The following is a 122545-nucleotide window of genomic DNA, read 5'->3' on the forward strand; positions in this document are numbered from 1 at the left end:
CTCTACAGTCTTAAATTGACCAATTAAAGGAATAAAAAAAATCTAAAGCCAACCCGCCCTTTTTATCGGTAAATATTTGTTTAAAGAGGTGAGTGCAATAAAAATGCGAGCCTGTCTCCGGGTAGACCGCTTCACCGAGGGCCATTCATTCGTTTGATGTCTTCATTTGGTCGCGCGAACCGAGTGCTTTTGCGATAATGCGCTATTGTTTACCTTTCGATAGTGCGTCTTTTGATGCACGCGCCACACTGCGCCAGACAGAGATAGGTATATCACACTCCACGCCGACCACGCAATACGCGTACCACAAATGGCGCGCCATCTCACTCACACTTCCTCTTATCGCGGTTGTGCGAACGAGATGCAAATACTAGTCGTAAAAACAGGTACCTAGTAGAAGAAATAATAATCATCTTTACGACTTCTCACTCTATTCAGCACCTTGTTACGATACTGCGAGCTCATTGTGGCCCGACCGTAGAGTGGTTGTAAAATCTTTTCTTTACTGGCCCGTTTCACTAATTGTACGTTTATGAGTTTATGACTTCTGTGGCTTTACTTTTCAGTAGCAAAGTTGTTATGGACCTTTTGTAAACGTTTTTGCGTTGGATGATTGTATTCTGTGGCGGTTTTACGACTTCGTATTAATAAAACAAATAGGCATTAATGTAGTCAATAGTAATGATTTTATTTAGTACTTTAATATCATACTTAAATTAATAATTTTTCTATGAGATTCCAAGAACACGTTGAAAACACGTGTTTTAGGAGGAGTGATAAGAAAGGAAAAGAGAGCGTGACTGATAATATTTATAGTGATTAGCGAAAAGGGGACGGAACAATTGGCGGTGTTGCCGGCGTTGGTGAGCGGGCGGCGCGCGGGGCGGCGCGCGTGTTCCCGTAGCGGCTCTCAGTACATTGCGTGAGTCGCGCCGCGCCGGTCGCACTACACACAGTGGCGCGCTCTTGCAATCGCGACTGCAAACTTCGCTCGACCACATGTCCGATACTGAATCCCTGAAACGATAACCCTTCACTCCACACGTGACTCTCACCTCCCGCCCGCCACACGCGGGACCGTTTAAAAACTCGTAAAACCGCACGCGCTTCAAAGTCGTAAAATAATCGTAAAAAGTAAACACACGTCAAGCGGCCTTTATCGCTGGCGAAGCCCATTATGACGCTTGAGTGACGTTTAATAGGCAATAAAATTAATAAAATTTAACATTGACTGTCTTTATTCGGAGTGACGGCGGAGGTCGCGTTATCAGGGCGCGTGGAGCCGCAATGACATAAGTGTTCCCTAACTGAGTGACGATAGTGACAGTGACTTCACCATGAACTCATATTTTGAACAGGGCGGTTTCTATGGTGCCCATGGAGTGCACCAGGGTGGAGGTGGTGGAGACCAGTACCGTGGGTTTCCCTTGGGGCTCACGTACGCGCAGCCACATGCTCTACATCAGCCAAGGCCACAGGACTCGCCATACGATGCGTCTGTGGCGGCTGCTTGCAAGTTATACGCTGGAGAACAGCAGTATGGAAAAGCAGATTGCTCAAAGACTGGAGCAGAACAACAGAATGGCTATGGAGGGAAGGAAGCGTGGGGTTCAGGGCTAGGCGCGTTAGTAAGGCCCGCCGCTTGCACCCCAGAGGCAAGGTACAGCGAGTCATCCAGCCCCGGAAGAGCTTTACCTTGGGGGAACCAGTGCGGCTTACCAGGGTCAGCAGCAGCAGCTCAACCAGTCCAACATCAACCCACCAACCACACCTTTTACCCATGGATGGCCATTGCAGGTATGTCCATATTTAAATAATCTGTAAAACGGCAAATTTATGAGTAAAACTTGTAAAAAAAATCAAATTCAAATTTCGAATAGTGTACTATTAAAAATAATTTTCTACTATCTTTGAAGTCCTAAAATGTCGCTTTTTCCAGTTAAATAAATTGAATGTAAATTATTCTAATAAGATACTAATATGAATGAGAATAAAGTGGGGAGCGCAATTCATTGAGTGCCAATAAAAATCACATAAAATCGAAGACCCTCTTTAACTCCCGATTAACACGAGATTTTATTGCATATGATAACTTTATAAATATAATAAAAATTAATAAAGATAAGTGATAATTTTGTTCTTATTAATTTATTTAACGTTAAAATGATTTTATAAAATTCGTTTTAAATATTAAAGGCTTTTAAATAAGAACTTTAATAATCCAAGGTAATTAATACATTAACTGTATATAATTTATTCACGTGCCTCATTACAAATCTTAGCCGCCGCTAATTATAACGACGGTCTGATGATATTTTAAAATGAAATATTAAATTATTTCTAAGCCATTACGATTGACATGTGAAGTCGAATATCTTGGTATACTGCCAGTTGTTATAAATCAATCAGTAGCAAGTAGATACTACAATACGGATTTACGCAAAATTATATCGACGCCGTAGCCCTTATTGAGATTCAGTGTTTTTAGAAATAGGAAAAAAAACGCTGCGGATGCAACGTCTTAACGCAGCGCGGGCGCCGGCCCTCGGGTCAATGACCCGATCTAGTTTGGGCGCATTATTTAACTGACCAACGAAATTATGCCTTTCGTGTGTTTAGTTACAGCGAAAGTTGGCCTTGGATGTGATTGAAGGGAGTGGTCGGAAGGAACGATCGCTTCCTTTACACAAGTACCGTGAATATTAATTACAGAATTATTCTTATAAAGGTTTTTAAATCAATATCTACCGTTCATTTGTTTAGCAATTATCAACCCCAAGTATAAATGCTAATAAGGTCAAGGTGATAGGAAAAGTCCAGTAAGAAATTCCATTAGCAAAGCACCCAACTAGAATAAGACAGGTTACGCTACTCGTAATTAACGCGAGTCGTGTGTGGTCTCGATTCTCATAACTCATGTTTGATAAAATTAAGGGAATTAAAAAGTAAAAATAAGTTACGTCGTATTTCACCGGAGTTCACGCGATGCCCGCGAAAACAATACAAGGCCGATGGTTCAGGTTTTTCGATTGTACAATTCAAATGGTCCTTTCGTCATTTTTTATATGTAAACGGGCAGGAGGCCCTCCTGATAATAAGTGATACATGGACACTCGCATTGACAGAAGGCTCGCAAGTGCGTTGCCGGCCTTTTAAGAATCGGTACGCGCTTTTCTTGAAGCACCTTAAGACGTTTCCTTCTTGTTGAGATTGTCAAATAATTTTACGGAAGCTTTATCTTTTAAGATATATTTTAAATTTCTGTGTATATTTGTTTTAAATAATGTTTCTTCTAACGCAAAAATGTTAGTATTTTCATACACTTTGAAGTATTGATTTGATAGTTTTCTATTATTTTGAATGAACAATCATGCAAATGTCATTCGCGTCAGAAAGAAAATTGTACGTTGTATTAATGTATGGTTAGAATATACTACATATTGACAAATTAACATTGTATTCTTAAATTTTATAATTTATAAGTTTTCCGAGGGAATATTATAGATTATATTTAATACATATATTTTCCTTGGGAACTTTAGTTTGCTCTGTATTTAGTGTACATCTATTATTAGTGGTTCTCTTGCATTATTAATTACATAAAACAGTTGTAACAGTTTAAGGTATTTAAATTAAATTATGAATATTTATAAATATTATCCAAAATATAATAAATTCCAGAGTCGAAAAGTTTTAAATTCATATTTCACTCATAGGTGGCGCTGTTCTTAATTTATAAGTAATTTAGTATTCAGGGTTAATAAAATGGTAAATGTTTCTCTAGGAAAAAATTAACAAATGAACAAATCGGTGCAATTATTGGGCTTAAAATTTAATGAAATAACAAGAAGGTAAGATTCAGTTTGACTTTATTAACAGGGCTTTCCAAACACAAACAAAATACCTAATATTTGTTCGTAGAATATATAAAATATATATACTATTTAACAAAATCCTCTAACATTTAATACGATACAGTTGGAAATCAATTTTTTTATTGCCAGAAAAATTCGATACTTGTAAAATAGTCTTAAGAAATGAATATATTAATTCAAAATTAAAATGAAATATCTCGGAGACAAGATTTTGGGATGTTTATAAGCAGTTTTGTTTTCGCAATAATAAATTTGGATCCCGAATCAGAGAAAAATGGTTTACATAAGTGCAGTACCTACAAGATATCGAATTTTAATATGTCATTGTAAACGATATACCTACCTCTTATAATATACTTCTTGCTGAATTCTTTATATACTTTGGTTGCCGTATCTAACCATACGCCTGCTTTTGCCTCTATAATTTCTAAACGGGTTCCGAAATTGCAGAGCGAATATTGCTCGGGGCCGAATTTCTTAAATGCTCCTTTATTAAAGGGAAATGAGTTTGTAATCACTAGTTCACTTGAAGGGTCCTCTTTGCTCCCTGGTTTTTTTACGTCTGTACCTGAAATAAGGATTGTTAGTAATTATCAGCTCCGTTTTTCACAATTTACTTATTCATTAATTTATAGCGAATTTTAAGTGTCTTAGAAAAGTAAGAAACCTGAGTTATTACTCATATAAATAATAACTAAACATTTATCTCATAACCTAGTGGAAAAATTTGTTATGCCAAAAATAATTCCAAATTCAAATTTTCAGTACTAACTCAGAGATAGCACTATTATGCACTGTGCATCCGTGAGTCATGAGCGTCCGATGTGAAGGTTGCTCTACTTCACGTATGCCTTATGCATTTCAAACGTCAAGGGAATTCCGTCTTCGATCTAACGCTATATTATTGTACTGCAATAAATTGTATTCATAAGGAATTATGAATTACTGTTAATTATCGATTAGTGGCCAACAAAGGTGTTAGAAAAAAGGAATAAATCAATCCATTGAAGCATACAATGTAGACAATATTTATAGTTTTTACTTTTTATATTGCATGGTTACTTGCAATGACTACAAAATCAATTACATTTGTGTTAAATTTTCTAACTCAATGGATATAGTAGGTTATTAACTAAGTAGCTAATTAAATGTCCAACGCAAGTATATTCTAAGTACTTACTTTTATTTATACGCGCTAAGAACAAAGCAACCATAGTAATAAGAGCCTCTTCATACCAAAGACTATTCTGGCCTCAATAGCATTGCTTAAAACCCCAAATTGGTCATTCAAGACAACAGAAAAATAACATAATAGCCCGTAACAGTCGCAAAACCAAACTAATAATGGGGGAGATATGTTTTATGGCTTTCAAGTTTTGAATACGAGCTTTTTTAGTTAGGTCAAAAACGTGTACGGGTATGCACGTTCGTAGTGCTGTTAATATTTTAATTAATTGTATTAAAAGTAATTGTAAAAATGCGCGTGCCCATACTCCCGCGAGGCGGCCATCTTGTATTAAATCGATCATAGGTGCAGCTGTGAAGTGATAAATATGATTCCTGTCTGTGTGCGTTTGTCTTTTTGTGTGCAACCGTTGAAAGCTTCACTCTTCAAAGCTTTTGCAAATAAACAATTTCAATGATTTAGATTTATTTTTACGGTAAAATTTGTATTTCAAATGTTTAAAAAATGTAATTAGTTACACAATTGTATTTACAAAAACCATGTATAATTAATGTCTATAATAGATTGATTATAGCTAGCGCTAATATTTGTGTAAGTTTAGTAATTAATTTTCGTTCAAACTAAATATTTGTATCAAAAGTAATCCGGTATATCATAGTACCAGTAATGAATAATAACCATTTCCTTAAGCGGATTATCACATACAACTCCTGGCTTGTAATCCTCAAAATACCACACTCAATAAAACATAACATACAGCTTGCATAACTCACTTCTATATGGGAACCGGCGAGTCGAGATTACGGTGCAACGAAAATCATTGGTTATCTATACCCGATCCGTGACTTCTGCAATCTTACAATTGTTTCTCCCAAGTCTTTGTTTGCTTCCAATTATTTTTATTCCGAAGCTATTTCGAGACACTCCAAGAATTCAGAGTGATACGTGAAAATCGTACGAAAAATATGTAGCAAATAGTAGATAACTGTTATTTTAAGATTCCATCTATGGCATCGTTTAAAATTTGACCGCGAAATAATAAAAAAATCGTAATATGAGAAAAATATTAAAACTTCTATAATAATTTGTGAAAAATTTTAACTAACATAAATCAAATTGAGAATCGTTGTGAAAGTAAATAGGTGTTATTAAATATTGGAGTGCATCGCAACAACTACGTCAGCCCGAGGGAGCTTATAAGGCTTTAGATCCAAGGAAAGACGAAATACATGTTAAAATAATTATACTTTGTGCTTTACCTTAAGTGTACCGCTCTATTTTAAATAAATAAAGATTAAATAATTCATTGTTACCTACATAATAAACGTACAATTTTATGTTATGTTAGATATACCTACCTTTATTCGGTAGCGTGTTATATATAGGTTGCCTCGATACTGCAAGGTAGAATAACATGACCAAAAACCTCTTCAGTTTTATATTATTAGTACAGAGCCTTATATACCTATTTAATATAGTAAGTGTTAATTTTGATTCAAAGTTCCGTCCTTGGTTTATGAAATATAAAAGGTATTAAAAATAGACCCTCATCAACTTGTTTACTTGTTGTATACATGTTAAGCAACCTTAGTAAAGGGCAATTTTAATTATGAATAATGTTACCATGTTTTTACAGAACTAAATCATGTATTATTATCATAAAAATATTTAATTTGCTGTAATATTATACTATACGCTTCCGCCCGTCATTTTGTCTCCTTAAAATTCGGATACAGGCAATGGTTTATAGTTCATTGTTTACTTGCTTATATTGGTTTTATTTTGTACCAATTTGCAAATTAATCTAACGAAATGTTAATCAATTTTTGGATTATTATAATAGTTCAATTATGTGGATTTTAATGGCAATTTCCTTAAGTTATATGAGTTATGTACCTAAGTTTATAATCGTGCTAATTCTTTCGTATTTATCTGTCGTAATACAGATCAGTAAAAAATGTTTTTAGCCCAGCCTTTGTATAAACCATAACAACAATAGCCTAACTTGAGATTAACATAGAGTTTAGGCAATTAGTACATATAATTCATTCATAGTATCGCTTTTCATGGAATACAGTATTATTCGAGACTCCGAAGAGTAAGGCAATTAATAATTTTGCACGACTCACCGACCGCTCTACAATCGCTAACCGACTGTGCATAAAAGTAAAATTACGTATTTTAACATATCCGATTGGAATCAATATAATTGATCATTCTGCCATTCGATTATTGCTTGTCTTCGATCTTTTGTATCACGTTAAACGTGTTAAAGTCCACATACCCGCGAGAAAATTGCATTAAACAATTTTATAACCATAACCTGTTCCCAGTAAACTATTAAACCATATTTAATTTCTCATAAACTGTGCAGTATTACACTGTATGAATAGCTTTTACGACAGATTTTAATTTATAAGTACTGCATCTTAGGGCGCATTTTTCATAAACACGAGCTGAAATCCTTTTAATACACCTTTGAACCTTTTGTCCCGGTGATAGTGCTCTTTATTGGGTGGCATTTTGAAGGATTTAGGCCATTTTATAATGTTTCCGTGATATAAGGGGCTTCGTGCCGAAACTAGCGTTTTACAGAACAATGTGTCTTTTGAACTAAGTCGGTTAATCGTGTTGTTCCAGTGTGAATTTCACATAAAATTCATTTTTCTTTGTCATTATCAAATTCCACATTGTTTTTATTCGTCGTATTAATTAACAGCAATTAGAGATGCGAAGTGGAATTGTGTATACAAGCTACATGTAAAGTCTTTAAAATTTGGATACATCTATTTCCGAATAAAATTTATTTGAGAAACTATCGTGAACGGAACACTCAAGTCACGTTGACACTGGAAACCTAACAGTAATTATTGTAAATTATAATACCTATTAATGTGATTAATATTAATTTATTTACAGTTATAATGTATAAAAAACTGATAAACATGGGGTTCACTTACCTCGATACAAAGTCGCTACTCTTTAATTATTCTTAGTCAATCCATTCGTATTTTTATATTCCATAGCAAATTTTGTTGATCGGTCACGGCGCTCAAAGATTTGATTCGCCTCTCGTTAGAACGACCACTAAACTTTACACCACTACGGTAGGAATCGATAATTATCCGACACTAAAATTTTATGAATGCTTCGATTGTAATTTTAATAGTTTGAGTCATTAGACATGTGAAAGGCTGACCGTTGTTTTTCAATTTCTTACGGCAAAATTATAAGATTACGAAATCGATGAATTTGATTATGGCCATTCGCCGCGGGAATCGAAAAGAAAGCTTGCGCTAGCGCCGACACCAATGATGGATGGCCCCACCACGTAAGCTAATCAACCCTTCTGATGTGGGAGGAACCTGACTGAAATATACCTGTCTCATTTCATCAAAATATTTCACCAAGAGTCTCTCAAGCTAACAGCCATATATAAATATTATTACAAAAATTTTAATGTGAAGCACAGATATATAATAATATAATTAAAAGTAGTTACAATTATAAATATTCCATAAAAGTGTTTATATTTCTCACACGGTAACATGCATTTAATTAATATTTTATCAAGTAATAAATCTCTTTATTGGCCATTCGTCATTAATATTGACGTCCGTTGGATTTATACTTATCCTTGTTAATATTTAATAATATTCTAGAAAGAGACAACTATAGTAATCAAGGTTCCTAACGGATGTATACGGGTCAAAAAAACCGACGTTTCTATTACGAAGACCGTTTTTTCACTGGTAACGTCCAGAAACACAATCGTAAATTATAATTTATTAACCCACAGGATGAGGGAAATTAAGTTATCTATCGTTTCTATGGCGGTGTGCTTTGGAATCTAAAATAATCAGTTCAGATTAAGTGTTCGGTTGTATCAGACGCGCAGAGTTTAGAGAGTGCAAATTGTGAGAGGCATTCCGTTCATTATGCATGCCGTCAGAATTGTTAAGGCGTGACCTACCACAGTTCATTGACGGTAGAGCAAACTGTTCCGATCATGCGATGCGACACACGTAGCACCGATTCACTACTAATCAGCGACTGTGTGTGCCAAGCCTTTACGGCCTCATACAAAGATGCGAAACGCAAAGAAAATAAGTGGTTTTCATAACCTCGAAGCGGATCAGTGAAGTGTTTAAATTACTCTTTCTTTCACACGCATCACGGGAGATGTGTTTGGCTAACATAGCACGAATGCTGGTATCATCGTCGCTTGCGCAGAATTCTAATGCGAATTTCCTCCTGAACCACACTGGCGATACATAAAACATTATGTCTCGCTGTCGTGTTTACAACGGAAAAGAGTCACGGGCTGTGTGCTAAGCTTAGTATCATAATGCGTTTTAAATTAGCAGTTAAAATATTAAATAACTAGAATTCCAGTAAGGTATAAAGGAGACGTGATAGAGTGTTTTAATGTCGTCAATATTTATTTTGTGTTTGTGAGAAACTGAAATATGTCAGATTTATAGGGTTAAAGACCGCGGAGATTATAAATGCGAGCGCACGGAGTCGACGCCGCGAAAATGTTTCCACAAACAAACGATGCCAAGCACTATCGTACTGCGAGTGAGGAAGTAAAATTGTATACGTATTTTCGTCTTTGTAACGTTAATTAATTTTAATTAGATGTAAACCACTTATAATAATGTATCTAGCTATATAAAAATAATCGCGATAGAATGAATTACGCTTATTTTATTGCTCACATTCCAAACAAAAAGTAGTTGATACCCGACATAGATTTCAAAGGAATTTCCTCACAATTCAAGTCCAAATACCAGTTCGTCGAATAACTTAGATAAAGACATTAATATTTCATCTTTAATATGTATTTCATTAGATGAATTAATTCATATTTATAGTTGAAAGGTTTTACGTTTTATTTTTCTTTCGATATTTACAGGAAGTTTATCGTTATCTGATTACAATGATAGCTTTAAATTGCGGTTTTCATTCCCTAATATTATGTATAATGACTGACTGACTGGACAGTGGACACTATGTAATCAAATATTTTTAATTTACCATCATATACCTATATTTAGTGTAATTGCTATGTATTATATTTTATGGATGTAAGCACAATGTTGACATAATTGCTACATGCACTTTACAATGTAATATTATCACTACAAATGATACTAATCTATGTAGTCATTAGAGACAGTTATTTACATTTCAATCGCAGCCGTAGCCTGAGAAGTAGAATTAAGGAAATCTTTTCATTTACGTTAGTATTGGCAAACTGTCAAAAATATATAGTCCGTAACTGCTTCAGTTGAGTAGAGGTATATATCTAACACCTTGTTTTTTTTAATACTGTCGTAAATATCGGCGTCAATAATCTAAAAATACGGCGTAAAAATACAGTAAATAAAATAGGCATTAGCTTATATTTAGAATTTACAACGCAATTCCTTATCAAGCTGAAATTACCTACTACCCTTTGGCCCGCTGACCTCACTAAAACTATAACTATTTCGACCCCAGTTAATCAACTCGCCCAAGTAAAATCTCCATTGATTTACACTTACACCGAAAATAATATGGTTTCTTGTAATTAGGTACTTTTTTGGTTATATTAAAATGTATTAAAAATACAAAAGAATATAATGTCTTCCAGAGAGAAGGATTTATGTTTATTTTTAAAATTATTTATTAGTTTAAACTACAATAATGCTAATGTTGAATGATGTCTCAGTCAAGATAATTCATATAGAAAAGGAACCATTCCGAATTTTTACGATCACATGAATCTGGGAATAACTTAAAGTATACTATAGTATTAATTGTCTTACGTTTATTTCATTTAATAACCATTTCGATTAAATAGAAACAGCTAATTTAAATAAATTAGCAATCCTTTAAGCCATTTACGGCGAATAGCTTAGGTTTCAAAAAGATTGATCAGCTTAACCGCGCAATTCGCGATAAGATTTATTCTTATTGCTAATTAATTAAATACGTCTGTTTAAAGCAATAAGCAATATATTTCACGATATACTTTATTTAAGTGTAAAAAATATACCAAATAAATAGGGTGAAAATATAATTATTTTAACTAAAAAAGTTTTCTAATGCATTAAATATACTTAAACGAATGAATTATGTTAACCTAAAGGTTATAAGTGTTTGTTAATTCAAAAATAATATAGAATATCATTCACAAACCGTTCAACACGGTAGCAATGCAAGAATAAATTATACACGTGCATCACAATCAAATCATACATTTTATATTGAATTCGTGGAAATATGATTCGGAATTTAAATTTTATCATATTGAAAAAGATTTAAAAGGAGCTAATTTGCCGCATTTATGTGCGAAGCTTACCTCCATCGGTAGCTGTAAGATAATGTTCACACCTGCCCGCTTTGTACAAACGTCGCAACGCACGGCCAAAGCACTAACTCCAACATTTTATGACCCTAAAGACACCCGCCCGAACGCGGCTAATTTTTTATTAATTTTACGATCTAGTTATAATACGCTTGTATCGATTTTATTGCGCCAATTAATTTTATTTTTTTGTAAGCTGTTTTTTAATTTATGCAAATGTCGTTTTCGTAAGTTTTATATTGGGCACGTGGCTTCAAATGTGAAATTAGAATAGTTATGTCCCCAACATTTATATGCCTATGGTGTAACAAAAGCTAGAAAATTTTACATTACTTATATAGGTAACTTTTAAATAAAAGGCTGTGTCAAAATAAAAAGTATTTTAACGTTTAAGCCGCCGAACAGATGTTTATAAGTTTTTACAGAATAGATGAGACAAATGTTTATTTCAAATCACCGCAAGGGACAATCAACAACATATAGTTATTCACATAATCAAAAGAAAAGCTTCATGTTGTAAATATAGGTCGGGTGGAATGTTGCGAGGCCTCCATTTTATTACGTCACTCTATAGTTTATGGGATCAGCTGTTACATTACGTCACTACAGATGTTAGACTGTTAGGAAAATTCGTTATTAAAAAATCATTAAGGATTCCACAGTAGGGCAGTTGTACAGTATTATATAAATGTGATAGGAAATGTTATGTCAAGTTAAATAAGGCATAATGATAAGTTTTAGAAATGCACCTAAATCTGTTATAATGTTCTTATATCTATAGCTTATATGAGCGGAAAAGCCAAAGAAACAAGAGAAAACCTTAAGAGAATTTATGAAATAGTCAATCATAACTAGTCAAATTCGGTAATTGTAATATTTTAAAATGGACATGTTGGAAGCCATTCAAATTACGTAACCGGTTTAAAAAACATTGTACAGGTAGGTAACTGTTATAAATTTTAACGAAAGGTATTTGTTTAACAGTTAAAAACTTAATTGTTTAAAAAGGTTGTGCAATTTTTATGTCTGTGGTTATTATGGTCTATGAATGGGTGAACAATGTAACAAGGTACGGGATATTGCCCGCAAATTCCTTGAAAGACCGTAACACAATTCGTTGCGTAGACCCAAGGTGTTTACATAGATGAATATATTTGTAAAGTTAAAACAAAAGAAGTCTTTTACAAAAAAAAAATAACAATTTTTTATCGTTAATTCCTTTAATAGACGTTAAAACCCCGTAACATGAAGACATTTTTTAACGAGTGTGATTTTTTGTATGCTTGATTATGCAGGTTACTGTACGAGACGAAAATATGACACAATGACTTAATAAACGTGAACACACGCTTTAAGTTAAACATTTGGACGTAGATCAAAATAACTAAAAAAAGAATAAATGTATTAGAAAGTTTTAATGATTTTGTATCTTGCAAACTTCCTCCGCGAAGTATAACCGACACTCATGCACGTCATAAATCTGAAACCTCGTCCCCATTGTTCCCAACGATGTCAAAGATCACCAATTTGCCATTGTCATACCCACGATGTTCTACCGCATTCAACAATTAAAACGTGATTTTTAGTATTTGGCTCCACATTAATCTTCCGTCGATAAAAACCTGATTTCGAATATTTGAATGCAAACGAAACATTGTATTTTTGAATTTCGAATTCCTAGATTCCGATAAATGAATTATGATAGTCTGACAGTATTATCGAAATTCTGCCTTTTATTAACTTAAATACATAATTCAGAGATTACTTTGAAAATTTAAACATCTCAGTACAGTCAATATATTTATATTTGAGTGTAAATGTTAATACTGAAATCTTTAAAAAAATACACAAGGAAATTATAGGCAAGGCCAATTGAGACAAACAACATATGAGATCACATTTTCAAATTTAACCGCGGCATTATTGAACAAATTGCCTTCAAGTTCATGGTTAGCGCGCTAGTTTCGGCTCTAGAGAATTTATTAATTTCCTACGCTTATCATTATTATTTAGGGTTTTGGAGCACACACTATTTATTTTTGTATTTTGTTCTAATTTTATGCGACTTTGTACATCGAATAGATAAAATAGTCGTTTTAACTTACGTACTGACCGTTTAAGTTTGCATAATGTGCAGCCGTCCATGGCGGTAACCGCTATTAAAATTAAAACTATGGAATATTTTGTTTAAATTTATGTAAACAAAAAACTGACAGTTTTAATTTTTAGTAGTTTTAAACATATCATTGTTAATATTTATGTTTAATAGATAATAAATGTAAATTATGCTGACTTAAATTTTAAACATTAGAACATTTCACCGGTGTTTGACGTTTGACATGTAATGACAATTGACGCAAATAAAGTCTCAAATATACAGAACCTTAATTGACAGTGCCAGATTTAACTTAACAGCTACATTTCAAGCTCCTTCGCGATTACGATCTAAATTTCTTAATACGTAAAAATGTTATCATAGGGCAGTAAAATAATAATAAAAATGCTTAATTAAGTTGTTACTAACTGCGCCTAAAACGCGCACATTAAGATTAGTTCAGGTAATTAATATTCATTGTTCTCTTAATTAGTCTCATGTAACTTTTAAGATACTTGAATATTCTATTATATTAATTATTTGTAAATAGATAAATACTAAATGTATTTTTCATTTTTTCATTTTCACCTAGTTGTCTGTAGCTACCAATGATACAGATTCAGATTGAACCAAAAATCGATTCCATTTCTGTTTTTTTTTTGTTTTAATTCAGAAAAGATTTAAATCTTTGTTATTCAACGAAAAAAACATCACTAATATTAATTAGTAGTATTTGTCTGTATTGTAATTTATGTTAGTTCTCCGGTGTAAAGTGTACAAATAGAAATGCACTCATTTGTCTACAATAGTCTTCTGTCTCTTTCTATTGAATTGTGTTAACGCTGTAATGAAAAGAGACAGAAGTGTTAAAACGTCATAAGACTGACTTAGTTACTATGAATTCGGAAAGTTCTTACTAAGATCTCATGTGCAGAAATTGTATGTTAAAGGCTTTAATTTTTTTAAGGTATCAGGTTTATAGCTTTTACAAGAGCATGCTGACTATCATTTGTTATTCGTGCTCCCGTCTACGGATTTACATTATACAAAGACAACAGTTGTTTATTTTCTCACACTGTAATATTCTGAAAACATTACTTGAGAATTTGTATTATTTTGCTTGTTTTAATAAATGAGTTAACGTTTTTGTCTTTTATTTGTTAACCTTATAACTGAATTTATTTGAAACTTCAGAACACATCAAATGTCCTAACAACACAATATTAAAATTATTTATATTTATTTAATTAATTGAAATGATGTAACAAGTAGATGCTAACTAGTATACTAATAAATTGAAAACATTAAAAATAAGTAATAATTCATTGTAAAAATATCCTTATGGCGATAAAAGATAGCGGTTCTAAAGATAATCTCTATCCCGACACAATAACCGACAAAATATTTCACTACTGGCCTATTACTATCATATTTATGTCTTTATAACTAGTTTGCGTGTGCAATGCCAATATAGACACACGCACCCTACGTCAGAGAAGCCTATCCTTTTTCTTAAATGGTTTTATTCGTTTGAAACCAGTAGCTACATTATTAAAAAATTAAAATACAGAATCATGATGTCCGCTTCCTGTGACAGGAAAAGCTGACGCATTGTGTTATAACCATACCTGGCATAGTTGTGGCTTTATGTACTGAAATATGGTCACCAAAGTTCACCAATTATTTATTCATAGAACTAGATTTTAATTATTATTTTACTGTAAATAAGTACTACGTCATTTCATCAATATCTTTCCTATTACAATGTTACTACCTTAGAACTATGTTTTAAAAAAATAAGAACTACAATTTCAAGTGCCAGTTTGTTTTATAAAGGGCTTATTATTTAGACGTAATAGAAGTACATCTTAACTTTGTGAACTAACAATTTGATTAATTGAGTATTAAATTATAGTCAAACAATATGTTACAGTACTAATTCATATGAATACCCCGAGATTTTAACATCAATTCTTAAAGAGATCACTGATCTACAAAATTGTATTTGTTTACTGGAGTAATATTACATGAATATAGGGGTTTATATACACGGCATTTTTACGTATGATAAACTCACAATATCAGTAAAAATTAAATAAGAATTTCATACAAACAATGCATGTTCTTCGACCTTGCGATTGCAATAAATTTCACAGTTGTGACACGCAAATCTCTAACTGCGCTTGATTTATTGCAATGAATATGTAACAATTTACCATAGTTCTAGATCAATTTTGGGGCAGTAATTCAATGTGTGCTTGTTTTTGAAATGGAAATTTATTTATAATGCAATATCGTTTGTATAAGACGGGGATCAATTTGAAAAGATTGGGTGATGTATACCATTTTTTTTATTAAGTAAGTGATCGCCTGCGAACGTAACTGAAATACTATAGTTATTTCTGTGTAGCAAAGTGTTTTGTTACTATTTAACATTAGCTTTGTTAGTTTTACCCGCATTAACCAGGTAAGGCGTTCAGTAAAAACATAATGAATGTTTCCGTCAAACTAGTTTCATAGACCAAATTTTCAGCTTTTTGAGAATGAATATACCTATTAAATGATGACGTTTTATCTAATACACAACTTACCCTCACATAAATCATTAAATATTCTAATTACTAATAATTAAATTCGTATCAATAATTTTTATCTTGTTTGTACTGAACTCAGCGGGCGATTCTGCACAGGCGCCGCATTACAATATCGCTATCGGCCCTCGGGCTCTAGGGCTGCCAATCTGAAGTAACAAGGACTAGGACCTGCAATTACTCAGTACAAGTTTGCAGGCTATAATTACGATTGATTTACTGAAGTTTTCTTTAACTGAACATAGTAGACAAAAAATGCAGTACGTAAACGTTTCTATAAATCTACAAACAATTACTTAATAAAAATACTATTAACTTCTTCACTTAACTTCATTATTGTAACAGTAATATTTCTTCATTAGAAAAATACTCTATGTCATTTTAAACTGGCAATACTTTAACATCGCTGGTAAGACTTGCATTATATATTCTACGTCAGTGCGTCAAACGGATATGTCAGAGCCTCACTTGGCCATGCGATGCAAAAAATTAATCGCTGCATTTAATTGTTGTATCATCATAATTGAAAAATGGAATTTCATTTAGCATATATTGCACATAAATGCATCTGAAGACGTATTAGAAGTGTTTTGTACCTAGTGGAAAAATTTACCTAAGTGTCAATTAATGTTCTTACCACTTATGTATGAAACTTATGTAATAAGCTTAGATTTTATTAAAGGTCGCATTTTGGCCAGAACTCACTCATATTCAGATTGAGCATTATCATAAAAGAGTAGGTTTGGTTATCCATACTTGCTACCCTCACACTTTGCTATAGATTTTCGTTTTGTTTATATAGTTTATTTTTAGTATTGTCTTTTGTTATTTTTTTTATCTTTTCTTTTATGTTATGTTTGCCTTGTATGTATGTGCTTGTCATAAAAAAAAATATTTTATTTTTCTTGTACTAAAGTATAAGTGTGCTGAGTGTTGTGAAGCTTTTATAAAACGTAAATTAATGCAAAGTATTTCTAATACATCTTGAATTAAAAACAAATGACTTCTTTACTGGCGATTTTACGTAAGTTTCCGTAACATTAGGCATATAATCATTATAGCCTTTTATTTTATGAAATAGCAACAGAGTGCTTTAAATATTTTTCAGGGCCAAATACTAAAAAATATTGTATTCATCACAGTAAGCGAGATCCGAGTAGTTTATTCGCATTAAATCATACAACTCGTAAATCGCGCAAACCCGTTCTACAGCTTATCAAAACAATACACAGACACACTTCTAACATCGCAAAGTAAAACGTCTTTTCGTTAATCCTCGATGTTCTAATTTCACACTTAAATTGTTTAATGTAAGGTCTGGTTTCACTATCAGTCACCAAGCAATTACGTCTTTTTGGAAATGAGAGAATATCATTTCAAAATTAAGCCTCAAGAGTATGATAAATTTTCATAAATCAGATATAATTTATTGGAGTATGGACTTTAAGGTGTTGCCAATTGGTTTATTTTGGTTTATGGGATTCGTTAACTTACGCCATTCATTCATAGTTGCTGAATGCTGTAATCGGTCTCGAATCGCTCCGGGTTTATAGTAATTTTACAACGGGAAGTAAAAAACGATATTTTATAATTATACATGTCAGATAATGATACCGCTGGCACAAAGTGAAAAAAAAAGATTAGCTTGTTTCATTTGTTACATACAATTCTCAATATAAATGAGTTTATAGAACGAAATATAGTTTCGTTGATATTAAAAACCTATAGATTTATTCGTACACGCCAACTGAAAAAACACGTTCATTAAGCCATGAGCAAATGTCAGATAACAGAACTATTATCTATAAAAGTAGGGTTTTATTTCAATTATTTTCACGAGCGATTATTTTTTATGAGTGCTTTCGTTTTGTATGACAACACGAACGTTTTAATTACTTAGAAGTACGCCGACTTCACATTGTATAGCAAAATACGTGTTAACATGGCTATATTATTTTATATTTTGAGGTTATTTTATTAATGGAGGGTGTGTGGTTAACTTATACAATACATACAAGAGTTGGATTCATTCTTATGTAATACGATGCTGGTTAAACTATACTAAAATAAGACCTAAATTATTATGGAGCGGTAAATGGCAACCTTCATATCGAACAATAGAAATTGGTATAATGCAAAAAGTGCGAAGCTACAGATACACGATAACTTAAAAACTGTTTATACTTGTTTTATTCTTATTTTGGAATGTTTCTTCAGAGATTATTGTATAAATAATATTTTTTATAAAAATAAATCAATGGCGCTACAACCTTTTCAGGGTCAAATATAGCTGTTTCATGATAATTTGTCAATCTAACAGGTAGGTGATCAGCCTCCTGTGTCTGATACAAGCCGTCGGGTCTAGGGCGAGCCGGTTTCCTCTTGATGTTTTCCTTACGACCTCAGGGACAAGAGTCGCACACCTAACACTGCGCTAACATATAATGTATACTATTGATAAAGTTATAGTCGTAATTTTAATATATAGTGGGATTTTTTGACAAATAAAAGGTTAGAATGATTCATATATATCACCCTGCGTGTCCGTTGAACATTAAGATGTCTATAAAAATACATCACATAGATATTATTACATTAAATAAAGTTTCATTGTTTGATAAATCATACAAATTGATACTAATGAGATAAAAATCTGTAATTCGTGTACATTAATCCGTCTGATTTAAAAAAAAATATCTTACAGATAGAAAACCGTTGAAATCTTAACGTTTTTATAATATTTGCAAGTGTGCACAATAATTAGTTTTCTATAATGAAATCTTCAATCCACATATAAACTCTATAGGTAGAACCTTTTAAATATGGCGTCTAATTGAACTCATTAAGTTATTTAAGCCGCACATGGCTCTTCTGTTTTTCATATAATTTTGCTGTAATTTGCCTCAGCTTCTCTCCTCTGTAATCGATGCAAAACATGTGAACCTAAATTGAAAGAAATCGATTTTGACCACAGATTGTTATCCTAAAATAGACCCTATCATTAGTAAAATGTATTTATGTAAATTATTTATTCACCGCATATAAACGTGATTTTGAAGTACACCAAAATGTCGTCGTGTGTCGTGATAGAGCCATACTTAAAATCAACTTTAATTTAATAAAAAGTATGAAGGGTGAAAATTATAAACGAGAGACGAAACCATTATGCGTTTCGTGCAAATGTGATTGGTCAACGGGAACCTCTAGAAAACGATACGTCATCTTATTGGGTTCAAATACAGTTTAAAGACAAATACAGTTTCATTTTAAGTTTAAAGAGGTATTTATGATGATTCGATCGTATGTCGTAGGTTCGATCCTAGGCTGTGCACCAATATATTTTCTGTATATGTACGCATTTAACATTCGCTCATTTATTGATATCTTTAATAACTTTAGAGTTTTAAACAACTTTAAGCCTAGTGACTTCAGTGAAAATATGATACGGCACCTCTAATACAATACGCGTTGACTCGTGACATTATACGTCATCTTATTAAGTCCAACCACAAACACAACCATAAACAAGCGAAACATGAGAAATTAAAGGAGATATTTAAATTAGCAGTGTTGAGCAATGACTTCAGTGTGCGCGTGCGCTCGCGTCCCTGAGGTGGTAGTTTTGATCCCCGGCCATGCACCAATGGATTTTCTGTTTATGTACGCATTTAACACCCTCTTGTACAGTGAAACCTGTCTCAAATCCAATAATAGACTGAAGGCTGATCACCTACTTGATTATAAAATAAAAAATGATACAAGAAACGAATCAAATATAAGGCATATAGGGTGGGGGGGCAACTGGATAACTATTATTAGTGTTAGAGTTAAATTGCTCTTAGCAAAATTTTAAAAATTGTATTAATACATGAAAATATTTTAATAGTAATAATAATTTAACCATTTATGGAATAATACCTGCTGACATACTCATATTTGCTGACTCTACATTTACGTTCTTTACTTGAAGATGATGTTTTGATTTATTATTGAAATTTTTCTCACTACAGTTTAGTGTTATTAATTTAAATGACATTTTATCTACATTATTCGCATCTCAAAGTCGGCTATAAATTAATTTTGTACCAATTTGCCTAAAATTTGTCACAATTAAAGTTATTTGAAAAAAAAAACTGCTGAAAATTCAGTCATCACAGCGCTCTACATTAGAAGGGGACAAAGCATTCGTTGCGTCTCCCTCGGCTCTGTAAACACTAAAACGCTCGATAGATGGCAGTAAAAATCGTGAGAATGGTTTGAAACGGCCACTAGTGTCGCCATCTAGCTGAGTTTAACCGAACTTTTATGGCGCGTTTAAATCGAAGAGGGCTCTTCGGCAGCTCGTAAACGATTTTATGAGCGCTCCACTTCTGGCCGGTATTATCCGACCGAGTTGAGTTGGCAGTCTAATGTTAGGGTGCTACTGTTGAGTACTATAGTATTTAATTCAACCGGTGTTCATGGGCTTTATGTGCGATTCAAGGTGCGATTGGATGGCGTGCTTGAACGTTTATTTGGCTTTATTGTTGGGGTTTGTTTATGCGATTGCTGTTTAACCAAGTACGGGGTTTTGAACATGCTCTTGTTATGATTATTATGTTGTTACGAATAATATAAGAGGTTTGTGGGTAATCGTTTAAATACAATTTATTTACGTGATTGGTTCTACAAATTTTGTTGATTTAAGTTTTATTTCCTGTTATTTATAAGATTATTGTGATAAATAAACGTAGAAACAAAGTCAATGTCCATATATCGTTAATTTATATTTAAAATTTCCCAAAATGTAGCCGTGAAAAAGGCAAATCATAAATAAGATCCGATTCAAATTTGTAGAAGATGCTATCGGTATGATTTGTAGGCTCGCACCCGAGAGCGTTTGTCTAGTGATGCGACAAATCTCGTATTTATCGATAAAAAATGAACGATAACGTTTGCATAATTTAAAAAAAATATTGCCACTTCTCAACGTACCACTGTTTATTTCAAAACTATTTGTATAATTTAATACATTAAACCATGTAACATGCTTATCACAATATATAACTGGAAATCTTCAAATATTCCAATTTACGTGACCATTTGTTAGAAACTAATAAATAATCATTAATTTGAATCCAATTCTCGCCCACTTCTCAAGTCGTAGGAACTTTTGATTTATGAAAAAGCTCTATTAGTCACCTAATATAATACTATTAGGTTTATTTATAACAAATAAATCGAATAATTAATTATATAAGTATACATATACCACCATGACAGCGACAAACACCTACCGACCAATCTGTTATCTACATAACCCGAACAATACTTTATAGCCATTAAGTTTAACAGGTATTTTTTTACCCAGATTCATGCCTACATAAATAGGTGAGCAGTATGAGGAACTACATTTATTTTCATTTAACTCCATTTGTATCGTGGCACCGCGTGGAGATTACGTGATTTAACAAAGGCAGTGCTATAAATCTAAAGCCTGTCTTAGTAGGCTTTGTGGGCATTTTTGATATGTGCCTTTAAAAGCTTTTTTCTGTATTTAGATGAGAGTTCATTGTGTAATTCATTAATGTGAGGGTTGGGCGGTGCGTAGTTGATATCGAAAGATAGCGCTTTATTTATTGTACCAAGGTAATTTGATTAAAAAGAACACCATAATGTTCGTGTTAATCTAATTACAAATTAGATGTAATGATTCTCATTTTAAGCTTATTAGATCTTATCTGACATTTTTATATCCACTTAGTATTTCAAATTACAACACAATATACAACTCATATATATATTGTACATATCAGCATGACTTATTATATATAGTTTTAAAGGTAGATTGTAATAGAAATTTAAATAAATTATTTGAAGGCAAACAAATAAATGAAATTATGAATTCACTACCTAGGTAAATTAAAAGGTCAATAATAATTTGTTACTTAGTTCATTGGTCGATAAAAGCAAAAGTTTAAGACGAATTGTGAATAAATTTCCATTCCACAACTCATTAGTTGCCATTCTCATTCATTAAATCTGATCACGCGTAAGCCATCATTCGCATTTACAAATGACTAGACTGCGAAATGCTGAGTTGTTACCAATCTCACACCGTACTTAAATACTTGTTTGATAATAGTTATCTATAGAAGTTATACTTTATCAATAAATAAACATAATTCCGCTAACGAACCTATCAAAAGAGTGTGGGTGGTCCAATAAAGAATTATTCGCATTGTCTATTCACGAATCGAGCTACGATTTGCATTGAGCCTACCCGGCATACATACATTGGCAAGTAATTAGAGTCCATATCGATATTCTAATCGCGCACCTCATGATATAATGATACACTATTAGCACCTAATTACTGAAGAGATCCTTCTTTAGAGAACCTTAATGTTTTGATTGTATAAAGATAGTCTAAAGTAGATTTAATTTTGTTTCGTAAAAATAATTAAATAAAATAAATCAGTGGCGCTACAACCTTCAGCCTGTGTCTTAGATTTCTGAATCTGTTTATCTGTTAATAGGCGAGTAGGTGATCGACATCCTGTGCCTGACACATGCCGTCGACTTTTTAGGTCTAAGGCATGCCGGTTTCGTAATAATAATCATTTCTTAATTTGTATTATATTTGTATGGAATTCAAGTGGCTTTATTATTATTATATGGCGAGAAAACTTAGTAGACCATAAGGTGTTGGTGGGGTGGAGTTGTCAAGGATCTCGAAACAATCGGTGTTCGAAGTTGGATGCAAGAAGTAGATGCGAAATAAATTGCGATGGCGAAATATACTTGATGAGACTAAGGACCATAAGGTGCTGAATAGCCATGGCTGATTATTATTTACATAGCTTAATATAAATAATAAAAAAAAATATTTTTTTTGACTTTTTACGATTTGTAATTGTATTGCGTTATCGAAAATATTACAAAAACTGTTAAAAACCAATCAATTAAAGGTGAATCGCATTCAACCTATTAAAAATAAGTTTATATATCAATATAAACGCGCCAATAATTTACATTGCAACAGTTAATAAAGAAAACAAAGCTATAATTCACACAGGTACTGTAGTGACCTGACCGAGCGCCACCGGAGTAATACGTCAAGACTAGACAGCGCCCCCTCCCCCGGACCCAGGGGTATTAGAAAGAGATGGAGAAATGCCAATAAACAAATGAGAAAAAGAGATCGCACACAATCGCAGAACATGGCGTATAACACCCCTTGATTTATTGCTACTGTGCCAAAGTTCGAACTTTGTGTGCGTTATGTATAGGACTTTAAAATTATTTAAAAAAATATATCCATGTATTTAAATTAATAAATCTTTTATTCATAATAAATGAATGGGTATTTAAAAGTATCCTCTTAGGTGGTATCGAAAATTCTGTTAATGAGAACATTGTATGTTGTAAAGGTGTATAAATATTGTTCGTGGCTTGTCATCCCGCTAGGAGGTCTTAACTCCCACTTATTTATTAAGTAAGGAATGGTCTCGACCCTAAATAGACCAAATAAATTACATATAATAAACATCTGCCTTTTGTAAAAAATCTATTGTCATTTCTTCGTGTATTATATACGACAAATGTTCAAGATTATTTAATTTCTTGACCTCGCGTAATAAAGCAATGTCGGCCAAGTGTTGTAGCTTCAGTGTGCGACTCTCATAGGAAAAACATCGTTAGAAAATCGGCTTGCCCTAGACTAAAAAGTCGACGCCGTGTGTCAAGCATAGAAGGCTGATCACCTACTTAGACAAATGATCATGAAATAGATACATAAATCTGAGGCCCAACAAAAAAAGGGTGTTGCGCCTCTTTTGTTTTGCGTAATAAATTGCTTGTTTTGTCCACGGTTCAAAATAGTGTCAACTCATATTTGAAAGCAATACTTGACCGGTTTCGAAATTCGAACTAATCATTAGAGCACAATAACCTCTGCAATTCGATACTGTATTCCACTTTCGTAATATAAAATTTCTAGTTAAAATTTCGTTTAAATTATAATTGGTGACAAATATAGTAAGATAGGGTCCCGGCGAGGGCATTGTTCATCCGATGACAAATAATGGCAGATAATTCCACGCTATCGTCTGTCCGATGTGAATTTAGCACTGTTTCGAGCCAATATTCCCTGTTCATATTAAACCTATACAAATGTATAATACAGAGAATTATGTGTTCGAAATTTAACATCGGCCTCGAGGCTTTAAGTTTTTGGCTTTGGCGATAAGGGCCACGAATAGGATATTTTTTTTATTTTTATGTAGGTACCTACTTAAATCATAGCAAACACGCTGTCATATAAAGTCTTAGCGCTTTTTAAAAATGTAATGCTTATGTGTGTTTCCTTTGGAGTAGAGACTCTTGGGCCGTGGGTTTCAAGTACACAGGTGCTTATTTAAGACTTTAGTTGGCACATGGTAGATAGTACCAATGGCCCCAGAGCTGGTGCTTTCCTCGCTCAAAGAATAAGTATCGCAATACAGCGAGAAAATGCTGCCAGCGTAAAAGGTACACTGCCACAGGGAAGAAACTTTTTTTATTTGTTTTAAATTTCTTTTTAATAATTTTTTATAATTACTTTGTTGGTTACGAAATTTTTATATACAAATTATACGCATGGAGCATGATTTAATGTTTTGATAAAAATGTTTTCTATTTTTATACTTGTGTCAAATCTTAAGCGTTTGTCTATATTGCATAAAAGGAAGCTTTTTTCCCAAATACATTTTTAGGTCATTTATAGAGTATTTACAGTATCAATTTAAATCTCAAACGTTTAATGCCTAGATAATCTTAACAACTCGTATGACTATTCCGGCCGTTCATTATGTTCCCTTATCTATTGAAAATTTCCTAAAGCGTCTAACGATAGTTAATACACGAAACCCATGATATTCACGTTGGTCGTGACTGAAGTTTGATCTAACAAACATTATATACCTACTCTAGACCTCCCATTTATTTGTCTAAATATAGCATTTATAACAAGCTAGTTTCGAAACTACATACTTTATTAGCCAGTACAATTATTTTAACTGTCATTTGTAAAAGCTAAGATAGATGCATACATCTTCAACCAGATTTATCATGGAGATTGTATATAGGAGATGTTCGGATTAATGCCTACAGTTGAGTTTCATCATCGGACGTTGAGGCAGAATACGAAATTCCACCCTTATCACCTCGATATCCGTCGTTCCACAACTAAGCGTTACTTAAGTCAGGTTTTTTCCGTGCACCACCACTATATGAAACCAGCTGTCCGCTGAAGTACTTGCTTAGGCTTTAGGTCCTTCTCGAAAACAGCGTACCAATTCTTAATAGGCCGCCAACGCACTCGCGAGCCCTCTTACGTTGAGTGTCCATGAGAGGCGGTATCACTTAACATCAGATGACCATTTTGTTCGTTCTATAAAACAAGAAGCTCAATAAACCGATTTTTGCATCATATTATGCTTCGGTTATAATATGTAGCGCCTTAAGAGTACAAGAATACACATCAATTTTGTATATTAGCTTAGAGGTACATTATAAAAACTTCGCGGAGTTTTCTATACTCGGCCATAAATCTTGCGTTTTTAATAGATAAATAGGGCTTCGCAAAACGAGCAATATCACATTATTTTGTCCTCCCTCAGGAAAGGCCCTTCTGATAAAACCTCCTTACCTCACACCCTTTATGTTAATGTACTACGCCAGACGGTGACAACCATTTTTTGGCCCACTTGGTTACATTATGGAAGCTATAACGAGTATTTCAAATTATATTCTCCATTAAAAGCAGATGGAGTTTATTCTTTAAGTGATTTTGGTTTAAAATAACAAAACGTTTTACGTAACTGTAAATCAAAGCCGCCTTTAAATGCAAATACAGGTAGCTAATTTAAAAAAAGCAGTTTACAAAACATTAATTATTCTACCGTTGTAACGTTTAACAAAAGTGAACCCGCGGCGCGATATAATAAAATGCTCAAAACTTGGAAAAAATATTCCCTCATAAACAAAGCAGTTCGGATGCAAAGTTAGATAAAGAACATCTCACACACCTGAGCTAGGAAATTGCTTTTTTCTAAGCGCCTCAAGTTACGCAACTTTCTCCAACAATAAAAGAAGTTTCGTGTACGAACTTTCCCGTTTTTTGTCGGTAGCACATAAATCATCGTATGATATGACCGTCCGATGGGACAAGAAATAGAAACAATAAAATATTGTGACATTCTTTTGTTAAAAATTTCATAACTGTTACGGTGAAAGTTGTAAAATTTTGAACATAATTAATGCAAATAAAGAATCCCGTACAATAGTGCTTGTGTCCTATATCAAAAATATAAAACTTATGACACACGTAGGTACCCAGTACCCACTGACTACTGAATCTTATCGTTGCCAGCCCATAAAATGTACCCTTATCACAACTAGTTAAAAACTAATTACAAGGGTGACACCACCTTTACATAAATCCCGCGGCTCCAGCGAAATGCCTCGACAAAACTTATTTTTAAGAAAAATCCCCTCGAGGCTTCCCTACCTCGCCCCTCACCATCCGCGCTCTGAGAGGAATTTATCACGATTTATATTCATGGCATAACAAAGTGAGCCTGTTTGGGGCGATACATTCAGATAGCGCTCAAATTACAAATACTAAGCAAGAGGAAAGGAAAAAAAACCATAAAATCTTTACTTATTAATCAATAATCCATAAAAACTGTATAAAACATTTATATCACAACCGAATAGCACCTATAGATAGGCCAACACATGGCTGTGTAACGAATCGTATTTCGTAAATAAATTCTAAACGTTTTAATTTAATTTAATTTGCATAGTATTACTGTGATTAGGACTAGAACATGTTAGCAAATGTTTGAAATATCGTGCAGTAACTCTAGCGGCGTCGGAACTACAAATCAGCTGTGGTTTGGGCCGGAAGTGTTTAGTGCCGGTACAACAGCTATTTTATGTCTTTGACAAACGGATTCCAAACGTCGTCACGATTCCAATCTGCTGTCTAAATATAGTTTCATATTCATATATTAAATGAAACTGTTGCTTAGAAAACTTTATATATATTTTTTAGTTTTCTACAAACGCAAATATTGTATTAACATTAATTTTGTATATAACGCAAATATTGTATTATTTTTCTTAATAAAATTCGAATGTTTAGAAATTGTTCTTAGTTTAAAATGTTGAATTTTTAGCGAAATAAGGGTCAGTTTTAGATTGATTTCAATCCTTGTGAGTGACACTAGATAAATCCACGGAGCCCGTACAGCTGGATTGTGACAAAGGGGTGCAGTGTAGCCTTCAGGGCTCAGTCGGGGGTGGCTCCACCATAATTGATGAGGTTCTTAGCACAGCAGGGCGCAGAATTATCATCGCGCTACGACACCCGAGTACAAGCTCTCATTAATTTGTGATTAGCCCGCACTAGAGGTTTTCTTCTAATTAGATAATCAGTTTTTCTTAGGGATTTGTCTTGCTTCATATTGATGGCGTACTTTAAGAGGGCGTTCTTAATTGCTGCTTTACGTTACACAGTTTTGTTTTGTTCCAGTGATTTTATTGCTTGGGTATTGGTGATGGAATTTTACGTAATAACTTAGACTTAAGACGATTGTAAATTGACTATTAGATATGTAATTTAGAAAATATACACGAGGATATGTATAGTATGTATTTTTCTATCGATTTCAATTCTATTATCTACCAGAAATGAAGAAAAAAGGTTTTGCAACCTCTTAGGCCTGGACCTTCCTATTGGTATATCTGTTTCATAATCATTTTGCTTTATCTGTAGGCAAGTAGGTGATTAGCCTTCTGTGCCTGATAAACGCAGTCAACTTTTTGGATCTTGGTTTGGGACAACCAAAAATTACGAGCAAAAGTTAAATACATTTAGACAAAAAGACCATCGGGATGATGAGAGTCGCAAGCTGAAGCTACCACAATAATACTTATGCTAAAAGTAAGTTTGTTTGTCTTAAATGTAAATTATTGCATACAATGTAACAAAACAATATGTAAAACGTTTTACTTAAAAAACTCATCCCGTAATAAATATCTTAAGCATCGTTTACTTGGAAAGAGGCAAAAACGTATTCCCCCATACAGTAAGTTAAAAGGTGGATCTCTACAATATTTATTCATGTTGGGGCAAATGTATTATTTGTATGTATAAATAGATTTTTCTGTTACTGATTATCATAATAATGTCAAATATATTAATAGTATCGACGTTCTTTGATATGTTTAATTAATTATTCAATAAGTAAACGGGACAGTTTAAATTAATGGATTTACTACTTTGTTAAAATGAAGGCCAAATAATCGAATGATTAAAAAAATATTATAAAAACGGAGTTTCATTGCTGCTTGATTATTTTAGTAAAAGTTTGTATAATCATCAAACTGTCTAATATTTTAGTTATTCAGTAAAAAAAATTATCATGGATTGAGAACTTATTATAGGGTATTTGGACGGCTGGTTAGTAACATGTGCTCTACCTTCGAATTTCCCCTGTTAAATGTCCTAATATTGCCGACTTGATTAATCTTAAAAATTATACAATTCTTTAATATATGTGTAGTATTTCATATATAATCGATTTCATATATGATGCTTTAGTTTGAGCAAGTTCTACAATTTTACTTACTACTTTACTTAACAAAGTTATAATGTACATATTAGTAGGATTTCTCAATCAAATTATCGTCGAGTTTGTCTCATGTCTCCTATGTGGCTTAGCCAAGAAATCTTACGTTTATTAGATTAATTCTATGGGGTAGATCGGAGCCAATTTGTCTGATTGCTACCAATGTCAATGTGTATTTTACCTATATATCCGCTACCAATTTCAATAAATTTTGACCCCATCCCTCGTCCCCATCGATAAATATTTGCGCTTGATTAATTCAATAAACTTATTACATTGAAATATTTTGTATCTACCTTAAAAGATTGCAAAGGGCTGGTTATGTACCTACCTAGCCCTAAAGTGGCTCCAATTTGTCTATGAATGTCTACGGAATCGTCTTTATTTGACATTATTTTTACGTAATATAGCAACGAAAATTATCTTTGATTAATTGCTTAATAAAAGGGCCTTTAAAACGGTGTTATTATTAGTTTTGTATATAATTAAAAGATACCTAGCTTATTAAGTAAGAAGTCCCCTATAGTGCGTAGGGCAAATGGTTAATTATAAACCTTCGACCTCATACATATACTATTATCTTCAAGTGAACACGCCTTTTTCCCGTACGGACCAAACGTCGAGGGGAAAAATGTAATGGCAATACTGGGAAGTGATTCTTCTAAATTAATCCAGACTACTTCCGACCTCTGATTTTAATGTACGGATTTTTGTATAAGGAAAAAACCTTTCGCTATAGTTGCGAATAATATACTAACTACCCACTAATGGGAAATTATTAATAAAGTAAGTACATTAGGAAATTATTAATAAAATTTATATTTAAATTTAAATAATTACGGAAAGCAACAATTTTACTAAGAACTTACCTAAGCTTATGTGTAGGTATTATACAAAAAAATTGCTTAAAAACCGAATTCCAACAGCGCAAATGAAACGACACTTTAAGGGGTTAAATCGTATTAAGGCAGGCCATTGGAAATGTTTAAATCGATTTTCCTCAATTTTCCGCGAGAGGGCGCTAGAGGCCCGACTCAATTTATCCGGTGTCGCGCAGCGGATCCGGCTTCACTATTGTTTGCCAAATGAACTACGCGACGAACCATACACCATAGTTACATTGCTAACGACATTGGGAAATTCGAATACGATTGTCGAACGCGATAAAGACTGAATAATATTATCCGATTCAAGGAAATTCGCACTTGATTATTGCGAAACTACCATCCATTAATCTTACAAGAAGTTAATTAAAGGACGTATTAGTTTATCGACCCTTTGAACCCTTTAAATTTTCTTTCATTAAGGAGTTTTGTTTATTTCGCACAACCGGAACCTATTTGTTGGGCCGCTATTTAAAACATTCGCCCCGTCTGTTTACATAGATCAGATACGTTCAACAAAGGCTTTTGTAATTAAGAAAGATATTTTAAGCTGGCGGCAGCTTGCCTTCTACGCGAAATGAATTTACTGGATTAACTGCGTTTCAACTTTTGTTAAACGGAGTTTTGTTTATTTATTGCGATTTAATCTAATCCAAGCTTAAGCAATTTATGGAATTTAATTTATAATTATGTAACTGACATAATAAAACGCAATGGATGGAGAATTAAAATACTCGATAATAAGCTATCAAGACCTCTATAATTTATTATTTCCACATCAGAGCTAGGTAAAACACGCAAAGCAATATTTCGAACGGCTCCCGAATATAAATTTGGACGAGAGACCAACCCCAATTTAGGAGTGCATTATTTTCGCTTTCACAGACATCCGATACAATTAAAATCTTCTTTAATTAAGGGATGGCTATATATCATTCGCACGTGGCGCACAGTTTTCCACTTGTATACCTACGCTTGCGCCTTATCGTAGAACGGCTTAGGATTACGGGATAATGTACAAAAATAATTCTTATTATGAATGACGTAAGGTGTATATTTCTCATTAAAGAAAAGGTCTGTTAAACTCAACAGTGTAGTTTCTCTGTATCTCTTTTCACTTTGTCGCAATGTCTCCTTTATTTACTCTTACATGAGGGATGCTCGCAATAAATAGGTGCGCGCACATATTTGACATTTACAAATACCTTCCAAATTGGTTTTCTAAAGACAATTTATTATAAATTCTATACTTGTAGCATTTCTCACAGTATATCTATACTTTTATACCCCAGTGATTAAGCGCACGGTCTGGTGTTCGAAGTCTTGCTTATGGTCATAGAAAACGCGGCATATCTTGGAATGATAAATAAATGATTAATGATTATGACCTATGTTATAGCGCCATAGGATTATTATAATTAAAACGAAACTCAGTCTGCTCTTATATATTAACCATTTGGTAACTACAAAATATTTTCAGCTGCATTAAAATTAACCTAAAAGATGAGCCATCAGATAATTAATCCCTTGTTAATTAAGCTGCTTCTAATTAACTAACAGATACAAAACCGTACTATTTGCTAGCAGATTTAGTTTTAAGCCGCATAAACACAATAATATTATTATGAAAAATACTTTGGTTAAAAATCGTTGCTAAATCTGTCATAAAATCGAAGTCCGAAAATGAAAGCTCCCTAGAGAGTTGTAATTCAAGTGACAAATATCGAAGTCCACAATTCATTTTTCTGCTATCTGTGCGCTTGTGTCGCCATATGTGCCGAGGGACACCCACCATTGGTTCTCCATCAACGGGCCGTATGATCTATTTTTGCTGGATATAAAACACTACTTTTCCCTCTACAATATTTTATATGTATTTTAAGCTTCGTACGTGACTCTATTTTGGGGTGTTCCGGCTCGGTCCCATTACGGTTTTCGAAGTCATCAGCGACGGGTAATAATAAAATTGCCATCGAATACAAAAATATAAATTCTTCGGTGATATAAAATCGTTTTGTATCATTAAAAATATTATGTCGCGATTCAGAGCGCATGCATTATCGACATCGAAAATTTCACATGCCCATATAATTTTAAGCTCGTAAAGCCTGAACAATAATTCACTGGGAGCATTTGCGGAAAATGCATTTTATTGTTAAAACGTGAATTTTATTTATCGTCGACAGCGTGGTGGGAGTATAGTGGGGGAGGCTGATTTGCAGTAGCGGCGCATCGAACCCCCTTTGGCACGGATTATTTATACTAAAGGTAATTTCGCTGGTTCATTATTGGGAAATGCAACATTTGTGCATTTCACGGCCTGTCATTTGCAGTTCATTAAAAATAAGCTGAAACCGCAATTAATCGTTCATAGCCATTCAGATTTTATCCTGCTAATGACATTCATCGTTTATTGATATTAATTTGAACAGTGAAACTGACGGATCATATATTTTTCCATATTTAATTAAAAACCAGTGATAAATAATAAAATAATTCAATCATAGTATTGTCTTTTAACATAACTTTTACACATTGAAAGAAAACACTTTTTAACCGGATTGAAGCTATGTATTATTATTATAAACTTATAACGGACACGATCACCGTGACCACGCACGCTGTAAAGCACGCAAAACGTCGGAAAAAATTAAATTTAAAATATATAAATAATTATAAGTTTATAATAATAATACATAGCTTCAATCTGGTTCAAAAGTATTTTCTTTCAATAATTCATACATATTATTTAAATTTTTATTCTAAAATCTAAAGCTCTTTAACGAGAAGTTTATGCAATAAAGTTATTAATTTCTATTACAAATCTTTCTTAGATTCTTATATGTTATTTCTTGTTCAGTAGTAATGTGTACTAAAGCGATGGTAATCACAAGGCGTAACCTACAACTAGGCTCCCGCCCATAGCGCATTGTATCGGCTGATACTTGATTTTAATTGTGTATTTATTGTTTGATTGTAACTACTTGAAGTAAGTTGCTTATCAGATTCAAATTAACTGTATATTGCTGGATAAATATTCAATTAAAATCAGAAGAAATCACTCGTTTCAACATTTTATGTTTAAATAAAAGCTCCTCGTCTTTATGCTGAGTTTTATTTCGAAACAACACTAGAAATAAAACATTTCGTATCTTCCCCTATTTAGTGTGAGAAAGAGGCTTTTAAAAGCTATTTAGCTATCCCTAGCGTCCGCAGCGGCTGTTTTTTCGCTGAAAAGCCAATTTGGAATGAATCACTGTATGGAGAGCATCTGTGCTAATTTACCTACCGGCGGACAGTCTAATGCGAGCTGTTCGCTCGTAAATATAGACCGCGACCGAACGCCGAATATCGAAAGCCGGCATTAGTCGGATACAGCTAATACACATGGGGGCATGCGCGATAAATTATCATGTTCATTTGAATTCGATGTTTAATCTGTTCATTGCTTTAGCTTTTAATAAATAAATTTGAAAATAATTCAATTGTTCGTGTTATGAAACATATCATGTAAATATAGTTAAGGTTATTATTGATATAGTTATGAGTTCAGTGTGCTCCGTTCGGTGTTCGTTTAAAAATTAAAAGCGTTTAATAATAAAGTCGTTTAATAATTAATGTTGGAACTAAAATATGTTTGTTGGAAAAACAATGTTTAGATATTTTAGACAATGAACATATTTTGTGAGCAATTTATATTAGAACGTATTTTTCAGGCTCCTGAAACCGTCAATTGAAATAGAGATACTACTGACCAATCACAAACGAAACACATCATTGTTTTTTTTTCTTTCAATTTACACCCCCGCCGTGTTTAATATGCTGTAGAGTAAAAACATATATACAATCTATTTAAACAACGACAATCAGAACCAACAATCGCTATCAATCGCCTGTCGGTAGTCGCATTGAGAGCAAACTGATGAGGTTTGCGATTCGTTCCTCTGGTTTATTTTCATGTTACCAGGATAATAAATAACCAATTAATATAGTTGAAAACGAATAAATAACTAATTTGTAAATTATATTATTCCTATATTCGAGTATTATTCGTAAAGGTTCGCGTCCAATAAAAAAGTAAATTTCTACCTTGTTTAAATAATTTTTTTTTTAAATTATGTTTCATATTCATAAAAAACCTAGAATATAATATAACTAAATCAGGTATACGTGTAAAGTATTTTCTCAACTTTTTAAATCAACTTAGAGCATTTTTATTTCTGCTAAAATTTGTTTCCTTTAAAATCGTTTTCATTTCTAACTCTAGAGTTACGTATGTAAGTATTCGTAAGCAACTATTCGTGTCTTCAATATCATGTATTGATAAAAATTTTTTGTTTCAGGTAACAATAAACGCTTATCGCGCATACGTGAGTAAAACCACTATTTATCACAAAAGGTAGTAGTTGATATGCAATAATGGGAGCAATGTATCAAACTAGCTATCTAAGTTAAACGCAATTTGAAGTATGGCGGCTCTTAAGGCGTTCCCCCCAAAAAGGAGGGTAGGGGTTGCCTTATCGCGGAATTGCAGACTCTCCACCCGTTTACCTTAAGATCTTTAATATTAAACAATAAACCATGATTAGATCACCCTTATATTATGTTACAGATACTTACGAAAGTATGAAATCAAGATACACTTTATAAGGACTTTACTTGACACGTATGACTTTGATTTCTTACTAAGAATATATACGCTTTCAAAGCTTTTGACCAGGTTTCCTCATAAACCTCTATCGAGATAAAAGATATTTTATTACTTTCACGTTTCAATTAGTCTGTTTTAAACTATCTAAACCACCTTCCTGTAAGTTTATTTACGTAATGAACTACGATAATAAAAAATCAATTTACTTGAAAATGATACATAGCCATGTCGACGTCTTGCAAGTATGTACGTTTATGCAAAGAGCTATATCTTTCGTGCCGGCATGCAACCTGCGTGCGCCATGGGGAATGAAGATGTTAAATAATTTAGTCGGATGCTCGTATGGTTTATAGGGTTATATACCTTATCCCTGCAGCTTTCCTTTTTAATTAACTGCCTTATATTTGTATCGACAGGTAGATTGATGGATTTAATTAAAGCTTTAGGTATCTCAATAGCTTAAGGTTCAATTGTTAAACTTTTACCGTATATTAGAATTATATTTAAAACAAAAGAATAAATATATTTATATATGACAATTAAACAAAATGTATAGGGATTATGTGTGAATGACGCATGACTTTAATCAGATTGATGCTTGTTTTATTATAAATATATATATATATGATCAGTCGCATCTGACCTAAATCTAAAACATAAGCACTATTTACTTATATTAACAAAAGAACTTTATATAGCCATATTGTATATTTAGCTAATATATAACAATATAATTTGGTGCGTAGGGTGGCAATAAACCAACTAGGTTGCGGTGACGCGTGGGTGCGTTGATCTACAATGCGGTATGCCTATTGTTTTCTAATGACTTAATACTCTTCTTAATTAAATAATAAATAAATCAGTGGGTTTTTCATATTTTGTATACCTGTATCGTCAATGGACAATCAAAATTGTCAAGCTTACATTTATGTTTGGTTGAAGGCGAATATAAAAACACCAGTTCAAACAAAAAAATATTGTGTTAGATAGTCCAATATAGTGGCTGAAAATGCTGTTGATTCTGCAAATATTCTTACGAAAAAGCAACTTAAATGTGATATGAATTGACTAGATTCAATTGAAAGAGCGCTTCTAACGAAGAATCGAGATCGAGGTTTTGATTATTTTTGTGTAAAATTTCATTTTTCCGAAAATTTACTAAGCACCATTAGATGTTAATAGCAAAGTTATTTTAAGTCTTGAATTGCTGTAATGTATGTACTGCATACATTATTGACCAAAGTACAATTGGCAAAAAATGCGATCTATTTAAAGGAGCGTTGATGCGGAGATGTATCAAAATTAAAATTTATTGCCGGCGAGAAGACTACCGCGAGGTTACTTAGTGCGTCCCCATATTATGACAAATAACTCGAGATTGTGGGGGAAGCTTAACTAATGGACTAAATAATGTGAACTCAGATATAGAGCCTCTAAACTGTGTTATAACTTTGGACGATATAATATCTCAATAAATAATGCATCTATACAATATTTTAAAATATAGAATTCAAAAGGAACTTGAAGTCGTTAGATATTTATATTGTTATTAGTTTTAAATATTTTTGGTTAATAAAGGTTACACACATTAGTTTTTCGTTATTATACCAACGCAATATTTTCTTTAACTTTTTAACTGTTTACTACCATTTATACTTAAAATAAACGTTTCTTTCTATTTACCTCCTGATAATATTTTATTGATCCAATATTATTCCTACACGTGACTATCAAGATAGATGCACCTCTAGAGTAATAACTAATAAAGATTTATTGTTCTGGCTCAATATGTTCAGCCATAGCTCTTAGTTTGACGTCACCCTGCCCAGTATAATCGCACTTTATAATATTAGTATAAATTACATACATGGAGGACAGCGTACTGAGTAAAGGTTTAAACGATATAAGTTTATAAATTAAAAATAATCCGCTTTAATTGGCCGATACATAGTGCGTTAGTCAGATTTTGATTTAACCAAAGCCTTTTTTTTATATTTACGTTTATTTCTTGTTTGTGTTACGTACAAAAATGTAGCTCCATACAATTCAGTTTAGCTTCGGTTTTATAAAATCAGGAAAAGGTACCATTATTTCAACTTGGCAATATTTACCTCATAACTAGATCACAGATAAGGTAAGCTTATTAAAAGCTAATAAACAAACCATTGGACTTTTAGGGGGGGTTGCCACCTCGCAGAATTATGTACGACTGGGACCAATATATCAAGGGGAGGACGTGCCAGTCTCCTTGGTCTGGGTATTATAGGGTGGAATACTTAAGAACCCGGTGTCACCCCATTAAAACACTGCATTTTTGGTTAGATATTTTAATTTAGGGAGGGCGTGCATTCCTACTTGCAGTTGAGAATGTACCTTAATTATACGAAGACATTTATATAAATGTGTATCATAAATTTTAACAATTTGCGATTATACTTCAACGTATTATTTATGTAACGTAAATTTTACTATCAGATATCATTTTTGGACCATACCATAGGCTACCACTACACCAGGGGGCTGCATAAATACTATGGTAGGTACATAGATATTATGGTCTTTAAACTAAATGTATTATTTATATAGTGCCTAAAATAATGGTTAATACCTATAAAATGTTTTGATGCATTGCCTACGGCTTACGCTATTATAGTATTACTCACTGTGGAACGAGGCGTGAACGCATTGGACGCATTCGGAATCATAATTTCGAAATAACTCGGCTCCCTTTTGCTCCACACTTTTTTGGATAAACAGGAATCCCCGTCCCAAAGTTAATTCCCAAGATAGACATAATTTGGAATTGGATCCATCTATCCTGCGTAGGTACCTACGAACAAAAATAAGTTTGTACGCGACCGATTTATGCGGTCAAAAAAGTCTGAGTTATTTTTAATATATTTTGTTACTATTAATTATGTAATATAAATTTTGTAATGCCTTCTTTTGCTGTGCCCTAACAGGGTCCATAATATTGTACCTAGCTTTAAGCCTCTTAAACATCTATTGTGACATTATGGAATGCAAATAAAAATATGAATATGAATATGAGCACTACACTATATTTAGTTTCGAGTTATGCTACTATGTTTCTGGTACTATGTTTAGCTTTTTAATTTAAGCCAATTTTGAAGCAATAATAATGTTTTTAATTCCGTATATCAGAAAGAAACATTCGATGTTATATTTAATTTAGATATCATTTTTCCTAATAAGCCAAAATTACAAAGATTCATGTTGTTTTCAATTATCAATCAGTAAACTTACTATAAAAATTAAAGACTTGACCGCCTATTTTTTTACGAGCTAGCCTTACATTACCAGGTCATAAACGACACATAAACATCGTGTCGCCCTTCTACAAAACACTTCACTGTTTACTCACCATTTTAAATGCAAATATGAGTATCGCTAGAGCGAATTATCCATAGGAATTTCATACGTTCAACGATGAGGTTGTATGAATAGAAGGTCGATTTTCCCGAATCAAAATTCATTTACGCGTATCGCTTCAGCGACTTGACGCTTCACAGATATCGTAAAGATAAACAATATGCGAATTTTTTATTTCACCTTTGACACTTTAATCCAATTTGTTTCCTTGTATTCCACTCAAGGGATGGGGGAATTTCCGTTCTTATAATTGCTTTTTTCTTTTGTATATGTCTCCTTGGTGGATCTGAAAACATATTTAATTATAACTCGCCTAAAATTGTTGGAATTTGAATACTTATTAAAGTCTCATGAAAATCGATTGCATGCGAGACCGTAGCAATTCTTTTTATAGCCAACTAAGAAAATTGGCTCATTAATCTTTAAGATAAATGTTCAAGGCGTATTAGGCCCATCCTATCACTACGAAACCAATAGAAGTTGGGTTACCAACTTTTACAATATAATACGAGAAATTGCTTAAAGCTTATATATCGTTTACTACATTTCTAGTTTCATTGTTAAACACAAAATAGGTTAACCACATGTTAGAAAATATATTAAAATAGCTTTATTTGAAAGTTTTAATACATTGATTTTCAAAAGACTTGCAAATATTGATCGTAAGTATCATTATAAGTATGACGTGCACATACCACACATGACAGTTTATTTAATATAAAATATAATCATTTCAGTTATTATTTACGACATCCGCATTTTATGATGTGAGAAAAACACAGGTGAGAAATAAAAATAGCTTTATCTTTATTCGGTATTCAATTAATGGTCTACTTAATCATTTTAGTTTATTGAAACTACTTGACGCACGCAATTTTAACTGCGTATATATATGCTGCGTATAGTTTATACTATAATATATATATATATATATATATATATATATATATATATATATAAACTATATTATATAATTGGTAAGAAAATATTATAAAATAAAAATAACTTAGATCGGTAACGTTTTATTTAATAATAATAAGCAGTGGCGCTAAAACCGGTTTTTTGGGCCTCAGATCTTTTTCAACATCATTTGTCAATCTAACAAGTAGGCCTCTTGTGCCTGACACACACTGTTGACTCTTTGAGTCGAAGGCAAAGTTTCCGGTTTCCTTATGATGTTATCCTTCACCATACGAGCGAATGTTAAATGCGCACATAGAAAGAAATTCCATTGATGCACAGTCGGGGATCAAACCTACGACCACAGGGATGAGGGCCGCACGCTGAAGCCACTAGGCTAACACTGCTGTTTTAACCTTTTATTTACAAAACATATTTTTAATTTATACTCTCATAGTGTGTTTAGGCCTATACATATTCAAATTTAAATACTCAAGATTTATTCTGCTTGGGAAATACAAATGAGTGTTGCTAGTGAGGCGATAAATCTTGTCGATGTCTTGGCATGTCGCACGTCGGGTTAAGAGCTCGATAACCGAGACTCGCACACCTACCCGGGCCAACAATACCTTCTTTTTCTTATTCCGTCTCGGACTAACCAGATACCAGTATTTTATGCATAAAAATATCGATATATAATTGCTTCATTACGTTCTTGTGTTGGTGAATAAAATATGTGGGAGTTGCGTACAGGACGTGCAGTATAGATATATATTATTCGAAAATTAAATTGAATTTATTCGATTTTTAAACGTCAAAATGTAACAAAGAGGTTATATTTCAAAGCGTTTCTTTATTTCTTTTATTATTGAAGCGTCATCGAAGCTAGGTTATATCAAGAAAGGTCTTATTTGTCTGTAACATAATTACCACTCACTTATTACTGTATTACAGCGGTCGCCTAATAACTTATTGTGAAGAAAAACTGCAACACATATGTATTCTATATACCTTTTTGCTTGAAGGTTTCTCTATCAATCCTCTTTAGCTTTTTATTAGCAGTCAATTTTAAATAAGTGCTATTTATGGGCAGGTGTACGTGTAGGTGTGACATTCTTTGTGGTAATTTTGAACACAATAAAAGTAAATTAAAGGACATGATTACAGAAAAAGTAACTTGACTATAAATAGTCAACACTTATCTTTAATTATTTCGACTTGTTATAATCCTAATTAGGATTATTGAAGAAATAACTGTATGTAATTTTAAACATTGTATATTTCTAATTATAAATAAACATGCAATTTTATATAAATAATTATTAAAAGAAAATGAGAAACGTATGTAGGTACATATATAATAATTCAATTTGCGATTTGGGTCATAATTTCTATGTTATATCAAAATACCCATTGTATGTTGTGTTTAGTTATATATTTCGGACATCCTGTATGATGCGTCTGTTCAGACGCGATCTCTGGTGTCTGTCGGGTCTGTGTCGCTATCGTTGTATCGCAGTGCCATGCCGTTTGCTTTATGGTTCCAGCTTTGGTATAATATATCATGGGGATCGCACGCCATGATTCATTCCGAGCCACTTTTTAACTTCCAACGCACCTTTAATGAAGGCCGAGATAATAGAATTTAATAACGATAACAAAGCTTAATTTATTCATTATTAACGCTTCTATTATGAATTGAATCGAATGAGTACTTGCGAGCGAGCCTTAATTTGTGCCAACAGCGAGATCCTTGTCGTTTATAATTGGCTGAACTTGTCGTTCGACTCAGCTTTTTTTGCTCTTCCCTACATCGACATTAATCTTCGTCTCCCACGAGGGACGTAAATGGCGACATAGAGGCCCTGAAACAAGCTTTGATGTGACGTATGAATACACAGCCATGTTATGTTTTATTAAAATTCAAATTTCGAACAGAATTTCCTAACGGCGCCGTGCTGAGTTCCAATTATGCTCACGTACTGAATATCGTTTTCGAAATTCAAAATATGATTTATTTGAAACAAACGATGTGCGTAGCGAAATTTGTAATTTACACATATGTTTCCAATATTTAACTAAGCAATCACGAACAGTGCCTATTTGATAAATTTATAAAACAGAAACAGTCTGTTATAATATTGCGTCATTCCTAATATAACGGATGAAATACTTGTTTGCGACATGAATAATAATTATATAGTTTTAAGGAAGTTTATAAAATTTTAATATTAATACGTTTTATCCAAAAGTTTTAACGTACAACTTGTTCACTGAAAACAGTCGAATAGCGAGCTCGTTACATAATTCATAACTGTTTATGCATATCGAAACAATTGACACATGTAACACTTTGTCGCGTACATTTATTTTTATTTCATACCACATAATTTAAAAGACTTTCACGAGCATTTATTATCTAAATATTACTCATTTAGGATTTAAATTATTACTTTATTAATCTAAACGTGAAACACGAATAAAACATTATAAATAAGATAATAATTATATTATCTCGGTACATACCTAAATGATAAATTCTGTTATGTATGAAACTTTAATCATTTATTAACTAATACAAAATTCAAAAAGACGGTCACGAAATAAATCTGCATGTGTTTTTTATTTAAATAAGCCGTGATTTATCGCGTGCGTTTTATTTTAGTCCAGTTTTGTTTTTGGTTCCTATTTTTAAATTTCGAATGAACTTTAAAACTTCACGAAGCTCAGTTTCATATAGAAACTTTTATGTAGGCGTTACGAGATCTTGCCTATGCCTCACAGTAGTCGGATAAAAATGCAAAAGCTTAAGTTAAGCCGCAGTAAATAGTCGGGCAGTCTTCGCCGTTCGCGGGCTAAGCCAAAAAACTGCAAGTGGCTTTAATAAATTACACATTTAACATTACGTATTTTATTGAGGTACCTACTCATTAACGGGGTGAACGTTTACTTTGAATTTTTTTACATTTAATCCATTCAACTCATGTAGTTATCTTAAACGGCAATCTGCATATAATTAAAATGTAATATGAAACATATTTATAATATAAATTATATAAACCTTTACTTTCTTAGTTTCACTTGATTTCTGCCATTTATATTTTTAGTTATAATTGCATTGTACTGTTGAATGTAATAAAATAAACCTACCTATTAATTATAAAGAACCTAATAATTCATGCGCTTACACACATCATCAGTACTTTTTTTCATATCTGATTTATTTCACTTCTATTTTTCAATTTTATCAAATTGTTGACCCTCTCTTCACCTCTTGACTGATAGGTATTGACATCTCAGCCCCTTCCTTATATACTTAAACAACATCATTATGGGTTATGCTTGTATAAGACAGCTGTTGGAGCCATTGGAATTTTTTGTTAGAAACTAAAATAATATGTTGTAATTTAATTTAAATTAAGCATTCAATAAAACATGAAATATAGACGTGAAGATATATTTGTCAAATTAAATAAATGTAATGACACATTGATTAGCAGTTTTGGTCCTTAGATCAATATCTAACTTGTATTAAGTCAGAACGTTAGATATACAATAATCCATAGAAATAAGTCCTTAACAGACAGCGCACGAGGTAGATAAAATCTATGCAATTTAAATTCAGCTTAAACTTATCTATACTCAATTCCCTGATCCGTCACGCGTCTCTTAATAAATCTGCCTAAACTCCCTTGCAATATAAATAAGGCGGATCTTGTTAAAACTTGCGGTAAAAAACTCGTACATTTTCCCGTTTTTAAGCTTAGACGCTCCCCTTAAGATGGTTTCCGGGGCCATAAATATGTAGATATACGTTCACCTGGGTTAAAGACTACGTAATAGATAGAATTTAGCCCTTATTTATTCTTAAAAAGTAACTTGAATTTCCGTATTACCTTAAATGTTCGCGCGTACGCATTCATTTACTTCACATGTATTTAATCAAATTTCAATTCAAGCATGGTCTGAATCAAAATGACATTAATGAGTGATGATTTATTTAATAATAATTTATAGTTAATGCCATATTAATAAGGCCGTGATTATCCTATTCAACATCCGTTTTAATGGTGTAATAAACAGGAGCATAAAAAAGCTGTCGATATCATGATTACTATTATTTGTTTTATAATCAATAGGAAATTATGCGAGTACTCATTGCGATTAAATCATAATTACACATTGTTATTGTAAGGTGTGAAACAAAGCCAATAATAGAGATTTGTTAGATAGTAAAACGTTTGTTTCCTCGGTTTGAGCGATTTTATACAATCACATGAATATTATCGATCACAAAATCAGTCAACTATTGAGTAATTAGTTATTCCTTTGACTTTAATACGTCAAATGAACTTATATGTAGTTATTAGCTTATTAATCGTATATATCCTAAGCATTTATCATTCTTATGAATATTATCGGAAACATTATCAGTTGAAATTGTAGGAAAAATAGATATCGTTTACACTGAAATAGGACAAATGAACATATATGTAATTATTAATTTATATCTATAAAAGTGAGGAAATGATTATCGAGAATATTAAAATGTGACATTTACTGTCACTGAAATAAGTCACGCAATATTAATTATTATCATTAGTTTATACAAAGTCCCCATAAATTAAGACACGCCCCCCAATACTAATCGTATTATTATAACTAAAGAATTCATCTACTTAAATCAAACTATATTTATACGTTAATGACTGCAAGAACTATTATATTGAATACTTATATAAATTTAATAGAATATCAAGTAAGTACTACTATTTAGACACGAGCAAATTATTTACATGATATACTTGACAGTTTGACGTAGTGATCTAATTATAAGCAACACAGATTCTACAATTATCTCATTAGTCATTAATTACTCAAAGTAAACATTGATGGTCTTATCATATGTCAACTTTATCATAATTTAGTGTTTGCTTAGTTCCAATAACCCTATGTTCAAAAGCGCAGCGCTAAGAGCAATATGTACTTAAACCCAATTCACCCAAGTTTCTATACACAAAGTATCTGTTATTTTTTTCAATAGAAGTTAACAGTTGTAAAATTCAGATACGCATTCTTTAGAAAAACATAACGACTCTTTCAATTTTTTTTATTAATATAAAATCCATGGTTATATTTTCACATTTGACATATATTTAAATTATAAAACATGCCTTTAGTGTAACAATAGAAGTTACTAAATAATATGAATTCTTCGCGGTTCTAACGGATTAATAATAATAATTTATTTATTGCAAGAATATGGTACAAAACAGTACTTATCCGGAGATAGGAGATATTCAGTAGTCGGCTGATCAATTTTAAAGACAGCATTGTTAATATTTTTGTCATAAAATTGTATTTTTGCATTTATATTTACGAAACTTGTCATATATTTTAGAAAATATAGCTTTTAATATATACTGTAAATATGACTGTACTTTTACTGTATGATGTGGTTAACATCAAATTAATAAATAAAGTTATAATAAGTATAACGTTGTTATTAGTAAAAAAAGATCTCTAATACTCTATTTATGTAACCTATTTATAGCGCTAAACTTGTAATTCACCTTAATATATACAATCTCATTCACACGTTACATAAGTCTAAACGCAGGTGTTAAAATCGTATTACTAACAAACAGGCGCTAAGCTTCGGGATTCGGCAGACCATGCCGTGGTAAAATGGCCGAAGATTAGCCGCTTATTGGACTTGCGGATAAAATGTTTCATCTCAAATTACGGTTAATTATGTCTTAATATACCCTTAATGTCCTCGGATTATGGCACCATTTGAAACTGTCTAAACGAGTTCAACTATGGGAAGTTGCTTATTAATCAAGATCAAGTAAAAATATATTGTTCTATCTCAAAATAAACCTATCTAGACTTTTATGCTTCTTAGCATTCTTAATTCCATTGTATTATTTGACGGTCACTCTATAATTGTATCCATTCGGGATAAAGAAATAAATATATATTTTATATTTCAGGCACACTTCAGTTACTTGTTACATAAGTAAATTTAAGATAAAATCCACACGTGTCGATGTTAATACATTTGGTGATTGACGAGTTATAATAACAGATAGAAAAACATATTGAAAACCGCTTTGCAAATTAAAGTTCGTTTTTAAGTGTCTCCGTTAACGATGTTTAACTATTCAATATACTACCATATATGCCTTATATTTAACTATCTAATGAAGTAGAATAACTGGCTCCGACATTCGCGGAGTAGAGTAAAAATGGAAAAACCACATCGAGTAATTGCTACATAATACATCTAACGCACGCCTCGATATCCTTTGAGTTGCCAAGTTATAAAAAAAACTATTTACAACTCTTCAACTAAGCCATACATATAACATGTCTTAGCACAAAGCTCTTTGATAAGCTCACAGAACTTTGACAATTTTCGTGACATCGGTCAGGCGTGAGGTTTCGTTAATTTTGGACCCGGCTTGAATTTGCATTTTGCACGCGTGATAAGTGGCCAGGATTACACGGGATTCCACCAACAGCCTCTGTTTGTACTGAAATAAAGGGCTGTTAAATTTTTTTTCATGGTAATTTGGGTCACCTTTAAGAGTAACGGTCGTTGTAAATTTGTTTAAGTAGGCTTAGCGCAAACATTTGTTCAAATTAAGGCGAATGTTCTTAGCGTAATGTTGTAGAAATATTTTAAGATTTTTTGGAATAATAAATTTTATAAATCTTGATATCAGAAAGCTTTTGTGCAAATAAAATGTTATTAATTTCATGTTATTTGTTGTAAGACTATCAATTTAAGCCGCGAATGCAGTCCGGCTTACTTCCAAAAAAATTTCACTAAATCTTTGGCTTTCAGTTCACTTCTTTTGCTAAGGAAGACTTGGCAGCGTATTTTATTTCTGCAAAGCTTGCTTTGCACTATGAACACATAAATAGCTTACAATAGTACATATATAAAATATTATGCTCCCATTGAGTGTAATGAACAAATTATTCATATTTTTTCTAATAAGCAACAGATTGTATATTATGTACTAATAGACAAAACATAATGAAAAACATACACACACATTTTTATAAAAAAATATTCTACCTATAACTGGTTACGTAGAAAACCTATGTATTAAAAAATTTAAAACTTTTAACGCGTTTTTATCAATAAAATGTATTTCCAATATAAATTGGTTGGTCAATTGGTTTATACCTATATACATGCAAAAGTATCAAATTAAATCATATCTCATTCTCAAGCAAAAAGTTAAATGTTATACCTATTTATACTGATATAGTATAAAAAGAATCATAGGATTAATAATCTAAAGTTTTTCCTTAAAGCCATAATTCAAAATACAATTTAAGATTGAAAGTTAAACGCGACTAAGTTTCACAATATCGCACTACTGCACATTGAGTTTTATCTTTATCTTACTTGAAACTTCAAGGAATATTCAGCGGACTTCGAATGAATGCTTGAGAAAAATTACATTTTCCGCTACAATTTACGATATTTTTTTAATGTGATAAGATTACTGTATTTAAACGTAATGTTATTTCGAAGTTTACATTCGATTTGATAAGAAGATAATGTCAACTACATAAAGGAAAAAATAATATTTCCATGTATCAAATACTATATTTGATATATAAAAATATAATGTTTAGTAGTTCATTCAACTTAAAAACAAAATTATAAAGCACTTATAAATCCTCTGTTTCAATGTTAAAACTAATTCAGTGTAATAAGTAAGTTTTAAACAAAATTATTAAATTTTGTATGTGTGATAAAAACAGTTAGATCAGTGAATTAAAAACGATGCAGTTGCTTTATTTTTCATGTAGTATAGGTAAATATTATTAAGGACATCGATTGTCCAATTATATATCCAAGAATGTCAAGAATACAATTTGAATTGATAATGCTATAAAAATAAATTTTTATTAGTCTATGGTAAAAAGCAATAACTTCAGGCCTAAAAAGAAACCTATTATAAACACAAAGTATAAAACTAACACCAATCTGTTTAGTAGTAATTTGTTTTTCACAGTTGACTAATCTAATCAATCAATAAAATAAATGTAACTAAATATTTTAAAAACAATAATATTATATACTCAAAAGTATTGATAATGGGTCCGAGTTGCTGGTAAAATAATAAAGCTTTATGTTTAATTAAATTGGCAAATGTGATATATACCTACTAAAGAAATTAAGTACTAAGTAGGCGGACTCTACTACGCATGCGCGGCCGACGGAGAGAAGTTCTCATGTCATTTGTCAGTAATAAAGAATTAAAATATACCAAATTTTCTATACAAAATATTATAAAGGGTTTGAATTATTCGACGCTTTATACTTACGTTAAAACAAATCATTAAAAGATGTATATTGAAGGTTTTTAGTAATATTTTGGCAAACACCAACAATTTGTTGTATTACATTTACGAAGTATAATTTTCCTAAGTTTACAATTACTTTAAATGGGAAGTAATACAAATAAATAACTACAAATATAAAACCATAATATATATAATATTAAATTACCTACTTTTTCTTCCATTATATTTTTTATTGATGTTTTTACTCCAATATCTTATTGGAATACCTTTTCATGTGTTCATGTGTTTATCATACGCCATATTGTTAAACATTTCATGATCCACCACTTGTAAACAATACATGAATTCTGAATTTCATCTTGAGAAATTTGTTTGGCGTCCCCCAAACACACTCAATTTAACACACCTATATACAAAATACCTCAATAATTTATATCTAATACCATTGTAACACTTTGTAACCACAATATTTACACTAAAACATTCTGAAAATATTTGAAAAACTATGAAAATTTGTTAAAACAAATGAGAAATACTTCAACGCGTCATTGGCATTCGTTCAGTTAGATGGCAGGTCAATCGCGTCATTCAATATGGCGATGGCGCGACCGCTTCTGATTGGCAGTCGCGCGATACGGAGTGAAGTTAGTCATGTCGCGAGAGCGAGATGGATATATGTAGATGTCATGATGTTCATGAAAGATGGAAGATGGGTGCATTTGTATGCTGGCAGCGTTGTAGACCGGTTTGATCTGAGGCGTTTGCGTATGTGTATGTGAGGGCTATGTGTCGAAGGCAGGTAGACGCTACCTATTTATAATGACGGATCGTATCGCAGAGCGCGTGCTGTTTCGAGGTTATTTTAAGTAAATGTTTATTATTGTTAAATTTTTATTTTCTTTATTTTCAGGTATGGAAAAGTTATGGCGTTAAATATTTAGATATGGTAAGGTAAATATTTGGCTGAAAAGGTGATTATAATGAAGAACGAACTGCTCAATATCTGACTCAAATGTTTATTAGAATAATATGTCAACTATTAGTAATTAAGAAAAAAATCTCTATCGTACCTACACTATGCTGTTGATTTCAGAGAGCTGAACAGCTGATTCTACACCCCTTGTGTAATTTATCAATTGAAGACCGTAATCCCATTAAAAAAAATATAAGACCAAAATACTAATGTATAATAGATACATTATATACGGTAGTAAATTATTATGTATTTTTTTATATGATCTGTGATCACGCATTATTAAAAGTAGGCAGATATAGTTTTATCTGTTGTAAAGTTTTTAAATATCTTATTTTTATGGTAAGTTTTTGTAGTAGGTAGTTACGAGTAGTTATAAGTAATGTTTATAGTTTACGACTATCTTGCTACTATGTTCGTTCCAAACCAGTTAAGATACCATAGTGACTTTACTGACATTAAACAAATTCTGTTTCGTACAAAATCATAGACTAAAAATATCCTAAACAGATCCCAATGGGCCGAGATAAATTTATATTGTCGCGTAACTACCAATAAATATGCTAATTCAACACTATAACGTCCGTATGTCGCCTTAACATTGAACGAGTGAAAAAGATATCACAAAATTGCACTGCGCAATCAACTTCCGTCATACAGACTCTAGAAGAGAACAGACAAAATCTCACTCTGTGTCTTTTTATGGAAAGTCGTATATTTTTTCCTCGATACAAAAGTTACGACCTTCTGACTTTGCTTGCCAGTTTTATCGACCTAGGCAACTACTAACCCAATAAATTTCGGTGTTTCGCTCAGTGAACGAATGCATCGTCCCAGATACGAATGTGCGGGATCTGACCGCACCGATTTATGCCCCGGATTATGAGTTACCAAACAGTATTTGTCCGCTCTGAGTAAGCGTTTCCGTCTCATTTATTTATTGGATATTTTGATTCTGTATTTGTAATAGGACTTAAAACGACTCGACAATTGCTTACAAATTTACTAGGAACATATATACATAATACATCATTATTAAACATTAAAATAAAGTCAATATTTAATTGATGGCCATACCTTAATTAACATGTTGTTCACTGTAGCGGCCAAGAGCACAGATAAAAGAAGCCATCCGCATTCGGTATTCAAATTATTTTCCTAACGTGTTCTCCGTTCCGTTTAGCTATAGTGTCAAATATATAGATATCACGCTCACTCATGCGCATACACAGTTTGTGTGAAGAGAACGACCGATTTTTTTTTGAAAGGGTTACATTTGATCTCATAAAACTTAATAAAAAGATCACATCACAAAAGTCTGCCTAAACTAAGCTCGTTAGAGATTTTTCGATAAAGGAATACCGTTTTTTCAGTGTCGTTACGTTTGTCCGTTCGAATAGGACGACTGCTGGTTTTCTACTAACTTTTTATAAAGTTTTTAGTTGCTCAAATGCAATTGTGCATGGAGAAAGTTGTAAAAATGTATTGAGCAATATTGGTCCCTTGTGCGAGAGAAAGTCGCGGTTGTTAGATAAAAAAGTCTTTTGTATTCAAAACCAGAGTCAAGGGCTTGATGTTTTTTAGTTTTGGATAATGCATCTGCTTGAATACTTGTGTTGTTAGTGAATATAAGTGTAAAGGAATAATTGAAAAATATTGGTACGTATATATTAATTTATACTATAAAGTATCTTTATATTGATACTGATGACTTTTTTGTCCCTTTTTAATTGAAATAGGAAAATAGAGAAGATAGTATCTTAAGCGAATAAAATGTATTAAGAACAAAGTACAAGGTGCTACGGCGCGTAGAACGTAGACAGGTATACGGTGAATTCTATAACGTTATAGATTATATTATTAAACTGGCAATTGAGCATTAATTTTGACTGGCTTTTTTCTGCCGTTATCCAAGTAGTATGTATATTAATATATGTTGATTAACACTTAAAAGCAGATACAAAATTTTCCGTACTCACCGATAATGCGCAAAAGTATAGTATTCAAATAAGATGTCGGCGAATAACCACAGATTATTAATTATATATACTAAAATAACTCCGACTTATAGTCGACAATATAATCTGTGGGCTTGAGGTATATCAGAAGTAGCCCGAGGGATAGGCGACATGTTGAATGTGTACGCACATAGAGGCACAATGGAGAAGATGCTTAATTAAACTAGTGGAGCGAAACGTAAGCATTTAATTTATATCCCTGCAGTAAAGTCCGCGAGCTCGCGTGCCTCAAGCATATAAGAACAGCGATTCAATACGCACAAATACATTTCGCAAATCTCATTTGTTAAATCTCAATTGAAGCCTAAGAAAACCTTTATTAGGAAAAACTGCGGTCACCGTGACCACGCACACTGAAAAGTACGCGAAACGTCGGAAAAAATTTAAAATTTAGAATTATGTAAATAACTATAAGTTTTAAAAATAATACATAGCCTTAATCCGTTCAAAAAGTGTTTTTCTTAATGTGTAAAAGCTATTTAACAAAAGATAACCTTTATTAGTACAATTTCTTCTATAACAATAGTTTTGTGGATTATTCAAATCGTTTCAAATTTCGTTATTTTATTTTTATTAATGTAAGGTATCAATTTATTTGTATAAGACTTAATATAATGAAAACAATATTAAATTTACAATACTCGTTCATCTCTTTCTATGAAATTGTATTTACGATATGATAAAAAGAGACAGGACACTCAGGTGGTTGAACTAAATAGAAATTTAGGTATGTCCTAATCTACTAACTAGAAATACATTACGGCGCGGGCGCGTTTATTTTGTACCAAAATATTTTCTTACAGAAAAAGCTTAGCTGAGCAGCTCGAATAAACTATTTTAATTATAATTCCTTCTCTGAATTAATAATGTGCGTAATTGATCGTATAAAGCCGTACATTAATTTCTACTTCATTTGTTCTGGTCCGTAATTTATTTTGAAAGATTCCATTTAATTTGACATTTTAGTAATTACTACAATACTATATATAATTATATCATATTTTTTAAAGTAATTTGTGATATAAAAATTAATAATAAGCCTCCAATACCTAAGCTTTAAACTCAAAGCTCAAATAGTATAAAGATAGATATCACTGTCTATTGTTACGGTAAACTGTATTTTTAGATTATATTTTTTTAATAAAATATTACTCATAGATATACTATTACTCACTCATAGACCTGAGTGAGCGCTATAATATTTTATGTGTCTTTTAAAATTAATGTACGTCTATAATACTCAAATATATAGCGTGAAAATATTAATGAAACGAACTAAGCAAATAATATTTCAATATATACCACAATGTTCACACACATTTTTCTTATTGAATTCGAAAACTAAACATTATTAAATTCGTGTGGCGACCATCTAAATGCCTTCAGATCCACCTATTCCCTTCTTAATTAAGTCCATACTTGGGGCAGGCAACAATGGCCACTCTCCGATGTTAACCAAGATATTCAAATATGTCTAAGGCCGCTATTATACCGCCATATAAAGCGATACGACTCCTGAATTCAATTTGAATATACCTACACTAAATTGTTAATTGGATTCTATTGACTTCTTTTATCCTTTGTTTAAGTGCAATTATTAAATTTTAATATATTTAAATATTATTGGTAGAATGAAATATAGAGTATTGTCGTACAGTTGTGTAGGGTATGTATATTCTTTACTAAGATAATTTTTAATTGGTCTTGAGAGTAGGTACCAATTCTTAAAAGACAACGCTCTTGCGAGCCTTCTGCCAATGTAAGTGTCCATGGGCAGTATTGCTTAGCATCTGATGAGCCTGCCCGTTTGCCTAATATTAAAAAAATAACGTTGGACCGCCAAGAGTGATACTAACATGACATTTACTGATTCGCATATATAATCACCGTTTCTGTACTAATTTGTTAGTATATGAATCTTGAAACTTAGTTTTGAATGAAGTTTCCAGTATTACATAATACACTCAACTTTGGTCCCAGATGAAACATCGATCCTCACCACAGCGCCTGTCTGGCGCAACATACAACATCTCAACTGTGCTACTTTTAACTCATATATCCCCTTTATCACGAGGCTATCATATCTTTATTTTGTTTCACGAATATATTACGACCCGATGAAACATTAATGCAGCCCAGAATTTATCTTACAACTTTTTAAATGTTGGATAACTTTTCTTGCCTTGTTTACTTTTTAAACCGGTTTATTTACATTGAAACAAGTCTTTTTATATCTTCATTGTAATTCTAAACACTTTTTCCTTAATAAAAGTAGAATGTCATCCATATATGGCAAATCTAAATTAAAAGCGCTGAGTTACAGCTGCGAACAAAAATAACGCACTATTTAAATCGAGATTCGAAATAGGTTTTGAAATGGAATAGAATAAATAAACGCTCCCGGTTCACCAGGTGACAATCTGATCGGCCAAAGAAATAGTCCAGGTTTACATATGGCTGAACTAAAGTACGATACTCTCAAGAGTGGCCGCATAAATTGGCCCGTTCGTGATGCAGTACCTCGTTGAATATGTATAGGTGCGCTCCCTTCCGTGCTTCTCATTTTACTAATAGATTTCTCTTTGATTAAATTTGTATATCGTTTTATTCATACGAAGCAACTATTGTTGTGTAGTGGCCGCTTAAATCAGCGGTTACGGCTCCCGCTACGTATCGTGTCGTAGGTACCTACGTTTTGGCTGTTTGTTTTGGTACGCGAAAACCCAATTTATAGTGCGGTGCAGTCAATTAGACCAATGCTGATCATAGCTATTAAAACATATTTATAGTTATACACTACTATTTATAACCTATCTGCCTTTGCACGATTTTAATAGACTATAAAAGCGATTCACGTTCGAATTATTTTTCTATTTAAACACAAATGTCTTTGCCGTCTTCAAGTACCTAACGACCTTATGAATTTGACTAGATATTATGCATATAGTTTAGCTATTTTACGTTTTTTTTTTGTTTCTTAATTTTGGTATTTAACCCTGAATCTAGCTATTCCTAAAATCACATTTCTGTGATGTCTTTATTAAGATCGTGTATGGAATGAGCTCACGCCCGCTTATTATTATAATTTAACGAGTGCCTAAAGCTTTGCCGACTGAATGAAGTCATCATTATCAGAATAACCTGTTTTATTTGAAGAATATTTTATTAGGAAATATACACGTGTTTTATGTGTTAGGCTGAAATTCTTCGTGAACGTAAAGCATTGAAATGTTATATAATTTAGACGAAAAAAAAACATAGCTTGTTTTTACAAACCGATAGACAATTTTTGTACGATATCGAGGCTGGTGAAAGGAAATCTTTTAAATCAAACAAATTTAGTTCTCCAATAACATTGTTATTTTCAAGTTGTATTTTGAAATCATAGCGGTATTTGATATGCAAGAATGCGGCAGATTTCGTGACGCCGAGTCATGGCACTGTGTTGATAATTTTCATACTTTTTGTTAGTCGGCTCCAGCACGTCACATTACTCGTGTGTGGTCTAATAAACGAATAACTAAGCCGTTATGGAGTTAATAATAACAATTTATTCTTATCGCCCAATCTCACACCCACAAAACTCCTTTAAAAATTATAAGAAATTTTCACCAGAAATAATTGAATTAATTTGATTTAATTAACAGATATATGTTACGCTACTTCCGCTAAGAACCACTAATCTTACAAATGAAAATTTATGGCTACCGTACCTCATTAGAGACATTTAAAACTTTGAGGGTAATAACGGCGTAAAGTCTCCGTCTCATTGTTCATTCAGAGTTCGTACTCGGTTCGACTTGAAATTTGTAGGCAACTCTGAAAAAGTGTCAATTCATCATAGCAAAGCCCCGGGCTTGCGACCAAAGTCCCCGTATAAATCTTACTTCCATACTTTCGCGTAGGGCGCCACTGCTTTATGGGATCCTTAAGGCCGTATGGATTTGGGAAAATATTTCCTCTGCGTGCGAGCCTTCGACAAATGAAGGAGTTCGGCACATCAGAATGTGTGAAAGGTTCTAGACGGTTTTATTGTTATGCCGAGCAATTTATTTAAAAGCTAGAGCGAATAAGGTTAGTTGGTGCGTACGAAATACCTATTTACTAATATTTATGGTCCTTCCCGGGTTTATGGGTAGAGAAAATTATATCCATCTTTCTCTAATGCGGCTCTCATGTTCAATTGCTCAAGAAGCAATTTTGTTTTTACGTCGCTACTACATATTGCTTTATCATTGAGAGACTAAACTATATGATTATATGTGAAAAATTTATTTATAGCAGAATTTTAAAAATATTTTCGAGAGACGCACCTCACTAATGTCATTGGGTCAGAGTGATATACGACATAGCGGCTGCGACGTTTGTTTGAAACTTAGTAATCTTGATTTATCGGCTGTACTGAACTATAGGTACCTTATATTATATGAATATATAAAAATATATAAGATAATTATATAAGCGGTGCTTAGGTTTAACGTTTCCAATAAAACTTGACTTAACCATTTCGTTCAAATAATAAATTTTGAATCATTATTTTTTTAGTACCAACTTCTTGTGTTAATACTATTCTTCGTCGGAATCTTCAAACGTAATGGTAGATATAGCTTATACATATGTAAATTATATTTCATAAACATTTATGTTATATTATCATAAAGTTTCTACTCGTACTACATAAAATGGTCATGGGTAATAGAATCCTTTCGGTAATTATAAAACATTCATATTAAATGGGGCGTAAATATATAAGTAATAAAGTAGGCATGAGGGCAAAAGCCTTTCGCCTCATTAGAACGAGACCTTTATATTGGTCTCATGCGCATCCGTTTATACCAGACTCCGCGACATTTCCATTCCTAGCGCAGAAAATAAACATTTTAGGCGAACGACCGTTGAGAATCGAGATTATTCCCGATAGAGTTTATTGTGTGATAATAAGCCGCCATACGTTTACACTGCGATGTGTATACCTATGCGTGATCTAAAAGCGAAATATTTACTCAGTAGTTCAGAAACATGTACAATCGTTTACCATACAAGGCGGTGCACCAGTTACAAATAAATTGGAGACCTCGTGGGCGAAGTGATTTGAATTGCATTAATTATGAGCCGCCGAGCGCTCGCTCACGATGTCTCGCTTGCAGGAAATGCAAACGAAGAAAAATGAGGGATATTTTCACTGCTATTATGTGGAATACACGCCTTATCTTGATACAGAGTTCAATAAACCATGGACGATGCTGCAGCGCGAGTGAATCGCGGACGGAGAATTTATGTGGCACAATAACGTATACAGGTGTCGCCAAGCTCGGCACCCCTTCAATAAGCCGCCGATGGGAACTAAATAGGGGATCTTTTAATACAAACTATGCCACTAATAGTGAGGAAGATAGTAGCTCTCATTATTCGTATTTATGCTTAGGAACTGACTGCAAAATTAAAGTGCTCATAAAAGTATCTTAAGAACTGTAAAGAGTCACGAAATGAAATGAAAAAATGAAAGAAACCTTTTTAATACAGTATATTGTAAGTAAATGACGTGAAGAGCAAATTCATCTGGGAGCAAAACGGAATCCCGTCATAAATCGATGTTGATTGCAGCGCGTACGGAATATGAATTATTCCCGTGATTGTTCTCGGGAACACGTCATGATTCATATACGCGCGAACTAGTTTTTGATCAAACCTGTATTATCTTTTTTATTACTATGCTGTGTACACTTCCGATATCACAGCAATCATTTTGGACAAAATTGTTTTTTATACTTACTAGAGATGTTTGGAAAAAGCTGAAGGAGGCTTAAACCCGTAAAGGGATTCCGATCATTGATACAGAAAGAAGTTATCGAGTCTAAACAGTACATTCAACACTTTTAAAGAAATGAACGGGTTTATTATTATACTTGTTAACTAGGTATCAGTTATATAGATTAAAAGACGATGAATATTTTAAAAATATTGCAACAGATGCTGCTTTAATTTCGGGCTTCTTCGGTGAAATTTTTAATTGGCCGCCTTTTGTGACGTCCAATATAGCCGCTGAGATAATAACACCACCAATTATTAGCAGATCGTTGCTTTTAATTAGCTGTTGGGTAAGTTCTTAACATACTGCTGCTGAATTTTGATCGAGTCCCTGATTTGGTTGTCGAAGAGAACGTGATTCACGATCGCTTCCGTGAGACCAATTAAACTGAAACGGGCCTCATAATTGCTTCAACTTTCAACAAATAGCTTTTTCACCAAGCCTTTTTACTATGAACAAGGATGTCAAATAAAGATATAAAAATATTTATCTAATGTGCTTAGTGGTCATTAAACTTTCTTCGTCGTGGATTTTATTCGGAATTAATTTCCACAAATAAGGCAACGTCAAGGCCCGCTCAGCATCAAGAAGAAACAAAGTTTCTTATTGGTTCGCAATTAAAGCATCTCGAAGGTGACCCTCTACTCCTAAAGCCGAATAAAAAGTGAACATTCATCGAATACTAACGAAAGGGGCTTCACTGAATTTCTCCATCGAAAAACCGCCCGAGCGATACTTATCAAGTGTTTGAAATGACACAACTGGATTCCATCCCTTTCGACATGTCCTTTTTCTTTGCGGGAAATAAAACTGACGAATTTCTCAATAAAAGGGAGATGACCGACGAGTTATCACGTACTGGATCCGGAGTGGGTATTTGGAGCGGTGCAGCAAAAAGTATTCAGGGGCCATTATTATGGCATTTTTGTCGTCTGACGGGGCTGCGTGGTTGCGGCCATTACGGCACGGCGGCGGAGGGTTGAGACGGGGGGCGGCATTCATATCCCCCTCCCCGCGGAGTCGAGCCGCGAACACCCGCCATCCATCTTCGATATGCACATAAAGCGAACCGGACTGGTAACGGCGGGCCCACATTCCCATTGCTCTTAAATTTATTTATCTCTTTATTAATTCTCAACTTGAATTTTAATGCTTGTGAAATTCGCCTTTAAATGTATCGACTTAGACTGGACGTGTTTATTGGCGTGCGAGATAAGGACTTCATTAGATTTGGTTTATTATTGTTTGGTCAATATTAAACATATTGTATCTACATTTTTGTAAATTATTGCAAGGTGTAATACGTGCATGTATGGCGCAGCGTTATTTAAAATTGGTAACTTCATATAAGTTGAACAGCTGCGTTTCTAGTATGTAAGAATAAGAAGTAATTATTATACTTTATTCAGCACCTTACATTTATTAAAAGTCAGTCCTTATTTGTGATGTTTGTTTTGCCGGGATCCTTTTTATTTACATTGCCAGCAATTCATAAAAAAATAATTGGCGCGTTTATGTTTCATTATAAATTGGTTACTATGTAACATAAATGAATTGTGGATTTTTTACTTGTTTGTGCAGCCTATAAAGGAATAAACATCTTACTATTTTAATTATGAACTTAAAAACTCAATGTAGCCATAAAGGAAATACAATTATATTGATGGAACACCTTTCTTATGTTTTATCCAAAATATATAAAACCTCTATCTATTAATAACTCCTTTCAGTAGGTATCTTAAAGACTTATAAATTGTAAATTATGTCCCTTTATGAATTAGTTCTCAACACAATTATTAATTTAATTAGGTACCTACGTAGTATTTACAATAATCTTGACCTTCATAAAATATTATTGATTGAAATAAAAAGTAGTTAGTAGTAGAAGTTTCTCAACCAATTTGACGAATTCTTCAAGAAAAGAACGTACCAATTCTTTAAAGGCCGGCAACGCACTTGCGAAACTTCCGGCAATTTGAATGCCCTTGGCGGTATTACCTAACATCAGATCCTCCCGCCCGTTTGCCTCCTATTACATAGAAAAAAAATATTTTATTACAGGGTTACCTATCTAGTAATGATATTCGCATTAATAAGATTATTATATAAAATGAAAAAATTGATTAAGTGGTATTTAATATTACATCAGATTGTCAAAGGAAATAAAGCAAAAATATACAAGGAAACGTCACAAGCACGAGGTTCGGAGTCATGCATGCACGATCTAATAGCCACCTTCGAACTTTACCCTTCCACCTCAGAAGCAGAGCCAAGCCCGAATCAGTTCACAATCGATGACTGGTCTACGAAATATTGTCTGTTGTTTATACCGATTCTCTTTGGGGAATTAATACTTTCGGATATTGAAAGAAAACATTTTTTTAACCGGATTGAAGCTATTTGTATTATTATAAACTTATAATTATTTACATAATTTTAAATTTAATTTTTTCCGACGTTTTGCGTTGTTTACAGCGTGCGTGGTCACGGTGACTGAAGACAAAAGGTGTTGAATGTCAAAAGTATCACAGCTGTACAGAAAGTTGTGTTATCTGTATTTATTTCCCCGGAGTTGGTATCGACTAAATTATTAAAAAATTGTTTTCTTTCAATGTGTAAAAGCTATGTTAACCAAAGACAATAATATACTTTATAATATTCAAAATGTGAATACGGTACTCTATGGCTACGTCAATTAATTGTTCCTTATTTAATTTAGTCTGTGCTTTTGACTTTAGGGGTGACTTATAATATTTTTTTAAAATACATAATATCACAGTATCAGTAGTGTTGGCCTAGCTGGCTTCAGCGTGCAATTCTCATCCTCGCAGGTTCGTTTCTCGGCTGTGTTCCTATGGACTTTCGTTCTATGTGCGCCTTGGCATTAGCTCGAATTGTGAAAGAAAACATTGTTTTAACATCGCTTTAATGTATTTTAGTTACTAACAATATTATTATTATTAAATGATTTATTAAAGTTACAGATCTATCCTACATTGAGAATTGTAATATTTGTATGCAAGAACATATCAGCAAACCTCTATATAAATAGTGATCGTGTCAGCCAGTGAGATTACACTATCTAACATATTACCACATATATCTAGTTAGTTGTAACTTGCAATTGCCTTTGTGTTAATTGATCGCACCTTCCCGTTACTATCGATAATTGACAATAAATTGTCACGCACATTAATCTCAACATCAAATTACCTATCTAACTGCGTATTGGGATCAATATGTATATTACATCGTATCTTGTCTAATTTACATGATTTATACTTTTTATTGTGGCATTTCGGCCAGTAAGTTTTACGTGAAAGAAGTTTCTACCTCTTATGTTTTTAGATGTTTGATGAAGAAACAATTCTTTTATTTTTAAATATAGAACAAAAACATTCTATAGGTCTTTTTCTATTGTAGACATTTATCTCCAAAATGTCTACGAAAACCTAAGAACGTGAGGCACGCGCTAATTAACGTTGAACGTGAAACTTTGTGCCCCACCAATCAAACTTGGCCTGCAGTACTTCATATAAATTGACCCGGCTCTCCTTGTACAAGGGCGGGTGGGGTGTCTGATTAAACTGGTTGCCCCTTAATTGCGTGTCTAACGCTCCCTACACGTAACATGGCCTTTTATTAGGTGGAAATTCTGTATACGGCACTACATCCAGCCTTCGTGAGAGTTATGACGAGCGCTTCGCAGTATTTATGGCTCTTCTCAATTTGTATGCTTTTTGTTTTTGTAACAACAAACGTTAATCATAATAATATTTCAGTACAATATCTTAATTTTTTAGGAATATTATAAATAAAATTTATTTTTGCATTATTGATAAAATTGAACGACATGGTGACTGGCAGGTCATCCGACCAAACGTATTGTACTATATAAAATAAAAATTAATCAGAGGTGCTTCGACCTCTGATTAATTCTGAGGTCTGGGCCTCAAATTTCTGTATCTGTTTCATGATCAGGACCTCCTGTGCCTGACACACGCCACCGTTCACCGTTGGAGCGAATATTAAATGCGCTCATAGACAGAAAGTCCATTAGTGCAAAGTCAGGGATCAAACCTACGACTTTAGGGATGAGAGTCACACACTGAAGCCACTAGACCAACACAGCACTACTATACTGTACACATTCTACCAGATAAAAAATAATTATTATTTAAAGCCGCAATTAAAGCGCACAGCACAATCGTATAATCTAAACTTATCGATTTTATGCTTCCGATCTAAAACAAAGGATATTCGATGAAAGCGCATTGCGTAGTTTTTATTCGAGTCCGATTCGATGATTTATGCACCGCGCATCTAGCTCAATGAGGCTTGATATAGTTGATGCATTATTGTCATGTTACTCGACAATCATAAATGTCTACATTACACGCTGACTATTGTTTATGGTCACTGTTAGCGCCTTCACATTATGAATTTAAAACGAGCTTAACAATATTGATCGATTTGTGTATTCCTCTTAATTATTTTCATTTGTTTAAATTCACTTTAAAAGGTAACTGGCACTGGTTAATTGCATTAGTTCGCTATGGCATAACGCTTTTTTTGTCCCAAGGCAATAGACTTAACGGTAACTCCTTTAAAGAGTTTTATCCTGAACAATGGTTCAACAATATAGAATTTTAGAAAGCTGACCATTCGTTGTGCAACTTTCTCCCTTTATCTTGTGCACAAAGGTAAGGAGTTTATAGTTTTTTACGGTTCATTCTAACAGTACAATGGCCATAAAATTTTTGCAAACATTGAGTTTTTGTTCCTTATTCAAAAACGAATCTAAAAAAAACAAATAATTATCATAACAATGTCCTTATGTCAAAATTTAAAAATCGAATCTTTTAAAAAATTACACTTCTGTATTCCGTTGATATAATGCAATTGGTATGATTCTTAACAATAAATGTTTTTCTTATAACATGCCAATGCAAAAATTACTCTCTTGCAGATATTCGAAATTTGAATATTTTTCTTCTTCGAAGATAAATAACGATTTTAAATGCGTTCAATTGTTCAGCATTGATTAGTTACAATATATAAACAGATACGCATCTAGGCGGATAGTTAGGTATTAAATTGTGCTGTAACGACATTTACGAGCATATTGGCGCCATGCAGGGTGCAACATGCTAAGGCTATCACTTACCCCGTCCGTGGCTAATTCACTGTGACAAATTATCAACACTGAATGCATACTCTATGGTTTAATATATATGTACGCATCTGCATCTTTGACAAATTTAATTAAAGCAATACTTCCAATTTAAATAAGATTTAAAACTTAATATATATTTAACATTTATTATTGATTAATATATCAAATGGTGCCACAATCTTTTGTGAGCCTTGGCCTTTCATTGCCTGACATGCAATGTTTAATGCTTTATTCTGTAAGAAAGTACTGGATAAAGCTTCCATTTCGAGTTACAACACGTAAAAGGTAATAGGAGGCAATGGTATTGTTTTTCGCGATCGCATATATTTAGTCGCCATACCATACTTGTTGTACAGCTAAGAATAGATTATAGAGCACAATCAGAAATAGTATGCCACAATACTCTGTTAGGTGACTATATATTGTTATTATTACGTTAGTAGTTATGTTTATGTAATATCGATTTAAGTAATGATTATCTTAGTATATATTTTAAAATACTCAAAAAATGTATTTAATTTTTTAAAGGAAACATTACGAAAGAGTTATTATAGTACATTATTGGGAAGTAGACACTTACATACCCATATTAATTCCTTATTTATTTTAAACATGGAACAAAGTATTCGTTTTTTTTAATTGTATGCAATTAAAATAATTACTGCAATAAAAGTACTGGCAATAAATTGTTCAGGAATTAAACATTACTGCAATTTACGACTGACGAAAGAAACATGAGTAATCTCTAGGTCGGTTTGCATACTATGATTCAGTGGAGTATCTTGTAGACATTGGATATGAAATATTGTTCAAGCCCATCGTTTATCTCTGACTAAACCAAGCTAAGACACTGCTGTATACAAATACAATCCCGCATGTCTTTTTCACGATCAACGCCTAATTTAGTAATATAATATTTATGCGAAATAAATATTATTTTTTCTAAATTGTATTTTAGCAACGGACTTTGCTCGCATCTCCTGCAAAACAATTAAATATAAAAAAGTTTTTTATTTTATATAATTGCAATAGATTTAACTTTATGCCACTTTCAAACGAAGTTTTAACGAAAGAGTTCTCTATCTTGTCATATTATTTCATACTGGCCAGTGATAATTTGTCGCGTAGACGGAATTAAAAAGAAAAGTTATTAAGATTCCAAATGGGATTCAAAAGTTTACGAGGGAAATGTTTTAAAATAGTTTTTTCAGAGAAATCGTTTTACAACTGTTAATTTCAACTTAAAGTTTAATTTTCAGTCTGTTTAAAAGAAAACATGTTATTTAAAATACAGTTAAAAATGTATCAGACCTTCCGGGATGAATGCTTCCCGCGGGAGACGTAAGGGAAATTTATGTTATTATTCGCTACCTTATTTGTTTTCTCATCAAGTTTGAAAATTTTAAATACACCAATGAAACATTTATCATGAAAGTTACTGAATGTTTTGAAGCTTTCTTCTATATTTATTACGAGTAGGTACATACATAAGCAAACATTATGTCTGTCTCTTTTATTAACCTTCTTAATGGGTCTGATATTAACGAAATTTCTGTGTATTCATAACTGTTTTATGTTATTTAGATTCTAATGTGGACCTTTGGTTAACGGTTTGTTTCTCCGTTTGTATGCGATGATTTTCTTCTTAAACTTAGACGTTACTATTTTGTATTGACACTATATGTTCACTTCGTAGCCTTTACAAATACTTTACAAAACTAATTTAATGTTTATGTCTACAGTAGTACATATACGTAGACCTCGTTGAATATATTTCACAATTTCCTTTAACAAAACGGCTTAGTATTGCGACGCTGGCGGCCCACTATCGCCTCATCTACATGTCCACTACTGACGTAGGACTAACAAACTTAACTGATCACAGAAGCTATTGTTACGAAACTCGTATGTAAATGTGACTAGTTCTAGTAAAACGTGTATATTCTGGTCTTTTTATGAGGGCTTTATGTAGAACATTCTAGATATAAACTGCTTATTTGTAACTCAAACATACCCTTTTCGTGACGATAAAGATGAGAATATTGGATGATATTAAAATAAATTTGATTATTTCTAGGTAAATGAAAGAGCTTTTTGCCAACTTTAATTATTCATGACAAGTTTTCCATACAAAGTCTAGCGTAAAAGTTAGTTTACAAACACGCATGCAGTTTGCAAGTTTGCTGCAATCAATACTACAATTTAGCTTTGTTGCGCACGCATGCATCATGTTATCCATGCGATGCAATACCGTAAACATATCAATCACCGTCGCAATCCACCGGCTAGACATGTGACTGATATAAAGAGTCGCAAAACTAAAAAATAGCCCCGTCCCGCAACAAATTCCGCTTGTTCACCCGCTTTCTGCGGAGTGGCGCGCATAAATCGACCAAAAAGTCAAATTGCGGCGATAGATCACTACCCTCAACTAAAAATTGCGATGTCCAAACAAATATTGCATGAGCGCTCGTTGTTTAGTCAACTTTTTATTCATGTACAACTTCATTTTATTTTTGATGTAGGTACTGAAATTCCGGCTCAGCTAAGTGCACATAATTGCTCCAAAGTGAGTTTTTTGTTCTATCATACGCGGAAAATGCGAAATTTAATTTTTAAATCTACAAGATTCTGTGCGTCAGCGGTTTTTACAGAAATTCTCTTAATGTAAAAATGCATGATAATTACGAGACAGCGTAGGTTGTATTTTGTAAACAATTTATTCCACTGCGCTGCTGTATTAATCCCTCAAAGCTTTTGAAGCGGCGAGAACGCGCTGATAAACTGCAAAACTAATGCCTCGCGATTGCATTACGATGCAAACTTTTTCAGTAACGGTGGCAGCGTTGCGAAAATCGAACAAAACCATTGGAATATATTGAGTAGTTTTTCACGGTGCCATGCGACAGGGAACGATCTGATAATGATTCTGCAATTTTTCCGAACGTTTTTTTTAAAAGATATATTATTGTTTACGTATGGTTAGAAAAATTGTATGGAGATCATATTACTATTTATCGGAATTTAAATAACAAGCATTAAGAGCATGTAAAAGACTATGTGTGCGTAGGGATTCTCTTATGATGATTTAGTGTAGTACAGGACATCGTTGGATGGATTTACAGGCGCATGAACGGATTATGTGGGCGAGAGCAAACACGGGGCAGCGGACGCCATATTGTTATTTATCGCCAACTTTTGATGCCCAGTTTTGCAGTTTACTTTAAGCATTTACCAACTACCTAATATTTTTTTGATACTTTGTTATTCCAATTTTTAATTATCATTAAAGCTGTGTCATTTATTTTGACAGGTACTTAAAATACGATTTCGAATTATTTTGCTATAAACTAAAAAAATATAGTTAATAAAGTATGGAATATTTATATATTTCTCCTTTAAATATTTCTCAATTTGGTACAAAATGAATAATCACATCCTAAATTTGAGTTAATATTAATAAATGAACAAGTAGATCGTGCAATTACGTGATCCTGTTGCAGCAGCCTGTTAATAAACCTGACATACAATGCTTCCCCTAAACGATTTTTCTCGTCTCGTATAAATAAGATGAGCTATAAATCATCAACGGCCATTTCCCGGCTAGATACAAAACAACGAACAGACAAGGGAGGCTGGAAAATTATGACAAATCATGCATTAAACATAGGGAATAAATGTTTTCTTATCACGTACCTATTCCTGTTTTGATATTAGTTTTCCTTTATCTTTATTGACACAGGTTTTGGGGCGGATGTTTTATAGCCTGTTGTTGCGTGATGTAACGATGTCTTTGCTTTGCCATAAATTTTAGGGTTTTTAATCTTTACACATTATAATCAAGTCCTCTGTATTAACTCTTAGTAAATGAACACAATAAACTCAAACTACACCTAACGGGTTTTAGACATTCATCTGAGGATTTAGTGATAAATTGTAGCGTACCTATGTAACTTCTAATAAAGATTATTGTTAAAATCGTAAAATCTTGCCAAAAAGGATAATAAACGCGTGTGAATCGTGAATTTCTAGCGTTTCGAATAGCACTAAAAAAATGATAATTCTGAATATTTTTTTAAATTATTAATATGACTGAAATTCATAAGTAATAATGATAATCGGCGTATATAATCAAAGTACTATATGTAGTTGATATAGGTCTTATATGCATTTAAAAGCATACTTAAATTATGCCCGGAGAAGCTTTAAGTCATAATTCCATTCACATCTGCGTATGTTAGGTATTCCACAGCTGTTGTTAACAATTAATCAATTCGAATTAATAGAGAGTTTTTTTAAATATCTCTTTGTTCCTAGGCTATAACTCTAGACTAAAAACTGCAATGTCTCAACGCATTCAGACTGCAGATCTGCTTAATTTATTTCAAACGCAGACAAAATCCTAGCGAAATCCCTGCCTCAACGACCAAACTTGCATTTAAGCATAATGCAAACTGTATTTACTTTCGCATAACTATCTCATGTACTATTTTAAACTGTTAAGGATTCTCTTCATATACAATGCAGTTTTCTTATACTTTCAGACACTAGTGATACTGAACCCGTAATGTACCTACTACGTATTTATTTTCAAACATATGTTGAAGTACGTTCTATTGATTACAAGATATTGATTATAACAAAATTGATCCATGGCTTATAAGTAAATATATATGTAGGTCATTTAAACCGTCGGGGATTAAATTTTGACACTCAACGGTAACATTTTTACTGCCTACTAACAGATGACAAGACGAATAAAATTGTATATATAAATATTAAATACTAAGATGTAAAATAGCTTTTTTTATTAAAAAAACACATAACCAAGCAAAAGATATATTTAAATAGGAATAAAAATCTCCAAAGAATTATTGTCTATTAAATTCCCTAGTTCATATATCTGGAGATTTACTAAGTTGAGCTTTTGTGGTTTCTTTGCCAAGTCTAAACTTAAAGGGGAAACTTGCTCTAACGAAACTTGCCGTGGCAAACGTTAAATGCGAACTCCATAATATCAGGTGAATACACTGTAAAAATTTATTTAAATCGAAATATTTATAACTTTGTAGAAATAAAATGTTTATCTACTAATCTTATACCTATTGTACTAACCCTTTAGAAATAGACGTGATTACTATATAGGTACTAAATAGCCATCCTGGTAACTTAAAACAACGATCTTCAAACTATTATAAAAGTGGTACGATTTGCCTTCATGTGCTTATATTACATACGTTAAATGGCAAATTGTAGGTTCCATCTTTTACTTTACTGAGGTAAATTTCTTCTGGGAATAACCGACTCTATTGTATCAATTTAAAGACTACATCAGTTTGACATATTGTGATTTGTATGCCAATGGGCGGTAGGCAAAACGTCTACTTAGAACTTCGCTGTGCAATCAAAGTATACTAAACTCTTCAATTCGACTGTAATACAGGATCTATTGTTTCAAGATATTTCCTTCCTTTACTGGGAATAAATAATAGAGATAGCAACAAACTCGAAAAATATACATTACCTTAAATCAGATTTATGCGATACAACGGTCACATTTATTATGCCAATAAATTGATTTTTACAATAGATACTAATGTTTTGGCTTTAACGTCAAGATATAAATCAAAATACATTCCTTTGGAGTCAATGTAGCGCTATAATTTTACACCTCCAGAACAAAACGTAAATTTATCAGACATATCCATGAAATCAAATCGGACCCTTGGAGTTTTTTAGAAACTCAATTCTCAGGTAGGTGATACGCCCGCGATTTTCGTACTTATCTCGTTAATGTAAGATAAGGCGTAAACTAATCCGAAGGAAGAAAGGCGACCAGCAATAACTCAAAGTTTGACAGCTACAAGTTCTGAGCAATATGGCGTCCGCGCCACCCAATAAGGTACAGCCCCGTCACACGGAGAGTTTCGTTCCTAACTAACATTAATCACCCCTGATTTATTAGGGAAGGAGTGACACCTCATATTCTATTTTGGAGGACTAACGAGTTTTTCAAAATGTGTAACAGCTGCATCTTGTTAACGTGGTTCCAATGATTTGCTTTAAATTATTGGCATCAATAATTCGAAATAATATTTGTGCGAATTCGAATCACACGCTCCCTTTTACAATTTTGAATTGAATATAGATATCATGCATTATGTTATTCGTGTTATAAGCTGAATGATCTCGTAAATTCTGTATCAGTACGCTGTTATTGATTTATGCCTCATATATTTGGAGTAACGAATATATTGATCGTATTTTATCGAAAGGAAATGCTTATAGGTTATGTTAGTGTCGAGGGCGTAGGACGAAATTGATTTTTAAATAAGTTCAAATGGGCCCCTTCAGAAAGTTCAGGATTTTACATGCCACATACGTCAGGGTTTGTCCTAATCCCAGAGGGATGGGCAATTTTTATTGCTTTCGGCCCTGATCTATGAGGTAATATGGGTCCAGTATCGAAGAGCTATGTCAAAAGGGTTCACATATTGTTAAGGGTACATATCTAAGATCTGTTTGATATCGTTTAAAGTTTAATATCTCCAGTTATGAATTGCGGCCGATGAAGGCGTAACTTTATTACGTGCGTGATATAAATAAAACATACTGCCATGTAAAGGGCAGTGTTTATATTACATTATGTACGTTTTACGAGCTTAACATAAATCACGTAACTGGGCCTTATAGCCATCAATTAGCAATTTGCATTTATTGTGAGTGCTACTTAATTTTTCCAAGGAATTCGAGATTTTGGCGACCGTAAACGAATATGATAATTTTTATTATTAATCGATTCTGAATATCGTTGCATGGCCTGCAATTATTATAATAACTCAGTTCATAAATCGTAACTGAATTTTTAGCTACAGTATTGTAATTAAACGTTTTCCTTTCAACATATACAATTCTAAAACTGCTGTTATGCTAACAAGTCTTTATATACAAGAACTACTTATTAAAACGGCTATAGTATTAAAGAAAATGATTTTATCGTTATAACTAAATACTGCTTGAAATTATATCATGAAAAACAACTTAAGAACCACAACGTTCAATTTATGACTTGAATAGCGATTCGCTTTATTACCTTCATTTATATTTCAAAATTTATGAAATTTCTTCACGAAGATTTGTCATAAATAACCATTCAGCAGTAAAAATTCAATGAACATAAAGTAATTGCTAAAAAACGGATAGTTCGTTTAACTTAATGTCATAATAACGTCTGAGATCGCATCAACAGAAGAAGTTGTTTATCTCGGAGGCACTTAATTTCACTATTGTTTTCAAATTTTCATTCCTTTTTTCGTGCACTCCATCTATAGAGGGATATTAGCGATTTAAATTGATTCCGTGGCGGGAAGATATCGGACAAAAAGTTCCCGATCGAACGTAAGAAATGTTGGCAGTGTTTCATTTTCAAGTTTGAGTCAATTAAGCTTTGCCAATTTAAGTACTCAGGTATTCCGTGCTGGTGACTAATGTATTATTCATATTGTGTTTTTGAGATAACAAGCAGTCTCTCGATACACATCTAGTGCTCTGATTGGAAGTGTGCAGATAGCGGCATTATGGTAACTATTATAAATTAAACGTAAGCACGTTCAGTTTCTCATTGCAGTGAAAATTCTATACGATAAATAATCTAATGGAAATCTTATTGGTTTCTGGCTTGATTCTTGCTAATTGGTATTAACCGTTTGCTAAAGAAGATATTTTTAATAAGAAAACACTTTTTAAATGGATTGAAGCTATGTATTATTATTAAAATTTTCACGGTCACGGTCACGGTCACGACCACGCACGCGGTAAAGCACGCGAAACGTCGAAAAAAAAATTAAATTTAAAATTATGTAAATAATTATACATTTATAATAATAATACATAGCTTCAATCCTTTTGCAAAGTGTTTTCTTAATGTGTAAAAGCTATGTTAACAAGAGACAATACTTTTATATTTTTATTACATAAACAGTATCAGCCTGTACTTTTTAAATTATTTTTTCTCGATTTGTTTCTAACATAGTTTTACTTCTATTAAACTATACAAAAACTCATGAATCATCTAAATATATATCAGTAACACAATCTCAAAAACAACAATTAAAAATTAAGCACGACTTTAATTGCTTACAATGTAATACGAATCAATAAAGAGACCGCGACACGAATCTTTACCGATACAAATGTTATACATATTTATAGCTATTATGTATCATCTGATCGCTGAGGCTGGACCACCCAGGTAGGCCGTTACGTTACCTGTAGCTACTTCATGTATTACTTATATGTACGCCTTTAGGTACCACGATTCTCGTACAGTGTCGTTGAAGGTGTTCATTTCGTAATTTTCGATTCGTCTTACCAATAAGAGTTATTATCTCAGTGAACTGGTTACCTCTGAATATGTAATAAGCAAAATTCGGGAAAGAGGCTGATATAAAAACCCGTTCTGTCCTCGTCGATTTAAAAAACACGTTTCGTGAAAATTGATCGTTAATTTATTTTTACGTGAAAGCCTTACTACATGTGTAATTTTTTATATGGACGAATCAAATTATTTCAAGATTCATATCGATATAATGAAGGCCAGATAACGGATAAGGCTACAATATCTCTTTAGTGCTTGCATATACGTCTATATTGACTTTAATCTTCGTAGCGCGTTTAATTTACATAATTCTATGATAGAAAATTACAAGCGTAGGCATGATTGCATATTAAGCTAACTATTATACGAAACACCAACGCCTTTATTTCTTAATTCACTCTTTACACGTGATTATTGCTTTACGAACCCACAAAATAAATAGGCGCATCCTGCCACAATATGTTTCACGTGTTACGAAAAAAATCTCTTCAGTTTTCAACGCAGCGGGTGTAAATCACGAAAGTTTTATGAATTAGGAACAATTAAAATATCGAAGCAAACAACAGTTGTTTCAAATGTCCCCCAATTGCGGGACCATTGAGAAATACGAGCGGTTTACAGACTATAGATCTTAGTTCAAAATTCTTTACGACTAATATAAACTTGCGCAATCCTTTGTCGCCCAGCTGAGGGAAAGCGGGAATGGCGAGTTTCTTTTGTTAGCTACACGTGTTGCAAAACGGGTTGGTCCCGAGTACTGACACTTGTTCAACAACATAGAAATGATTTCCGTTATACCTTTTTTTCCTACTAATGTTCGATTATTACTCTTATTTACGTTATTTACTAATATGTAGCACATTTCCTTGACAAACGAAATGCAAAAGGGTGGCACAACCTAAATCGCCGGAACTCCATACAGATGTACAGAAGATTTTTCTGATTTGGTACTTACGGAAACATTTGAATGTCATTATTTACCTATTAAGGCAGCACACATCTTTTTTGCTTTCAAAGTCCCGCCCAACGTCTTAATGAAGTCGTTTGTGTCATGTTTATTGCCTTTATGAACGCCAGATTTTGAGTTAAATTTACAAGGCGCAAATTGACAGAAACCACTGACGTTAATTGTATAAACAAAAAAATATTTATTTGCATACATATATTTATGGCTTTCATATTTATTTGTTTAAAAGGCGTTTGTAGATCCGTTGAGAAAGCGATTGCCTTTTCTGTTAATTGGACGCATTTTCAATGTTGCAGAAGATTTATTAGTTTGTGACGTAGTCAGAAGTCAGAAGAAGACAGAAAAACTTGAAATGGAATATTTTGCAGCTTCATATGAAGTGTATAAAATTATATTATTATTTAGTTTTTTTGGAATCTTAATAAATGAACATTGTCAATTGGTTACATTATGTAGGTAGGTACTAGTACAATGTACAAAGAAAAGGTTCAGTATTTACGTCTCGTGGCGGAGGCTTTTACGGCTTAGGCAATTAGCGTCACTCAATTAAGCACCACCTCCTCCGACTGAAATAAATTTGTTAATTATTAAAAAGGCTGCACTTAAAGTACGCTCTTAGGCAACGGACATTGCTTAATTCGTGTAATTTAACTTCCGCTAATATATAAGAGTTTAGTATTCATGCGCATTGTAGTGGGTGTGTTCCATATCCGAAACAATATCAGTTGTCAGTTAATAATAAATTAATTAATAATATTACGAGGAATGTTAAAAACATATACGGAAAAAGAGTGAATGCTTCTTTTAGTAGGTATGTGTATCTTAATGAAGAGTTATCGAGATTTAAATTCTAAAATCACTGTTAGGTAAGGTTGATGATAATGAATTGCAAATACATCCAAGTTTCTCATGCTTAGGATTCCTATATATTTCATAGTACAGTTCAATAAATATATCCCCGTGACTTGAACTCCTTCAATATAATAGATAAACGCATACATGCACTGTGGTCTTTAAGCTGCCCGCTCCCACTTGAGATAATTAAGCCATTAAATCGCTTGCCAACCCTTTTACACTGTGAGAAGCGTTCTTCGGCCTCGTTCTAAAGTGCTTTTATTTTTGTATCAACTTCAAAGGCAACGTGTTACTTGAGTGCTTAGTCTTTTAACATCTCGATTGGTTTTTTGACACATTATTTATATGGTTTATTCGTATATGAATATTATCTTCCGTTCGATCGTTGAAATTTAATCTATCAACATTGGCTTCATAAAAACCGAATGCAGCACTTAAAGGTTTCATTTCATCGAAAGTTTATATAACCTTTTTAAAATAGTCGTCATTGCTTTTATACAAATTGCGATGTTCTTAATTAGTTTGACTAGTTAAACTCGTTTTCCTAATTTTTAAATTCTATATTATTTTTCTTGATATTATATGCGTTGTTATTTACGAATTTTCACGTCCCGCGGCCATCAAGCTGTAGCCGGCTATCTCAAATCGAATTCTCGGGAACCAATTCAGCGTCGTTTCCAGTAACCGGCCCCAACGATGCTTAATAACATTCGTTACGTTAACCTGTTATATACCTACCAAACACGGACAAATGAACACCTCTTCAGTCGATTTATCTCACCTTATTTACTTATATGAATTGAATATTTTATATTGTTATTTACAAGGATTATTTGGATAGAGTTTTAAAAATAGAAACAGTTTTACAAGCTTCACCATTCACCAATACTGAAACTTAAGACTAAATGAGGCTGTCTCCAGTAGCAATTGTTACGTCACTTCAAATACACAGCGACAGCAAACCCATTCAATGACGATCAAACGGTGCACCGACGTCACACATCAACCTTTTTTTCTGCTTAACATCCGCCTCCATCAATAACCACAACTTCCTTCTTTTTGTTTCAGGAGCAAATGGCCTCAGAAGACGAGGGAGACAGACGTACACAAGATATCAGACGTTAGAATTAGAGAAAGAATTCCACACGAACCACTACCTCACGCGAAGGAGACGTATCGAAATGGCCCACGCACTCTGTCTCACGGAAAGACAGATAAAAATATGGTTTCAGAATCGAAGGATGAAGTTAAAGAAAGAGATACAGGCAATAAAGGAGTTAAATGAACAAGAGAAACAGGCGCAAGCACAGAAGGCTGCTGCGGCTGCGGCTGCGGCCGCGGCGGCAGCTCAGGGACATCCCGAGCATTAGGTGCGCGCGTACTACCTACAATAATAATTACAGTGATACGATTGCACTCTGCAATTCAAACAATCTCTAGCCGTTTGTGTTTGTAAATTGTTTGTAATTATTTTCGTTATTTAAGTGTTGTTCGGTTGTTGTGATTATTTTTTAAATTTATTAACTCGAATTTGACATGTTCACTTTTGTATGTGCGATGAATAAACTGTTAATGTTAGAATAGAAACGGGTCGTATTATTTTGTGTTTTGGGTTGTTTTTGTTGATTTATTGAATTATTTACATATATTTTAATTCGCGCTATCGTCTTAGATGTTCGCGTTTGGAAAACCAGTGCAATTTGTAGAAATCTCTTCCGTGTATCATAGTGTTGCTCTATCGTAGAATATGAGCAGAGGCCGTCGCTGGCGGTGAAATGGACTATAACATTGTACAAATTAATATGCCTACCAAAGAGACCCGGTCTCGTACCCTTAAAGCTAAGTAAGAGTCATATTAAGTTAGATTATCGTTTCGTACCAGAGTCGTGTGCAAACAGTCTAACCGCGCCATCACCCCTCAATACTCTCGCATAAGAATAGTGTAACGTGATCGTGTTCCTGCAGTTGTAATAGTTGGTGAAGTTAAACAAATTGCCATAAATATAAGTAGGTATTATTTTAGCGCATAGCCGTGTAAATAGTTAGGGTTATAGTCGTGAAAGTGATGATGTTGAATGCGCCGGCGCCTCGGAAAGGGCAGAAAAAGGCTTCGGATGGAGTGCGGGCAAAGAGAGGCAGTGAAGGGCGAGTGGAGAGGGCGGGAGGGTGCCGCCGGCCACCGAACAGGACTAGGTGAGTTTTTGTCAAAGACCGCGGCATTATTTATCGAGTGGAGACGGTTGCGAAAAAGTTACTCGTCACAGGGCCAACCGCGACGCCATTTTTGAAATCGCCCGAGCGAGACATCTATGGATAGCTGCTTTGCAATGTTTTAATTTACTAAGCCAGTTTCGAGAGCCCTTTGATCTTTTCCGACCGTCTCTTTATAGTCGAAACGTGAACGACGCATGCACTGCAAATTAAACATTAATTAATAAATATCTGTAAGCAGTTAATCATTAAAGAAAAATTCATTAAGATTATTTTCATTGCGTCGTCCTCGTTAATCGATACCAAAAATTTTAATTATAGCGCTTGCCTTAAACAGAGCTAGACAATGGGAGTGTTAATTTGAATACAAATACTTTGAAGTATTTTATTTGGTAAAGTTTGTAATGGCTTCATCACGAGTATATATACGAACGTCTATTAATTAAATTTACTATGGTCAGTTCCATCTCGCATTCCCAATACGGTAAGAAACATCAAACGGACACTAAAAAGTGGATTCTTTGAGTCGAGCTGGGCGTACGGTTAGTAAAACAGGTCCACAGAGATACCTTGCTTCATGTTTGGTCACATTATTGATGTTGAGAAATGTCAAATAGCCGATACGTAGGACGTGTTAAGTCATTAAATTAGGGCTTCAATTAAAAATACGACGTGGCTACTAATGCCTTCTACATATATTGCGATTGCGTTCAAGAATTTACTTTTCTGTACCACTACTACTACTATATAAAGACTCCAAAGCTGCTTTGCACAGTCTTATAACAATTCAAATCAAAGAATGTAAGGAAATTTAAGAATGAATAGCGAAAATGTACTACGTTCACTTGATTGTGCTAACCATACATATATGGAAGCCATTTTTCGGTCCTCGACCTAAATCAATTCAACGATAACTGATAATTATTTGGTCCGATAAGAAATATTATTGGCCACATTAAAACGACGCAACATTAATATTCAAACGACTCAATTAATAAAACCACATCAAAATTATACTAAATTTTAGCCGAGCTTATGTATTGTTTTTTGTCAAAAAATCCTTATAATAATGGTAAAGAGTTGTGTTGGCATAGTACCTTCAGCGTGCAACTATAATCCATGAGGTCGTAGGTTCGATTCCGTCTATGCATCAATGGATTTTTATTCGCTCGAACGGTGAAGGAAAACATCGTGAGGAGACAGCTCGCCTTAGACCCAAAAAGTCGAAATTAAAGTTACGTTTTACTCAAAAGCGCAAAGACTTACGTTATAAAACTGAACTTTAGAACATGAGTTCATGAAATTCGTGAGTTAATTAGTCGAAAACTTGAATAATGCATAATCGATTAATCATATACGAAGGCTTTTTATTAATCGATATTCAGCGGCGGTTATATTGCAATTTTATAAGGCTCCCGGAACCTGTTCGTATGTACCGATGCATATATCATTATATACCCGAGGCAGCTGAGTCGAGATGTGATCTTTCTTATGTGGTCACCAGACGCGAGCCATCAGTTATTTAGCGATGGCGTTTTTTACTCGTTCACTTTTGAGAATTTAACGGAAAGTTATTTCTGGCGTGCGAAAACGGTCAAATTAATGAAGTTCGTAAATTCTCATATATAGATTTAATATTTTGACGAACCGTATTTAGAACTTGTGAATCAGATTAGATACGAAGCACTCACTCATCTCCATATTATAAAAGTCGTTCTTTAGAATACCAAACCTTAAATACCGTCAACGCGTGCGAGAGTCATATACCTATAAGCATGAGGCAGATGGGATGTGCATAAAAAGTAATATAAATTTAAGTATCAATACATAATTATCCTTATATATGTCTGTAATTAGGTAACTAATTTTTTAACTTAAAACAATATCCAAATAGTAGTAGCATAAATATATATAATGTAAGATTGTGTAGCTAAAATGTTCAATTAATTAGCAGATAGGCAATAGAAGATAGGGATCATAGTTAAAGGTCATCCTTACAAGCCTTAGTTAACTAATGGATAGTTTTCCTTATCGCAAGTAATCTTATCTTACTAACTACACTTTGTTCACACACGATCTAGACAATATCTTGGTGTATTTGCACTCAATTACTAAGTATACAGTTTATTTGACCGCAATTTGTCATTAATAAATCAAAATATGTTTTTCTATTTTATTAAAAGAGGTATATAGCATGGGATGCGCCAATAAAAATGTATTTGAACATTTAGTAGAAAGTATATATGTATTATTTTAATTATTATTATTAATTAAGTCTCTTTATTTTTATATACCTAAAACTATATTAGTCACAATAAATCCGCAGTATATTGAAATATAATTATTGATATTATATAACATATTAATTAAACTCATTCTAAGCGTATTTGGAAGAATACGCACGAAAAAACATACATAAAAATAGCACACATAAATCTTATTTACTGTATATAGAGAATAAATAATACTTCAAAAAACAAGTAGAAAATCCAGCCCTTGTGGGTACTTGTTCAAGTACATTCGTGCAGTGATACTATCGCGTCACCCGGCCTGCCCCACCGCACACGACTCGACTGTACGTACGATGCCCATAAATTTGATAAACCCAGGATATCATTTAACAACGTCTTTCAAAACTGGAAACCTATCAGATGGTAGCTATATCTTTGAATAGCAAAATGTCCTAGTTAATACAAAATTGTGGTGTGTTTGTGGTCATTGAACTTTTGTACGCGGACGAATTGAGGCTTTCATCGATAACAATTTATTTAATTAACTGTACCCGCGCACGAGCCTGCTTCTGTATAATGCCTCTATACATAGAGTTGCTTGAATAAATTTAATTGTTACGTGTATGTATTTTGGAGTTTTATATGAACTTAAAAACGTTTGTTGAAACCTATTAGCTACAATTGAAGATTTAATACGTTAATTAGTAATATTTTTTTTATAAATACCTACTGATTATAATTGCAGTACCTAGTATTATTTTTTAATAAGTCTCAAAACGGTCCTTGCAAGGAATTTTTAAATGTATATCTTAGCAGCAACAGCTGTGCTCTAGTGGCTTCAGCGAGTGACTTTTATCCCTGTCCCTGTCAAAGTTTCAAACCCCGGTTGTGTATCGGTGTGCCTTAGACCCAAAAAGTCGATCACCTACTTGCCTATAATATTTATGAATGATCATGAAGCAGATCTCTGAGGCACAGATAAAAAAAATGTTGTAGCGCTAATTTATTTTATCATAATGTTAAGATGCATGTAGACTAAGCTACTGATTTTAGCAGTTATATGATAAGAACGTCGCTCAAAGTATTTTTTATGTAGGTAATTAAAAATTGTATAAGGGATGAATAAAATTTCAAAATCCATTAATTGTTGGGGACCACACTAGAGTATATAAACCAGCTCACTATCACAACTCAGCCGCATACTGCCTACTTAATAGTCACTTTGCTATAATTGCAGCTATCAATAAAGTTACAATTGCTATTGATAAGTTACACTTTCACACAACCCTATACTAATAATAAAGGAGGACATCTATTATAGAGGACTATTTGAACACAGTTACTAAGTATATAGTCGCCCTTAATTAGCGGACAGAAATAATATAAAAATTAATAATAATACAAATGAAATGATTTTAAAGTACATTTTTTAATTAAAACCATTTATTTATCAAAAATATAATTCGTAGTTGTTGCTTTCTATTTTCCTAAACTTGAAATCATATCGTGATGGAAACAGTTGTTAATTTCCCTTCCCAAAAACAGTTCTACGATCGTGTAGTATGTAGCTACTACGAATGGTTTAGAATCATTGTATTCTATTGTAGAATACCACTAGTACAATATAATTCAGTAGCAATGATCTCCCTAATATTTAATAGTTAAATATGTAGGTACTATTTACTAAATCAATTTGAAAGGCAAGCATTATCCGGTACAAAACTATTCTCGAAGTTACCTAATAAATACATATTCCATATTATTTAGTATTTTAAAACGGGCTTCTTAAACTGATTTAGCGAAAAACATTCGCGGTTTTGCAACTGAATTAATTTTCAGCCACTTATCCCTTCAAAACCAGTAAATTGATATTTAAACCAGAATAAGCAAGATTATATGGACAGACTGTCTGTCCTTTATCTCGTCACAGCGATAAATCTGCGGACTTTGAAAGGATATAAATTAGTCTTGTTACTTCATTAGGTATGTTCCAAGATTTATATAGCAAAAGATTTATATATGAAACTTCAAAAAAGTGCGATAAAGTGTCCCTATAAAAAGATGGCTAATGGCTCTTAAAATATACGTAGTTACAAAAAATTGTTGCCACCGATAAGCATTTTGGCTACCAAATCCGGTTGACAGATCGCTTCTGAGACTTCAAATATCTTGTGTTGAATTTTAAATATGCGCGTAGCAGACAACTTTACCATAATGTACAACAGCATTGGAAATCAAAACTGTAAGACGCATTGACACCAAAAGAAATATATTGTAGAAAAATTATATTATTTAAAATCGAGTTTTGGATCTTAGAAGCACCAGTTTTCTTACAATTACTTTGACTGTGTGATGTGTGATTATGCCTAGTAATTCTGCACGCAGAAAGATACATGTACACGTAGAAAATATCACTTTGTGCACAGGTCGTTAGGTATGATTGTTGCGCGTTTAGCCACTAGGCTAACTCTACTCTCAGAAATCTAAATTGTCAATGACAACTATTTAGTTGAATCTTTTAGAGTTGTAATACACAATTAAATTGCTAGTTTGCAGTGTTTACATTGTACCATCCCACACCAATCCGGGGGCGATTGCGTGTACGGACAGCCATTTACTGGGCCTCACTGTCGCCCAGGGACTGTTGTAAAACTGACCAATAAAACTTCATTATCTATTGGTTTGTTCGCGCTCCCAACTTCTATTTTATTGCTTTATGACACCACACTGAATGCCATAAAGCTCATGCACTGCTCTGACAAACTGCTATTCCTTTTATTACAATGTGTAATGGGAATAAATGGTCTTTAAAACAAAGAGATTTGTCAGCAACCAAGGATTGATGCTTAATATTCGAAAATATAACTAATATTGTAAATTGTAACAATTTGTTTGATTAAGGAGGTGATAATCCATTTATTGAAAGAGGCTTTAAGTTATACAACATCACACTCTGACCAAATTACTGCGCATGAAACAGCAAGTGACTGTTAATAGAACCCCAATAATATATTTTATATCTGTGAAGAAAGAAGTAAAAATAATTGAATGGTTTGTCTGTTTAAATGCAAGCTAATATAATAATACATACACTTAGTAACAAGCTACAAATATCATAAATTGGATTGGTATGTATGTGTTCTTTGTTAAGAATAATTCTTTGCTGCAACTACGTACAAAAAGTGTACATTAAGATAATATTTTACTTTTCTATTTAACTAAATTAATTGGATGATGATGCACGTCACTTAATAGTTTTATATTTAATATTAATATACTTTCCGTAATCAAGTCAATGAGGAATACCAATTAAAATCAATAAATCCTTAATTAATTACCGTTCAGATAATTGGAAAACCTTAAAACCTTTAATGACCACTTGATTAGGCTTTAATGAAAATCTGCTCGATATTTCAATCAAAGCAATAAAAAACAGTAACATGTCTTCATGATATTGAGAAATTGAGCTTGATGTAGATAGCATTAGAATGGATGTTGTGGATTGATTTCAGAACCGGCAGTAAATGTAAAATATATATAATTATATATATTTTGATGTTCATAAGTGTTACCTATAGGAATAAATGAATTTTTGTCGTACATCTAGCCACGCGACTAGTTCACATAATATAACAACAGAAAATGCCTTAGACTAATCTTCAATAATAATAATAGCGAAAGCCATTAGACACCTATTTAGTATTCATTAGGTAATTGTCGTATAAAATAAATAACATAATAACTAAGTCAAAATATTAAGAATAAATTTATGGTGTTTTATAACTGAAACGACGAAAAAACAAAATCGCGTGCTACGTACAATTCAAATTTAATCAACAAATTCTTGATATCACTTTGAAATAAATATAAATAATAAAATACTTCGCACATTTAGATTTAGGGTGAAGGAAGAAGAACCTACACACACTTAATTTTTCGGCAAATCACATTATATGGCACATTTTTTGACAGTCAAGTTAGAAATGGCGGCGTAGAGCAGCTAACCTTTCAACGGTCATAATTCTAATATTATGAGGGTAATTAATACAAAATAGGGACGGACGTGTGACATAGTTAAGATGTAAGTTTTGTTTAAACATATAATAAATTTTATTTCTGAAGACTTTATTTTATTTATTTATTTACACTTCGTTACACTACAAAATAAAAATAAAAATTAACATAATTAAATCAAAAGGAGGGCAACTGGCGGCCTTATCGCTTACTAGCGATCTCTTCCAGGCAACCACTGTGAGTAAAGAAAAAAGAAATTTATTAAATAAGATAGGCAAGTAGTGCAAAATACATGTAATACACAGTTATTAAAACAAAAACTAAACAGGAATAAAATATTAAAGATATATTAAAGAGTAAAAAGACACATAAATCACGATAATTTAAGATAAGTCTCACGTCAGTTAGTAGTTAGTAAGAAAGTTAGGGATACGATGTGGACAGGTAATGTTTGTACAGAAGAAATTTAAAGGAAGATAAAGAAGGAGCTAAGCGAATAGGGACGGGAAGTGAATTCCATAGCCTAACTGCGGAGACCTTAAAGGAATCGCCAAGAAAGGAGGAGTTATGAGATGGGATTTCAAGGGTATTGTTTTCGGAAGAGCGTAAGCTATAGTTATGGGCTCCCAAAAAAATTGAAATCATTATTGAGATAGGAAGGAGTTTTAGGGTTGAACAGGATGGAATATAGGAGATGAAGAACATGAGCATCACGTCGCTGACGAATTGGCAACCAGCCTAGCCGCTTACGGAACGCAGAGATATGATCGTACTTTCTTAGACCGAATATAAATCTGATAAAGAAATTTTGGAGACGATCCAGTCTATTTAGCAATTCCTCGTTAAAATCGGAGGAGCAAGAATCGGCGTAGTCCAGTAAAGGCAGGAGGAGAGATTGCGCCAGTGAGGTTTTGGTACTAAAGGGAAGAAAATTACTAAGACGTCGAAGGATACTGAAGGATACTGAGATTCAATCAAACTCCACTGAGATATGCAATCGCTTGTCTTAATACACTGGCGGCGCCCATTAAGATAGTTAGAGAACCAGTTAACAGCATGAGAAGAAATATTAATAGATCTAAGCAACCCCATTAGAATTTTAAAATTAATAGTATTAAAAGCGTTGCTGAAATCTAGCAGTGTGAGAATTGTGAGTTGTTTGTGGTCCATGCCTTTGCGAATATCATCGGCTACTCTGACCAGTGCAGTAGTCGTGCTATGTCCAGGTCGAAACCCAGACTGAAGTGGATTCAGTATGGAATTTTAGTTTAGGAAATTATTTAATTGCTCATGTATGAGGCGTTCAAGTACCTTGGATAGAAATGGCAGAATCGAGATGGGTCGAAAATCAGAAAAAGTACTAGGATTAGCCTTTTTGGGGATAGGGATGATAAGCCCATCCTTCCAGCAAGAAGGAAATTCACCTATAGAAATGGAAAAATTAAAAATATGTGTGATTACAGGAAGTATAAGAGACTTATTGATGATTTATTGTTTAACACTAGATTGGTAAAGTTAATTAAATATTTCTTATAGACATATTTAAGTTTTGTTTTACAATAACAATTGATAACCTTTTATTAAATCAATGTTCAGAACAATTTCACAATTATATTTGGGTAGGCAACAGTTATCAACGAACCTCAATTACTCCTACCAAATTTAAACGTCGAAAGAAATATAATATTTAAAAAAAAACTAGTTTCCCTATTTCGAAAAGCCAAAACAAGTGTTTTCGAAAGTTATTTTTCCCAATACATAAACCACGCCTATTTGTAATGTCACAAGATAAGCAGTTACTTTTTGAAGTTACTATAACATCAATTTTGATTAAATCGCTAAAATTATGGGTCATTTACGAACATTTCGATTTTTGGAATTTTATCTTAAATTTTTAACGATAACCGTTATGACCTTATAGACGTTCAAGTTATACAGGTGACCTTTATAAATTAATTTTCCATTAAACGTTCTTTTTAATAATATAATAGTAAACATAAGATAAACGAAAGTACTTGTTATAGCCAAACGGACAGTCCCGGCTTCTTACTGGCCTGGATTATTTAAAACATTTTGTAGGTATAGAAATATGTAGTAAACTTTATATTAGTAGGTATAGATTGCTTACGAAATTGGTATATTATTTTCTAGTTAGCATAGAAAATATGTTTGTTAAAGGAATATCTAAAAATTAAAAATAATTAAATTAAATAATTAAATTATAACTTAAAGCTTATTATTATAGTTTATAATCTGCTGCGGCCTACACGCTGAACATTTTCTATATAAATAAGCCCCTAAACTAAGCGACTACATGAAGTCTTTCAGACTTGTTTTTAAATTATTTTCATACATTCTTTTTAACAGAGCTTAAAACGTGAAAGTTCGCTAACCATAAAAAATGGAAGCACACTAAGCGGATAAATTAATTATAAATCTTCCGTTAATTGAAATATCTATCTAATTCTTATGCGTTGCGCATGCGTTGGTGATTTATTACGAATAATATATCGTGTTATCGCTGAATTTAAATAAGTGCATGGGTTCTGAGAGCTGTGTGATAAAGATATCTCCTCTGTTTCCGTATTATGTGGGAATTATTTTATAACATGTTAATGTATTTAATTAAATTTACAAGTAATTAAAAGGTTATTAAAAAATTACGAAGTTTATTTATTTAGTTGAACGCTTATGAACCTACTGTTTGATGTTAGTAAGGAAACTTAGAAGCGTCTATATAGCGATTTAAGCTACATGCTACAACTAAATAAACAAGTAGATTTATTTTTTAAATTGTAAGTGAAAGTAAAATATTATTTTTAAATATATATATAATATTTTAAATAATTCTATATCAATTCAGTCGCGGTATTAAGGGAAAATAAAATAGTAACGAGTAGAAGGAGTGAACCACTCAAGCATATAATTGCTATTCCATTCACACCGAGGGCGATTTATCCTCGGAATTATTTCTCTGTTGTTTTATTAGGGGATTTGTCACCCTCCCACTGTATAATTACCCTACAACTTTTTAGAATCGTGTGAGTGGTCTTAAGCGGTATTGTGTCGTACTACTAATGATGGTGATATCTAAGGTATTTAATAAAATAAAACTTCTTTAACGGTTGATATCAATGCGAATTTATTACTTACATAATTTATAGCTCCAGATTTCTAGAGCTTTTCAGAAATCGGCACTGGTCAGCGAGAGACTCGAAAGTTTTAATTTTATATCCGTAATATTTTTTTTAAATAAACACTAAGCTATTGCTGTTATTAGTTACCTATTGTTGATTATAATTACTTAATACACGAGTTACTATTATATTACGTATTACAGGCACGTCTTGAAATTGTATCTCTTAATAATCTCACTTAAATTTAATAAGGATCTAAGGATTGATTTTTATAAACAAAAAAATTAAAGTTACTTTTATACCTAACACGCTTTAGTAATTATTTTATTACACGATAAGCTACGTAATTCACTACTTGCGCCATCTATTATCTACTATGGTCAATATTAAATTTAATAATCACACCGTAACATCCATCGATAGGATAAATGATCAATTAGCACACTACCACATTTTATATATTAATTTAATCCTCTAAGTATACATTAAATATTACATATTTTTTATGATAAAAAGCAAATTGTATCGGTTTCAGTTGAGTGTAACCATCATAATATATTCTTATGGTCTCAATACGCGCCAAGCCATTACTCTCAATTGTGAGCATAAAAGTTCAACTATATTGTCACAGATGGCGCTATTACAGGTGTGAGGAAGGTATGAACATTATAAACGACAATTATATAATAAAAGAAACTAAAGATGAGACATATGTTTATGTTATAACTTATAATACAATACAGTCGCATATTTATTAATGATTTCCAAAATTTGTGAACAATTGGAATTTTCTAGGTATTTGATTTGATACAATATCAGTAATCTAATAATTTACCAATAATATTTGAATAAGAAATTTGTATATAAATATATATTGAGAAAATATAAATTTTAAATACATAGTTAATAATCAACAAATTCAATATTAAAAAAAATCTGTTCAAGAATAATATTTATTTTTGTCTGCTGTGTTAGCAACAGAAACGCTATACTAGCGTCATCACTCGAGGTCGTAAAGTATTTTCTATTTTACGACGCGTCAACATTCGAATAGACGCTTAAAAGTTCATGGGTTATAGCAGAGATGGCGCTGTGCACAATAATTCACGCGCCCTCTGTTATCAGGTTATAATATAAAGAATTTCGTCTGACTTCTATCGAGTTATGGTTTTATTGGAGTACGGGAGTGCCCATAAAAGTTATGAGCTGCGGCTTTCGCCTCTCAATGAAGTTATATCAGAGGGTGAATGTGTGCATAAGATAGACTTTTATTGTTTGTAAATTGGTTGTAAAATTATGAGTTCCTTCGTATTGTGCGTAATCAAAGCGATCAGCTGTTATTTTATGGGATAAATCACTTTATTACCACAATCGTGTTTTATTATTATGAGATGGATGTTTTCTCATCAATCCGAAGCTTTATAAGTTTTTGGAGGTTTACACAGTCAACGCTTTAGATATAGGCTCATGGAATACTTTCTTCTATTCTATTTATTACCAAACAACTGATAGGTAGTAAATATATAACTTTGAACTATTTTCAGTGGATAAGTACATAACTATTGTTATGGTATGATGTCTGTTAAGCCATACTTTTTACTAATTATTATTGTGGTGAAAATAATTAGATATCAATATATCTTTTTAAAGTGTCAAATATTAATTATCTTCCAAAATTTTTTGTAATATTATTATTCATTTTAAAAATTATATTAATTATTTTTCTACTCCATAACAGATGGCGCTCTGAGCGCCTTAGTGCGTACGCACATCAACAATAAAAATATTTAAGTAACATTACTTATTTTTAACGCTTTTTCTAGTATTATTAGTACTTAATGCATTTATAAAAAAAAGTAAAATATGGACATACATCTCTAATCAATTGGCTGGCTTTTATCTATTCTATTCAATAAAAATATAAGTTTTTAGCGTAAGAATTAAATATTTGTGGATGAATGAAAAACTCATAATTCCTTAGAACAATATAATATTGCAAAAATAACATGTTATGAACTTTAAAAATTACTGACATATTTATAATACTGAATACGACCAAGTAGAGATACAGCCCTCATAAGTTTAACGATCGCTAATTATTTGTTTTACGAGACGTTTTACGATAATCGTGATCGTTCGTTCGACATTTACGATCGGTTAACACCTCGTACAGATTGCTGCTTACTGCCACTTTAAATTAATTTTGTAAACAGATAAAAATCGTTTACATATTTTTATGAAGTGATTTTATTTTCTTCAATTATTTAGTAATACTATTTACATGTTCATTTATTTTAAATATAGATTTGTTATTGCACTTTTTAATATTTACTAGACTGACATATTTTGTCTTATTTAAACGACACTGAATATCCGAAGCACAACACATTGCTTCATTGTATATCTTTATTATTTTTTAAAAGTAAATTACTTATAGCTATTTAGGTAGGTATATACGTAAATTTACTTCAAATTTAGTGTTAGATTTGTCTTTTTCCGCTTCTATCATCGGTTGAAACATAATATATAAAATTACTTACGAATACTTTGGAATAAAAGTTTGTAGAAAAAAGATATCTGATTTGTATTTTATTCAAAGCAAGTATCGTATAGGACCCAGAGGACAGACATTGTTAATAATTTGTGGGGGAAGAAGACGAAATATGTCATGAAAGAGCAATAAATTGTCATTATTTATGGCATGCAATTTGGTTATTGCATCAAAAATTATAATCGGATTTCTTTTGGCATTCTTTGGTCCACGCTGTAATAATTATAATAATATCGGTTATATTTGTGATTCCAGAACAAATGTACTGTAACAAATATTATTTTTTAATGGTCGCCAAGCATAAATGCAATTTACAATTATCCAATTCTCTTATAAATGCAATAAAATAAAACGGTCAGAAATAATGTACATTTCTGGTAGAAGAATGTTTATATCAGTTGTCGTATATACAGAATTACTGTCTGATAAACTCTTCATACTCAAAACTTGACGTATAAATTATTATCATTTAACGATTTTTTTTATTCTTAAAATGAAAAAAAAAAAGATTAATAGTGTACATGATTTTCGCAACCGTCCCGCCTATCGGTATGAGTAAGTTATGGCCGCTGTAGGGTGAGTTACACCCTGCTTAGGTCACGTGGCCCGAAAGGGATGGGGCGATATAAAAATCCGGGCGTCTAACAAGGATGAATGATGTTGGGGCGGCAAGTTATCTTCGTTCCATTCAACTCACACTGGTCTATGTCCGTATAGATCAATAAAACGACTTTATCTCTTTTTGGCACATCCCCATACCAGCGACTTCCTAGAACTTTAGCATGCTTTCTCCTTTAAAAAAATAAAAATTTCTAAACCGTTGTTTCTATACAAAGCTGAGTGCTTTCTTCTCATAAAACTATTGTTACGAACAATTGTCAAACTTAAAAATCTTTCATGTTTTTTATTCAATTGTTTAGTTTGCGCAAATTGTGCTTACAATGGTCATAAAATATCTCGGCTATTGAACTACAGGTAGTGCAGATGCACAGAACAGTTACTTTATAATTCATTTAATTTTGTTGCTCCGGACATGAGGGATTGTTGAGTGACTATAAATGTTTCTCGTATTTAAACTGTCGGGCTTTATATTGACATACACATAGGTGAGTGTCCAATATTTATTTAAAGAACGCTTCACTTCTTCAACTTCTGTTCAGTAAAATTATACTGTTAAGTTTTTAGTAATTTTAATTTTACGCAAAAATTTATCTGACTTGAAACTTTTAAAACACTACACTAAATTCCTTTCGTTTTAATTCACAAAAACACAAAGAAGTATTTTTAAATCCATACATTTAAATAAAAACAGTTAAATAAGGTCTCATAGCCGTTAAAGGTAATAATGTAAGGGCGTTTAAACACTAGTAATTACTGAGGCTACCGATCCGCCCAATAGTTGAGAATCTAATTTGAAGGGTTCAGGATATTGTTCAAACAATACATTTTAATTATCTCTACCGTCATGTCCATTAACAGTAAATTATGTGATATACGACTATAAAGTCACTAATTTGATCTTTAACTTTCAAAATACCTTAATAAACGTAATCAAAGTATAAAAATTAAATAAATGTGTGTTCCTTTTTCAAATTAATGTCATATTAAGGTAGATTTTCAACGTTAATTATACACTTTAAGTGGACACTAACATTCTTCGCTCGACGCCACCAAATTAGCATTTTAATACTCAATCATTATGAGTTCGTCTTATTTTTATGGCCATCCTACTCAGTTTTATTGATGTAATATAGGTGTTTAGTTGAAAACAGTAGCAACCACAAATCATATTTAATAATGATGTGCACATTATAAAATTACCGGGTAATTAACTATCTAACTGATATACAGATATCTTGTAAATAATTATGACTGCTTTGTTTACCCAATTTACTCATTGCTTATGTATTTTTCGAAGGATCGACCACCCACTAGGCCCTTATCACGTGTATTCAAAGATACCATTTCCAAATTTTTATCACCGGAATCTAGTTAATTCTTCAATATCCATACATCTTCGTGTCCCCCAAAAGAAAGATTACATTTCGTGACAAAACTCGAAATCTACGTATACGCCTACAAAGATTGGAGAAAGTCGGGATTGTTTTACAAAATTATCTGGCACACGTATTTGGGTGTTAATTTATCATTTTTATTGTTATACACTTAGATATGTATGCAAGATTACGCAAAAAATATAGAACTTTCTTTTAACGTTGGTTTGGTCAGAGATTTTTGTATGTTACATTAATCTTATGACTAATCATTGAAAACGTCAGTGTAACAGCACCCGAATGGAGCTCATTAGCTTTCAGCTGGTTTATCTGAGTGAGGTGAGTCTCATATGCCGTCCCACATACATCGCTTTAGTATAATTGCAATTTGGCTATCTCGCTGTAAAGTATGATAGTGGAACTTTAAACATAATTTTATTTTGCTAAGCGCATGTTCTTAGGTATCGCATACATCGTTGGTATCAAACAAAAGTTTGGTCACGCTTAATGCCTTTACGACTGCCGGGGGTGACATAAAGAAAATGAAAAACATTTTGTATTATTCTTGTTGCGCTCTTGTCCCGCCTAACTTCACCGACCCTAGGCTGAGCATCCACTCGCGATTTTTTACGTCCAATATTTGATGTAAGAATAAAAGATAATTCAATTAAGTCCAATTTCCTAGTAAATATAGCGTGAAAAAACTCAAATCTAGTTTCAAAATTTATTAAACTATTTTTTCTGTATGAAGTTTGACTTGCGATATTTGACAGCGCTTAAGATATACGAATTAGAACAGGACATACAGGACAACAGGACAGAGTAACATTTAAGTGTTTATAGATGCTAAATTACGGTAATTACGTAGTCAATATAGTATCGGTCTCCTACTTATAAAGATTATTTAGTAAAATCTTTATTAAAACCCAAAAAGCGTCAATTATATAAAAGAAATGAATCTGTCATGACCGGACATCGTGTCAAAGTCCGCGAATGAGATGGAGTCTATCTAATTGTTTTGAATTAATTGTAAGACCGGCTCAATTAGAACTACCACATAAATTCTCAGGTATAATAGATAATATTATCCTTCGAATCTTTGTAATATTTATGATCAGGTAATAGCGGATAAAGGCGGGTGTAAAAAAAGCCTAAATGTGTTCCCTTCCGCGAAGCTTCTGCTTAGACAAATACTCGTAAAAACAAGTTACGTGTTCCTAGACTAATGCAAGTAGCTTTTTAATATTTATCACCTCTATTTATCATTTTGAAAGAACTCTTTTTTATTCAGATAAGACAATTTTAATTACAATTTATGTTAATTAAAATTTTTGTGGAGAGTATTAATTAAGTAAGTGTACCTATTGGTTATTAAAGTTTTAATAAAAGTTTAGACGTTGTAATTGATTTTTTTATTTGTTTTTGCTATACAGAAAACTAGGGGTGATTTGATTTCTGAGCAGGCAGCAGTTTTTTGCTCCTTATTTCTATGAAGATCTTAAAAACAATATAAAAAAAATCGTATGCTCTACAGGGCTACTTCACTTTTATCTTTTAGCTAAAGTCTTTGTCATGTAATTTTTTTTCTTCTTATTTCATCCCCTCAAATGATTTATGAAAAATACTTTAAACAAAAGGAATTTCACGAAATATAAGGCATAATTCATAAATATTATATATCGCGGTCACATAACTCAAGCTAGCGTCCCGAGTTCGCTCGTAATTCGTCGTGTGTGGCTCGCGACTCTTCTCTCCAAGCTTTCTTATATTTTCACTTCAGGACCATAGTTTTCTTACGCAATTTTCAACTTTTTTTCAAAAGAGAAAAGACTCAATATTCCTTGATGCAATAAAGAGTGTTACGCTCTTCTGCGTACAATTAAAATCTAAAGCCTTAGACAAATGTGATCTATGATAAACGTGATTTCGGTAACGAGCTCCAGCGACGTTGATACATGAGTCTGATTGTTATTTTTCTAAGGAAATAGAGGGAAAAAATAAAAAGTGTGAACACAGCGCTTCACTAAATAACTTGAGATGAAAAATAGTTTATTGTTGTATCACGTGATTCGTGGTAATAAAGATCACATCCCAGGAGTAATCTTCGCTCCGAGAAATTGTTTTATATTTTCCCTTGTTTGTTCACGAATGAGGAATTGTAATAACGTGCTATGCTTACATTTAATAGGATTTTGTGTTCAGTTTAATATAAATACTTGTAAAGAACATATTTTACTGTACAGGTCATGAAAGCGCGCATTCTAAAGCTCCGATTGAAAATAAAATATATTTAACATACCTATCTTATATCACAGCTGTATAAAACAGAATAGTTAGAAGTCCATTTTAGAAGAAGATTCATCGCAGATAAAATAAAATTAGTAAAGGAAAATATAGGTAAAGGATATTCTAGAATGGTCATCATAGTTAGAGAAATATGTTAAGTCTAGGTACCTAAATGTTATTTACTGAAAAGCTTCAACCCCTGAAACAAGTCACATCACTTGTGACAGAAGAAAGGCTATATTACCTTGTATTCCTATATACGTATATAGGTACGTTTTAAGCTTCTGTTTTAGTTCCTATAAGAGATACATCAAATATTATGACCTATAATGTTTACCTCCAGGTATAGGTAGTGCATACATTACACTTAAAGTCTTAGAGATTTCTGATTTCTTATCGCCTTCCGTCTTTTTATTAATTGTTCAACACAAGCTGCTTACTTTTATTAATTGGGATAATTACATAACTTGCCTTTACATGCATTCTATGACAAGGATTTATAACGTTAGATAATTATAGATATGAGTCATGCCAAGTGTTTGATGTTATGTATATCCATTAAAATTTATTATAAGCTAATTTACTGGTAAATGAGCACTGTGATTCGTATATTTTTTGCTTAGATTTGTTTTTTAATTGCGCTTATAACTCGTTATATTTTTAGAACATTGTTTTGCTTACTCAACTAATAATATAAAGCCTCTATGAAGTCATTGAATATGCATTTATCTATTTTGACTATCTCTACCGAGTGTACGCTCCGGGCGTCGCTGCGATAAATAAGCCAATAAATTATAACAAGAAACGGATTATTTGTAATTAATAGCGCATACTTCTCGTTGTATCGCAACACCGAGCCCTGACGGATTATGGTTACCCCATTGCCAACTCAATTCTTATTTCTTTGGCATCGACGACGACATACAGATTTATTTCAACCTACAAAACTTTTCGGATTAAATAGTTTTTCTCGTTTCAATATTTGGCAACAAAATTATTTTACGTATCTTTTTTACACTTTTAAATAGGGACGTGATAAATGTTCATGCACTGTTGACATTTAATATAGTCTACATTATACGCAAACATCGCGTCATACATTCAATGAATTATTGCATTGATTTATTAACAGCCGAGTTTGCGTAATGTTTAACGGTTAAAACGTTTACGAAATCTGTGAGTCCTTTAAGTTTATCACCCCATGTTCATTCCACATGCCGACGAAAGCGTACAGAATTAGTATCAAAAAGGACGATAGCGTCGGTGCATCTAAAAATAATATTCATATGCGTAGTGTAAAAGTTCATAGTGGTGACAAAGGACGTATTTAAGCTTTTAAACAGTTCTGCGTAATGGCCGCCGTCTTGAGAGATATGTAGTGATTTATGTCTGAGATCGATAGGTTAAACGTTTGCTCATAACTCCGACACAGCTGGTACATTAAGAAATACAACAAAATCTTTATTGGTTCACTTGCTCTTTGCTTTTGTTCATATAAACCTTTAAGTATTTAAAAAAAATGTCGAAAAGCTTGTTAGAATTGTCATTTTTTAATAAATTTACGCCAGTGTTCAAAATTTTAGCTTTGACTGTCTAAAATCCTGATTAATGGTCTAAGTGGGGAACGGAGTTGGATTTCGGTCCAAATATATGTTATTGTATCGCAACAACAGCTGTACAAATTAAAATATTTTAGCTGAGAAATTTAGGCAGGTAGAAAGGATAATCGAAATAGTAATGGCGTTTCACTCGGGCACGTCACAGCATACGTTGGAAGGGATGGATTAATGGGCAGGGGTTGGTTACACCCCGCGAAGGTACATTTATAATGGAATAAGCTAAAGAAATGTGTTATGTAATTTTATTTCAAATGGCGGCTTATCGAATGCGTTTCGAATTGCAACATCGATTTTTAAGATTGTATTAAAGAATTCATAATAGGATATTAATTAGACACATATATGCTAGACCCTGCCACTTTCTCTACATATATAAACCTTTGTACCAGTAATAATCAAAACTTTGTTTTTAGTAAGCAGAAATTTTCATACTTCAAGCGTGAAAGTTATAATGATATATATACAGATAATTTTTACACACATATTCAGACTTGTTTTAAGTTAATTCATCTCCAACCATAATTTGAAATGTGATAACAAATGCAATAAAATCTTTTCACAAGGGCCGAATCTGAGACAATTTGCCCGCCCTCTCTAAGCCCACCTATATGTCTTTCTTATTGCCAGCTAAATCTCGAATATACAAGTAAGATTAATCTCGTTGAAAGAAAGGGTGTCGTAAGCTTGTGTGATTATCAAATAAATAATTCGGTGATGTTTCATACTTTAATTTGCCAAATGTGGATTTTATAAGGCATAAAATGGTTAACAACTGGAACTCTATTACATTCCATTATAATGTCCTTTTATAAATCGTATAAGTCAAGTTTTAAGTATATGTACTAATTTTTAATATTTTAAAATAGTAGCTTCCATATAGCCTTAATATTTCTTGCATCACTATTTTTAGTTTTATATTGATATATTCTTTTGAATTGCTTTAGATTAAGATTCTATATTTTTATATAACATTTGGTTCTGCACTTCTTGCCCATATTATTTTTCTTTTTTTAGTTTTACTCCTTCTAGGGTTGCCTGGAAGAGTTCGAGATCGATCTTATTAGCGTAAAGGCCGCCCGTTGCATTTAATAAATTTTTATGTATTGTGTTTTGTATTTCTTTTATTTTTATTGCAACGAAGTGTGAATAAATAAAATATACCTAACTTAATCTTCTCGGCAGAAGTCAGTTTTTATCTTTAACAGCTAAAATGTATAAAGCAAGTCGTAAAGAAAGTGCAAAATAAATAAAATATGATCTTGAGCTCATTTATAAAAAAAATACAATTAATTTATTTTAATATATTAATACGACACACCGGGGACTTTTTGAGCCTAGACATTTGCCTAGACAAGGATTGCTCACGACGGTTTCCTTACGAGCGTGGGTTAAATGCGCACATAAACAGTAAGTCCATTGGTGTGCACCAGCCGGGGATCGAACCTTCGAACTCAGGGTTGAGATTCGCATGTTAAAACTCTAAACCAATACTGCTATAATTTAATATCATGTAGGTTGCTAGCTGTAGGTAGCTCATAGTAAAAATGTCTATTGGTTCTCGCTTAAAGCACATTTGATTAAATAATATTAAAATAATAAAGAATATAATAATTAAATTTCAGTTTAAAAGCGTTTTAATGTCGTAAGAATGTTTATCGTTAAAATACCATGATATAATTTGCTGATTAAGTTCCAAGCACTTGTTTGGCATAAAACATCTTAATACATCTTTTAATTCTGATCGTATGATAAGATGAAATACAATTGAGATACAATTTGAAACCTCTCAAAACATCAAATGAGAATTTAAATTAAAGCTCGATTCGGTCGATAAATCTTTTAAAGGTGGAAATTGAACCGGTAGTATAGCTTTTTTTCTTTTTATTGATTTTAACTGTCAAACATTTAATTGCTGTTAATTAATATTCATAACACTAACAAGCTGAACATATAGAATATTTTTTTATTCGTGGTATCATTATTTATATATAATGTATATTAATATATATTAAGACGAGCACCATTTACATATACAATACATATGAATCCACATGATAGTCGTTTCATAAATTCGTTTTTGATAGGCCTTCTATTTATTTATTATCGGTTATTGAGTAAAACACATATTATTCCATTAAATATCCCTACAGTCCATTTCGTTTTAATTTTTTCCTAATTATTTAATTTTATTATATTTCGTATTTTTTTTAATTCTTCCTCTGGATTTCAGTGTATTCAGGACACATTTTTATAAACAATTGTATTTGTTGGAGCAGACGGTCGATATTCATTATATCCAGGCAACCCTTATCAAGGGAAGATGCCGGTTTTTTCTCGGTTTTCCCAAATAATTTATTTAGCGGGCTGCCGTCAATTTATCTCCGAGGGAGCTAATTCCGCGTCGGGCCGGTGGCTGGCTGGGCGCATGCTGTAATTCAACAAATTGCACGTCCTACTCGATTTATGGTCTCTCTCACTTGACGAAGCGCTTGCCTTCTTTCATTGTTCCTGACCAGAGCTGAAATAGACATTCAGGATACAGTCTAGGTCATTAACCGCGACTCTATTTAGGGATTCCTGCAAACGTCGTATGACGGGTGCGAATTAATTGCTTCGCTTTTCAACTAAACTTAATTTATTTGATTTATGCGAATGCTTTTTTGTCACTTCCTGTGTATTACTCAATGCCTTACGTAACGTTAAGAAACAAAACTTATACCACCAATTATTTAACCGTAAGCAATTTAAATGATGTATGAAAGATTTCTTGTGAATTTAAAGGTCAATTAAATAGTGTTGGAAATTGATTCGGTGAATAATTTATATTCACAATTTGTGACATTTTCGTCTCGTCATAACGTTTAACATGTATTTTCGTATAAATGTGAATAAACTAAAACGCTCTCGTGTATGCGGCAGCCTTTACAGTGACAGATAATGGTATCAATTATTCGGTTGGCGTCCTTTTCCTTTATTACTTTCTGCTGAAGGTAGAGCCTGGGCTTTTTTCGCCTCTAATGTAACAAATTGTACTAGTGCGTTACTTTCAGAAATTAAGTAAATTATGTTTTCTAATCTAGACTTGAAAATATATTTATCCCAGAAAAAAAGAGCTTTTGTATAACCATCGCAGGTGTCTATACTCGTGAATTCATAAGACAATATGACATCACAAATTTTACACACATACAAATATACATCAATTATATTAGATCATAAGCAAGCTAGCCAGGGAAAAAATTAAAGAAGCAACCACAAAAAAAAACTAAAATCAGTATTCATTAGTCAGTAAAATCAGTAATCAGTAATCACTGATCATTGTCATTTTAATATTTACTGAATAAACTAAATCTATCCTTTGAATTGAACAAGTAGTATTCCAGATGAATACATCCACTACAATAATATAATTACGTAATAATATAGGGTTAAAAGCTAGCCAACCTTCGGCACTATACATTTAAAATAAATAAACGCTTTCCAAACCCATCTTAATTCACTATTAATACATTATCTTAATTCCAACGGAACAATATTTATATAATTATGTCATATTATGAATTCGTATCTCACCTCATTAACTTTCTATGCCTAGATCAACCAATCCAGTTCTGATTTCACAAAACAAACCCAGCGCGCATTAAAGTGCAGTTATTGTGCACACATACATGCATTGCCGAGATTTAGATGTTATTTAATCTGTGATAGTGTTGAGTTATATGTACAAGTAAACTGGAAATACGTAGCTTCGTTGTTTCTTTCTGCTGAGTGCGGACGAGCCGAGACGTTATACCGCGCGAATCGGCTACATCAGCATACGCTATCTACATGGAGCTGTTATTACAATATAACTACTTAGGGTCTTTACAGAAAAAGGGTACCGATTTCTAAAAGGCCGACAATTCATGAGTGAGCCTACTGTCATTGAGAGTATCCATGGGCGTAATCACTTAACATCAGAAGAGCCCTTAAATCCTGCCCGTTTGCTCCCTTTTCTATAAAGAACATTATATCTATAGAAAAATTCTATTATATCTATAGATTACATAAAGATTTTGACCCTACTGAAATTATATCTCAGTTTGTTCAATTTTATTCACATTTTAGAAATTTAAAGTTCATTTGTTTAATGACGTCATCTACGTAAAGTAAATGCGGGTCTGGACTACTCTTCCAACATTATCTTTTAATATTTAATGGATAGATTGATACTTACCTATAACGAAAGCTATATTAAATACTAGGGTCACTTTCTTTATACACCAGCACATACATAATGTTAAGTGTATTTAATATACTGATACGATGTAAAAAAAATTTTTTTCATAGTATCAGTGTCGAGGTACTTACCTATTTTACGGATATAAAATTTCAAACGGTCTTTCTTAAATATTATTTACAACCTTAAAGGCCAAATAAAAGTTACATTTGCCTATAAAAATATTAAATACAACTCTATGGATATCCTCGGTCTCTGTAAATCAGCATATGCAAAGTGGTATAGCAATAAATCTAGCAGCTCTTGCTCGTTCTCGCATCATGTTACATCTTAATTTCAGACTTGGAGCCTGCGAGCTACAGATACGGCCTTTATCAAAATCGTTTAAATTAATGCGAAATTAAATTAAGTGACGCAAATATTATGATAAAGAATACGATGGGTTTTATTTATATTGTATTTTATGTGATTAAAAATTTGGTACTACGTGAAATAAAATTTTAATTGTTTGACAGTTATAGTATGTTGTATGGTTTTACAATTTGTTTACGTTATACACAAATTGTAATTAAAAACATTAATTAATTAAATTCTAAGTTACAATACCGAGCTATACATTAAATTCTTATAGTAATTGATATGTTAAATTAGCTTTTAATTTATATCAAAAATGACTCGTACCAATTGTGACTGATTATTTAAATATAGGGCCCCGCAAGGCTCGAACTCCCAATTGAATACTACAATTATTTTATTTATTCTTTGCACATCACTGATAATTTTCAAACATCATATTAATTTTGCTTTTTCTTTTGTTTCAGGTGGTCGTCATGTTATTAAACATTTATGCTTGGTAGGCCTAAACGCAGAGCGGACTTAATTCGACACACGAAGTAATTTGATATATAGAACGAAAATTTTATCATACCCGTTTAACAACTGCATTTATCAATGCGTTCAAAATAAGAATTTGTTAAGGCATATAGCCAAGTTCGCGTCCACTCGCCTGACACAATTTGACATCACGAGGTCAAAATATCAAAGTCAAATATCGAATAAATTTTCCTTTGAGCCCACACGATCGCTTAGGCAACCGACTACTGAAGATTTATTGTCAAAAATTTCCCGTTAGTAACGCTCAGCGAGCACTCCGCGTATCACTATTTCACAAATAAAAGAACCAGTCGCGATAATATCGTCGACTATAAATTATATATGAAAAATACACGTACAGCCCGCTTATTTATCGCTTAGCTTGAGTTATGTTAATCTCAATGATTAATATTGATTAATATTAATTAGCTTTCGATACAGAACGTGAGAGGTAGGTTTGAAAGGGGGCGTGTACGAGTTCAAAGTTGCTATCAGTTAGGCTAATCTGATACGGTGGCTCCACTAGGCATAGGTCGAGTTCCCGCGTTGTCGTGATATATTGTCCAGCATCAGCCAGCATAAATCCTGAACGCCTGCTGAGGTACACGAGACGCGGCCGAGCTGCCTCCAGCTTCAAATAGAATTCTGTTTTTATTTATCGTGCGAATCGTACCGTATCGATCACTCCATCTGCTAAACGCGATCTCGGCTCGAATTGTATGGAATTATTGCTTCAATTTTGAATAATGTACAAATAGGTCAGGTTTTCTGATGACTTGCCATTTAACGATAACCATTGATGTATAAGTAGTTGCTTTCTCATCAACGCTTGGTCGCGCTTCACTTCAATGGTCAGAATGCGTTAATGAATATGTAAATATGTACTAGTGTATATTAAATCTGAAACTCATGTACAACGTCTGTATACGGTCAGAATTATCTTTATTATATTATAATTAAATGTTTGTGGAAAACCTTTGGCGATGTGACGTATTAAACAAATGTGGTATAAAATCAATAATTTCGTTACCTATACAAATATTAATAACGCTTATTGATTTTCAAACTAGAAAAGGGAATTTCTGTGAACGTACGTCACACCTGCCAGTCGAAATACGTAAAAAAGGCTTTATTACAAAAATATTCCATTTAATTAGTCGATAGCTTAACTTATTCTTAACTTACTCACTTAAATGACAAACAAAACTAGTTGTGCCCAGTATACGAATAGCTAATTTAATTAAGTTATATCTAATATAATTTATTTTAAGATACAGTAGTTGTAATATTTTTGGATTCCTATAACATACGTACGTGTAATATCACAAAGTAGTTTAAAAGTCGTTTGAAATTTGGCCATGATTCTTTCGTATTTTTTTTTAATATTGTATGTGCCAAATTATTCCTTTTTCTTTTTTACAATAATTTAAACTCACAGTTCCTTTATACATACGAATGGATTTTAATACGTATTCATTTAGAAAGAATCTGAGCCTAAGTTTTCTTGTGACTTATTTTGAATATATTGTAAATAAATGGATTATATACATATTTATAAAGCTTTCTCATTTATATAGGGGTTATATATTAGAATCACCTTGTGTTTTGCCTGTACAGTGAGTACAAGTTTCATCGAAACTATCGAGACTTTTGAAAATATTTGATTAATCCGAATCCGATTTTTAAATTGATTTTAATACCGTATTACACAATCACAATTGCGTCTTAATTTTATTCGAAAATTAACAAACACGACTATTAATGTAAAAATATTTTTTAGTACATTTATTATTTGGATTAAACTTGCTCACGATTATATACGTAAAATTGGTCATTGAAGCATTTCATACGTAAATAGTTAGGCACAATTTATAGTAATGTATAATAATTAATATTAATTAGATTATAGAGAAATACTTAAACTTGAAATCTAGTTGAAATGATTTATATGTTTGTGTTTGATGATTGTACTGTGTGAAATGTTGTATAAAATTATACGATTTATCACTTATAATATATATTTGAATGGGAAGCGATAATTTTTTGTACAATATCAACTAGTGCAAAATTTGCATTAAATAAAATTCTGTTACTGTACATTTTGTATTTTTATTACATTGGAACCTTAACAATTAAGAAAAGAAAAATATACTGTAGGAATTAAAACGAGTCAATCTCATAACGAACAATTAGTGATAAGTCCTACATTATGCTTCACGAATTCTTCAAACATACCCAACACAATATAAATATCAATTTATAAACTTAACCTTGAGGTCATTCCCCTCGAAGGTCATGAAAACACAACTTGACCTATCAGCTGTTCATTATCGATATAATTTCCGTGGCATTACATTGTTATTATGGGAGACGTGATCGTCACGAATGTACTGAAAGCAATTAGATATTTTTAGATAGATAATATTTAAAACTGCTACGTAATCGTAACTTTATTAATAAATTAAAGTTTACAATTACTTACTAGTTTTCCAATTAATAGTTTCTCGTACGATGAAATAAATGGGCATTCTCAAATCATAGACCAAAAGTTACTACTACTTAAAAAGGTAAAATTTGCTATAATATAATATTGAATCCCACAATATCTTTATAACGCCAATGAATAAGTGGAAGACTTGAAAGAGGCATTTAATTCATACATTTTTAAACATAATCGGTAAAATTCTGAGTCTGGACTCGAGAATCAAAAATAACCAATACGTTTTTGTCATAGGTACCTCTACTAAGCACAAAGTGTCAACTCTGCTATCTTAGCTTATCAAAGTCTTTTAAGTTATTGTCATTTTATTTAGTCTATTATATTATTATTTAAACCTATAAGAACTGTTTAAATAAACGTGCCTCAGCTTAAATCTTCACATAACATAAGAATATTAAAATAAAAGTGGATTCTGAAGAATAATACAGCTTGGCAGGTATATTGAGGAGTAGTCGCGTTGTCGTGCCAAACAGGAAGTTTATACGAGGCCGAAGAATATGGGGTTCGATGCCTTGCTAGCGAAATTTCAGCTTTATTTGCATACGCGTCATAGCAAGAGTTTTATTGTACGTCGTGAATAAATTTCGAGTGGGTAAGTTACTGCTGTGCTGGAATAATAGCAGTTTATAACTGTATTAAAGTGTGTTTGTAAACATTCTTAAAGATATCTTAAATCGGATAGAAATTTAATACTTCGATATTATTATATATTATCTGACCTTCATGCTAAGATGTTATTGGTACATAGAAACGATAGATTGATTAGTTATGATTTAAATATTAAATTAGCAATTTTTACTCAGTTTTACTATTCTTATTACCTGGACAATGACATTATGCGTTTTGGTACCAATTCGTCTATAACATAGGATTCATATGATGTCCCATTAAACCATACGGTTTTGGCTTAAAAGGTATTGTAAGAACCGTATAGGTATAAAAAAAACTATAAATGAACCAAACCAATAATATAACTTGGGATTCCCATGATGTCCCATTAAAATATATGGTTTTGGCTTAAAAGGTATGGTATGCCATGTATAGGTATAAATGATCCTAACCAATGACCCACATTATTGGATCCATAGTTTCTTAACAACGTAAATATTCTACATTAAAACTTTTTAATAAAACAAATATGTACTGTTAACTGATACCAAACTGTATATGTTTTACATTCTATTCTAGAAATTACTATTTGATACTGTACGCTGCATAGTAGTAAAAGGAGAAAATTGAAGTTCCATTTTCAAAAATTCCAATTTATTTAAAGACAAGAAAAGCTTAAGCACGTCTAAAGTATGATTTACTTGAGAGGAACTAAGCTGCATTTTTTATGGAAACCGTAAATTCGTCCGTCTGGGCCCGCAATAAATCAGCCTGTATTCCAGGATTACAGTTGGAGTAATGATTCAAGTCCACCTGGTGAGGGACTGCTATTATTTAGCGATTTGCTCGACCGTACGCCCAGTAACCACTTTTGGGGACTATGTGCTTAGTCTGCGGTACCTCGCCATATTTGAAAATAGAACATTCTACAGAATTGATATTAATTCTGATTACATTGATATATTCTGTAGTTTTTTACTCTAACATTAATGTTAGTTGAGATAGTTAGTATTTTTTAGAACTGAACATGAAATGTTAAGTGTCCTTGGCTAATGGACATTCGAACAGAGAACTCACGACTGGCATTAAAAATTGGTAAGGTCTGAAAAACCGTAAGTCAAATTGATCTTCTATCAAGCTTTTATATTCAAAATTATAAAATATTTTTAACGTTTTGTATGATTTTTGCAAACGTTTTGAATGTTGGTTAAACTCCACATTAATGAATAAATTTGATTTATTTATGATAAAAATAAAGCTAGACCAGATATAACTGTTGTTTAACCTACATATTATAATTAACGCAAAGGTGTTTTAAATTTAAAAATTGCAACAAACGCTTAAATATGTACGAAATTTCTTATAACAAGTTGAAAATACAAGCCCGAGATAGTGTTCTATGTTGAAATTAAGGCTCCCATGAAAGGCTTATAATTAACGGTCTAATTAGGAACGTGAGACTGCTTACTTTATTAGGTGGTTGGGGCTCGTGACGCTACGATGTCCTGATATCGGATTTTGGTACTTGTTTAATTAGGTACTTCAAGTTACAGCAACCCTTTAGTTTGCTCCACGTGTATTCTAAATAAGATAATATTAATTATATATATATAATGTTACATTCAATAAACATAAAAACATAATTATACCAAAATCCAAATCGTAATAATTGCTACGCGATTTTTATAAACAACAGTGTTATTTCATAATACCAAACGATTTTTTTTGTTTTGAAAATTTTGACAACAAATTACTAAAGACATAAAAAAATACGAATGTATAAAAATACTAAAATGTATAGTAATAGTGGAGGATATTAAACAAATCTCGAAAGTACCGACTGTAGCGCCATCTGCCGGGTTGATTTGTGAACTAAACCACTAAACCAAGGCACCACCCAAACGCATACAAAAAAATCATTCAAATTCGGTCCAGCCGTTTAAGAGGTGTTCAGTGATACACACACGTACAGTAGAACTAGGTATATTATTATGATATATATATATATATATATATATATTTAGCTTTATAAGCATATTAGTTATATATATATCACTAATATAGTTAGTATAGCAACAGAGTTCTAACACAGCGTGCAAGAATGTCAAGCTTCTATATCAGCAATAAATTAAACTATACGTCATACAATAATTAGCTATTGCATAAGCCACTGTACATATAAAGCTATCTGTCTTGCGTGTGCGCATCCATATTTTGCTGTCGATGGACATATTGAGTTATCTTAATTAGCGAAAACCACCCAAGGAATTGAGTTCCGACTGGAGCTTACCAACCGTTCCTTGCTTAAAGATTAATTATTTAGTACTACGCCGTAAAACCTATTTGAAAATATTTAAAAAAAAGGAATCTTAGTGAGTCTTTACAATTCTTGTTAAGGTGTTACTTACGCAATAATTCATGAACTTAAGATCAGCGCAGATAAAGTGAACAATAAATCACTGGCGCTAATCTTTTTAGGTCTGAGACTCAGATTTCTGAATCTTTTTCAGTATCATTCATCAATATAATAGGCAAGTAGGTGATCAGCTTGCTGTGCCTGATACAACCTGTCGACTTTTTGGTTCTAACGCAATCCGATTTCCTCAGGATGTTTTCTTTCACTGTTCGAGCAAATGTTAAATGCGCACATAGAAATAAAGTCCATTGGTGCACAGCCAGGGATCGAACCTACGAACTCAGGGGTGAGAGTCGCACGCTGAAGCCACTGGGTCAACACTGCTATAAAAATAACTCAAACTACTAAAAATATAGCCGTTGCATATTGCATAACAAACCTTTTTGATCGTTGAGTCTTAAATCAATTTTAAACTGGACCAAGTGTAAAGTTAAAATCATACTCGATACTGCTAGCTATATATTTCTCAAAATACTGTGATAATAATGTTGCTAAGGCGGTGTAGGTTATCGTTCAATAAATTAATTTTCAATACGATTAAGACACGCTATCAAGCATCGCGACTGTCTTTACGCCCACAGCAAATAATTAATATTTCTAAACATGAGCTATTAAGTTGTTATAGGTAATATAAAACCAATAAAATAATTGAAAAAACACCAAGAATTGAATTAGATTTTAAATATATCGTAGCGAAGTCTTAAATACAAATATTTTTAATCCTATTCTATTTCGAAAGACTCATTTACATTTAACAGGACATTATATACGTAGATAAACATTATGAATATGTCTTATAGAAATTAATATTTTTATAATCATTTGCTTATTAGGTGGAAATATATAAGCGGATAAGTAAAATCTCTGCCGCCTGCCGCCCGCCACCGGTTCTCACTTCAAAGAAGGGTAGTGAGTATCTTCCAACAGTCCCTGGTCAGCCATATGCCTAGGACCTCTTTATGCTAGAGTGACCGCTGCTGACTCTTAGAAAAGCGTGTGTCTTCTACAAAGTTTTTTTGGAGCGAAATAATAGAACTATAGAGGAAGGACATGACACATCAGTATATTAGTATTCAAGTATAGAATATAAACAAAAAACTTATTATTATTCCGCACTATGCGTTTGACATTGATGATTGACAAAACATTAGGTTGGATGGAATCTTGTACAATTGTTCATGCCAGTCGCTTAAACATGTCATGTTGATATTATCGTTCGCTGAATTTTAATGAAATTGCCTTAATTATGTACTTATTTTAGTGCTTTTCCCGAATGCTGTTCAGATCTAACTCATATTAACTATCTATAAAGCAAAGCAAATGGTTAGCGATATTTGTAAAAAGCTGAGAGGCCGGAGAAGGAAGTTATAATATTAGGATAATAAGAAAAAAATGAAAATTGTTATCTAACATTTGTAAAGATTGGAAATAACGGGCTTTATCATTATTATTATTTATTACAAAGCACATTTAGTATACTTTTGAATTATATCTATCAAATTAAACATTATTAATAACAGTGTTTTATCTAAAGATTTGTAATATTTTATCTGTGTTTTAACGTAGTGGTAAATAACAAATAAGTGCGTAATAAGTTTAAAATATTTTAATGTCATAAATAGCCTAATATTTGTGAATAAGTCTAACACTAATTTGATAAGTATTTAAAATGAAATGTTTTTAAAAACGAAATATCACCTCACATAGAGCATCTGATAAAAGGTGCGTGAATTTTACCAACCTGGACAGCAGATAAGATGACAAGCAACGCCACAATACGCCTAAAATACTTTAATAAATCACCTACTTTACCGTTGCATAAACGAAATGGATATAAAAAATACCGAACTGTGTCATTATATTTGCGCAATAAATAACACAAAAATCACCTGTAAATGCAAATTCGACCATGAAATATTGGTACCGAGTATTGTTAATTTTTTAATACCAGCTTTACCTCTGTTAGCGGGTGGTAAGGTGCAATATCTGTGAATGCACCGACTTCGAGTATATACGAATATAGTCGTTATGCTTATAGAAATAAGTTCTATAGTGGTAACTGCGTTATATTATAGCTAAAAAGGTTACATTTGAAGCGTCTATAGAGAAGTGGGCTGTAATTTATCACCTCTTTTACATTGTAATTGCGTAAATCATGCATTTATGACACTTGGTCACAGTCAGCTTTGTCTCCGATATACCGCGGTTTCGCTCGTTATAACTATGGAAAACATCGTAAATATTCAAGTATTGTATAAATCAATACACCAGAAAACTTTTGTATTTTAATTTTTGCAAGAAAAGAATTTAGAGCTGTGTCTAAACATCGATATATATAGTAGGTTAGTATTATTTTTGATAATTGTTAGTATTTATTTATCTTAGTATATCTATCGTACTTTGCAATGGCTACTCCATACAGCATCTTTTTTAATCATAGATGACATTTGTTTTACCACTTAAACCAAGGCGACGGCTACTGAAAATTTGATAGGTTATTTATAGGCCATATTGCGAGTGATTAAGTCCTGTCCACATTAACGAAGTATAGAAATATAAATTGAATTTAAAGACTTAATTAGTGATCCCCAGGCACGTAACGTTGACGTTTATCTTATCTGGTAGAGCACGATCCGCGCATGTCCTGCGCAAGCGTCGTTTGATATAGCCCACTGAGGATTTATGCCCGTGTACGCGATACTTGTACTGGATGTTTCGGTTTGTTTACTATTTTATAACCTTACTATATTATTATGCTTTAAATATATGAACAGAACAAGCACCTGGGTCTATAGGCAGAACAGAATTTAGTAATCTGTGACCAATACTAAGGAAAAAAGACTAATTAACTTATAAATACTACTACTATAAGTATAATAAGTCTTACGTTGTGGCTTCACCAAGGAACAAAAACTCTCACAGTAGTAAAATCGCTCCGTGAGACCTGCGGAGTACTCAGGAAACTTCTGAGCTTCTGGAAGGAACTAGGCTGGTGAGATTAGCCCGGATTTTATGCACAACGGACCAAATGATAGTCAAAAGATGCGCAAATTAAGTGCAAATCTATGAATATTACTGAAACATTATATAAAATATAAACAACATCTGATTTTATAATGTATCGTATCTATGATTATTAATATAATCAATTTAATTGAAATTAACAAAACAATATATTTTTTATTTAACAATAGCATCTACAAGTGTCCCTTAAATGACATAATACAATTAGTCACCCGCATATTAAATTATTCATCGACTATACTAATACCACCATCGCAAAAAAATCGTAAAACTCTGCGGTAGGTACATAATCAATTGATGAGGATAGTCGGTCGCTCACGTCTTATTACACAGGTTGACTATTAATGTTATTAGGAATATATAATTACGATCTTATCGAATCGATTTTTAACTTCATTCACCAGGGTAATTCTTATTTTTGAATGATGCCATAACATAATATTTGCGTAATATTCCGTTGTAAACACATTATTTTATGCAAGAAAATGATACGGGATAAAAGCGTTATTAATTATATAATAACGATTAATATATACATCGTGGTGTATACAAATTTTAAAATTTTAAAAGATGGTCCCTGTGGCCTTGAGTATCTTTAATGCTGGTAGCATTTTCTCTCTGTGTGTCGATTCTTATTCGTTGAGCGAAGAAAGCACCGGCTCTGATGTCGCCGGTAGGTACTATCAGGCAGGCGCTAACTTAAATCTTTAATAAGCACCTGTGCACTTGAACGCTACGGCCAGGGTCTCTACTCCGAAGAGGACAAAATCAAAATCAAAGCTGGAAGAAATACTTACATTTTACCCGTTTATTATAATTTTAAAATTTTAATTTCAAATCTTATACAATCCCGATGTTTTGATAATGCTTCACTTAGACACTTGGCCCGGCGTGTCTTTGCCATACATTGTACTTTAAATAACTGTTTGTAAAAGGAATGCATCACACGCAAAACAAATACATTCTATTCGTAGACACACTTATAAATATTGGTAATGCTTCCGTGACATATTTGGTCATGGCGCCCACAATGACGCCACCGTTGTGAATTGTCCGCACAGTATTGAAATAACATCGCGTTCGTTGTCCACTCTCCACAATTTCACAGTATAGCACGTACAGCCTTGTTTTAAGCTTTAATACGTTTAATTAACTCGTTGAGATAACTTCGTGTCGTTCGAATATATTGCTTAGTCATAAGTGTATTTAAATTGTGCATGTAAAGACAAGATTTATTTATATTTAGTCAATGTATGAAATAGGTAAAAACCGATTTTATTAATGAAATATTTTTGAAATTTGTATTAACAAAACCTTTTATTAATTATTAAATATCTAGGAATCACTTTTCAAAGGCATTAATTGACTTTGAAGGGGTATAGATATAAATCTTGATTATAGATTTGACTTGCAAACTCATTTGACTCATTACTCATTTCCAGGTTGTGACTTAGTTTGAGTCGAAATCCGTTCAAATTAGACATAATCACCGGGGCATAGTTAGCTTTGCCACCGATATACCGCAGTTTCGCTCAGAAATCATCGTATATATTAATATTGTATAAATCTATTGCTTTGAGTAAACTCCTGTGTTTTAAATTAACGCAAGAAAATAGTTAATATGATCTAAAGAATGAATTTATTTAGCAAAAATGTGTCTAAACACCCGTAGGTGTGTTTTAATCTTGCAATAGGACAGGTACATATCAGTCTCTTTTTTATTTACACGCAAAACCTCTATAAAATAAACCTGTAATACATCAGATGTGCCTGTTTTGGTGATCAGCTAGTCCTGTGACACATAGGCCTCTTCCAGCTGCTTTATTTTCTATTTCTTATTTTATAAGTTCTTGTCCAAATTGCCCTCAGTTCACTTTATTGTATTATAAAAATAGATAAAACAACTATTAAAATTAAACACCATCCAAGAATAACGAAAATTAAAAGCCAATAAACAACACTAAACCATAATATTATGTTATTATAATGAGCTAACTGTCAACACGGGCCTTAATTAAATAAAATTGAAATGAGAATGCTAAATGGATTTTACGTGCTTTCATTAAAGTCCGTTTCGTATATTTTCGAACATTTATTACTCTGTGCGAAATGTTTCGATCGTTATTCATATTTCGTTAATTCTCCTTTAAAAACAACATGTTCTCATTAAGGCATCCCCGCCTAAAATATGTGAAATTAAATTATGAAAATTTTAACTATTCATGGAAGGTTTTATCATATGTGAATGTGCGAATTAAATGGTAGCGAGGTAGCGTGCGTAGTATTTTAAATGTTTGTTAAGCATTTGATAATTTACAAAGTTTTTATGCTGGAATGTTATTGAAGACGGGGGTTTTTTAAGAAATTAAAAAGTGTAATAAAATTTAAAATAAACTTGATGTACGAGAGTGTTAATCATTTCAATATAAAAGTCTACATAAAACTAATAAATGTATTTATGTAACAATATTATAAATTATGACAAAGCTTTTAATTATCATAATTATTTATTATTACTTGTTGTCTATAAACTGTTACTATTCTACCCATACAATGACAACTTTTGGTCAAATTGTCTCTTTAGAAATTGGCGCTATAGAGAGTTAGTCTGTTATTTTAAACCCTATTTAACAATTAACAAACCCTAGTTAACCGCAGCGTTCAGCTAGAGTGGTCGACTCTCATCCCTGAAGCCATAGGTTCGAACCCCGACGTTTTTATGTGCACATCGTAACACTCGCTCGTACGATGAAGGAATAAATACTGAGGAAACCGGAACTATTTAGTCCCAAAGAAACAGCGCGTGTCAGACGCAGAAAGCTGATCGCTTATTTGTCTAATCAAAAATCACGTAACAGATACAGGAATCTGAGACCATGACCGAGAGTTGTAGTGCTACTGATTTTTTTTTCTTTTTTTTTATCAGATTTTACGTAAACCACAGGAAACGGGACATTTATATAGCTTTAAATACTAATAAAACAATAAATAATTGTATATATCTCATAAAAAAAACGCGTCTTACTCCAGAAAGGTATCTTTTAATACTCAAGTCTTAATCATTTCTTTCTTTCTCATTGCTTTTTTAACACCCAAAAAACAGTTGTCCTGTACCCACTTAATTTGACATAAACTCTAAGCTAAGTGGAAATTTTTACGACTTGTTTTGAAATGCAACTGGCCACTGACAAAACAAGTGTTTTAAATTAACGCGCAGTCTAGGCGCGTAGGAAATAAAACTAAAAAAAGTAATGTGTGGAATTGTTAACGAAGTAGAATCTATTTAAATTCAGTACGGTCATGTAGTTGATAAATTAAATAACATTTTAGGTTATGTGTAAAGCTTTAACGTTGCTGCTTATAATTACTAAACGTCCTATAATAGCAAAATAATAGATTTGTTAATCTAAGGGAGTATAAGAAAATCTAATTACTACATTAAATATCTAATATGTAGAATTATTCAGAGGTTGGCGTAACGATATGGTTGTGCATGGCTTAAAAATTAAGTGATAAATCTACCTATGGTAGAAGCCTACGATGTGTAATTTAAAAACACTATTCTGAAATAGCTTTTCACATTTATTTAAATCCGCTAAAGTGAAATCCGCTTAATATAATATGATATTAAATATCATGAGCACTTGATAGTTATTTAGCCTTAGGCGAGATATTGTAACTCAATAACGTTAGTTGGTTACAATTTGAAGAAAAAAATCATTTAGACAAAGCAATTAAATCTTAAAATATAATACTAAAAATAACAAAACACACGAATCTTGAGATAAATGCACTAACTAGCCCATAAGTCCTTTCGACAATCCAAAAGATAGGCAATAAAAGTAACAAATAAGCTGAGAGAGTTTACTAGACAACGTCCCAGAAACATTTGTTAGGGGACCATGTAATTTTTTACGCGAAACACAGCAATGCGGTACACTTTACAAAAAAGTAGATGAGAATAAACAGACGACGGCGAATGGCGAGAGAGCCCGAATTTTGAATACAAATGTAAATTAGTATCTCCACTAATTACCCCGGCAGACACGTCCAGGGCTATGCGTCTTGTGGACTTACTGAGGACGTAAATTTTTTACCAAGACCGAGAATTGATAGCCCATTTTTCTCATTAGCTGCAAATCAATGCGTAATTCAGTCGGTCGTAACTGTGAATCATTGGCCTTAGAACTAACACTATTTCTTTTTAAAATCGTCACAATTTTAGTTATAATAAAGTAAAGTAAAGTATCTCGCAAGTTCTATAGAACTGTATTGTATTTATTCTTTCAAAGTTCATTTGTCTTATGTATGATAATTAATGAATAAAATTGACGTTTACATCCATCAAAGAAATTAAATGTGTTCTGGTGCAAACCAAAGACAACACTTTGTATTTCTATTATACATGTATTTTTTTTAACTAAAACTACAGCTAACCCTATATCTTTTCCGGTGAGTAGCAGCCCTTAATATAAAAGCCTCACAAACCTACATATTTAACACATCATTTGCTGTCATCCTCCTCTGTCATTTGTCGCAAATTTTCGTATCTTTCACCGTTTCGAGTGTTCATATTCGTCCTACATTTAAATAAGGTATATTTGGTATAAAATTATCACTAATTAAACAGGTTTGATTAAGGAAGGACTTATTGGAGGCCTTTCGATGTAGTCAGCAATAACTTATGTGCTGTCGAATTTGTACAAAATCATAAATAAAAATGGTTATAAAATATTTTTAATAGATATACCTAATCTCTCTACAGGTACAACTTGTTTGATTTTCATTCAATCAATTTTGTAGAGCTGAACATTCATTCATATTCACATTGATCAATAGTCTAAAATTATAAGATATTACACCTAATATTTACCCTATAGTTTTACCACCATTTATACTGTAACATTAGTATAGTCAAATATATCAGCAAAGTATGAACAACTCCTCCAAACACTCTCCATGGTAAATACGGTAGAAGAAGCAAAGAGCTGCAAAGAATGTGACTTGTCCATGATTGGAACCACTCTTCATTGAATACGGTCAAGTGGAAGGTGTTGGTACTGGGGAGCTCCTCCATTCGGTGTATCAACGCGCAGTATTTTAACGTTAGTTCCATAGGCCGGCAACGCACTTGCGAGCCTTCTGGCAATGTGAGTGTCCATGGGCAGCGGTATCGCTTCACATCAGGTGAGCCTCTTGCCCGTTTGCCTGCTATTACATAAAAAAAAAATATTTTAGGATGTAAACTTATTTTTTATAAGTAAAACCATTTTCTATAATACTTTACCGATTTAAATATTCTTACTGTCCCTTCGTTAGTTTAGCTACGTCGAAGTCTTCTTATGCAATATAAATTATCCATAGCAGCCGCACTGTTTTTGGCTTTATCACACCCCTAAATGCATACCTAACCGTTTTCAAATGAAACAATAGCATGTGAAATGCAGTTTGAACCAGTTTAAAGCTGCGTGGAAATCACATAAATCATTTAACTAATAAATAACTCAGCTCACGGTTTATAATAACGTTGCATTGTACTCTCTGTGCTTAATGTAAGAGACAATTACAAGCGACGAAGGGTTAAATACGTAAATCATGTGTTGAAATACATTTTGTTTAAATATTGTGCCTATAATACGAAAACAGTACAAACTCCATTTATTTTTAGTAGTCTGTGCTGTCTCTGTTAAAATCAAATTTAGAAAAATTACGGTAAATGATGTGGAAAATATAAGCAATTGAGATAAAACATTTTATTTGCTACATATAGATATTATGACGTATAATGGTCCTAGTATACTAGTAACACCATTTGATTACGATAACGCTTTTAATTACAAAATTGTGAATACAATTCTTAAAAGTCATAATTTATTTACAAAATGTATAGTACGGTTCTAACTTATTACCTTAAATCACAAAGATACATAACCAACCAAAAAACAAAAGCCAAACGTCAGAAATTAATAAGGTAAAACAAGCTAATTATTGAAATAACAGTAAAAAGTAGAACTTTTGTCACTCAACTGCAATGAAAAAGGTTAACCTATGTAATTCCTGAACTAAAGTAAAACAGCGAATCGTATGTCCAACCGAATCGGATGTCACCTTCGGAGGCACCCAGGCACTTTGAAGCTAAGAAACTATTGTACTGCCAAATCACTGTCCTTGCTATGTAAAACTATTATTAAGTAGATCACAAGAGCAAATTCTCGTAGTAAGTATATAATTATTTAAGTGTTTAAGACATTATTAAAATTTATAAAAATTGTACATATGTATGGAATAAATTATTTGCTTGTTAATAGTTAAACGTCACCAGTTCATACCAACCAATATTACCTCGGTCCAAAATGAACTCATTAATTCCATATACATTTATGGGACAGGGGGAAACCTTTTAGAATCAAGTAACAAGGTGTAGAAGAAATTTCAGCTTAGTATAACATTCTAGATCAATAGTATTTCTGTTAAACCATACTTGAGAATATTCTCTAGAAATAGTTTGTACTTGGGAATACTAGGCAGTAAATGAGGTTTGAATATAATTCGAACACAGTAAGTACTATAGAACTTATCAATGCTCTAAGTGTAACATAGTAAAAAAGGCATTAAAATTAAACAAGATATATTATCCCATAGTTGCTATGCTTGAATATAAAAGTGTTTTTATTACTGTTTAATAGACAAGCAAACATCGCACGAATTCGGAATAGATAAATACGGTCACGTAAAACTTTTACACTAACGACCTCCATGGAAAAAGCTGTGTGGAATTTTCCACTGCACGGATTGGATAAGTGACTGGAGGATTAACTTGTTTTTGGAAAATTTTAATATTTCGTATTTTTTTCCTTAAATTGTCTGTTGACGTATTCAAAGACGCGTTATAATAATTGTACAAAATCAACGAGGTTATATTTTATTGTATTGAAATTGTTTTAATAATCAAAGTAAGTGCATATAGAAATAACCTACCACTATCACATCATAACAAAATAGCCAAAGTTGATTTATTATTATTATCTCCTTAACTCTCGTACTTTATACGATGGAATGACTATTAGACAATAGTAACTAAAGGTGACAGAAACGCCATTGCTGCGACATTTTTTTATAACATCAAGCAAACGCAGGGGCTGGAAGGCTCGCAAATGCGTTGCTGGCCTTTTAAAAATTGGTACGCTATTGTCTTGAAAAAAGCTCAGTTGAATTGGTTCAAAAATACTTCAGTGGGCAGCTCCACAAAGTGGTGGTTCATGGCAAAAACTGACTTAAAAAATGAGAAAATATGGTTGGAATTTATGCCTTGATGACCGATTATGAAACTCAGCTGCAGGTATTAATCTGACTCCTCCGAACCGACTTCAAGCTAAACGCGGTAGAAGATGCAGAGAGCTGCTGAAAGAGTAGACGAATTGAACCGCTATTCATTGAATAGGGTCAAGTGGAAGGATGGGATTTGGGGAGCTCTTGTCCGAAGTAAGAAGAGAAGTCCATCTGGGACCAAATTTGTGCGATACACGGTTGCAGTGAACCGGAGTGAAGTACCTCGCTGAGCATACAAAGACGCTTTTTCATAGATGCTAAATTAACTATTCCAAATGACTGCAAAACTGAACGTCGTTCGATGTGTCAAAGCCCAGTATTCTAATGGTGGAGTAGCTAGGTTAAGCCAGCGTACATTTGTTTTAGGACATAAATTTATTGTGTGCAAACATAGGTTGTATGGAAAATGTGTTTATATTATATTCCAATCATTTAAAACTCTAAACCTGAATTGTATCATCAATTTAATCAAACAATTGGAGTGGCCGAGTGTTTCTTCTCTTCCGTTCTACACCCTTGTTTAAAAACTGCTAGTAAATATATAGAGATTTTTAGACACATTTAATATTTTACGTTCATAAGTGTAAAAATGAAAAAATATTGATTTGATAAAACTAGGTCTTTCATATCATTACTTTAAGTACACTCAAACATCCGAATTATCTAAGATCCCACAATTTAATCTGAGTCAAGCCAGGCGGAGCGTTCCATAAATTATTATGTACCAACTAAGAATCTTAATAAAGCGGCTGAGCCTTTTGTAATAAATGACGAAACAAAAATAAGGCCGGAATACTGATGTAAAGCTGTCGAGGTAATTGCAATTGTGTACATTACCTGGAGATTTTCTTACTTAGAAATTGTTGAAACTGAGTGATACTATAACTAGATAAGCATAAATATAATAATTTAAACGAATACTTCGTTTATATAAAAGTGTTTTATTTTTTTTTATAACTATTTGATAAGTACATAGATATTTTACTGGTAGTTTTCCTTAGAGGTCATTTGTAGTGGTGTGTAGACACTTGGCCTATTAATAGATTTTTCCATGTAGGTTTTATTTTTCTGTACAGTGCAGTGAACATGGTGAACTGGCATATCTTAGACCCACACGAAGATAAATGTTAGTGAAGTTTATTTGATCATTTTTACTTAATAGACACGATAGACCAACCTTCTGTCCTACACACGTCGTCGATTTTAGGATTTGAGACATGCCGTTTCAATTGCGATGTTTTCTTTTAACGTATAAATGAGTGTTAGATGCGCCTATAGACAAAAAGTCTGTAGGCGTTGAAGAAACAGATGCAATCTCGGGTCAAAACCCACCTGAGTCGTGGTGGGAGTTGCGTCTTTTACCAATAAAATCACTAGTCTAACATTTTACAATAGTTAATGTTAGTATATCCTTAAGTAATTAACGTTAGGTTTTAAGAAGATGCATTGCAGTTAAATAAGAACAGTTTAAGTTAACGGTCTTAGTCATTTGGTCAGTGCAGAATTCATATACTTACTGCACAATAGTTATTTCCTTAACCGAGCTCGTTAAAGTGTCGTAAGCAGACCGCTGTATTCTAACTATACGTTTTAAGTTAATGCAACTTATATGCGACTAGTTCAATCTGTCTATATAGTAGTAAACCAAGTTTGCACATTTACGCAGGCTTTTCTAGACACACACACGCATGTATACATGTGTATTGTTTACTTATTGGCACCCGCTTGTAATGTTCGCTCCGAAATTCGATTATATCCGCTTTGCTTTGCCTTGACCAACCAGTCGTTTATAAAATTAAGATCTTCGCAAAATAAATTTACCAACCAAAAACCTGATAATAATATGATACTATTAAAATTGTTATTTCCAAGACACACACATACCGTACTTACAACATTCTTAACCCATATAACAATAGTTTATAATTGATAAATTTAAAATTAAAACAAATTTAAAAAGTTTGGTCCTCGTGGCACTTTACCGTACGCTGGCAGCATTTCCTGGTAGTATTGCGATACTTATTCGTTAAGCGAGGAAATAACCAGACCCATGGCCCAAAAGCCCTAGGCTCCAAAGGGAACAAAAACAAAGTTGGACCAAAAGAATAAAAAAATTGGTAGGAATTAAGTTTGCAGTATGTAAAATAAAAGCAACATATTTAGAAAGTGTTTGGTATTATACTTAAACAAAAGCATATGAAGCTAAAGCTAAAGTTTATCGTTATGATTTCGATGTTTGGTTAAACATCGAAATAAAAGATATATTTTCATACATGAAATAATCGTGACAGATCCAAATGAATAGACCCCTTTTCAGAAATACTGAAAAGAGCTAATGCTTTCAAAGACAAAAATATCGTCTGTCCGTTAACTATCGGCTGATATATTCCTAAGATAAATGTGTGAATAAATCTCCTATGTCTAAAATGGATAGGATTGTAATGAGCAATGAATTATTTTAAGCAACAGTAATCAAACTTTTTTTTTAATGATAAACTTACAATATAGTCCCAGATATGATTTACCACATTGAAATTTTATTTTTACCAGAAATTTTAGAAGAAGTAAAAGATGTCGTACAATCAAATAAATTCAAACAAAAATTATAACCGACTCCAAAATTCAATAAAATATTAATTAGTTTTAACCTAAATATCCTTTTAGGCTAATTATTGGATATCGTAAAAGTACCCTTGTTGGAAGTCGCTAAAACTGATTACTTTTTATATACATAAAGCTATGATTACACAGCTCCTTTAATTCGGAATCTAAAACCGTTTTATCCTTCCTACATGGCGTAATTTGAAGGCAGTTAAAAATTCTAACATTATCTGTATTATTTATTTATTGCACGATTACAATTTAAACGTTGATACATATTATTAAAATTGCAATGCTGTACTACACATTAAAAATCTTTCTTTTAATGAAGAAAATACAATCGTAGAGAATTTAAATCACATTGAAGTATAATAACATTAGCGTTTATCTCCATTCTTCACGCGATGATTTCAAACTTCAAAACATTACACTGTACAATGCTTTGTACTGCGATGTTTCTAGATCTTGTATCTCTGCCAGACTATTGTGATGCAGTTGTTTTGTTGATTAAGGGGTTTTCTGAAAAGGTATATACTTACTTAAAATTATGTGACTTGGTCATAATAATACTAGAAAAGTTTTTCTTAGCGCCGTAAACTGTCAAATTGAAAAACAGCCGCTGTATGTATTTGGTAACTGGATGTAATTTAAACAAGGTGCAATCTAAGAAGTAGGCTTTATGAATAAGATTATTGCTATTGTATTAAGTTGGAAATGATTTGATGAGCGGAAGTAATTATGAGCACTCTGTCACGTCTCTTAACCTTGAGATCTTGTGTTCGAATTACGGCTGTGCACCAATGTAATCTTCTTTCTATTGGTGTTTGTTCAAATGTGTGTGTGAAGGAAAACATCATGAGAAATCCGGTACGCCTTGGCCTTGCCTAAATTCTAGGCCTGAATGCGAGAAAAAGGGTTAATATGCAAATAGTTTGACGGAATAGGCTCAGTTATGTATGTCCTCCTTCGATCTTAAAAATATACAATTTAAGGTAAGAATTTAAATATGATAATTTAATTGTCACCCACCACATAATAAGAATAAAGTTTATTATTATTATTATAATATTTTTTACTTTTTATTTTTAATTTATCATCTTTTTAGTTTAGTTTGTTTTTTTTTTGTTCCTGTTTAGTTTTGTCTTAATAAATGTGTATAACATGTATTTTTGCACTACTTGCCTATCTCATGTAATTTAATACATTTTATTTTTTCTTTACTCGCAGTGGTTGCCTGGAAGAGATCGCTCGTAAGCGATAAGGCCGCCAGTTAGGGCAACCTTTTGATTTAATTATGTTATTTTTTTATATTGTAGTGTAAATAAATAAAATAAAAAATATTAGGAGCAGTATATGTCATAAATGATACGACCAACATTAAAATTTTAAGCATTTATGCCTTGATAGTATTTTAAAGTGTCAGTGTCGTAGATAATATATACGGGTTTTATTATATATGTATATCTATATTTGAGTAAAATATAGCATTTAAATCATCTTTGTTGAGTTTATTCGAAGAAAAAGAGTTAGAGTACTTAAGGCGACAAATGGCCAAGTTGCAATTGACAGTATTAAACAGCTGCCTGCATGCCAGAATCGCATTGTATTTGTTTTTAAAGGGAGCGATACACTGAACTCGGTATGTGATTTAAACAAAAATCTGTAATATTTAATTCAAATTAAATTTTGTATGATACTTCCCAGTAAGGAAGATTTTAGAATTTTTAGTTTAAAAAATAGTTAAATACTTACAAGAAACAAATCTTAAATTTGTATTTTTCGAATTTTAATAATATAAATAAAAATTCATAGAAATCTTTCGAGTTTGGAGTTTATTATAAGACTGACTTAGATTCTGAATTCGTTGTTATGTATTCGGCAAATCTTAGTAAAATACAAGTAATATAATTATAAAAGAAAGAAGGATTTAATAATTTTAACCATCAAGGTCTGAAATTAATTTAAAATCCGTATAGTGTAAGTGTATCTTTACAAAGTCACCAAGTGTGTGACGGCGCCTAGTGGGTGCTGCGAGATACAAGTTTTTCTTTGATAGAGTTCAAATAAATCTGCGCAATGCAGGCGCCGCAGACTCGCTGACTGAATTTAGATTCGAAAACGTTGCATTTTCAAATATATCTACGGGAAAATACCAACTTAATCTTGAACGTGTGGGAAAGCACCGTAATTGATTACTTTGTGATTTAAATAGTGAAATTTTGTTTAATGCGCTTTCAATGGACGTAATGCGTTGTTGCGTCTTAAGATATTGTATAATTTCGCGAAAGTTTTCAGTTGTCATGAAGGACTATAACAGAGCTCCCTTATAAATTTAGGTGTATAAAAAAAACTAAATTACTAAAATATAGTAGGTAGGTTCTATGAATAATCTGTGGATTAAATTGTAACTCTTTCAGCTCTCTGGACTGCAGAATAGACACTTTAAGGTAGTACAAAAGTTGTTTAGAGCCACGTATAATATGATAAATTGATTTATAAACAAACTTTGTAATCACGCAATCCACTTCCATGTTATTTATCTCAAAATACACGAGTATACGCAACTAATAGGTTTCCTAAATACAATATTTATTATTTTCAGACAATTTCATACTTTACCCGAATGTCCTTTTATGACCAGCATAAAGTGATCCGTGAAAGTGTTTAATGCGTATCATTTCCTATATTTTATTGTTCAGGATAGACAACTTCGAGGGTCATCCTATCCTGGTAAACGTACGCCGAGAAGCGAATATGAATAATGCATTTTTGTTTTGGATTTTTATGAGGAAAGTTTTGATTATTTTCAGTTCAACAAAAGTATAGATCAGAGGTAGGGACTCTTCGATGCGCAAATAATTGGCAAAACTCCCGTTTCAAAGGTAGGATTGGATTGCTTTGCAATAATTTTGAAGTGGGAAAGATATTTGTGGTCCATTATATTTGATTTATTTATGTTAGATACGTGAAATTAATGTGCGACCTATATTCGATTTGCATTAATTTTGATAAGTACAATTATGTAATGGCGATCGAACTTCAAAGTAACTAAAAATAGTCAATGAAATTTTTGTATGGTATATATTAGATATTTTGGTACAGTGAACAAGAAATAATTTTTATTTAATCAATCTCACATTATTTTACCTAAAGTACTAATACATCTTCTTATTGCTTACTAAAATGAAATATTATCATAAAATTGTAAAAAAATCTTTGAATAATAGTACAATTCGTTCCGTTACAATTAATTTGTATTATCGTTAAAACTGAACATATAATCTTTGTTACTATCAATGTTTATAGCGGGCAATACAGGTTAAATGTTAAGTTTTTTTATTCATCTAATAAATACTTTAACATGTGATGCGGAGCGTGCTGTAATTGCAGGTGCAAATGTATTGAAAAGAAAAATGGTAATTTAAGAGTGACAGAGAGTATATTGCCAATTCTTCTAGTCTGTTTTAGCACCTTGATTAAGAACTGGCGGTAAACGTGTTCAATTACCTACACCTACACCTAGTTTATTTTAAAGATATTTGTAATGTTGTGTAGTTGTTTAAGCACCAAGGTTAAACTTCTTAGTGGTTTTTAGTGTTTTATGTACTTTTAGTTTATTTATAATGCATAAGCAATAATAAAAAACAAACTTGAATAAATTATATTTTGATTATGATCTTGGTAACATTTTAAAAGTATAGACAATATTTCAACTCTTACTTTAATTTTAAACAAATATTGCTGTCGAAGTAGCTATTAAGTAGCCATTTACGACAATATTACAAAAAAAATGGTTTCGTTTTTAATATTATAACTTTGTTCAATACTCTCTATTTCATGGTATTTTTAAGCAGAAAAAACAATAGTCTAACTATTAGTATTAATAAATCAGTCGTTATAGAGAAGGTGCGCATTAAAAACTACAAATAAGTGTGCAATATATTCATCCGAGCATTTATCATTTCGCCATTATTCGTCTTCTTACTTAAATATAGTTCCGACTTAATTCAGGTGTCATAGATTGTTGTTTGTCTTTGTTTTTCTTAATGACGAATAGTTGTGTCTAAAATGAGTTTGTATGTAAAAATTCTTAAATGCTACTGTAATTCGTAAATGTAAGTAATATACCAGTCTGAATTAATATATTATAAAATATACAGTATTTTCAATATTCTTTACCTTCATAATTATATTAATAATTATTATTAACACAATTTGAAGAAGTTTGATTCCTGTCACTGGCAGTGTCACTTTAATGCTGACAGCATTTCCTCGCTCTATTGCGATACTTTGTTGCGTGAGGAAAGCTCTATGGTCACCGGATCTACCAAGCGCCAACTTAAATCTTTAATTAATTGAACAAAATGAAAATATTATGACAAGGACTACTAAAAGACTACACACACATCAACATTGGAATATAAAAACACAGGTCTATATTTTATTGTTGCTATTCTGTGTCAGTATGTTCTAGAAATATAATAACTGTGAACCAAGTACATCTACCGAAATGCAGCGTCGATTTGAGACAAAAAAAAATATTCATTTGAAATAAAAGCCTGCAAAGATTGAGCGAATGAAATAGTAATTAAGTATCAACGCTTGTCGTGGCGACTTTCAAATTTGCATGTTAAACGAAGTTTCGTTTTTGTTCTTGTATTGCAACCAGTATTGAGATGCTTAGTTCCCGTTTACCCTTGGGGATAAGGAATTAGGAGATCTTATTCCAATGGAATAAGATTCAATATAGTGAGAAAGTGAAAATATTTTAAATTATATTGTTAACGTCAGAAGCGTAGAGATCACATGCATTGATTTTATGCAGTCGCATTCTTTATACTTTTAAATTTTATTTTATACATTGTTTTGATTAGTATTTAATGAATATGCCAAATTAATATAACTAAATATAAAAATAGAATTTATTTGAGTACAACATTACATTACATTAACTACATTAGGGTTAGCATTAGTACTCGACCTTCGAAGGAGTGAAGGCATCCTTCAAATTCTTCCACGTGTCACACTTATATTCCCAGGTTTCTGGTAGGAGTCTTCTTTTTCTTCCTACTGGACAATTACAAGTAAGGAAAAATTAATATTACCTGCTAATAAACTACAATGACGATTTTTTTAAAAATAAATTTCAAATTAAATGTGGGTAGTCTAGTATTATCTTTTGTTAACATGTGGGTAGTCGTCATTGTTTGGTTAGACTTGTAATTGTAATTGTTTCGATAATTGAGAAATATAATTCGATTGGTACGCCCTCAAATATATATTCTAGTAGTGTGAAATACTTGTGTCTGTACTAAAATTGTGAGTATATTGTTGTGCAATCCTATATTGTATTTCTTAGTAAAAAGGTTTGCTTTCGTTCCTGTTGTAGGTATTTTTCTTAATAGTTGTAAAACTGCTTATTACTATAGGAATTTATAATTTTCTGAGAATTGGTTGCTGCGCGTACCTTGTGTTTCGGGGTGGAAAATAAATTACGTACTTACGTCGGTAAGCCATATTAAGCGACCCCAATTAGCTGAAATGTGATATATTGTATATACTTTAAGGGGGCAGCGAATCGATTGCACGTTAGCGGACGCTGGCCAAGCATTAAATATTTGGGGTACGCTAATCTGCCATGATTGAATTTGAGTTTGATTGGACCGAAACTATTTTAAGTCGATTATTTGATAATTAAAAAAAACAAGTCTAATATTTGATTAAAGAATGCGTTTTTAACAGATTTTAAAAGCGTGGCAATTATTACTTTATTTTGGATATATGTTGCACGGAAGAGGTACATAATAAAGTTGCGTTACGAAATTTAAATAAAGCCGCCTAACTGGAATTTATTACATAACTGACCAGGATTTATGTAAATATAGTTTAAAAAATCTTTGTTTTTTGTAGGTATCCATCAGCAAGTTATCGTAAAATTACTATTATGGAATAAGAAATATTATTGCAATCAACGTCCTGATCTAGTACCTAAATGAAACGAATGAAAACTTTCACAAGATATTTTCTTTTGCGAACCAGTGAAGTGAGGAATTCGGTGGGGGTCTGTCCTGGGAAATACGATCTCCAGTTATTTAAAAAAAGAATATATTTCTCCAACGGCACCCACTAAAATGGGTGTCCATGGGCTGCGATGACTGCCTGTTTTGGGCGTAAGCTCGTTTGCCCCTAACCTAAAAAAATTTTTATAACACTTGTTAATTTCTACAGATATGGACCTTAATGCCACACATAGGTCCTGTAAGGATAGACTATAGATAGATTAACTTCCATTTATATTTTTTGCTATGTACAAAATTTTGTTTTGTTCTAAGACACGTTCATTTCTCTTTCGAGATACATTCGAGAGCCCGTAGTAAAGCCTGTATGAAATAAATCTAGAGGCTGTACACAAAGCGTGCGGGTGCCCGATAGCGAGGCATCCAGTGCCGGCGAAGAGAAGGAAAATTAGCATTTTAATAAATACACACCCTATGGAACAAACCGTCCATAAATTTGTGCGGATCTTTATAATCAAATTCAAACACATTACTCTTATTTTCTATGTACTTGTTTAATGCTAATTTACTACAAATTATATTTTGTTTACATTATATCTTTTTGAGATATTACCAATTTATTTTACCATCCTTGAAGATTAACACCTTTGTTATTTCCCTATTATATAGGCGTCACGTATACATATTTTTGCAATCTTTGTACTTTATAGCGCATTATTGAGTTGACTGCATGCATTACAGAATCATTTGTTTAAATAATAATTAATGATTCCAGCTCGGGAGGAAGTATGATGGAGCCATGGGTTTGATTCATACCTACATTGGTGTTAGTGCTACGTTGCTTTTTAGGACTGCTTTCTTCTTGCCTGCTATGCAGTGTTTTGAAGTATGTAATACTTTCTATACATAATAACTATACCTACTCATTGTACATTGTATTGTTATATTCGTCACGTTTATTTAAATAGTTACACTTTAAAATATGTCTTGCTTGAGTAACGTAGAAAGATTCAATCATACTTCAGCATTTATTTAGATCAAGTTACGTCTAACAAGTGCGACAAAATATCATCTGCGACTTTCCAAATAGCGTAAGCAAGTATGATGCGTTTATAAAGAAAGATTTTATAGAAAACGTAATGGATATTTCAGAAGCTGACTGCGATAAAGACTACCGTACTGGAAAAAGTCGGCAGAACTCGACAGTACCCGAGTCTCTGTTTCTACGCAGCCTATGGTCGTCTATCACCTCGGAATTTCAAAATTCGAGCATTGTAATTTAAATATCTGTCCCATAAGCGTTAACCCAGTATGCTCTATACTGGATCTATGTAGTATCGTCTACAATAACCGACAGTCAGTCCACCAGTAGATATAATTGGTATAATTGATAATGTTTTCGAAGTCCCATATAAAGTAAGGAGGAGTTTTGGTTGATACAAGCGATGCAAACGTAAGTGCACTAGTAGTATACAAAATAAAACATTTTTATAGCTCAATATCACCGTCAAAGTTCACAGTTAAGTACATGAAATATATGATCCTTTTCTAATATTTTTTAATACTGTGTAATGCTATAATAGGTTACAACAGTGTCTATTATGAGTATATACGTCAGTCCCTGAAAAAAGACAACCAAACATTACCGCTATACATACTTAGTCATTGGGGTTTAATAGGTTACATAAGTAAAATACATAGATTATTTTATTACAAACATAGATATTAAATAGACATTCATAAGTCAGTCTAATTGCACTCTTTAATTAGAAGAGTCCTACTCCTTCGTCTCTATCGGTAAACGCGGAATGAGACA

The 122545-nt window shown here is 32.4% G+C and overlaps 2 protein-coding genes and 1 long non-coding RNA gene across 5 annotated transcripts; 1 reads left to right on the top strand and 2 right to left on the bottom strand.

The window, feature by feature from the left end:
* Positions 1-879: 879 nt before the first annotated feature.
* On the bottom strand, positions 880-47462 carry LOC123708327. Of its 3 annotated transcripts, none has more exons than XR_006753591.1 (6): positions 47133-47462; positions 37682-37975; positions 36960-37126; positions 4219-4443; positions 1720-1818; positions 880-1017 (listed from the first exon to the last, which is right to left on the bottom strand). XR_006753591.1 is itself a non-coding variant. In XM_045658999.1 (6 exons), exons 1-5 carry the CDS (start codon positions 47142-47144, stop codon positions 1775-1777), a joined length of 558 nt encoding a protein of 185 aa, XP_045514955.1. In that variant the 5' UTR covers positions 47145-47462; the 3' UTR covers positions 880-1017; positions 1720-1774. The 3 variants fall into 3 exon arrangements, 2 of the variants coding, with proteins under 2 accessions (XP_045514955.1, XP_045514956.1); XM_045658999.1 differs by having other exon boundaries at positions 37870-37975; positions 47129-47462; XM_045659000.1 differs by having other exon boundaries at positions 910-1017; positions 1696-1818; positions 37870-37975; positions 47129-47462.
* Positions 1004-98261, top strand: LOC123708326 (homeotic protein ultrabithorax). Its single transcript, XM_045658998.1, has 3 exons — positions 1004-1797; positions 72167-73291; positions 96182-98261. The coding sequence occupies exons 1-2, from the start codon at positions 1338-1340 to the stop codon at positions 72466-72468; spliced, it is 762 nt and encodes a 253-aa protein (XP_045514954.1). The 5' UTR covers positions 1004-1337; the 3' UTR covers positions 72469-73291; positions 96182-98261.
* Positions 39967-41861, bottom strand: LOC123708329. Its single transcript, XR_006753592.1, has 3 exons — positions 41740-41861; positions 40305-40454; positions 39967-40207 (listed from the first exon to the last, which is right to left on the bottom strand). It is a non-coding gene; the product is annotated as an uncharacterized LOC123708329 (long non-coding RNA).
* Positions 98262-122545: the final 24284 nt, after the last annotated feature.

This window comes from Pieris brassicae, chromosome 4 (genome assembly GCF_905147105.1).
Source record: "Pieris brassicae chromosome 4, ilPieBrab1.1, whole genome shotgun sequence".
Lineage (NCBI taxonomy): Eukaryota > Metazoa > Arthropoda > Insecta > Lepidoptera > Pieridae > Pieris > Pieris brassicae.

What these genes read in the sequence shown, in the direction of transcription:
- LOC123708326 (XM_045658998.1), top strand. Translation starts at nt 1,338, where the DNA reads ATGAACTCATATTTTGAACAGGGCGGTTTCTATGGTGCCCATGGAGTG. An exon ending in CCCATGGATGGCCATTGCAG is followed by an intron (nt 1,798 to 72,166) that starts GTATGTCCATAT and finishes TTTTTGTTTCAG; the next exon opens with GAGCAAATGGCCTCAGAAGA.
- LOC123708327 (XM_045658999.1), bottom strand. An exon ending in CGTTCACGCCTCGTTCCACA is followed by an intron (nt 4,444 to 36,959) that starts GTGAGTAATACT and finishes TCCTTATTTCAG; the next exon opens with GTACAGACGTAAAAAAACCA. An exon ending in CAAGAAGTATATTATAAGAG is followed by an intron (nt 1,819 to 4,218) that starts GTAGGTATATCG and finishes GCCGTTTTACAG; the next exon opens with ATTATTTAAATATGGACATA.